The sequence below is a fragment of the Mauremys mutica genome, chromosome 12 (assembly GCF_020497125.1).
Source record: "Mauremys mutica isolate MM-2020 ecotype Southern chromosome 12, ASM2049712v1, whole genome shotgun sequence".
NCBI lineage: Eukaryota > Metazoa > Chordata > Testudines > Geoemydidae > Mauremys > Mauremys mutica.
In genome coordinates, this window is record NC_059083.1 from 1,334,799 (window position 1) to 1,450,818 (window position 116,020).

A 116,020-nucleotide genomic window follows, 5' to 3' on the forward strand; every position below is an offset into this window, starting at 1 on the left:
TAAGCCTCCTCTCCGCCGTCCTTGCGTCATTACGAATTCCAAACCGCCCCCACTGAGCCGCCGCCCCATATGGCTATCTCCGCGCGTTTTCCGCGCTCAGACCCAAATTTAAAAGGGCCCCCCTGGGTCGCTTCCTTACTTACGGCCCCGTCCTCTTCGAGATCCCAAAACCAATCTGTTTGATTTTCATTCCCACCTTCTCGGATTGGCCGGCTCGCTCCCGAAGCCCCGACCAATCCGGCGGCCCTCCTCTTTTACCAACAACCCACACGTGTACCCAGTGAAGGCTGGGGCCCGCTGTGGGCCTGCGCGCTGCAAAGGACCGAGGCTAGTAGAAGGCACGCGCCAACCGGCCAACGGCAGCCTGGGGGCGGGGCTAGGGGAGGGGCAGGAGTTGGTTTTCGGGCCTTGGGCTGAAGGGAGAGACGGGGAGGGGCATGAGTCTGGGTGACGGGGCAGTGGGGGAGGGGCATGAGTCTGGGTATTAGGAGTAGGAGTCTGGGTGACAGGGGCAGTTGAGGGGAGGGGCAGGAGTAGGGGTAATGGGCAGTGGGAGAGGGGCAGGAGTCTGGGTGACAGGGGCAGGGGAGGGGAGGGGCAGGAGTAGGGGTAATGGGGCAGTGGGAAAGGGGCAGGAGTCTGGGTGACAGGGGCAGTTGAGGCGAGGGGCAGGAGTCGGTGACAGGGCAGTTAGGGGAGGGGCAGGAGTAGGGGTAATGGGGCAGTGGGGGAGGGCAGGAGTCTGGGTGACAGGGCAGTTGAGGGGAGGGGCAGGAGTAGGGGTAATGGGGGCAGTGAGGGAGGGGCAGAAGTAGGGCTGATGGGGAAAAGGGAAGGGGCAGGAGTAGGGGTGAGGGGCAGTGGGTGAGGGGCAGGAGAAGGGCCTGACAGGGCAGGGGGAGGGGCAGGAGTAGGAATGAAAGGTGAAATGGGGGAGGGGTAAAAATAGTAATGACAGGGTGGGGGGAGAAGGGTAGGGTGAAAGAAGGAGTCAAAGGGAGGGGCAGGAGTACGGCTGACAGGGGCAGTTCGGGGAGGGGCAGGAGTAGGGGTAAGGGGGCAGTGGGGGAGGGGCAGGAGTCTGGGTGACAGGGGCAGTGCAGGGGAGGGGCAGAGTAGGGGTAAACAGGGGCGCAGTGAGGGAGGGGCAGAAGTAGGGCTGATGGGGAAGAGGGGAAGGGGCAGGAGTAGGGGTAATGGGGAACTGGGGGAGGGGCAGGAGTCTGGGTGACAGGGGCAGTTGAGGGGAGGGGCAGGAGTAGGGTAATGGGGCAGTGAGGGAGGGCAGAAGTAGGGCTGATGGGGAAGAGGGAAGGGCAGGAGTAGGGGTAATGGGGCAGTGGGTGAGGGGCAGGAGTAGGGGTGATGGGCAGTGGGTGAGGGGCAGGAGAAGGGCTGACAGGGGCATTGGGGGAGGGGTAAGAATAGTAATGACAGGGTGGGGGGAGAAGGGTAGGGGTGAAAGAGGCAGTCAAAGGGAGGGGCAGAGTACGGCTGACAGGATGGGAGGAGCAAGGGGCATTGGAAAGTAATGTGGAGGAGGCAGAAGGGGAGAAGTAGAGGGTGGGGCTGGGGGTGCAGGAGTGACAGAGGAGAGGGTGGATCCAAGAAGGAAGGAGCCTGGAGAAGGGAAAGAGGCAGCTGGAGGGCAGTTAGCAGCAGGGCAGAGGGTTGCTGAAGGGATGACAGAGCAGGGAACAGGATGCACAAAGTTATGGAGAGGGGCAGAATGGGATCATTGGCGGGGGCAGTGGGGAGGGAGGAGACAGGAGTGACCCCCAGGGCTGGTTCAGAAGGAGATGTGGGGCCTTTCCCGCTCTGACCCAGGGTTGGGACTGGCTGGCTCAGGGCCTGGCCCCTCTAGGTGGAGCTGGACATGATCCCACCCTGGCTGGCGCAGGGAATTGGGATCATAAGAGGTGGAGGATCCCCCCCACCATAGCTGTCTAGTGCTGTGCTCCGCTGTCAGTGCAGATCCGGAGGAGGGGGGGTCCTGAGGGGGGTGCCGAGGGCCTGCTCTGCAGGCAGCGCCAGGAGGGGGGTGTTAGGGGTCCCTTCCCCCAGCGTCTCTCCGCATCCCCCCTCGTTCCTCCCTGCTCTGGCGGCTGCTGCTGCTGCGTCACTGGGCTCAGCTCTAGGATGGAGCCGCAGAGGGGCCTGCTCTTTAGCCCCTGAGGCCGGGGCAGCCTCCTCAGCCCTGAGAAGCCCCTCCTCCCCAGACTGGGGAGGGGAGAGAGCCGGCCCTCACCCTCACAGGAGACTCCGAGACCTGGTAAGGGCAGGAGAGGCTGAGGGAGGGAGCACCCCCTCCCCCATGCAGGGGAGAGAGATGGGCTGCCCAGCTACAGAGAGCCCCTCCGTCCTCCCCCCAAAAGGAGACACCCCCAAATCAGACTTCCTTCGTGCCACATCTGAGAGCTCCCACCAACTGAGATACCCTCAGTCTGAGCAAAACCAGATCCCAGACCCACCCCAGAGGGCCCTCCTGAATCTGAGGCACCTCCAGATCCCAGACTCACCTCAGAGAAGGCCCCCTAATCTGAGACACTCCAGAGAGGGGCCCCAAATCCAGGACACCCTCAGATCCCAGGGGCCCCTGAATCAGAGACTGCCCCAGAACCATCCCTGAGAGGGCCCCCAGATCTACCCCAAATCTATGCCCCCCACTGAGACCCGCCAAATCCAAGATTTTTTTACCTCCCAGAGAGGGTCTCCTGAATCCAAGACACCCCCAAGGTCACAGAGAGCCCCCCACATTTGGAACACCCCAAATGTCAGATCCTCCTGAGAGACCCCTCCCAAATTAAGACACCCTCAGATCCCAGACCCCCAAGACAGTGCCCCCTGAACCAGGGACACCCCCAGACTCCCCAAAAGATGCCCCCAAATTTAAGACACTCCCAGATCCCCAGAGAGGCCCTCCTGAATCTGGGACACTCCCAGATTCTAGATCCCCCAGAGAGGGTACCCCAAATCCAAGACATCCATGGATCACAGACCCCCTGAAAGTGGCCCCCTACCTCCAAGACATTCTTGGATCCCAGACACTTCAGTGTGGACCTCCTGAATTTCATAACCTCAAGACTGGGCTCCTCAGATCTCAGGGATCTGACAGTTTCTCAGCAGATCCCCTGAATCTGACACATTCCCCCAGATCCCAGACCCTCCCAAAGAGGACAACCCAGGATCCCAGTCACCAGAGTGTTCGGTCTACCAGATCTGAAATACCACAGAGAGGGCCCCCTGAATTTGGGACACCCCAGATCAGGTCCCTTAGGTCTGAGACACCCCTAGAGAATCCCTCCCTAGTTTTGATGTTCCTCCCAAGAAATGACCCCTGGTTCTGAGACATTCTTCACTCTGGAAGACTCCTAATAAATGCCTACCCCAAATCCAAGGCTAGCTCCCCAGATCTATGACCCTCCTCTCACACAGAATATGCCCCCTTGCTATGTAAAGGAACCCCACAGGAGTGGATGCAGTTGCTGGGAATGAAGAATCCTGGGTTCTGTCCTGAGCTCTGGCAGGTGACTGACCATCTCCCCTCACATGGCAGATTGGTCACAATGTGATGGCGAGCGAGCCACCTGCTCAGACTTCCCGGTGACACGCACAAGCTCCCGCCTGACCTCCGGCCCCTGGAAAACGCCCGGCAGCCCCGGTCCCTTCTGTGGCTCCCAGCCGGCCCCGCTTCTGGAGGGGCAGGATGTGCTGGCCCGCTGGACCGATGGCCTGCTCTATCTGGGTACCATCAAGAAGGTGAGTGAAGCCCTCCCACACACACTAGGGCCACCTCCTCTGACTGTCCCTGCACTCACTCACACCCTCTCTCCTCTGGCAGGTGGATGCTTCACGGCAGGTGCGCCAGGTGCAGTTTGAGGACAATTCCCAGTTCCTGGTGCTCTGGAAGGACATTAACCCTGGTGAGCACTGGAGTCCTGATGTTGTCTCGCTCTCAGCCCACAGCCCCAGCTCCGCCACCATGCCCCTCACTCCAAGCCCCATAGTCCCATGACTCCCACCCCCCACAGCTCTGCCAGTGCCCCATAGTCTTGACCCACAGCCCTCTCAGGTCTGCTGATGCCTCCTATACCCAACCCATTGCCCCTCCTCTTACTACCGCAGCCCTGGGCTCCCTCCACACACAGCTCTACCGGTACTTCTCAATCCTGATTCACACCCTCCTTCTGTCCTACGGGCCTGGGCTTCCCACCCACAGCTTTGCCAGTGCCCCTCACTCACAGCCCACAGACCCTGCTATCCCAGCCGTATGCTTTCTCCATATGCAGCAGCTCTGCTGGTGCCCCTCAGATCCTGACCTGCAGCCCCCTGCTATCCCAGTCTTGGGCTGCCCCCAGCAAGGCATTAATTGGACAGGTTCCATTCTCTCCCACAGCCGCTGTGCCCGGAGAGGAGCAGATCTGCTGTGTGTGTTACTCGGAGTCCGTGAGCCCAGAGAACCAGTTGGTGCGGTGTGAGAAATGTGGGCACAGTAAGTGGTGCTCCCCTCCTCTGCCATCCCCTGGCCATTTTGGGACCCGCTTTCTCCTCTCTCACCAGCTTTCATCCCTTGCAGCCTACCACCAGGAGTGTCACCTGCCCAGAGTGCTGGATGCGAGCAGCGATGGGGCTGGGGTGCTTGGTGCATGGATGTGCCGGCAGTGTGTCTTCGCTGTGGCCACCAAGGTGAACATGGGGCTGGCAGCTGTGGGAGGCCAGACATCATCCCCTTGTGTCCCCAGTGATGCCTTTGATAAAAAGGGGGTGGGGCATCCCGATTCCCATTGTCCCCCCCAGAGCAAGTGCCCCCCCAGCTCCCGCCCCTCCCCCCTCCAGCAGGTTAGCCTCTCTAATTCCCATCCCCTTATGAGTCCCCGTCCCGCCAGCAGATGTAACCCTCTGATTCAAGCCCCCCCCCGCCATTCCTGTCCTTCTGTGGATGGATCTGTTTGTTATGTGTCCCAGCCTGTCTCACAGCCACCCTCTCTCTGTTCTCATCATTGGCAGAGGGGTGGTGCACTCAAGAAAGGCCCCTATGCCAAGGCCATGTTGAGCATGAAGCTGGTGCTGCCCTATCAGCTCAAGGCTCTGGAGTGGGATCCAGCACACCTGACCAATCGACAGCAGTGTTACTGCTACTCGTGGAGGCCCCGTGGAGAGTAAGTTTCCCGCCTTCTGGTCCTGCAGATTCCTGAAGGTCAGCACTTGCCCTTTGCATCTGCCTTCTTTGTGACGAAGAGCAAGGAATCAGAGAATGTTCCTGCTCCTAGCCAAGGTGGGTGTCTTGAGCAGCAGGATTTTCAGATCTAGATTGCAACTAGGCCCCTCAATTTGGATCCTGATAGAGCAGGTAACACCTATCCACTGCTTCTGCCCGAAAGGGGTTTCTAACTTTAGAGAGAAATTATCAGGAGTCTTATCTAGCTCCAGCAAGATGATTTGGATTTCTAGAGCTAGCTTTGGACTGGGAGGAGGTTCTGGAGTTGGAAGAGGTTTCTAGAGCAGGCATCACACAGGGAGGTCAATTTTGAGAGCAGGTGTTGGAGCCAGAGATTTCTAGAGCACGCTCAGAACAGGGAGCGTGGTTTCTAGAAGTGGTCTTGTGGCTGAATGAGTGGTGGAGCTGCAGGTTTTTGCCTGGAGCTGGAGCGGAGCTGGAGCACAGCTCCAAAGCCCTGCCAAAAACCTACCTTCTAGTCCAGAAACCCCATCTCATCAAGCCTAGAAAAATCTCTCTCTCTTGGTGGAAGTTGCTGTAGAAACCCGCCCCCTCCAGCACACAACTCACTGCAGAAAGTCCATGGTGGGGTGGGGTTCTATAATATCAAAATATGGGAGGAACTTTTTTCTATGACCAGTTCTGGTTTGAGAGGATGGTTCTGAAGTGAGCTCTGAACTAGTGGTTTCTAGATTGGTTCTGAAGTTAGATACAGTTTCTAGGAAAGAGTCTGGAGTGCTTTCTGGAATTGGATATTTCTGGCATGGGAGTAGCACAGTATTTATAAAGTCAGGTCAGGTTTTTACAGGTCCCTGAAGCAGCTTGTGTTGGGGTAGGCTCTTTTCTTGAGCCAGGCTGGGTGTTCCTAGAGCAGGATGATCCTTGTAAAACAAATTCCCCAAACAGCTTCCAGCATGAGATTGTTCCAGTACAAGTTCCAGATTGAGTGGCTGTAGACTGGGATGAAGTTTCTGCAGTGAGTTGTGTGCTGGAGGGGACAGGTTTCTACAGCAGCTTCCACCAAGAGAGAGAGATTTTTCTAGGCTTGATGAGATGGGGTTTCTGGACTAGAAGGTAGGTTTTTGGCAGGGCTTTGGAGCTGTGCTCCAGCTCCAGGCAAAAACCTGCAGCTCCACTGCTCCGGAGCTGCTCCAGCTCTGGGCTCTGCTCCAAAGCCCTGTTAGTGGAGCTGCTCAGGGGTGGAGAGGAGTGCATTTCTGGAAGTGGGTGGTGCCTGGAGTGGATCAGCAAATGCCCCAGGTGAACTCCTTTCTCTCTCCAGTGGGAGGGTGCTGGACCCCTGGCAGGCTTCCCCTCAGTCATGTGCTCACTTAGCCTCCCTCTCACCCCCAGGTGGAACCTGAAGATGTTGCAGTGCTGCAGCTGTGCCCAGTGGTTCCATGAGGCATGTACCCAGTGTCTGAGCAAGCCACTGCTTTATGGAGAACAGGTGAGGGGGCATGGAAGAACTCAAGGTGGAGGGCTGAAATCCACTCTGCCCCTTGTGGAAAACAGGTGAGGGGATATGCAGGGACTGGGGAGGGAAGTGAGATCCACCCCACTACCCTGTGGACATAGGTGAGTGAACAAGAGGGAGATTCAGGGGTGGGGAGGCGAGAACCTCTCACTCCTCTACGCAGACAGGTGAGGGCACATGCGGGGAGAGGTTCCTGAGATCCAGGATTAATTCCCCCCTCACATACCTCGGGTCTCTTCCAGATTTTATGTCTTTGAGTGCTGTGTCTGCACTGGGGGCCCTGAGAGCGTACGGAGACTTCCCCTGAGATGGTGAGTCTGGTTTCCCCCTCCCATCTCCAGTACATGTCCCCACCATGCCAGAATTGACCCTCCCCGCTCTCCTCACAGGGTGGACGTGGCCCATCTCATTCTCTATCATCTTATGCATCTGCTGCAAAAAGAAATACTTTTGACTTTGAGCGGGAGATTCTGCCATTTGCCAGCGAGAACTGGGACAACCTGCTGCTGGGAGAGGTGGGCTGTGTGGGAAGGGGGCTGCAGGGAAAGTGGACTGTGAGGGGTGGGGGGAAGGAAACGGCTACAAGGAGCAGGGGGAAGTGGTGGGGACAGGGCTGGGGGAGAGAGGTGAGCAAGGAGTGGGAGAGAGAGGGAGGTTGGGGACCTGGGTAAGAGGTACCCAGTGAGAGGCTAGAATGGGGTGTGAGGGACTCCAAGGGCTGGCTGGGCGGATATGCTGTGGGGGCAGATGGAGGAGGCAATGGAGGGTTCTCTGGACCATGGCCCTCACTGATCCCTCATCCATTCTCATTTGGTCCTTGCAGCTCTCTGGATACACCCAAGAGGGATCGGTACAGCCAATTGCTGAGTGCCCTGAGCAGCCACAAAGACAGGTGGGAGGAGCTTTTGTAACATTCTGCTCTGCCTATGTGGCCCCTGCTTCCACATGCCTGCCATGCACCGCCACTGCCTTTCGCTCACCTGGAACCACACTGGCAGGGCCGGCTTTAGGCCAATTCCACCAAATCGGGCCCCGTGCCCAGTGAGAATCTCTTCCCTGGCTAGAGGCGCCTTTTCAATTTTTACTCACCTGGCGGCGCTCCGGGTCTTCGGCAGCACTTCGGCGGTGGGTCCTTTGCTTGTTCTGGGTCTTCGGCGGCAGATCCTTCAGTGCCGCCGAAGATCTGGAGCGAGTGAAGGACCTGCCGCCGAAGTGACCTGCTGAAGACTCGGAGCACCGCCCGGTGAGTACAAGCCCCACATGTTTTTTTTAACGTGTCTTTTTTTTTTTTTTGGTCTTCCCTGCCGGGGCCCCGTCGAAACTGTTCGAATTGGGCCCCACACTTTCTAAAGCCGGCCCTGCACACTGGCCCTCACATGTGCTGCCACATCCTTGCACCCACGCTGAATCACACTGCCCCGGCACACTCTGCCATGCCCTGGCATCTACCTGGACCCACGGCAGCACTTGCATGTGCTGCCACTCCCTTGCACCATCACTGAATCGCGCACCTCCTCGCACACTCCACTATGCTGGCCATCACATGCTCTGCCATTAGGGTGACCAGACAGCAAGTGTGAAAAATAGGGACAGGGGTGTGTGTGTCGGGGGGGGGGAGGGTAATAGGAGCCTATATAAGAAAAAGACCCCAAAATCGGGACTGTCCCTATAAAATCGGGACATCTGGTCACCCTATCTGCCATGTCCCTGCACCCACACAGCATCACGTTACCCCCTTACACGCTGCACCATGCTGGCCCACGCATGCTCTGCCACTACCTCCCACTCACCTGGAACCATGCCAGCTCTCGCATGTGCTGCTACTCCCTCGCACCCTCACTGAATAGCACTGCCCCCTCGCACACACACTGGCCCTCACATGCTCCACCATGTCCTCACACCCACTCCCAGTTGCACCAGCCCTTGCATGCCCCTCCGCACTCTTCCACCCACCTGGAACCATGCTAGCCCATGCACACACTGCCACGCCCTCACACCCACCTGATACTGCACCTGTCTTCATGGGCTCTCACAGCACACCCACTCAGTCATGCAGGCGCTTGCACACCCCTGCATTGCCACTACTGATGCTTTTGCCTGGGAGCTGTTTGCCCTGCAGGTCTGAGTCTGGTCTCCCTTCTTCTCCAGGTTTATTTCAGGGAAGGAGATCAAGAAGCGGAAGGGTCTCTTTGGGCTCCACATACGAGTGCCACCTCCTGCACCTCAGTGCCCTGGGGGCCATGATGGCTCCACGGCTCAGCAGCCCCCCCTTACTGACAGCAGGTGAGCAGCCTCAGCTGCCCCAACTCCTCCTGCCCCACACATTCAGCCACCATTGCAGGGCTCTAGCAGGGGGTTAGGGGGCAGTATAGGGGTGGAGAGACAGGGGAGAGGGTATGGTGGGTGGGAGTGCAGGGACACCACTGAGGTGATGTGATGGGGGACTGAGGGAGAGGACATTGGGAGCTCCCTCCCCGCGTTCCCCCTGGGGAAGTTCTGTGGGGGCCAGGTTAGGTCCGCAGCAGCAAATACAGTATTGTCAGGAGGGGGCACAGGGCCTGGGCAGGTCTCTGTACCTTGGTTCCCCGTTCCTATCGGGGTCACTGACCCAGCCCCCTTGGGCTCCCAGTGGAGCAGGCGCGGCCCCCTGCGTGCTGTGCAGATAAGGAGGGTCTCTTACAGCTTCCTTTCAGGGCAGGGCAGCAGTGGGGCAGGGCGCCGGAGGCCACGGAGGCGCAAAGTCCCCCCAGAACCCACAGATACCATGGAGCTGAGGAGCAGCAGGGAGAAGTGGCAGCTGGACAGAGCCCTCACCCAGGTACGCCACAGCCTCCCGCATTGCCCCAGGAACCGCCCCCGGGCTTTGGGGACCCTCCCTGGGCACCCCACTGATTGTCCATCCCTGCAGGAGGTGGTGGAGACCCCAGTCAGTGCTAGCCAGACATACTGTGGCTACAGCGGCACCTCCAGCACCTACAACTTCCGCCGCACTGACGCCCGCTGCCTGGAGAGGTGAGGAGGGACCGGCAGGGTGGGGGTGCCACCCTGTCCAGCCCTCCATTCACCCCATTTCTCGCTGTTTCTTGCCCACAGTGCTCCCATCAGGATGTTTGCCTCCTTCCACCCATCTGCCAACACTGCCCGGACCCTGAGGTGAGGGGAGGCAGGGGCAGGGGCAGCTCCCAGGGCATTACCTTCGCCGGAGCCTGTGCTGCAGTGGGGTGTGCTTTCAGGAGAGCAGCCTCTCTCCTAGAGGCAGCTCAGAGGCCAGTTTCTAGGGCAGGTCCCCAAGGGATGGTATCTACTCCAGAGCAAGGAATGGGGCAGTCTAGAACAAGGGTTGAGTTCTCTATGGCACAGACTGGGTTGTTAAGTGGTTCTAGAGCAGGCTGAGGGCAGAGAGGGACCGTTCTAGAATTGATTCTGGCTGGGTAGAAAGGGGTTCTAAAACTGGTTTGGGCCAGGATGGGGAAAGCTCCACCCAGGTTAGTGCTTTGCAGGTACTTTCTGGAGCAGGCCCTGGGCTGGGACTGGGGGTGGGGGGAAGCATTTCATGCTGCAGGCTCCCCTGATCCACCTTGTTTTATACAGGAGCACCACTGCCAGCCCGGACTCCCGCGAAGCACCTGTGCCGGAGAGCGAGAGCCCTGAGCATCCCCCTGCCCACACTCCACTGCCCCATGCAAACTACCCAGCCCCCACCACCAAGCACCAGCCAGAGCCCCTGGCCTCCCCTTCCTCCTCCAGTGCTCTGTGCCCAGGCCCTGCCCCCACCAGCAGTAGCTACTTTGGAGCCATGGGGCGCCTGGCTCGCGGGGAGGCTGTCCGCATCCTGGCCCGCAGGGTCACCCTCGATGGCACTGTCCAATACCTGGTGGAATGGGGTGGAGGGGGTATGTTCTGAGTGGGAGGGGAAGTGCCAGAGACAGCCCCTCTATTGGGGCTGCAGAGAGTTGTTGGCCTTCTTCTCTTCCCTCCCTCCACTGAGCAGAGTGCAACTCCCAGGAGCCCCCAGGACAGAGTAGTGTCAGGCCTCTCTCCTGGGGAGGTGATGGGTTTGTCCCTCTCTGACAGCAGTGGGGATTGCAGTGTAGTGGGGGGGGGGGCTCTCACCCTCAGCTTGGATATAAGGCAGGAACTGCTTAGTCCTGCTCAAAGAAGGGCCCTAGGATGGATGGGTGTGTGGGGGGGGGGGGTATTCCCTGCTCCCACCAGGCAAATGCTTCATTGTATTCAAAGGGTTTATTTTCTTGTTGCATTTTTATTATTCTGTAAAAATTCTATTTAAAGAAGTGCGATGGGGGGAGGACAGAGCGTGGGGCACCCTGCCACAGTGGGGCTGTCCAAGGCAGAATGGGGGCACAGGAATAGGAGGTGACAGCTCCCCACGGCCTGGGAGGAGAGGGGTGCCCCAGCACAGTCATCCATCCTGCTTGTAATCTGCTGTACAGATGGCATATGTTCCCCTCCCCACAGGCCAGCTGTGCCCTCTCCCCCATCCCTGTGTGCTGATGCTGTTGTCACCACCACCATTCTGACTGTACAAACTGACACCTGCAATAAAGAGCTTGCTGCAGCCAGACTAAGCCTGGTCATTGGAGGGAAGGCACCACAGGCTGCTGTGTCACAGGAAGGGCTAAAACCCAGGAGGCCAGCCTCCACCCCCACGACTCCATGCTTCCCCCTCAGAGCCAGAAAGGGAACCCAGGAGTCCTGGCTCCCAGGCAATATCTCATCTCCCCAGTACACCAGGGCTGTGTGTGCTGTGAACGAGGAGCCAACCTTGGTGCGTTGGGGGCAGTTTATTGTCTGCAAGTCCATCCCCCCCCAAAAAATTCCATGGGGGTGAGTCCTTTTCCTGTGGTGTCTCAGGACAGGGGGAATTAAGGCAGGGTAGGGTCAGACTGTCCCCTGCTGTGGGGTAGGGGGGGTCTCACTCTGGCACAGTCTCCCCAACCCACTGCAGATATGGTGCGTTTCCCTGCTGGATGGGCAGCGCAATCACCTCTGCTACTTCGTATGGGTGCACCGACCTGTAGGGAGATGGGGGAAGTCAGAGGGGGTGGAGAAGGCAAGGATTCCCCAGGGACTCACCACTCTGCCCCTGCCACACACACACACCCACCCCTCATGTCCTCCCCCTCCAGCAATCCTCCTGCCACACTCTCTCAGCCTTCTCTCAAGAGACTCCACCCCCCCCACCCCAGAAATTCCCTAGGCCCATCCCCACCAGCAGGCTCCCACAGGGTGGAGGAGACAGAATGACAATGGACTGACCGGACAAAGTCGGTCAGCGCTGGGATCTGGGAACTCCGGGTTTTGATCATCTGGGGAGAGAGAGATGGTGAAAGGTGGGGGGTTCCATTGGCTGCTTCCCCCCCCCCCACACACACACACATGCAGGGCAGAGCTCAGGGTTCTAGAGCCTCCCCACTGCCTACATAGGCAGGGGATTTATGCCCCACCCCACAGCGACCCTCCCCACATGGCCCCTCACCAGCAGCACCTCCCTGTCCTCTTCGATCTTCCCCTTCCACTCGTATCTGAAAGAAACCAGCAGGGGGAGCTGGTGAGAGGGATACACAAAGAAAGCCTGCCCCAGTCAGGGAGGTCAGGCCACACCCCCAACTCCTCCCGTCCCAATTCCAAGCCCAATGCAGTGACCATAGAGCCCAGGAACTTGGCTCCTGCACTCACATGGATGTGATCTGAGGCACGATGTTGACACAGGCAGCCAGGTGCTTCTCTACCATCGCCCTGCTCAGGACAAAAATACTGTCAGTGTCCTTCATGCTCAAAAGTCCCCCACTCCCCTCCCAGAGTTGGGATAGAACCCAGGAGTCCTGGCTCCCAGCCCCTGCTCTAACCCACTAGCCCCCCACTTCCCTCCTAGAACTGGGGATAGAGCCCAGCTCCACCTTGCAATCTCCTTGCCCACTTTCTCATTGGGGCAGGTGACGAAGGCAGCTGACAGGCTCCCTGGGGTATAGGCTTCAGCTGCCATGGAGAAGAAACGCTGATACACGGTTCGGAGCAGTGAGACCATCAACAGGGACAGCAACAGCACCTGCGGCCAAGAGACAGTGAGAGTAAGGGCCAGACCTGGGGGACTGCAGGGACTGGGGTGGGCCTCGCTAGGGGAACCCTCCCCTCGCAGTCAGTGCTGGCCCCAGGTTAGCTCTAGGAGATGTGCTGTGCTGTACTGCATCGCCATTGTAATCAGCCGCTGAACAACTCCCCGCCCCCCCCCAAGAGGCGGCTGCATCTCAGCGCTGGGCCAGGCGTAGCCCCACAGGGGGCCAGCAGTAGTCAGGCTTTTACTCACGCAGCAGGCAGCTTTCATCAGCGCGTGTCGCTGCCACCGTCCTGCGGGGCTCAGCTCAGGGGACTGGGACCAGCCGCAAGGGCAAACAGCCAACTGAGCCGGCTCCCCTAGGGCCAGGCCTGCCTGCGAGGGGCGAGCAGCCCCTGCAAGGCCCGGGACAGCGAGGCACTGCGCGGGCGCGAACACACGCTGCAGCTCCTACCTGCTCGCGGCTCTGCTGCTGCAATCTGCACTGGACCCGCCCCTCCCCCTTCACGTGACCCAGGACAGCCGCATGCTGCTGCCTAAACCCCGCCCCTGGAGTCACGGGACTATGTCCCGCCCCCCTCCCCATGTGCCTCCCGTCTCCTATATCATCAGGGAGGACCTGTCCTTGGGTGAGGTCCTTCAATCCTGACTGCAGCCTCCTGTTCCCCCAGCCCTGGGTTCCCTCCTGCCACAGCTCTGCCAGTGCCCCTCACTCCCAAGCCACAGCCCCCTACTACTGAATCCTGGTTGTCACACACAAACACAGCTCTGCCAGTGCCCCTCAATCCAGACTGCAGCCCCCTACTACCCAGTCCTGCCCCCCCAGCTCTGCCAGTGCCCCTCAATCTGGACACGCAACAGTGCCCCTCAATCTCTAATCAAATAGTTTTGCCTCTCAGTTCCAGGGGCTGGATGCTTAAGTGAGCAGGGAACTCCCAGTTGGGCCATTGCTAAGTGGAAGGAGAGCAGTGACCCAGGTCCAGCTGCTGCTCTACTTGTCCTGGATCCAAGCCCACCCTACTCTATCCATCCCACTAGATCCCACTCCACTCCTCAAACTGGGACAGAATCCAGGTTCCTGACCCCATCCCCTCGCTATAATGCTACTTCCCCTGACACCACATCCAGCACCCCAGCCCTGGGAAGTTCTGATCCCTGCCCTCACACCAGATCTAGCACCCCCACCCCCTCAGCACTCCAGAGATGCACACTGACAGTGCTCCAGCTCCCCTTGATAGGGGGTCCAAGCTGTGACATTTTGGGGAGTACTTGTGGCAGGGTAAGCTCATCCCCATAGCATCTCCTTATGGGGCACCAGGCCCATCCCACAGGTTTGGGGTTAACAGTGCCCAGGGTCTGCCCGTCCCCAGAGGCTGCTTGGAGCTGGGATGGGAACAGGAACCCTGGTGTCCAGGCACAGCCTGCCCCCAGCATCAGGGTGAGGGGCCAGAATGAGCTGCTGCAGGGGGATGAGTCTAGGGCTCATTAGCAACACATCCATCCAAACACAGACACTCCTAGTACACAACACAACCCTAGTGCCCCCTAAATCACCAAAGGACACATCCAAACAGGCTGGGGGGGCAATTGTACCAGGGCCTGAGTTCAGGAGGCCCCCCCCAAAAATCTGTAACTGGGGTGTTACATAGTGGGGATTCACCCTTGTTATGTTGTATGTAAGCCTATGTGAGTCTTACTGTTTTGCATGAATGCGGTGTGTGCCTCAGTTTCCCTGTCTTTTATGTCTAGGTGGTGGGAATAAGCCTGTGTGACTTTTGCAGGGGTTGCTCCAGCTGCCTGCATGGATGCTATGGCCACCCCTTCATAACCTGAGACCCAGGCGGGGGATGCAAGACAAAAGCCGGAGGAGGCGCAACGGGCAGGACAGGGGCCAGGTGGCTGGCTTGGGATGCAGCGAGAGGACCAAAGCCCTGGCTCTGGGCTCCCCTCCCACCAAGATGGACTTGGCTGAAAGTCACTTATTTCTCTGTGTGTTCCATTCAATGCATCCGAAGAAGTGAGCTGTAGCTCACGAAAGCTTATGCTGGAATAAATTTGTTAGTCTCTAAGGTGCCAAAAGTACTCCTGTTCTTTTTACTTATTTCTCTGCTAACAAGTTCTGTTCTACACTATGTTCCTGTTGACTAAGAAACCTTCTGTTTTACCGGCTGGCTGAGAGTCACTGCTGACTGTGGAGCTGGGGTGCAGGACCTTCTGACTTCCCCAGGAGCCCCACCCAGGCAGACTTGTTGCGGGAAGCACACGGTGTGGAAGGGGATGCTGAATGCTCTGAGGTCAGACCTAGGAAAGTCAAAACTGTGTAAGCTTCTTGCCCTGGAGACATGCTTAGAGAAAACAATGAGGAGTCCTTGTGGCACCTTTGAGACTAACAAATTTATTTGGGCATAAGCTTTCATGGGCTAAAACCCACTTCATCAGATGCCTGGAGTGAAAAATACAGTAAGCAGTATAAATATTACAGCACATGAAAAGATGTGAGTCGCCTTACCAAGTGGGGGATCAGTGCTAACGAGGCCAATTCAATTAAGGTGGAAGTGGCCTATTCTCAACAGTTGACAAGAAGGGGTGAATATCAAGGGAAGGAAAATTACTTTTGTAGTGCTAATGAGGCCAATGCAATCAAGGTGGATGTCGCCTATTTCCAGTAGTTGACAAGAAGGTGTGAGTATCAGCAGGGGGGAAATTACTTTTTGTAGTGACCCATCCACTCCCAGGCTTTATTCAGGCTTAATTTGATGGCGTCCAGTTTGCAAATTAATTCCAGTTCTGCGGTTTCCTGTTGGAGTCTATTTGAAGCTTTTTTGTTGAAGAATTGCCACTTTTAAGTCTGTTATTGAGTGTCCAGGGAGGCTAAAGTGTTCTCCTACTGGTTTTTTAATGTTACAGTTCTTGATGTCTGATTTGTGTCAATTTATTCTTTTGCATAGAGATTGTCCAGTTTGGCCAATGTACATGGCAGAGGGGCATTGCTGGCATCTGATGGCATATATCACATTGGTAGATGTGCAGGTGAGCAAGCCCCTGATGGTGTAGCTCAGTGGTTCTCAAACTTTTGTACTGGTGATCCTTCACATAGCAAGCCTCTGAGTGTGACCCCCCCCCTATAAATTAAAAACACTTTTAAATATATTTAATACCATTATAAATGCTGGAGGCAAAGCGGGGTTTGGGGTGGAGGCTGACAGCTTGTGACCTCCCATGTAATACCCTCACAACACCCTGTGGGGTCCCAACCCCCAGTTTGAGAACCCCTGGTGTAACTAATGTGGTTAGCTCCTATGATGGTGTCCCTTGAATAGATATGGAGACAGAGTTGGCAATGGGGTTTGTTGCAGGGATTGGTTCCTGGGTTACTGTTTTTGTTGTGTGGTGTGTAGTTGCTGGTGAGTATTTGCTTCAGGTTGGGGGGGCTGTCTGTAAGCAAGGACTGGCCTGTCTCCCAAGGTCTGGGAGAGTAGGGATCATCTTTCAGGATAGGTTGTACATCCTTGATGATGTGCTGGAGAGGTTTTAGTTGTGGGCTGTAGGTGACAGCTAGTGGCATTCTGTTACTTTCTTTGTTGGGCTTGTCCTGTAGTAGGTGACTTCTGGGTACCCTTCTGGCTCTGTCAATCTGTTTCTTCACTTCACCAGGTGGGTATTGTAGTTTTAAGAACACTTGATAGAGATCCTGTTGGTGTTTTGTCTCTGTCTGAGGGGTTGGAGCAAATGCAGTTGTATCTTGGAGCTTGGCTGTAGACAATGGATTGTGTGGTGTGGTCTGGATGAAAGCTGGAAGCATGTAGGTAAGTATAGTCGTCAGTAGATTTCCGATATAGGGTGGTATTTATGTGACCATTGCTTATTTGCACTGTAGTGTCCAGGAAGTAGATCTCTTGTGTGCACTGGTCCAGGCTGAGGTTGATGGTGGGGTGGAAATTGTTGAAATCCTGGTGGAATTCCTCAAGGACCTCCTTCTCATGGATCCAGATGATGAAGATGTCATCAATGTAGATGTAGTAGAGTAGGGGCGTTAGGGGACGAGAGCTGAGGAAGAGTTATTCTAAGTCAGCCATAAAAATGTTGGCATACTGTGCGGTCATGTGGGTATCTATAGCAGTCCCGCTGACTTGAAGGTATGCTCAGAGAGAGGAGGCTCCCCCAGAGTCCTGGCTGGCTTCATATTGAATAGTTCCAGTAGTCCCAGTGAGGGTGGGGCCCCAGTGAACATAATATGCCAGGGTCCCAAATTTCTCTTGATGGGTCTCTCTTAATCCCCAACATTTCCCTAATGCCTAACACACAATGCACATCCCTGAATACACACTATGCCCCTAACACATGACATAATACCCACCCCAATGCACCTTCCTTAATACACATCCCACTACTCTGAATATGTCCTAACACACCACACCCCTCATGAACTACAACACACACACACCTAATACTCAACACACTCTGATCCCCTATCACACAACGCAATATGCTCCCAATGCACTCAAACACACCAACACAAAATATGCTCCTCTAATATCTCCTAACACACACACAGCCCAGTGCACCATACTCTACCCCGACACACAATCCTGCCCTGTGTATGCACATCCCTAAAATGTGCCCACACACCAAGCCAGTATTGGATACAGACAGGTCTGTGCACCCAGCAAATTCCTCCACAATAATCCAACCCACCTCATTCACTCACAAATGTGCACACTTACCCTGCATGCACACCAGCGCACCCACTCAGAGACCAGCATGTGCACACACACACCCTCCCTCTCTCTCTGCAAGAGCCTGGAGCTGCCCTAGAAACACCTCCCTAGGGAGACAGTTCTTCTCCTGACCCACTAATGGGGGGCTGTTATACAACCACACACTGATTGGTGGCATCACACCCCCTCAGCTCACAGGGGTGGGGAAGCTCAGCTGCCCCACAGGGAGAAGCCAAGATGCACACTCACCTTTGCCCTGCAAGAACATTTGCCCCCTTCACACTCACCCTATCATAGAATAGAACCTAACATAGAATACCAGGGTTGGAAGAGGCCTCAGGAGGCCATCTAGTCCAACCCCCTGCTCAAAGCTGGACCAATCCCCAGATCCCTAAGTGGCCTCCTCAACGATTGAACTCATAACCCTGGGTTTAGCAGGCCAATGCTCAAACCACTGAGCTATCCCTCCCACCCTGCATGCACACTCACCCCAAATACACACTTGCTCTTTCTCTGCACACACTCACTCATCCTGCATGCACACTTGTTCCACACACTCCATTTGTGCACTCACTTTTAATGGAAACTTGCACACAATCATTCTCAACCCACACACACTCCCACTAGTTCTGAGTGTGCTTGTCCAAGGGGGGGGACACCCTCCACACTTGCACTAATTCTGCATGCACACTCACCCTTGCACCACACACAGGCCCATTCACCATGTGCACACTTACCCTCTTCCGTGCTTGTCCCCTGTACTGAGATCCTGCAGTCACACTCCCCCATGTGCACTCCCACTCAGCCTGCATGCACACTTGCCCAAGGCACACTAACCCATGTACCTTCACACCCACCCTAATCACATTCACCCTGCACATACACTCAACCTTCTCCTGTATACATACTCGCTTTGTGCACACTCACCCTGCATGCACACTCACCCCTGCACACTGACCCTCAGCCTGCACTCACATGTGCTTGCTGCCACACTTGCCCTACCCTGGTGTCTCCATTAAAGGCAGCTGCACTCTACTCAGAACAGCAGATAGCTGTGGGGATGGCTTGGCACGGTATCAAGGGCCAGGGTTTGGTGCGGGGTGGGCAGAGGGAACAATACTCACAGAGTACTTGGGAGCAGGGCTGGAGATGGTAGAAGGGCAAGAGGCACTGTGGAGAAGACCAGGCCCATAGATCTGGATGGTGGGGGTCAGGTGTTCCGGGGGGGCATAGACCTAGATTGGGGCCAGGTGCCACAGATCTCAGTGGGGGTGGGGGGCTCTGGGGAGCAGTGGCCATAGAGCTGGATGGGGCAGGGAACTCGGGGGGGGCAGGGGCCATAGAGATGGATGGGGGCAGGGAACTCAGGGGGGGGGGGGCAGGGGCCATAGAATTGGATGGGGGCAGGGGGCTTGAGGGCAGGCAGAGCCCATAAGAGCTGGATGGGGACTTTGGGGGATAGGAGGTTCGGAGGGGCAGAGGCCATAGAGCTGGATGGGGAGTGGGGGGCGCGGAGGGGGCAGGGGCTATAGAGCTGGATGGCGGCTTTGGGGGGGGGCGGTTCCCGGTGCGCGGCGGAACCTGGCTCCGAACCCCACGTGCCCTCACCCCCGAACACACACACCCCTCAATCCGGGGGTGGGGGGAGCGAAGTTTAAAGGGGACGCGACAGCTCCCTTTTCTGTCGGCCGCACGCGGCGCCCACCCCCACTGCAGCTGCCGCGCAGCCGCCTTTAAGAGTGGGCAGCGCGCGGGGCCCGTGTGCGAGGCTGGAGCGGCCGCAGCTTCAGCACCAGCATCCGCGGCAGCAGCATCCTTCGGCGGCGGCGGCTAGCGGGGGAGGGGGAGCGGGAGCTCGGCTGCGGGGGCCCGGCGGGGCCCAGCCAGGCAGCGTGGGTGGGAGGCGGCCCCCCCGCAGGCCTGGCCGCTCCTACTGCATCCAGCACCGCCCCGGCTGCTGCTGCCGTCCCCCGACCCCCTTGCACCCCAGTCACCCCGATCCCCTGTTCCCCCGACCCCCTTGCACCCCACTCTTCCTCGTCCCCCGGCACCCCGACCCCCTGTTCCTCCAACCCCCTTGCACTCTTCCTAGTCCTCCTGGCACCCCGACCCCTTGTTCCCCCTGCGCCCCTGTCTCCCGGATCGCCCAGCACCCCTGCTCCCCTGGCTCAAGTCCTCGTCCCTGGATCCCCCTGAGGTCCTTGCCCCCCACCCCTTTTCCCCCTTCTTCTCCTCACTCTGGGGATTCCCCCCACCCCACCTTCTCCTGGGTCGTCTTCTCTCCCCCAACCTCGCCTCGTCCATGACAAGCGCCCGGGACTAGCGAGCGGCTGAAGGAACCATGTCCTATGTCCCTTTTCGAGGTAAAGGATGGGGTGGGTTCAGCTGGGGTTGAGCGGGGGCACAGCTGGGGCCTATGGGTTCTGGAGACTGAGGGGGCTTGGGGGAACAGGCAGGCTCACCTAGGACAGGTGGGAGGGCACTGAAGGGTTCTTCCAGGGTCTGGGCTTGGGAGTGGAGCAGGAGAGGGCTGTGCGGTTGGAGAGGAGAAAGGGGTTCACCTGGAGCAGGGCAGGTGGGGGGAGGTAACTGGGGCAAGCAGTGGTAACGAGAGAGTGGGCACCATATCTGGGACAGAGGGTACTGGAACTTGGGCGGGAATGGGAGGGGTCACCTGGGGCGGGCTGGAGGGTCAGGGTTCTGCTGGAGATGTGGGGTGTCCATCTGGCTGGGAGGAGAATCTGGTTCACCTGGGGCAGGTGGGGGGCACTGGGAGGTGACTGGGGCCTGTGGGGGCAGAAGGGGATGATTGTGTGTATGTGGAGTCCTGGAGGGTACTGGGGGTCTGTGGGGTTTGAGCAATGGGGGAGAATGGGGTTTGCCTGGGAGAGGTAGCAGAGGCATAAAAGGGACTTCTCTGAGGCCTGTGGTTCTGGAGAGCATTGGGTGGGGAGCTTCATGCAGGGCCTGCAGGCTCAGGACTGGGGGTGGCTCTTCGGGGGGGGGGGGTCACCTAGGGCCTGTGGGCTCAGGACTGGGTGAGGGGGACATCTGGATGCAGTGTGAGAGATGAGGGGGTCACACGGGGCCTGGGGAAACAGTGAGGGATGCCAGCTGATCTTGAGGTGGCAGGGGGTATGCTTGAGGGGCCATCCAAGAGAGTGAAGGGTTCTCCTGAAGGGGCTGCCCCATGGTTGGTGGGGAGGCAGGACAGAGCACTGGTGTTTGCCCCAGGGCCTGTGGGGCAGTGGGGAGTCGGAGGCGAGATGGGAGGCGCTGGATGGTATCCTGGGGCCTGTGAGGTCTAGGGTTCAGTTGTCTAGGGCAGGAGGTGGTGGCATTGGGGTGTGCTCTGGGCTCAGTGAAGTCAGGGGGGTGACAGGGTACGGCGGTGTTGGTGGCAGGAGGTGGGGGAGACTGGATGGTACCCTGGGACCTGTGGGGTCTGGGACTCATGGAGTCTGTGGGGAAGGGCAAAAGGAAGTTGGCTCTGGGGTTGGTGCAGGGGGCTCTGTGGGGTTGGGAGAGGATGGGCCGTGGGGTGGAACATGAGGGAGACAATGGTTAAGGGGTTAAGGGTTCACAGTGTAGTCATTGGGGGCTTGGAGAGTTCATCTGGGCTTGGGGGTATGAGGGTCGGGCTCAGTTGGGGAGGGGGATGTGTGGGGAGTCTGTTCAGGGACTGTGGGATATGAAGAAGCCGTGAGAGGGAATGTCTGGGGTTGGAAGTGGAGTGGGGGGTAGCCCAGGGCAGGTATTAAGAAGGTGGTGGGACTCTGAGGGAGGAGTGTGGGTACACTGCCCAGGTCTGTGGGAGCCATAGGGGTAGCTAAGGGTTCGGGGGTAGTGGGGCTCCTTGCCCAGGCCTGTGGGGCAGTAGGGGTTTGGGGAGCAGTAGAGGGTAGTGGGTGCACTTCCCAGGCCTGTGGGGGGAGGGGACCCCAGGCCTGTGGGAACAGCACATGATGCCTGTAGCCAGAGTTGGGAAGTGCTGCCTGTGTTGGCTGGTGGGTTCTTAGGGCTGGATCCAGATTGGTTGCTGGGACCCTAGCATCCAGGGAGGGCCCTGAGGGTTGTTCTCTGCAGCTCATCTCCTCCTCCACACTTGTTCCCAGCCCACGGCCTGCTGGAGTGTGCCCCTGCTCATGGTCAGGGCCCACTTTGAGGTATGGGGCATTGGCCCCATTTAGGGGGCTCTGGCCCTTGATGTGAGGCTGGTGCAAATCCCCAGGAGACCCGTGTGACCCACTTTTCAGCTGGCCCAGAAAGCACCAGGGGGATGGGGTTTGCATGCCACTCGTGACGTCACATGTATGGTCTGGATATTCCACCAGAACCCCTCTGCACCCTGACACCTGGCTCCTAAAACTCCTGCTGTCTAGACACCTGGGTCCAAACACCCTCCTCCTGTCCCCATGTCCTTGGGCTCTGGGCCCGAGGGAGTGTCACATCCTCTGTCTGATCCCCATGGCCCAACACTTCTCCCTATTGTGCCCAAGGTACACGTAACCCTCACCAAGGTGGTGCACCAGTGTCTGGCCCGCAAGTGCCAGGAGGTGTGGGGGGTGAGACCCCGGGCAAGGCTAGGATTAACCCCCTATGGCTAGCATGACTGGGGCTGCAGGAATGGAGTAGGGGACAATCTCCCCTCTGTCAGTGCTGGCCCCAGTGCAGTGCCAGGGGGTGCTGTGCTGCAGGGTCAGGTTAGGGGGCACTGGGCTGGGGGAGAGGTGGAGAAGGTGTGTGTGTGTGTGTGTGCGCGCGCTGTGCTGAGGGATGGGGACACCCTGGTGGGAAGTGGAGACTCCCATCCCAACTGCCCCATAATTTATTATGCTAATTTATTGTAGCTCCAAAATAGAAATATTAATGAGGGAATAAACATAGCACCTGCCCCACCATACCTGCTCCCCACAGCACCCTCTGCTGGTAGAGGCCAGGACTGAAGTAGCTGGAAGCTCCCCACCCAAGCCAGCGCACTGCCCCACTCCCCACAGCGCCCCCTGCTGGGAGAGGCTGGGGCTGGAGTAGCTGGGAGCTCCCCCTCCCCAGCCAGCACCCTGCCCCACGCTCCACAGTGCCCCCTGCTGGGAGAGGCTGGGGCTGGAGTAGTTGAGAGCTCCCTGCAGCCAGTGCCCTGCCCCACTCCCCACAGCGCCCCCTGCTGGGAGATGCTGGGGCTGGAGTAGCTAGGGGCTCACCCCTGCTTTGGGGGATGCTGGGATGAAATACCCCCCACGGTCTCTTCCCTGCACTCAATGTGTGGAGGTGGTGGGATGCGGTTGCTAGGTAACCCCATTGGAGGATGCTCCCTCCTCCCCCCTCATCCTGGGCGGGGGGACTGGCATGAATTGAATCCCCAGAGCATGGCAGTGTCATGAGCTGCAGGTGGTGCTGAGGGGGGGCACTCGGGGACCTTCCCCATTTAGGGGTAAGGCATCCTCTCCCCAGTTAAGTCTGGGGATGGGGCGGGGAAGGGCCCATATCTGTATCTTTGAGGGGGAGGGGTGTCTCCTCTCTCTCTCTCTCTCTCTCTCTCTCTGCCAGGCTCCCCCCCTCCCACATGCTCCCTGGGCTGTCACTTCCCAGCACGGATCTCCAGGCACACTCAGATCTGATGGGACAGTCAGCCCACACTGCGATGCCAGGGCTGGGGGGAGGAGAGGGCTGTGCTGGGATTGTGAGGGGTTGGAGCAGGAGATGTGGGCCTGGGGGACCCAGTGCTGAGTGAGCCCCCCCCCCCCCCGCCCATGGAGGAGGGCCCAGGAGCTAACAGGGACACCAGCTTTTAGGAGTGGCTAGGTCCTTGGGATACTTGGCTATTCTATGCAAATTATGTGGTGAGCTTATTTGCATTTTTGCAGGCAGGTCAGTTGGAGCAAGGAAGCATTGTGTATTTGCATATTTGCATATAATTTGCATATCATTAATATCCAGCTTTGTGTGGAATGGTATGGGTTCAGCATTCTGTATCTCTCTGCAGCCCGACAGCCCCACACAGCATGACCGTCTTCCAGCAGGTTGGGGGCTGGGGTCATCGGGCAGTTCTAGCTGTGCCCCAGGCAGTCCTCGGTGCTCAACTGAGCCTGCCATGAGGGCAAAACACGGCTGAGCCTGCCATGGCAGCCAGAGCCGAGCCCCACCAAGCACTAAGGAGTGGGGCCCTGCTGCCCAGGGGTGGCTTCAAGCTGGTGACTAAGAGGAGAATGGCTTGGTCTGGCCCTGCCCTGTGGCTAGGCATCTAATCCCCTCCCCGCTAGGGCCTGGGAAGAGCAGGCTCTCAGGAAATTGAGGCCTGACCTCTGACCTAGGGTTGGGTTCCTCTGCCCTCTGGACACCCTCTGGCCCCACTCCCAGCCCTTAGCCTGTTGCCAGTGAGTGCCCCACAGTGCACCTTAATCAAAACATGAGCAATCCCAGACACACGAAGGCAGGAATTGGAGTGTGAGCACACCTGGGCGCTCCTGCACTACGGGGTCAGTGCGGGGATAGTAGTTATTGCAACCTCCTCATGCTGACTTGGGCAGGATCTTGATTGTCTCCCACCCACCATCCCTCCTCATGCACCCATTTGTTCTCAACCCTCCCTGGACCCAGACCTCTGTCCCTGCACAAGCTGCTTTCCCTCCATTCTTCCCCATGCATACTTCTCTGCCTCCACACTTCTAGCCATCTGTCCATTCCTACACTTACCCTTCCATCCATCCCCACATGCTCCTTCCTCCAGCTCCCTATCTGCCTTGGTAAAAGGAGTGTTCAGATTGCAAAGTCCACTACTGGGTGTGGGGGGACTTCCAGGATTCATATAGTCCATGCAGCCTTCTCTTGGTCCCCCTGTGCAAATGTGTTATGAGTTTGACATAGTCTGGAACGATGACTTTGCACACTATTCCCCCTTCCCTTCCCATCCCACCCTGCATGAGCCACCAACAGGATCTGAACCTTCTAGCTATGCAGCACAGACCTCTCCCAAGTTGCTAAAGGATTAATTGGAAGCTATGTGACCAGCTGCAGAGGAGGATGTGGCAGCTGCTTTGCCCAAAGTTTGCACAGCGATTAACAAGATAGCAGCAGAAAGTTGGGAGCCAGGACTCATGGGTCCTCTCCCCAGCTGCGCGCGCGTGCGTGTGGGGGGGGGGGGGGGGGCATGGGGTCTGCTGCTTAGAGCAGCGGGGGTTGGGAGCCAGGACTCCTGGGTTCTAGCCAGGAATAGAGTCAGTGGTGGAGGAGTCAGGACTTGTGGTGTCCCTTCCCATAGGCTATGTGCTGTTCTCAGGGGGAGCCCCCCTGCCCCGTGCGATGCTGGGGCAGGCACACGGCTGAGTTCCTTAGCAGGTGTGGGGACTCCTTTGGGTGTATTTGGAGGGAAAGGGCTCCAGAAAGGTGCTGTGTCCAACTATGTCCACTGGATGGCAGCACTGTGCTGCAAAAGCCCTTTGCTCCTCTCCCTGCAAACACCACCCCGCCTGTTATTGGTTTTGGGCAGGCCATGACTCCAGACCCCGCCCCCCTAGTCTGTGCTGGGGATGGGGTAGCCCCCTGCGGAGGGGCAGGAGAGTCATATGCTGCCTGTGGTGCTAGATTCTCCTGGCTCCGTTTGCTTCCCTTGGGGCTTGGGATGGGTCCTCTGCTTCCCACTGGTGTGAGCCGCCCCCCTGCTTTGAGTTATGGGGCTTCCCGTGCAGCTGCTGCTTGCTACCATAACACACCCGGCACCCCAAAGCCTCAGCGAGGACCGGCACCAGCACTCTTGTGTGCCTGGTGCTATATGGGGAGGAGGGATAGCTCAGTGGTTTGACCATGGGCCTGCTAATCCCAAAGTTGTGAGTTCAATCCTTGAGGGGGCCACTTAGGGATCTAGGGCAAAATCAGTACATGGTCCTACTAGTAAAGGCAGGGGGCTGGACTCAATGACCTTTCGGGGTCCCTTCCAATTCTATGAGATAGGTATATTTCCATATATTATGGATGCATCACCCAGACAGTCTATGGCCTGATCTGTGCATCCAGCTTTGCTGGCCTGGCTCTGTGCATTGGGGAGGAGGATTTTTGACTGACATTGTTATGCTGGCAAAAGCCCTGGTGTAGGCTTGATTCTCCCAGGGTAAAGTACTTTACACCAGCGCAGTACATCAAACTCCCAAATGTCTACAGCTAGGTATATTAAGTCAATGGGATGACTTGGGGGGCCCTGGCATGTGGGTTCTGAACCCCTGGCATTGGCAATATTAAGACCCAGTCTCCACATGAGCTCCCAGAATGAGCCCATGGCATGATCCTTGCCTGTCTAAACAAGGAGGTGGGGAGGTGACCTTACCTCTGCGGACAGCACTGAAGAGACGGATGATGAGCACTGCAGCCAGTTCTAGTGACCGCATGCTTTAAAAGGATGTGGAAGAATGGGAGAGGCCACAGAACCAATCTGTAAGGCTGGAGACCATGGGTGGCTACCCAGGCATTATCTCTTCAGCTGATCAAAGGAAGACGACTGAGAGGTGACTTGATTGCGGGGTGTAAGGGCCATCACGTGGCAGAAATACCTGGACTCTTTAGCCTAGCAGAGAAAGGGAGAAGAACCACCACTGGCTGAAAGCTGAAGCCTGATACATTCCAGTTGGAACTAAGGCTCAGTTTGTTTAACGGGGGGATTAAGGCAAGGGAGGGGATGGGCTCGCTGTCTCCGAGGGCATCCAGTCCTCTCTGGGAGATGCTCTAGCCAGACTCAGGTTCTTGGGGTCAGTACAGGGGTGCTGGGGCATCATTCTCTGGCTGTGCTTGACAGGAGGTCAAATTACATGACTGGCTGGTCCTTTCTGGACTCGCTGCCTTTGAATCAGTCTGTGGCCAGTGATCCAGCCCTTGCAAGAGTTGAGTGGGAGGGTTAGCCTGGGATGAACTTTCTGTGCCGGGGCTGGAGGTGGTGTAATCTGGCTTGGGGACAGAGCCGACTCCAGGGGTTTTGCTGCCCCAAGCAGCCAAAAAAAAAAAAAAAGCCGCAATTAGCAGGCCCTTCGCTCCAAGCGGGAGCGAGGGACCCTCCGCCAAATTGCCACCGAATAGCTGGACGTGCCACCCCTCTCTGGTGGCAAGCACCTGCTTGCTAAACTGGTGCCTGGAGCCAGCCCTGCTTGGGGATGATCTATGGTTTCTCCTTTCTGGAGAAGGGTATATCAAAGTTCTAAGTCAGGGGGTCTCAAACTGGGGATCTGGACCCCTTAGTGGGTCACGAGGCTATTACATGGGGCGGGGGGTCCTGAGCTGCCAGTCTCCACCCCAAACCCCACTTTGCCTCCAGCATTTATAATGGTGTTAAATATGTAAAACGGTGTTTTTAATGTATTAAGGGGGTCGCACACAGAGTCTTGCGATGTGAAAGGGGTCACCAGTACAAAAGTTTGAGAACCACTGTTCTAGGTGCTGTTCCAGGGTCTTCAGCATCTTCCTGTGCGGATTGTTGGTTCCATGGGCAGAGTTATTGAAACGGGAGGGGGGTGTCAAAACCCTACTGCTTCAGAGCATGAGCTGACCCCAATGACTGGGGACTGGGAGAGAACGTCTCCTATCATGAGGTTATTCCAGGACGGTCCTCCCTGGGGCTATGGCCCAGCTGCAATGGGACTGGGGGTGGCTAGACTTGGGCTAATGGGAGAAATCGGGGCACTTGCCTGGGAGCGAAGAGGTGGAGAAGACAGGGTTAGACAGAGCTCTGAGGTCTGGTTCTGGGCTGGGCTGGGCTGGGCTGGAAGTTGGGTACGGGAGGGCAGCGGAGCCCAGCCATGAGTGCAACTGTGACCTGGTCATTCCTCACCTGGGCCCAGTGGGTCAGTTCCATCCCTGATGCCCCACAGTGTGGGTGGGGAGTGTGGTAATGAGAGAGAGATGTGAGGGGGATGGATGGAGGGATATGTTGGGGTGGGTGGATGGAAGCATGCCCATGGGTGAGGAGGGCAGGAGTGGTGTGGGATGGGTGTGCTTGGGATGAGATGGACGGAGGGGTGCATGCAATGAGGGAGGGGTGTGTGTGTGGGGAGGGAAGGAGGGTTCTGTCTGCCCAGGAAGACACCGCTCCCCATTGCATCATCTCTAACCCCCTCTCTCCCTTCCCTAGATGTGCGAGGAGCCCCCATGCACCGCATGCCCTACATGCACTCTCCCTACGAACGCCCAGCCTGGAATCCACGATTCTGCATCATCTCTGGAAACCAGCTGCTTATGCTAGACGAGGACGAGGTGAGACATGCAGGGATGGGACAGGACATACAGCCGAGGGGGAGCATAGAGCTTGCGGGGACCCCAGAGGGATCCCCCCACCCACCCAGAGCAGAGATCCCTTCCCCCTTGCCCTTCCCTCCTGGAGCACCCCCTCCCCTGTCTCTCAAGCACAGAGCGAACCCCCCACCCCACTTTTCCCCTCACCCAGAGCTCTCACTTCCCTCCTGGTCCCAGACTTGCCCCAGCTGAGAGGTCTCTCTAGAATATGATGCAGTGTCCCCTGCCCCTGAGCTTGGGGCAGGGCTTCTTCTGAACTCATCTTGGGGGGGAGACTGCAGTCCTGGTGCTGGGGTGCTATGCAGCCTCCTCCCTCTTGGTCCCCTGGGGTAATGCTGTACCATCCCTCGGCTGGGTCCCCCCCATGCAGGATAAAGCCACACCTGTGACAGCCTCAGGGGTTGAGGATTGTCCCTCTGTGCACTCCTGTCCTGACACAGGCAGCTGGGGGGCAATGGGGGAGGCAGGGACCCGAGGGCTGGGGTGTTGGAAGTTAAAGAAGGGATGCCCCCATGCAGCACTAACCCCTGTCTCTCCCCTCCCCCATCTCCAGATCCACCCGTTGCTGATGAGGGAACGGCGAAGTGAACCCTGCCGGACCAAGCTGCTGCGCCGCACGGTCAGCGTCCCTGTGGAGGGGCGGCCTGAGCACGGTACGGCAGGAGGCAGGGACTGGAGGTTGGGGGCGCTGCACTGTGTGGGGCACAGGGTGGAGAAGTGGGGGGTCTCAGCATGGGGTGGGGACTGGGGGACCATGGGGTGGGTTGCGGCACTGCATGAAGTGAAGAAGTCGGGGTTGCGGCGTGGGGTGAGTGGGGACTGGGACAGGCTACAGTAGGGCATGGCCAGCCAGCAGCCTACAGGGATGAACCCACTTGGTCCTGCAGGGACACGTGCCCCATGGCACCCAATTCCAAGTAGCTCCCACCGATGTGCATGGTCCACAGTGACTACTCACACCCCTGGCACACATTCCCCATGCGAATGCAGAAATAAATGTCCGATCCCAATAATCCCCCAGACACATATTCCACAAATAGGTCCCGCATATACTTGCCTCATGATCCAACTAGATCTCACCACCAACCTCCTCTGTGGTGCCTGATTCCCAGTAAACCCCACAGAGACACGCACCCCAGAGTGCCTGCTCCCAATAGATTCTACAGCAAATATCACCTAGATCCCACAAAAACATTCACCTTGCAGTGCCCAGTTCCCAAGTGACCCCCCCTTCACCCCCGGTGCCTGATCCTCTGAGATCTTACAGGTACACGTGCCTCGCAGTCTCCTGTCCCCACGAGATCCAACAGACACGTCCCTCATGAGCCCCACTAGAACCCACAGCCAACATGCTCTGTGGCATGTGATCCCAAAGACTCTCTCCCCTCTGCGTCTGGTGCCCAAGAGATTCCACGGAGCCATGCCCTATGGCACTTAATGACCCCAAGTTCACACAGACACATGGCCCTACTTGATCCCACTGTGATGTGCTCTGACACTGAGCCCAACAGATCCCATAAGGGAACATTAATTCTCTGTAGATCCTAACGTGAAGCAGGCCCATAGTGCCTGAATCCCAGTAGTTCCCATTGTGAAACATGAGCCATAGCACCCGACCCCCAGGGAATCTCAGTGAAACATGCCTCCACAGTCCTCAGGCCTAGAAAATCCTGCAATTAAACCAATTTGGGGGGGGGGGGGAATTCACTAGAAGATCTACCAGCAGACCCTTGGTAGATCCAGTAATTCAAACACTCCACAGCAGCTGATCCAAGCAGATCCTGTAGTGAGACACTCCTGGATTCTGGGAGGGGCATGAGGTCAGGTGCACTGGGTCCCTCTTTCCACAGTAAGGGCAGGGGCAAGTTGAATATGCAGCATCTCTTGGTCCCCACTGGGTGGAGCTCCTGCTCTCAGAACAAGACAGCTTTGAGATAGGGCAGTTGTGGGTGGGTGGATGGGGGGGTTAGGTCTGTCTCCTCTGTACTCACTTTAACCCAGTGCCTCCATCTGGGTGAACCCACCCTTCCCTTGCCCCCAGGGTATGTTCCACTGGGCCTGTTTGCTTCCCCCAGAAAAACTGTCCCTGCATTTCCCACGCTGCAGGCTGTGAGTACCCATCCTAAACTCCCTGCCTGGAGTGGGAGATAGGGTGGGGTTGGAGAGGGGGAGCTCTGTATGGGGGAAGGGGGTGCTGGGTGGCATTGACTGTGGGGAGGATTGGGGGGTCTTTCTATGAGGGTATTGGGAGGAGGTGGTGACTGGTGTGGGATGGAGTGGGGGGGTTTCTGTATGAGGGAAGGGGTGCTGGCCAGGTTGTGGGGGATGGGGAACTCATGGCATGCAGGGATATGAGAGGGTGAGGTTGGCTGGTGTGGGGTGGGTTGGGATGTCTCTGTATGGGGAGGGAGGAAATGAGAGGTGTCTGTGTGGGGAGGATTATGGAGGGGGATGCTGGCTGGTATGGGGGGATTGGGATCTCCACTCCCAGTTTCTGCAGCCTGCTACGTTCCAGTGGGTGTCCCTCCAGAAATGCTGTCTGGTGCCATGCCAAGGAGGCAAGAAGAACCATCCCATAATAAGCCGCTCAACTGAGTTGCAGCCACGCATGGGTGCTTGGCTACAGTTGCTAGGGGAACCCCTCTGGCAGAAATCCTGGCCTGCAGCGCTGTGAGATTCCCTGCCCCCAGGTGGCGCAGGCAGGCACCCAGCTGCCTGGTTCACTCCCAGAACCAGGGCCGGGCCCAGGCACCAGCCCAGCAAGCAGGTGCTTGGTGCGGCCAATGGAGAGGGGCGGCACGTCCGGCTCTTTGGAGCGAAGGACCAGCCGCCGAAGACTGAAGCTGCGGTGGTAGAGCTGATTGCGATTGCGGCTTTTTTTTGCTGCTTGGGGTGGCAAAAACCCTGGAGCTGGCCCTGGATAGAATCCAGGAGTCCAGGCTCCCAGCCCCCCTGCGCTAATCCTCTAGCCCCCACTCCCTTCCTAGAGCTGGGGATAGAACCCAGGAGTCCTGGCTTCCAGCCCCCCACCCCACCTCACCCCCAGTTCTAACCCACTAGATCCCACGGCCCTTCAGAGCAGTGTGAGTGGGGAGGGAATGTGGAGGAGTCAGGCTGGTGTCCTGTGTCTGCCCCCCTGACTCCTCAGCTCCCCTCTCTCCTCCCCAGGCTCGCCCCCCCCCCGAGCCCCGTATGCACTAATATACCCCCTCCCCCCTTTCCTCTCAGCATTTAAAAAAAGAAATTTGTCTCCCTGAGAAGTTGGCTTAAAAGGTTTCCATGGAAACCCCAAGGAGAGATGAAGGGAGGTGACGCAGCCTCGCTGCTGTGGGGATGAAACAGCCCCGGCACCCATCCTGTGTCTTGCAGCCCGGTGCCCCCCGGTGAGCCTCCTACTTGGCGCCGCGCAGCCCAGTGCGCTCGGCTGAGCCCCTCCTGGTGCCTCACAGCCCAGTGCCCCCAGTGCCCAGCGCCCCCTGCTGAGCCCCCCAGTGCCCCGCAGCACAGCACCACCTATTGCACTCACTCTCTGCAGCCTGGCACCCCCTGCTGAGCCCCCTCAGTGCCCCACACCCAGCACCCCCTGCTGAGTCCCTCAGCACCACGCAGCCTGGCACCTGCTGCACTCTCACTCTCTGCACCCCGGTACCCCCTGCTGAACTCTCCCAGTGCCCCACAGCCTGGTACCCCCTGTTGAGCCCCCCCAGGGCCCCCTGATGACCCCCCCCGGTGTCCCACAGCCTGGTACCCCCTGCTGAGCCCTCTGGTACCACACAGCACAGCGCCCCCTATTGCACTCTCTCACGCTCTGCAACCCGGCACCCCCTGCTGAGCCCCCACCCAAGCACCCCACAGCCTGGCGCCCCCTGCTAAGCCCCCAGGTGCCATGCAGCACAGCGCCCCCTATTACACATACTCTCTGTCTCTCTCTCCCTCCCTCTTTCTGCAGCACTGCACTGGGATCAGCACTAACTGCCAGGGGAGAGCTCCCCCTGCTGAGTCCCCTATGCCATGCAGCACAGCGCCCCCTACTGAGTCCTCTGCCCCCCCTTGTACAGGGGTCCTGCCACATTCTGTCCCCCCCCCCCCCCCCCGCACACAGGGCCCCTAGTGCCACGGTAGGATCAGCACTGACTGCCAGTGGAAAGTGCCCTCCCCCTCAGTTCCTTGCAGCATTGATGGGATCTCTCCCATCCAGCTTGTAACCCTGCTGATCATGGAACCCTCCAGAGCTCTAGGGCTGAGGCATCTGTGGCTGGCTTGGCCCGGATCTTTCCTTTGGGGTGGCTCATCTCTGCCAATCTCCCCTCCATTCTCAAGGCTGTTTTTCCCCCTACTCCATTCCCTCAGTCAGCATGTCCCTGCAGGCCTGTCCTCCCCCCAGCATCCCCAGGCCCTGCTGCAGATGCCTGGGTCTCCTGCACACACCAGGGATGAGTATTGCTTGGAGCAGCCATGGAGCTGGGAATTGGTGGGTGAGAGGTAGGGAAGAAGTTAGGGTGAGGGCACAGGGGCAGGGATTTGGGTTCAGATGGAGGTTAGGGGTGAGTCATTGGCTATGGTAGGTATTACAGATGAGGGGTGAGGAGTTAGGGTTAAGGTTCAGGTGGGTAGGGGTAGGAGTTATGGGGTAAGAGTTGGGGTTAAGGTTTAAAAGCAGGGAGTTAATTTAGGGGTGAGGGTTCTGGACTACGGTAAGGGGTTGGGGGTGTGTGGGTTATCTGTACAAGTCTACACATTAGGGGTACAGATATGGGTAAGTTTGGGGGAAGGGTAAAGTTTAGGGCCCACTAGAGGTTTGGATCATGCTGTAACATCTCCTGAGTGGTTGCTAGTTAATTCAAGCAGATGAACATTATGGTGAATCCTGGTGAAGACGCTGAACACGTGTAACCTCCACCTCGTAGGGACTGTGACTGGGGGCAAATGTTCCTCTCCTGGAAGATCTTTGTGGAGTGTTCGCACTAAGGCCATGTCTATGTGGGTGAGGATGGGTGGGTGTTACCTCAGCTAATTTAGGAGCAGACAGTTGTAGCCTAGTTCTGGAAGAGTGTACCCCAGCCAGTCCTAAGAATGTGTTTGCACAACAAAAAAGGTGTGTTCTTAACTCCGATTAGCTATACTGGGGTAAAATAGCAGTGAAGATATGGCACCTTGGCTTTTAACTTGGGTTCTCAGCGCAAGTTCAACCATGTCTCTCTGGCAGCTTTAACTCGAGCTGCTACACTACCTTAAAACCTGAGCTGCCACATCCACTGTTGTTCTAACCTGGGTTAGCTAATTTCAGAACACAGCTTTTTGCAGTGTCCCTGTTCCTGGTTACCTCTGCTTGCTAACACAGATTGAAACTGCACTAGGATTGTCACCTATATGGAAAAAAACCCTTGTCCCTAGTTTGTGTTTAAAGGCAGAGGCTTTTCCAAGATGTTGATTGTTAGCCAACACTTGCTCACATCCCCCCTCCTAGCCTGAGCTAGGTAGATGTCGAGCTAATTTGAATTAACAGTGCGGTTTTTCCAAGTGAAGATGCACCCAGGGCATGAGGATGTAGGGCTGACCATGCCTCACTCCAGGCAGCTAAAAAGTACCCGGGGCCTTGTCCCCACTAGGATCTTACAGTGAGAAAGCTTGATGTAAAACCACTACATGTGTAGTGAAGACATGGCCTAAATGGAGTGGATTTTACACTGGCTTTGTCTGCTTCTGTGGTTTTAAACCTGATTTATAGCAGTTTAGTTTGTGGTGCAAAACTAAACCGCTGTAGGCAGTTTGAAACTGCTCTTAGACCATCCCTGCACACAGCAGGCTGGGTCTCACTGAACCAGTTTAAAGTAGCCTGGTAGGGTTTCTGTGGGGCCTGAGGAGTTTGGAGTTGGGTTAAGGGGGGTCAGGGTGACAGGCTGAAGACGAGCTATAGGTTATGATTAAGGTTGAGGAGGTGGGATTACGGCTGGGGTGATAAATGGGAGAGTTATGGTTATGGTTTGTGGGTGGGATTGAATGGTTGGGTCAGGATTCAGACAGAAGGTTAGGGCATATGTGGGGTAGAGTCAAGGCAGGTGTGGGATCCCATTGGACTCACCCAGGGAACAGCTGGGATTTCCCTCCTGCACCTCTCCCCCTTCTATCCACAGCTCTCCTGACAGCCCCCTTGTCACACTCACCCCCTCACCCTGCCCCCCCAAGGCTCCCTGAACTTCCCCCTACTGCTGCTCCAGTTCTCCAGGTCACCCCCACCTCTTGCCCCACTGTGTGCTCACCCTGACTGTTCCCCATTGTCACTGCCTTCCTCTATGTTGTGCCCCTCATTTTCCCTGACCAGCTCCTGCCCTGCCTGCTGCACCCATGTTCCCTCCATAGACCCTGTCCAGCTCATGTCATGCTGCCCCCACCCCCAGTGCCACCTCCTGCCTGGTCCCCCTAAGCCACCCCCATCTTCCCTCCCCTGACTCCCTCCTCCAGCCCTCGGTGCTGTTCCTTCAGGCTGGTCCCCTAACACTTGGGGCCCCGGGCTGACGGCATAGCAGGTAGGGCGGAATGGGTGAGTTGGGCAGGGGTGTATTTGAACATGGGGTGGGGGGGTTGGTGGCTGTTGTCAATTGGGGGGTGGCTTCTTTGGGCCGCTGATAAGATGTGTGAGAGGCCCCACCTTGCCTCCTTTGAGGGAAGTGAATGGGGGGAGGGTGAATGGGAGGGTGTAAGTGCAGGGGAAGGGGCTGCAGGTGTCTTTGGGGGTGGAGGGATGTTCTCTGAGGAGGAGGGTTGCATGTGGTGATAGCAGTGGGGGAATATGAGCATGGGGGCAGATGCCTTCTGGGGGGGCAATATGAGCAGGGGGGCAGGTTTCTGTGGGGGCTGCGTGTGGGGGAGGTCTCTTTGTGGAGGGGATGCGGCAGGGGGCGGAGGCCTGTGGAGGGCAACATGAGGGTGCGGGACAAGTCTTGTGATAGGGGACAGGAGGTGGGGGGGGGGAAATATGAGCATGGGGGACAGGTGCCTTCTGTGGGAGGGATGGGGGGAGACAGGAGGGTGAGGGGGGCAATGTGGGGGGAGCAGGTGCCCTCTCTGGGGGTGGGATATGAGCATGAGAGGACAAGTGTCTTGTGGTGGGAGCAGGAGGCCGGGGGGGGCACTATGACTGTGGGGGAGCAGGAGGCCAGGCGGGGATGTGTGTGGGGGCAGGACTCTGCGGGGGGGGGAGGAGGCCTGAGGGGCACTATGATTGTGGGGGAGCAGGAGGCCTGGGGGGGATGTGTGTGGGGGCAGGACTCTGCGGGGGGGGGGAGGCCTGAGGGGCACACTGATTGTGGGGGAGCAGGAGGTCTGGGGGGGATGTGTGTGGGGGCAGGACTCTGCGGGGGGGGGGAGGCCTGAGGGGCACTATGATTGTGGGGGAGCAGGAGGCCTGGGGGGGATGTGTGTGGGGGCAGGACTCTGCGGGGGGGAGGAGGCCTGAGGGGCACTATGATTGTGGGGGAGCAGGAGGCCAGTGGGGGAGATGTGGGGGGGCAGGACTCTGCGGGGGGGGGCAGGAGGCCTGAGGGGCACTATGATCGTGGGGGAGCAGGAGGCCTGGGGGGAGGGATGCATGCGGGGGCGGGACTCTCTGGGGGGAACAGGAGGCCTGGGGGGGCACTATGATCGCGGGGGGCAGGGGGGCAGGAGGCCCGTGGGGGGGACGCATGCGGGGGCGGGACTCTCTGGGGGGAACAGGAGGCCTGGGGGGGGCACTATGATCGCGGGGGGCAGGACTCGCTGGGGGGGGCAGGAGGCCCGTGGGGGGAAGCGTGCTGGGGCGGGACTCTCTGGGGGGAGCAGGAGGCCTGGGGGGGATGCATGCGGGGGTGGGACTCTCTGGGGGGAACAGGAGGCCTGGGGGGCACTATGATCGCGGGGGGCAGGAGGCCCGTCGGGGGGAAGCGTGTGGGGGCAGGACTCTCCGTGAGGGGGTAGCAGGGGGGGAGGGAGGCCGGGGGGGGCAGGAGGCCCGTGGAGGGGAAGTATGCGGGGGCGGGACTCTCTGGGGGGAACAGGAGGCCTGGGGGGGCACTATGATCGCGGGGGGCAGGGGGGCAGGAGGCCCGTGGGGGGGAAGCATGCGGGGGCGGGACTCTCTGGGGGGAACAGGAGGCCTGGGGGGGGCACTATGATCGCGGGGGGCAGGACTCGCTGGGGGGGGCAGGAGGCCCGTGGGGGGAAGCGTGCTGGGGCGGGACTCTCTGGGGGGAGCAGGAGGCCTGGGGGGGGATGCATGCGGGGGTGGGACTCTCTGGGGGGAACAGGAGGCCTGGGGGGCACTATGATCGCGGGGGGCAGGAGGCCCGTGGGGGGGAAGCGTGTGGGGGCAGGACTCTCCGTGAGGGGGTAGCAGGGGGGGAGGGAGGCCGGGGGGGGGCAGGAGGCCCGTGGAGGGGAAGCATGCGGGGGCGGGACTCTCTGGGGGGAACAGGAGCCCTGGGGGGGCACTATGATCGCGGGGGCGGGACTCTCCGTGGGGGGGATGGGGGGGGCATTATGCTCGGGGGGGGGGAAGGACTCTCCGCGCGGCCCCGCAGGGGTTAACCACGCGCCGGCACGAGGCGCGCGTTGCGCGCGGCGCGCTGGCCCCGGGTTGGCGGCGGGCGAGGAAACGGCAGCGCGTCTCCTAGCAACCGCGCGGCGTGCGGGATGCTGGAGGCGAGCGCCGGCCCCGGAGCCGCCCAGCCGCGCGCGCCGCCGCCGCCGCACCGGAGCCGCCGGGGCCCGGGCATGGGGCGCTAGGAGCGGGGCCCCGCACCGGCCGCGCGGGATCATGGGGCCGGGCCGCCGCGGGGCTGCCTAGGGGCGCCGGGCCCAGGTGAGCGGCGGGCGCGGGGGCGGCGGCGTGTGGGAGGCGGCGGCTGGGGCCGCGCGCGGCGCGTCCCTGCGGGGGGGGCGACTGTGTGTGTGCGTGCACCAGGTTGTGTGGGTGTGCTTGTGCAAGGGTGCGTGTGTCAGCGTGCATGTGTGCAAGGATGTGTGTGTCAGTGTCAGGCTGCAGCTTGTGTCGTTGTGTGTGTCAGGTTGTGTGTGCCCCTGCTGGTGGCAGTGTATGGGGAGAGGGCTGCAATTGTATCTGTGTGCAAGTGAGGGGATTGTGTCAGAGAGTGTGGCCAAGCTGCGTGTGTGCGCGGCCATGTCAGCATGTGCAAGATTGTGTAATTGTGGCTGTCAGTGTGTGTGACTGCCAGTCAGTGTGTGCTACTTTGTGTCTGTGGGCTTGTCCCTGTGTGTATAGGGTTCTCTGTGCTTGGGTCTGTGTGTTTGGAGGGTTGTGTGTTCAAGTACATGCTGGTGAGTGCATATTGGGTTGTGTGTGCATGCAAGCGTGTGACCATTTCAGTGTGTACGTAAAGGTTGTGTGTCTATGTGTCTCTCTCCCTGTGGGATGGTAAAATTGTGTCTGTCTCTGTATCGCTGTGTGGGTGTATGTAGGGTTGTGTACGATTGACTGTCAGTGTGATTATGTGTGTCTGCGTGTGTGATTGCGTGTCAGTAGGGTTCTCTCAGCATGTGACTCTTTCCCTGTGTGAGTGCACAAGTGTGTGCCTGTGTATTTTGGCTTGTTTCTCTCCCTCTGAGGATGTGGGTGTGTGTGTGAGACCCACTCACCCCATTCATATCTCCTTTCTACTTCTGGCTTGCTGAAGTGGCCGCTCCTATAGCTGCTGTGTGTGTGTCCAGGACATATGTGCCTGAATATAATTGTATCTTGTGTGTATAGTGTTGTGTCTCTGTTAGTGTGTGTGTGTGTATCCATGTGAAAGAGAGTGTATACAGTTGTGAGTGTGCTTAGTTATGCCTCTGCTTGTGTGTCTGTGTGTAGAATGTATAGAGTTGTGGGTTGTGTCTCTGTGTGTGGTTCATACAGGGTTGCCTTTCTGCACGAGGGTGTGCACCTGGTTGTGGTTATGTGTCCAGGTATAGGGTTACGGCTGCGGGGCGGGGTTGTGTATCTTGGGTGGGGGCTGGAGCAGCCCACATGTCCAGAGGTGGTGCAGCGCTGCTAGCCATAGGGTGGGGTGTGCGGGGTTGTGGGTCCAATCGCAGCGCTGGCTGGGAGCCTGAGCTCTTCTCCAGGGCAGATGTGGATGAGGTCGCAAGGATAGCAGCTGATTTGGGCTGGGGGAGCCTGGACAGGCCATGCCAGGGGAGCCTGCAGGGGGGAGAGCTCCCCTGGAAAGCTAGGGGGAGGGATGCTCCTCCCTCATTGTCAGTGCTTGCCCTACTGTGCTGCAGGGAGTGAGGTGGGGGCAGGGCTCATAGGGGGGGCTCCCCATGGCAGGCAGTGCTGAGGGACATGCTCTGTTTCATCCTGGAGATTCCTTACAATTCCTGTTGCTTTTCTCTTTGGGGTGAGCTTTTGGTTACTGTTCCAGCTGTGTAGCTGTTCAGCATCTTTCCTGTCCCACACCAGAGTTGTCTGCCTTTTGAGGGATCACTGTATGCCCAGCCCCTGAACCCCACCCCATAGGCAGCTGCATCCCCGTGCTGGGTATGGAGTCGGTAGCGGAATTGAGGAGGGAGGCTGTGGCTGTACTAGGCCGCAGGGTTCTGGGCTGCCAGGCTGGCTGGTGGGGATCCAGACTGGGCAGGATGGAGTGTGGCTGCCCAGCCCATGCTCTAGGGTGGGGCTGCCCTGTAGGGATGTCGGCACTTGTTGGGTGGGATTGGAGCTGCCTGCTGGGGGTCATAGGTGCTGGAAGAGAGTTTGGGGAGCATGGCTCGAAGAAGGTGAGCCCCACCAGTGTGGCTAGCACTGCCCAATCCTGGCTCAGCTGGGAAATAGTTCCCCAGACCGTCCACTCACCCTCTGTAGGGTTCAGGGTTAGGTGTCCCAAGCTCTGCTGCAGTCTCAGGCAGCTTCACTGTTTTTGGGGGGGGGGGGTTGTCAGGCCAGCACGGTCTGTAGTGTAACCTAGGGGAAGGGCTGAGGATGCCGTCCTCTGGGGTGTACCCTCCCTGCTGCCTCCCACCCCAATTCATCTCTGTGCCCTGCCTCCCATCATGTCCCCTGCGCCCTCTCGGGATTTTCTGTGTCTGCCCCACTGGGTGTCCCAAAGGCTGCTGAATGAGCCTCTGACCAGTCCTTGTGCTGTGCAGGGGCAGCGCTAAGATACCGTTTCCCCAGTTCACAGAGGCTTGTGCTCCTTAACTCTGCCCTTGCCTCGTTAGGGTGGTGAAGAGGGACGAGGAGCCCCGTGCAAAGCCAGCTGGAATCGGTCTCCTCTCCATGCAGCTATGCAGTGCTCTGGGGGGTGAGTGCTGGCCGAGGCTGTCTGCGGGGTGGCAGTGATGGGGATGCTGCCATCCCACAGGGGTGCTCCTTAAAGCCAGGATCCCAGGGGTCAGAGGGAAGATGGGGAGGGATGTGCCTGGTCTGGTGTGGGTGAGCAGGTTTTACCTTGTCACGCTTGTCTCCTTTCTGAGGTTATGGGAAGCCCTATCTCTGCATGGGGGGTGGGGGGAGCACGCAGAAGTTTAGGGTGCACTGGATGGGGTGGTAGAGCGAAGGGAAGCTAGGGGTCTGGAAAGAGGGGCAAGGCTCTAGGCTGGAAAATATTCCTCTCACCTCCCCATCCTGCTACTGGCTTCATGTGGATGGATCAGACCAGGGAGTAATGGGACTGAAGGGTCAGATTTCACTGGTGTTGGGGTGGCTGGACAGCTGGGAATGACAGTAGTGGCAGAGGGGCTGGAGTGCTGTGCACGTAGATGGTGTGAGGGAGGGGTGGCAGAAGGGATGGATGGATACAGAGGTGTGTGTGGGGATGGATGGATAGAAGGGTGAAACCAGACACAGATACAGAGATCATATTGACAGGTGTATAGGGTGGTGAGGGATAGAAAGTTGGCTGGATTTGAAGGAATAGGTAGATGTGTGTGAAGGAGAGTGCATGGTGACAGATGAAGGGGTGTGCATGGAGATAGATGGTGTTGGAGGAGTGTATAGGGATGAATGAACGGATAGGTCAGGGGTGGCCAACCTGAGCCTGAGAAGGAGCCAGAATTAACCAATGTACATTGCCAAAGAGACACAGTAGTACTTCAGCAGCTCCCGCTCCCAGCGCCTCCCACCCACCGGAAGCCCTGCCGCAGCACCTCCCCATCCCTTCCTGGACCTCCCAATTAGCTGTTTCATCGCATGCAGGAGGCTCTGGGGGGGGGGGAGGAGGGAGAAATGAGGGCACAGCAGGCTCAGGGGAGGGGGTGGGAAGGGGTGGAGTGGGGGCAGGGCCGGTGGCAGAGCCAGGGGTTGAGCAGGGAGCACCCCCGACACACTGGAAAGTTGGCACCTGTAGCTCCAGCCCCAGAGTCGGTGTCTATACAAGGAGCCTCATATTAACTTCTGAAGAGCCGCATGTGGCTCCGGAGCCACAGGTTGGCCACCCCTGGGATAGGTAGATGTGTGTGAAGGAGAGTGCATGGTGACGGATGGAGGGGTGCGTATGGAGACAGATGATGTCAGAGGAGTGTACCAGGCTGAATGAATGGATAGGTAGATGTGTGTGAAGGAGAGTGCGTGGTGCTGAATGGAGGGTTGTGCATGGAGGTAGATGATGTTGGAGGGGTGTATGGGGATGAATGGATAGAACGGATAGGAAGATGTGTGTGAAGGAGAGTGCATGGTGACGGATGGAGGGTTGTGCATGGAGATAGATGGTGTTGGAAGGGTGTACGGGGATGAATGAACGGATAGGTAGATGGGTGTGAAGACAAGTGCATGGTGAAGGATAGAGAGTGTGCATGGAGATAGATGGTGTTGGAGGGATGAATGGATAGAATGGTGCATATAAGGATGGATGGATGTTGTGGAAGGATGAGTGCTTAGGTCAGTGGCTTGGCATGTACCGGTATGTGTGGGGAACAGGAAGTATGATGATGAACAGACATTTCCTGAGGGATGATGGACAATCAGGGCTCTAGCTATGTCTTTGCTGGACAGATGGGTATATATGGTGTGTTTGGAGGGGTGGATGGTTGATCTGTCCGGGGATGGACAGAGCGTGAGCCATCTCTGGGGATGGATGTGGGGGGATTTCGGTCTCTGGGGGCAGGAGGGTCCTTGGTGGTAGTGTTATGGGAGGTGAAGGGTTAACTGGAGTGAGTGTCTCTTTGACGCTAATTGTTTCCCTTTGGTTCTCATTCTGCTCACATGCTCCCACAGCCTCCCAGCCTGCTTCTCCATCAATCGCCTGTCACTCTGTCAGGGCCGCTTCCTGACGGACACGCTCCGGTGCCGGCTTGGCTCCCTCCCAGAATACTGACCTAGTAAGGAGTGGGGGGCTAGGTCACAGAGCACCAGGAAAACATGCTTAGACAAGAATATTGTTGAGTTAGCACTAGAAGACATACCATCTCCTCCCACAGTCCTGCTGATGTCTCGCAGCCCTGACAAGGGGGTCCTCCCACCCCATAGCCAGTGCCCCTTAATCCTGACCCGCAGCCCCCAGCTTTCCCAGCAAGGATCCCGTCTGTTCTGCCCACATCCCTCAATCCTGACCCCCAGCCTGGGCCCCTCTGCTCTGCCCACATCCCTCAATCCCGACCTGCTGTCCCAGCCTGGGTCCCCGCCGCTCTGCCCATGTCCCTCAATCCCGATCCAGCCCCCTGCTGCCCCAGCCTGGGCCCCCTCTGCTCTGCTCGTATCCCTCAATCCCGATCCAGCCACCTGCTGTCCCAGCCTGGGTCCCCTCCACTCTGTCCACATCCTTCAATCCTGACCCACAGCCCCCTGCTGCCCCAGCCTGGGCCCCCTCTGCTCTGCTCGTATCCCTCAATCCCGACCTGCTGTCCCAGCCTGGGTCCCCTCCGCTCTGCCCATGTCCCTCAATCCCGATCCAGCCCCTTGCTGTCCCAGCCTGGGCCCCCTCTGCTCTGCTCGTATCCCTCAATCCTGACCCAGCCACCTGCTGCCCCAGCCTGGGCCCCCTCTGCTCTGCTCATGTCCCTCAATCCTGACCCACAGCCCCCTGCTGTCCCAGCCTGGGTCCCCGCCGCTCTGCTCATGTCCCTCAATCCCGATCCAGCCACTTGCTGCCGCATCCTGGGTCCCCTCCGCTCTGCCCATGTCCCTCAATCCCGATCCAGCCACCTGCTGTCCCAGCCTGGGTCCCCTCCACTCTGTCCACATCCTTCAATCCTGACCCACAGCCCCCTGCTGTCCCAGCCTGGGCGCCCTCTGCTCTGCTCGTATCCCTCAATCCCGACCCAGCCACCTGCTGCCGCATCCTGAGTCCCCTCCACTCTGCCCATGTCCCTCAATCCCGACCCGCAGCCACCTGCTGTCCCAGCCTGGGTCTCCTCTGCTCTGCTCGTATCCCTCAATCCTGACCCACAGCCCCCTGCTGTCCCAGCCTGGGTCCCCGCCGCTCTGCTCGTATCCCTCAATCCTGACCCACAGCCCCCTGCTGTCCCAGCCTGGGCGCCCTCTGCTCTGCTCGTATCCCTCAATCCTGACCCAGCCATCTGCTGCCGCATCCTGAGTCCCCTCCACTCTGCCCATGTCCCTCAATCCCGACCCGCAGCCACCTGCTGTCCCAGCCTGGGTCCCCTCTGCTCTGATCCCTCAATCCTGACCCACAGCCCCCTGCTGCCCCAGCCTGGGCCCCCTCTGCTCTGCTCTGCTCGTATCCCTCAATCCCAACCCAGCCACCTGCTGTCCCAGCCCTGCCGATGCCCCTCAGTTCGATCCCACATCCTCCCCACACCTTTTTAGTTTATTTTAAGAGGCAGCTACAAAAGCTCTGCAGCATTTGATGGCTACAAAGGGCTCTTGGGGCTTCAGGTTTGAGGCGAGTCAGGCATGAGGAATGTGTGTGCGTTGGTGACCCCGATGTCAGCAGCCACCCTGCTCCATGCCTGGATCAATCGCTTGCATGAGTCACTGAGCAGGGAAAGTAGGACGCGGGCAACTCCTGGCATGATTGTCCCCCGACTGGGGGTGGGCAGCCCCTGCACTAGGATCAGGGCGCTGGGCTGTGGGAAGATGCCAGCCACACACACAGCAAGGGCCCCAGTCCTGATGCTGTGGGAGGAGGGACAGCTCTCCCCAGGGGGAGACGCACTGAAACCAGCTGGGGACCCTGGTAGCCCCCAGTGTTCCTGTCCCCAAAATCAGGCAGAGATGGAGTTAATGCACACCTAGGAGTCAGGACTCATGGGTTCTCTCCCAGGCATTGGTGTGTGATCCTCTCTCTCTCTCTTAGGGACTGACCTGCCCCCTATTACCTCGCAATCCAGAATGGATTGATCCCAACACTCCCTGTGTGGCAGGGCAGGGCCATTACGGGTGTGACACAGATAGGGACTGAGGCTTAGTGACCGGCCCAGGGTCACACAGGCAGTCTGTGGCAGAGCCGGAAACTGAACCCAGGGCTCCACAGTCCTAGACTCGTGTCTGCTGTCGGATATTCTCTCCCATCCCTGGGCAGTGGGGTTGCCTGTGTGTCCTAGCCCTGGGGAATTCGCTGCCTGGCAGGACCCAGATAATGGGTGAGCAACTGCGCAACTTTACTCTGCAAAGTTGGTAAAACTTGTCACTAGTGACAGCTGTGTCTAAGGGACCTGTTGGCCCCGGTCCTCGCAGGCCCCTCCTGGACTCTGATTTCCTCCTGGCATCCCAGCCAAATCCCCCATGACCCACCCTAGACATGGCTGCATCTCAGCACCATGCAAGGGATCCCTGTATAAACAGCACCTAGGCCCCACCCCAGAGGCGGCTGCATCTTAGCACTGGGTATGGGATCCCTGTATAAACAGCACCCAGGTCCCACCCCAGAGGCGGCTGCATCTTAGCACTGGGTGAGGGATCCCTGTATAAATATCCCCTGCGCCCCACCCCAGAGGCAGATGAATCTTAGCACCAGGTAAGGGAGCCCTTTATAAACAGCCCCCGCGCCCCACCCCAGAGGCGGCTGCATCTCACCACTGGGCAAGGGATCCTACTATATTGGCTGTGTAGAGTTGCTGGGGAACAGCTGCATCCCCCTCCGAGTGCTGCTACCACTCCTTGTTAATGAGGCATCATGGATGGGAAATGGCAGGGTGTTTTCCATGGAGACCTGCTGGGGGGAGGAGCAGGCTCTGGCTGGGCTGCGTGTAACCAAGGGCCTTTCACAGCAAAGGCAGAGGGGCTGGGGGAGCCGGAGCGGGGGAGGCTGCATTGAGCTGGCACAGCTGGCGTGTTCCCAGCTCCCAGTTGAACCCATTCAGGCCAAGGGGAGCCCTTTACTAACAGCATGTGAGGCTACTCCTCTGCCCCCACAAATGCGGCCACCTCTGGGGCAGAGCATGTCAGCCAGGAAACTGCCACATAGTAACACTGCAGAGGACAGCCGATCCTGCTCCAGGGGAGGCAGAACTAGTTCACCTGCGCACTGAACCAAGACTGGGAGGAAATGACCCACTACCCAGCTCCCTGCAGCCCAGCCCCTAGCACCACCCTGGGGCAATGGGGAGCCCTGACTGCCTGGGCAGAGCCCCCTGCTGCCCCCGTCCTGCTCCCTGCAGCACAGGCCCATAGTGCTGCTGTGAGGCCAGCACTAACTGAGAGGCTCGAGTGACCCCTGATGAATCACCTCAACCCCCAACACCCCCACTGAGCCCCCCGCCCATGGGATCATAACCCCACTGAGACCTCCCACCCATGGGTGCATACCCTCAAGACCCCCACTGACCTCCCCACCTAAAGGATCATACCTCAAACACCCTCACTGAGCCCCCTACCCATGGGATCATACCCTGAATACCACCACTGAGCCCCCACCCATGGGATCACACCCCCAACATTCCCACTGAGCCCCCCACCCATGGTGCATACCCCCAACACTCCCACTAAGCTACACACACGGGTGCATATCCCCACTGAGCCCACCACCCATAGGTGCATACCTCCAACACCTTCACTGAGCCTCCCTGAGAGTATACCCCCCCCAACAAACATGCCCAGCCCCCCCGGATTACACACCAACCATGAGAGCCTCCAGCCTGGGAATCATATCCTTGCCTTGACTCTCACCCCTGCCAATATGCCCTGATGCAATTCTGCCGTCTCTCATGGCCCCTGCTCTCCCGGCTTCCCCGCCTGAGTATTAATGAGCTGACCTGTCCCACTCTCATTACTGCAGTGCTGGGGGAAGCAGGGAGCCTCGGCCCCTGGGCAGCAGCTGCTGGGGCTGAGGTCAGGTTGTGTGGAGTCTGGCCCAGGGATGAAGCCAGCTGGCCTGACCAGAACTAGGCTGAGTCCCCTCAAACTTGTAACACGTAGTGGAGAGCAGGCAGGGGTGGTGCTCGCACCCAGCTGACAGAGGTGAAAGGGGGCAGGTTCAGGGTGTTTTATCTGTTCCTCTAATAGGTTACAGCGGTGGGGTGTCAGGCCTGCAGGATTCTATCCCTTGCTCTGGGAGGGCAGTGTGGGGGCTGGGAAGCATGTTGGGGGTGTCTGTGCACATTAGGGGGGGTCACAGTCCCAGTATCTGTGTGGCACGAGTAAAGTTGGGGCACTGGGCTGTCTCTGTCTCCGCATGGTGCTTGTGATCCTCCGCATACCAGGAGACTCCTGCACCTTCATCAGCGATGTAGTGGCCACAGATACTGAGCGGAATTGGGGGGCTCCCCCACTTCCCACCAGTGCCTGCTTCCTTGAGTGTGGGGGGTGGAGCCCTAGCCGAACTCCCATCACCACCCCTGGGGACGCGCCCCGTTCTCTGGTGACCTCATACAAGAGGGGAAGCCGCATGGAGAGAACCCAGGCACCTTGATTCCCAGTCTCACCCCCCCAACCCCCGAATGCAGGAGGCCTGGCTGCCAGACTCCCATATGGATGGGGGGTGTCTCTGCTTTGATGCTGGCAGAAGATGTGCTGCCCCCAGCTATCACATGCAGCTTGTTCCCAATATCTGGGTTTCCAAGGCTGCAGGGTGGGCTCATCCTCTCCCCCAGTCAGTCCCCCTCATTGGGGCTGGATTAGAGCCGATGACCCCTAGAGGGGACAGGCCCCGTGCCCCATGGCCCACCCCCTGAGCCAGTCAGTTCCCTCCCCTGGGGCCAGATAGGAGCCAGCACTCCCTAGAGAGGAAAGGCCCCGTGCCCCATTCCCCACCACCTGAGCCAGCCAGTCCCCTGCCCTGAGGCTGGATCAGAGCTGGCATGGCCTGCAGGGCAGAGTCCTTGAGCTGGTTGTAGTGCTGAGTAGGATGGTGGGGTTCCCTTCAGGGTCTTGGTTGTTACCCTTGCAGGGTGGGCAGGGCTGGGGCACCCCGTGGTGGAATTCTGACCCCACCCCCTCCCCCCCCAGTAACCAGATCTCTCCCCCACACTCTGTTTTCAGAACACCACGTGAGCCGCTCCCGGAGGAAGAGCGTCCCTGCAGGGAAGCAATACAGCATCAACATGGACGCGCCCCCGGCACCCCCATTCCGGCCCTCGGTGAGAGACCTCCCCTGCCCTGACACACATGGAGACGCGCAGTCACCCTCACACTGACACATGGGTCTAGACTCACACGGGCACTTCTACTCATTGATTCACACCCCCCAGACTCACACTCACTGACAGAAGGACTGACGCTCAGAGGCTCTCACAGGCGCACACGCATGCGCGTGCACATACACACACGTTCATGCTCACTGCCCCCCACGTGCGTGGGTTCTCTGAGAGGGTAGTGGAGTTAAGTGGTTAGAGCAGGGGAGCTCTCACTCTCCTCCCAGAGCCGGGGATAGAACCCCTGAGTCCTGGCTCCCACTCCACCCCCCCAAACCCACTAGCTCCCACTCCCTTCCCAAAGTTGGCACTAAAACCCAGGAGTCCTGGCTCCCTCAGTGCCGCCTCACCATCTCACTCTGTCTATCCCCTACCCACAGCAGGGCTTCCTGAGCCGGCGTTTGAAGAGCTCCATCAAACGGACAAAGAGCCAGCCCAAACTGGACCGGACCAGCAGTTTCCGCCAGATCCTGCCACGGTTCCGGAGTGCTGACCATGACAGGTGAGAGAGCCCCTCCTGTCCATATCCCACCTCATGGCGGTGCTGCAGAGAGCAGCGTGGGGCTCCAAGGCGCAGACTCTGCCCACGCTGCCAGGGATCACTACCCTGGTCAGGGCCCCCAGTTCCAGGCACACACAAGGTCAACTGTCTCTTCCTTCTCCATGGGAACGGCTGCCCCACACCAGAGGCAGTTGCATCTCGAGGGATCCCTGTCTTAACAGCCCCTGCAACCCACCTCGACAGTAGGCATGTCAGTAGTGACGGGCAGGCACCTATGGGGCTTCATTGATAAAACTTTGTTACGACCTCACGTGACAGGAGGAGGTTGCATGGGGGGGATTGTCCCCTCCAGTCCGTTCTCTGCCGGGGGCTGTGCCCTGTCACACTTCCTGCATCTGGAGTTGCTGGTGTCGCTTTCAGAGGTGTACTCTCCATTTGGGGGTTATGCAGGACTGGGAAAGGGGGAGTTGGGCGGAGGGAAGAGAGGAGGGGGCATCATGGATGGGAGGCAGCCAGTGATAGGAAGGAAGCTGGGGGAAGTAGAGGGAGGAGGAGGGCAAGGAGGAAAGAGAGCAGTGGGAGGCAACTGGGCATTGGGGGGGGCAGCCAGTGGTGGGGTGGGAATGGGGGAGCTGAGGGGGAAGAGGCACCCAGTGGAGGAATGGTGAGGGGAGTGGTTGAGTGAGGTCACCAGTTGGGAGGACTTGGGGGGAAGCAGCCAGTGGGGAGCAGGAAAGGGAGGTAGCCAGTAGGGGGGATGCGGGGAGGGGGAGGCCGCAGGGGTGAGGGGGGGCGGGACGGGCGGTGGAGGGAGGCAGCCAGCTGGGGAAGTGGGGCTGGCAGGCGGAAGTGGTGCTGCTGGGTGCCGGGAGCTGTTTATAGCCGGAGATGGTGGGTGGGAGCCAGGAGCAGAAGCCGGATCCGGCTTGGCAGAGATCCCAGCCCTGGCCCGACTGGTCCTCTCTGTCTCCCTGGCTGCTGGAGCCTGGCCCGGCGCCCCCCCCATCCCAGCCCATGTCCCTGCCCCACCCGGTGAGTCCTCGCTGGCCCAGTGGGGAGAGCAGGGAGCAGGGAAGGCACAAGCAGGGGGCACAGACACCTGCCCGAGTGGGTGTGGGGACATGGGGGGGCCCCAGCAGGGGCGGCTCTAGGATTTCCGCTGCCCCAAGCAGGGCGGCACGCCGTGGGGGGCGCTCTGGCGGTCGCTGGTCCCGCGGCCCCGGTGGAACTCCCGCAGACGTGCCTGTGGATGCTCCACCGGAGCCGCGGGACCAGCGGACCCTCCGCAGGCACGTCTGCAGGAGGTCCACCGCAGCCGCCTGCCACCCTCCCGCGGGACGCCGCCCCAAGCGCGCGCTTGGCGCGCTGGGGTCTGGAGCCGGCCCTGGGCCCCAGGTGCATGTGCATGTGGTGCATGCATGTCAGTGTGTGTGTGCGTTTGTGACGTGTGTGTGCGTGCGCGCATGTGAGAGGTTAAAGCCATGCCAAACTTTTGCTGTATGAGGAGCTTAGTAACTCAGGATTGTGAGACTTTCATGTCAGGATCCAGCAAGATTGACCACAGGGGTGGGGTGGGAAGAAAGTAACACCCCCCAACATGCACACGCACACACACATGCACGTGCACACGCTCATGCACACAGGCACACACCTGCGCGCACGCATACACACACACACAGGCGCACATGCACGTATACACACACACTCATGCACACAGGCACACACCTGCATGCGCGCGCACACACACACACAGGCACACATGCACGTATACACACACACTCATGCACACAGGCACACACCTGCGCGCGCGCACACACACACACACAGGCGCACATGCACGTATACACACACGCTCATGCACACAGGCACACACCTGCACGCACACATGCACACACACACACACACAGGCACACATGCATGTATACACACACACTCATGCACACAGGCACACACCTGCGCGCACACACACACACAGGCACACATGCACGTATACACACACACTCAGGCACACAGGCACACACCTGCGCGCACACACACACACACACACAGGCACACATGCACGTATACACACACACTCATGCACACAGGCACACACCTGCATGCGCGCACACACACACACACACAGGCGCACATGCATGTATACACACACACTCATGCACTCCTAAATGCTGGTTTGTAGAAGCTCTGCTCTAGGCATTAGCTGGGACAAGTCTCTGGCCTGCACAATAGCGGGGCGGAGGGCAGGGGCAGACGTCACTATATGATCACGATGGTCCCTTCTGGTCGTAGAACTTCTGCATCTTCCACGGCCGGGCGCAGCCCAAGCATGGCTGGCTGGGGACAAACCAAGATGGGAGGGTTCCAGAGAAAGGAAGTGGGGTGGGGGCTGCTCTGCCTGTGCCCCAGTGCAGCACTCGGGGTGTGGGGGGCACTCCCTTCAGCGTCAGGGCTGGCCCCAGTTGGGGATGCTGTGCTCCAAGGCGGGGAAGGGCTCCAGTGTCCTGGCACATTCGGGCACCAAGGAGTCCCTGGAGCCTCACTGGGGTATTGCTTGGGTACAAGGTTCTCCTGCCCATCCGGTTTCACACTCCTGTCCTGTTTCTATAGTCCCCTCACCCCAGCCCAGAGGTGGCTGCATTTCAGTATTTGTGTGACGTATAACGGCTATAGGGCTGTGCAGGCTCTCTGTGTATAGGAGGGGCAGGCATGTGGATGGAGGCTGTATGGAGGCAAACTGGGGAGTGCCTGTGATCTGCCCCCCATTTGTAGACACAGCTGGGAGGAGTACAGCTGTCTTGGTATCTGGACTCCTGGCTCCCCACCAGGTTTGGGATCCCCCACCCCTATCCTGTCCCCGTAGCCCAGTTGCCTCCCCTCTGGCCCTCCCCCAGTGTCCTCAGCAGCCCCGCAACACTGCATGGGCTCCCCATTCACATCCCTGCCCCCTCCCCAGCCTGGGCTTCCTCCTTTCCTATGTCTCTGGCTCTTCTCCCCTCAGCCTGGGCTTCCCCCTCCGTGTATTCCCTGCCGGCCCCCCCGGCTCCCCCAGTTCCAACAGGGGTCCCCCCCTTTCCTGTTCCCCGTCTGGGTTTCCCCCGCGCCTGCTCCAGGGCTCCCCTCCACGGGCCCCTGCTCTGCCTGGCACCCCAGGCCCACTGCCGACACATCCCTGCCTGGCCGGGTGAGTATTTTTAGCGGCGCCCGCCCCCACTCTGCTCCAGTGACGGCAGAGCCGAGCCCAGCCGAGCTCTGAGTCGCTGCCTCCCGGAGACGCAGGGGCCTCTCTGCTTACGCAGCCCAGTCGCTAAAAATAACCTGCTGGGGGCGGCCACTCACCTGCACCAGCTGGGGGGTGCCTTGTGTGTCCTCGCCAGCATGGGGCATCCTCAGGGAACTGAGAGCCAGGACTCCTGGGTTCTATCCCTGGCTTGGGGGATTGGGGGGTCTAGTGAGTTTGGGGGGCTGGAAACCAGAACTCTTCGGTTCTATCTCTGGCTTGGAGGATCGGGGGTGGGGGGTTGGGGTCTAGTGGGTTGGGAACCAGGACTCCTGGTTTCTGTCTCTAGCTTGGAGGATTCGGGGGGTTGGGGGGTCTAGTGGGTTGGGGGGGCTGGGAGCCAGGGCTCCTGGGTTCCATCCCCAGCTCAGGGAGGGCTGTGGGGTTTAGCAGGTTGAGGTGGGGGGGGTCTAGCCCCAGCTGAGACGGGGGAGAGGTTGACATCTAGTGGGTTTGTGGCAGGGTTTGGGAGCCAGGATGCCTGAGTTCTATACCCAGCTTGAGGAGGGGCATGGGGTCTAGTGGATTTTGGGGCAGGGACTGGAAGCTCCTGTGTTCTATCTTTAGCTTTTGCCAGAGACCAGAGTGATTTTGCGGAGGGGAAGGGGGGGGTTAAATCCCTTTCCCCTCTGTGTCTGTTTCCTGCTCTGTAACAGGGGGGTTATGGTGCTGCCCTTGTTCTAATGTGGCTTGGTGTCTATGAAAATGCTATGTGATTTACCTGTGGGTTGCAGCCTCCCAGGGTGACCCCCAGGGACCCTGCGTGGGGCCCTCCTCCCCACTCAGTTAATTTGTGTTTGTCTCTGACTCTTTCTCTCTTTCTCTCTCTCTCGTTCTGCGGTCCAGACCCCCCGGCAGTGCAGAATTGTCTATAGGGGCCCCTCCCATGGCCAGCCGCTGAATCCCCCAGGTACCCCCCGTCCCGGGCACCAGCTGTCTGTGTGGTCTCACCAGTGCCATGGCCACAGCTAGGGCATGTTCTGCACACACCCGGGAGGCTGTAGGACCCCATGCCCCCATAGCTTGGCTGCCCACACGCCCCCCTCAGCGGCTCCAGAGCCCATGTCTCAGTTGTCTCCCCCTCCCTCTCCCCGTCCCATGCTTGTGTCATGGCACCAGATTCACTGTGTTTGATCCTGCTGCACTGGACTCACTCCAATGACACGAGACACAGGGCCCACAAGCCCCCCGTCTCACCAGCTCCCCTCCCCCGCAGAGCCCGCCTCATGCAGAGCTTCAAGGAGTCGCACTCCCACGAGTCCCTGCTGAGCCCCAGCAGCGCGGCTGAGGCCCTGGAGCTCAACCTGGATGAGGACTCCATCATCAAACCCGTGCACAGCAGCATCCTGGGCCAGGAGTTTTGCTTCGAGGTATGGCAGCCCAGCCCGGGGCGCTAGCACCTGCAAGGGAGCAGGGCCCAGGGGCTGGGAGCCAGGACTCCTGGGTTCTGTCCCTGGCTCTGGGAGGGGAGTGGGATCCAGTGGGTTAGAGCAGGGGGGCTGGGAGCCTTGACACCTGGGTTCTATCCCAGCTCTTGAAGGGGAGTGGGGTCTGGTGGGTGGGTTAGAGCAGCGGTCTGGGAGCCAGGACTCCTGGGTTCTGTCCCCAGCTCTGGGAGGGGAGTGGGGGCTGGGAGCCAGGACTCCTGGGTTCTCTCCCCAGCACTGGAAGGGGAAGGAGACGTATGGCTGGGCACCCCTGTCAGGGTGTATGGAAGTACATGTGGCCCTGCTCAGCTGCTCCTCATTCTCTCTTCCTCAGGTCACCACTGCGTCCGGCACCAAGTGCTTTGCTTGCCGCTCAGCCGCAGAGCGCGACAAGTGGATCGAGAACCTGCAGCGAGCCGTGAAACCCAACAAGGTGCTGTAGCGGAGGGAAGCTGGGGGGCAGGGGAGCCCCAGGGGACAGAAGTGGATACTGGCTGACAGGAGAGCTAAAGGGCAGGAGGCTGGGTCCAGCCCCCCACAGCTGTGCACACATGTCCCTCTCTCCCCACATGTTCGCCTGCTGCCCTGCTCCTCAGGAGTTGTGTCCCCCTGCCAGGAGCTACTGTTACAGCCTCAATTTACCGCAGAGCACACGCAGTTCCCCACAGCACCAACCCACCTGCCTGGCTCCCATAGCACTGACCCACACACCCCACAGCACCGACCCCTGCCTGCATCCCATAGCACTGACCCACACACCCCATAGCACCGACCCCTGCCTGCATCCCATAGCACTGACCCACACACCCCATAGCACCGACCCCTGCCTGCATCCCATAGCACTGACCCACACACCCCATAGCACCGACCCCTGACTGGGTCCCACAGCACCGACCCACACACCGCATCGCACCAACCCACCTGCCTGGCTCCCATAGCACTGACCCACACACCCCATAGCACCGACCCACCTGCCTGGGTCCCATAGCACCAACCCATACACCCCATAGCACCGACCCACACACCGCATCGCACCAACCCACCTGCCTGGCTCCCATAGCACTGACCCACACACCCCATAGCACCGACCCCTGACTGGGTCCCACAGCACCGACGCACACACCCCATCGCACCGACCCACACACCCCATCGCATCAACCCACCTGCCTGGGTCCCATAGCACCAACCCACACACCCCATAGCACCGACGCACACACCCCATCGCACCAACCCACCTGCCTGGGTCCCATAGCACTGACCCACACACCCCACAGCACCGACCCCTGACTGGGTCCCACAGCACCGACGCACACACCCCATCGCACCGACCCACCTGCCTGGGTCCCATAGCACTGACCCACACACCCCATAGCACCGACCCCTGACTGGGTCCCACAGCACCGACCCACACACCCCATAGCACCGACCCCTGACTGGGTCCCACAGCACCGACCCACACACCCCATAGCACCGACCCCTGACTGGGTCCCATATCACCAACCCACACACCCCATAGCACCGACCCACACACTCCATCGCACCAACCCACCTGCCTGGGTCCCATAGCATCAACCCACACACCCCATAGCACCGACCCCTGACTGGGTCCCACAGCACCGACGCACACACCCCATCGCACCAACCCACCTGCCTGGCTCCCATAGCACTGACCCACACACCCCATAGCACCGACCCACCTGCCTGGGTCCCATAGCACCAACCCATACACCCCATAGCACCAACCCACACACCGCATCGCACCAACCCACCTGCCTGGCTCCCATAGCACTGACCCACACACCCCATAGCACCGACCCACCTGCCTGGGTCCCATAGCACTGACCCACACACCCCACAGCACCGACCCCTGACTGGGTCCCACAGCACCGACGCACACACCCCATCGCACCAACCCACCTGCCTGGGTCCCATAGCACCGACCCACACACCCCATAGCACCAACCCACCTGCCTGGGTCCCATAGCACTGACCCACACACCCCATAGCACCAACCCACCTGCCTGGGTCCCATAGCACCAACCCACACACCCCATCGCACCAACCCACCTGCCTGGGTCCCATAGCACTGACCCACACACCCCATAGCACCAACCCCTGCCTGCATCCCATAGCATCAACCCACACACCCCATAGCACCAACCCACCTGCCTGGGTCCCATAGCACCAACCCACACACCCCATAGCACCGACCCCTGACTGGGTCCCACAGCACCGACGCACACACCGCATAGCACCGACCCACACACCCCATCGCACCAACCCACCTGCCTGGGTCCCATAGCACTGACCCACACACCCCATAGCACCAACCCACACACCCCATCGCACCAACCCCTGACTGGGTCCCATAGCACTGACCCACACACCCCATAGCACCGACCCCTGCCTGCATCCCATAGCATCAACCCACACACCCCATAGCACCAACCCACCTGCCTGGCTCCCATAGCACTGACCCACACACCCCATAGCACCGACCCCTGCCTGCATCCCATAGCATCAACCCACACACCCCATAGCACCAACCCACCTGCCTGGGTCCCATAGCACTGACCCACACACCCCATAGCACCAACCCACCTGCCTGGGTCCCATAGCACCAACCCATACACCCCATAGCACCGACCCACACACCGCATCGCACCAACCCACCTGCCTGGCTCCCATAGCACTGACCCACACACCCCATAGCACCGACCCCTGACTGGGTCCCACAGCACCGACGCACACACCCCATAGCACCGACCCACACACCCCATCGCACCAACCCACCTGCCTGGGTCCCATAGCACTGACCCACACACCCCATAGCACCAACCCACCTGCCTGGGTCCCATAGCACTGACCCACACACCCCATAGTACCGACCCCTGCCTGCGTCCCATAGCACCGACCCACACACCCCATAGCACCAAGCCACCTGCCTGGCTCCCATAGCACCGACCCCTGCCTGGGTCCCATAGCACCAACCCACACATCCCATAGCACAGACCCCAGCCTACATCTTCATCCCCCTGCCTGCGCCCCATAACCCTGACCCACCTGCCTGTCCCCATTCCTACACCCCATAGCACCAACCCCTACCTACATCCTCATCCCCCTAACTTGCCTGCACCCGATCTCCCTGTGCTCCATAGCACTGACCCCCATCTAACCCCCTGTGCCCCCTAGGGTAACAGCCAGCACCCCCCCATCTAACCCCCTGTGCCCCCTAGGGTAACAGCCAGCCTCCCTGCCCCATCTAACCTCCTGTGCCCCCCAGGATAACAGCCAGCACCCCCCCATCTAACCCCCTGTGCCCCCTAGGGTAACAGCCAGCCTCCCTACCCCATCTAACCTCCTGTGTCCCCCAGGATAACAGGCAGCCTCCTCACCCCATCTAACCCCCCATGCCTCCCAGGATAACAGCCAGCACCCCCGCCACATCTAAGCCTCTGTGCCTCCTCAAGATAACAGCCAGCACCCCCCCCATCTAACCCCCTGTGCCCCCCAGGGTAACAGCCAGCCTCCCTACCCCATCTAACCTCCTGTGTCCCCCAGGATAACAGGCAGCCTCCTCACCCCATCTAACCCCCCATGCCTCCCAGGATAACAGCCAGCACCCCCGCCACATCTAAGCCTCTGTGCCTCCTCAAGATAACAGCCAGCCCCCCAACCCATCTAACCCCCTGTGCCCCCCAGGGTAACAGCCAGCACCCCCCCATCTAACCCCCTGTGTCCCCCAGGATAACAGGCATCCCCCTCACCCCATCTAACCCCCTGTGCCCCCCAGGATAACAGCCGGCGGGTGGACAATGTGCTGAAGCTGTGGATCATTGAGGCACGGGAGCTGCCACCCAAGAAGCGCTATTACTGCGAGCTGTGCCTCGACGACATGCTCTACGCCCGCACCACCAGCAAGATGCGCACGGACAATGTCTTCTGGGGCGAGCACTTCGAGTTCAACAACCTGCCAGCCGTGCGCACCATCCGCCTGCACATCTACAAGGACACGGACAAGAAGCGCAAGAAGGACAAGAGCAACTACGTGGGCATGGTCAGCATCCCCATCGCCAGCGTCACCGGGCGCCACTTCGCCGAGCAGTGGTACCCGCTCAGCCAGCCCAGCACCAGCAAGAGCAAGGCCAGCTGCCCTGCTGTGCGCGTCAAGAGCCGCTTCCAGACCATGAGCATCCTCCCCATGGAGCTGTACAAAGAGTTTGCTGAGTATGTGACCAACAACTACCGCATGCTGTGTGCCGTGCTGGAGCCGGTCCTGAGCGTCAAGAGCAAGGAGGAAGTGGCCTGCGCGCTGGTGCACATCCTGCAGAGCACTGGCAAAGCCAAGGTACCGGGAGAGTGGGAGGGACGGTGGCAGAGTTGGAGGACAAAGTGCCCTCTGAATTGTCTACCTCTCAGGTCCTTCTGGGCACGGGGTGGGCAGGTTTGGGGAGTTGGGTCCCCTCGCTCACGCCCCCGCCCGGCCTAACCCCTGCAGGATTTCCTCTCGGACATGGCCATGACGGAAGTTGATCGGTTCATGGACCGGGAGCACTTGATATTTCGGGAGAACACCCTGGCCACGAAAGCCATAGAGGAGTATCTGAAACTCATTGGCCAGAAATACCTCAAGGACGCCATTGGTGAGTGAGAGAGGGGGAGGGGTTTGCTTACCTTCGTGGGTGTGGGTGCGGAGTCTGGGTCCTGTGCGTGTGAAGGGGGGCATGTGCCCTGCTCCTTGGGAGGCATGTGGGTCTGTGCACCGTGCCTGAGGGATCTGTATGCCCAGAGGGTGGGATCTGGGGTTTAGGGGTGTTAGCCCTGTACCCAGCCTGGCGATGGGGTGTGATCCCCAACCGAACAGCTGGTCCTGGCACTGGGATACACCTGAGTTGGCATCTCATTCCATCTGGTCTCTGGAGAGGCTGGTGGAGCACCCCCTCCCCAGCTTCAGTTCCCTGACGGATAGGACGGAGTGTGCAGGGTGGTAGGAGCTGGATCCTGGGGCTGTGTCCAGCCTGGCACCCCTATCCCTGCCCCACTAGCTCTCTGCCCTCTATTCCTGCAGGTGAGTTCATCCGGGCGCTCTACGAGTCAGAGGAGAACTGTGAGGTTGACCCCATGAAATGCTCCTCATCCACCCTGCCTGACCACCAGGCCAACCTGCGTATGTGCTGTGAGCTGGCGCTCTGCAAGGTCGTCAATTCGCACTGGTGGGTGCCAGCTGGCAGAGGGATGGTGGTATGTCCAGGGGCAGGGAGTGAGCAGGTGCTGTGCAGGGTTAGCAGTGCAATTGTGCAGCACAGTGTGGGGGGATTTGAGGGAACGGGTGGAGGCAGGAGGTGGAGGGCCAGGGGAGGGAGGAGGTGGTGAGGGCACTGAGAGTTCAGGCAGAAGCTGAGGAAGGTGTGTGCCCTATGGCGAGGTGTATGGGGGACTCCGGAGCTCACCGATGTCCCTGCCACCCCTGCACTCTGTTCCCATGGGAGCTGAAGGCCATCGGTGCCCTGTGGAGGGGGGTGGGCTCAGGGCTGTGTGTGGGTCATTGATGACCCCTCTGCCCTCCCCACAGTGTGTTCCCGCAGGAGCTGAAGGTGGTCTGTGCCCTGTGGGGAGCACATGGGCTCGGGGGGGGGGGGGGAATGGGCTCTGGGGGCATATGGTCTCAGGAGGCCTGGGGGGTCACTGATGGCCCTTCACCCTCCCCACAGTGTGTTCCCGCAGGAGCTGAAGGTGGTCTGTGCCCTGTGGGGAGCACATGGGCTCGGGAGGGGGGGAGGGGCATGGGCTCTGGGGGCATATGGTCTCAGGAGGCCTGGGGGGTCACTGATGGCCCTTCACCCTCCCCACAGTGTGTTCCCGCAGGAGCTGAAGGTGGTCTGTGCCCTGTGGGGAGCACATGGGCTCGGGAGGGGGGGAGGGGCATGGGCTCTGGGGGCATATGGTCTCAGGAGGCCTGGGGGGTCACTGATGGCCCTTCACCCTCCCCACAGTGTGTTCCCGCGGGAGCTGAAGGAGGTGTTTGCCTCGTGGCGTCTGCGCTGCGCTGAGAGGGGCCGCGAGGACATCGCTGACCGGCTGATCAGTGCCTCGCTCTTCTTGCGCTTCCTGTGCCCGGCGGTCATGTCGCCCAGCCTCTTTGGGCTCATGCAGGAGTACCCAGACGAGCAGACGTCCCGCACGCTGACCCTCATCGCCAAAGTCATCCAGAACCTGGCCAACTTCAGCAAGTGAGAGATGCACCATGGACCAGGGCATCAGCGTGGGACATCACGGGTGTGGGGAATTTTTTTGGGGGAGGGGCAACTTAGGGTTCTACACCCTGCTGACTCAAGCCCCCCCACCCTTGGCAGGTTTCAGCCACACAGAGAAGTATGTGTCATTCAGAGATGAGTTCCAGGAGGGTTCTGCGCATTGTATGGGGCTGTATGTAGGGGGTGCTGTACTCCATGGACCCCTCTGCCTGCTGGCAGGGTCAGCAGCAAGGAGTACATGACATTCGTGAATGAGTTCCTGGGTGGGAGTGGGCCAGCATGGGAGGGGGCCTGGGTGTTGTATGGGGGGATTCTGTACCCCACTAACCCACCACCCTCAACCCCACACCAGGTTCGGCAGCAAGGAGGAGTACATGGCATTCATGAACGAGTTCCTGGAGCTGGAGTGGGCCAGCATGCAGCAGTTCCTCTATGAGATCTCAAACCTCGACACCCTGACCAACAGCAGCAGCTTTGAGGGCTACATTGACCTGGGCCGCGAGCTCTCCACACTGCATGCTCTGCTCTGGGAGGTCATGCCCCAGCTCAGCAAGGTACAGAGACCTCGGACATGGGGCTAGGAGCCACGACTCCTGGGTTCCTTCCCAGCTCTTGGAGGGGAGTGGGGGATGAAAGCCAGAACTCCTGGATTCTCTCCCAGCTCTGGGAGGGGAGTGGGGACTAGTGGGGTAGAGCAGGGGGGGCTGGGAGCCAGGACGCTTGGGTTCTCTCCTGGCTCTAGGAGGACAGCCGGGATCCCCAGGTCTCATGCTAACCCCCTCCCCTGTCTTTCTGCCCCTGGCCCCAGGAAGCCCTGATCAAGCTAGGCCCCCTGCCTCGGCTGCTCAATGACATCAGCGTCGCCCTCAGGAACCCGCATATCCAGCGGCAGCCAAGTCACCAAGGGGAGCGGCTGCAAACTAAGCCCATCATCCTGCGGGGGCCATCCTCTGACATGCAGCCCTACATGATGCGTGACCTCAACAGGTGAGTGAGTCTGGGGCTGGGGGCTGGAGGGAAGTGGGAGACAGCAGGGCACTGGATAGGGCTGCAAACCCAATTCACTGCGGGGGCGACCAGGGAGCATCTCCCTTTGCCCCCCTCCCCCCTTTCCCATGTAGGATCCTGTCCAGGTCTCCCCCCAACACTAACTGCTGCCTCTGCTCCCCCTGCAGCTCCGTCGATCTGCAGCCCTACATGGTGCGGGGCCTCAACAGGTGAGTCCTGGCACGGTCCCCACACTGGCCCCATACCGTCCGGTACACCCCCTGCCGCCCCACCCACCCTTCCTGATGGGGAGCAACACCACCATTCCCCTTCCTTGCCCTGCACCGGTCCCAGGGGGACACAGGGAGTGAGCACTGCCCTGTTCCAAGTAGCTCTGTGTGAGGCCTGGGCAGCACCAGGCTGGGCCCATTTCCTCCTCTGGGGGATCCTGTGGAGTCTGTGTGCAGGAGGCTCATTTTTGGGGAGCTGCAGGGGGACTAGGAAGGGATGGTCACACATCATGGTCTGCTCAGAGACTCCCCCATCCCTTATCCCCCAGGGGCCATGGGCTGGGGCTGTTCTACCCCCCTTCTGTCCTCCCCCCGCCCCCTGTCTGCTCCCCGACTCCCCCATCGACCCTGGGCTGGGGCTGTTCTACCCCCTGTCTGTCCTCCCCCCGCCCCCTGGCTGCTCCCCGACTCCCCATCCCCCAGGGGCCATGGACTGGGACTGTTCTCCCCCCCACAAGTCTGTCCTCCCCCCGCCCCCCGGGCTGCTCCCCATCCCCCAGGAGCCCTGGGCTGGGGCTGCTCTTCCCCCCGTCTGCCCCCCACCAGGCTGTTCCAACTCCCCATCCCCCAGGAGCCCTGGGCTGGGGCTGCTCACTGCTCCCTTCTCCCCATCCCCGCTGGAGCATTGGCCCTAGTGCTGACCACTTGGCCTTTCTGCCCCCACAGCTCCATGGACATGACCCGGTTGCCTTCGCCCACCAAGGAGAAGGGCTCCAAGGACATGTTCTTTGTGACGCGACCCCCGCTGGCCCGCTCCTCGCCTGCCTACTGCACCAGCAGCTCCGACATCACGGAGCCCGACCAGAAGATGCTGAGCGTCAACAAGAGCGTCTCGATGCTGGACCTGCAGGACAGCCGCATGAACAGCGTCTCCAACCTGCAGAGTGTGGGCGACATGCTCAACAGTAGCCAGGCCTCCATCACCGCGGCCATGGGACTGCGGCCCAGTCGCCTCTCGCAGGGCAGTGGCTCCAGCATCGCGGCTGGCCTGCGGCTCAGCCACATGGGAGTCACCACTGATGGGGCTGCAGCCCAGCAGCTTAGGGTGCCCCTCTCCTTCCAGAACCCCCTCTTCCACATGGCCTCAGACGGGCCCTCAGCCGCACCCTCGCACCGGCCGTCTGAGGGCAACCCCGACACCTTTGCCCCCTTCCACGGCTACAGCAAAAGCGAGGATCTGTCCGCCAGTAAGCACATCATCCACAGCCACAGCTACAGTGACGAGTTCACCCGCCAGGGCTCCGAGTTCACCAAGCGCCAGCTCTCGCTGCAGGAGAACCTGCAGAACATGCTCTCCCCCCCACAGATCACCATCGGGCCCCAGCCCCAGCGAGCCCCGCCCCAGCCGCAGCCCCAGGTCCCACTTCAGCGCGGAAAGTCTCAGCAGCTGACGGTCAGCGCGGCCCAGAAACCCCGGCCCTCCAGTGGCAACCTGCTGCAGTCACCTGAGCCCACCTACGGGCCAGCCCGTGCCCGCCAGCAGTCGGTCACCAAGGAGACGCCCTCTGCACTCAAGCCAACCATTACCAAGCAGGTGTGGGGAGGGCAGGAAGGGAGGCAAGGGGTGTGGGGTGTGGGGAGGGGTGTCAGTGAGTGGGGAGATGGGGCAGAGTGGACAGGTGGGGAGTGGTACAAAGGGGGACAGTGAGGAGGCTCAGGGGTCAGTCCTCAGGAGTGGAGCGTCAGTACTGCTCAGGGTGGGTAGCTGACCTTCAGGTAGGGGTGGTGGTCTGTCTTCCAGGGGCCCCAACAGGGCGGTGGGGGGAGTCTCTGGGGCAGGGAGGGGCTCTCATTCCATGCTCACTAACTCTCCCCCCACAGCCATCGCACACGCCTTCCACGCTGAACCCGGTCATGCCTGCCTCTGAGCGCACCGTGGCCTGGGTTTCCAACATGCCACACCTGTCAGCCGACATTGAGAGCTCCCACATCGAGCGCGAGGAGTACAAGCTGAAGGAGTACTCCAAATCCATGGATGAGAGCCGGCTGGACCGGGTAAGAGAACCCAGGAGGCCTGACTCACAGCAACCACCCCTGCTTTAACCCACTAGACCCCACTCCTCTCCTCATGCCAAGGATAGAACGCAGGAGTCCTGGCCCCCAGTCCTTCACAGTGGGGAGGCACGAGCCCCTGCCTCGAGGCAGAAGTGCCCTCATGGCCATCACATTGCCTCTCCCTCCAGGTGAAGGAATATGAGGAGGAGATCCACTCACTGAAAGAGCGGCTGCACATGTCGAACCGCAAGCTGGAGGAGTACGAGCGGCGCCTGATGTCACAAGAGGAGCAGACCAGCAAGATCCTGATGCAGTACCAGCAACGGCTGGAGCAGAGTGAGAAGCGGCTGCGCCTGCAGCAGGTGGAGAAGGACTCACAGATCAAGAGCATCATCGGCAGGTGAGGGGCGGATCGGAGTGGTGGGGCCTTATGGTAGGGTCACTGGGTCCTGGGCATGTGCGGGGAAAGTGGGGGCCACGGGGTCCCTGGCACATGTTGGGGAAGATGGGAGGTCACAGGGTCCCTGGCACACATGGGGGGGAGGCTCATGGCAGAGGCACAGGATCCCTGGCATGTGTGGGGAGATGGGGGTCACAGGGTCCCTGATACATGGCTATGAGGGGGTCATGAGGTCCCCAGCACACACAGGAGCTGGGGTGGGGGGTCATAGGAGGATCCCCTCAGAGATCCTGAACTCAGGGCAGGGAGGGAACAGTGCCTCTAGGAGCTGCCTCCCATCACATCCCCCCAGGTACCTGCCGTGGCCTCTGCCCCCCCCCCCAGGGACCTGCTCCATCTGCCCCCTACCCCACTGGGTGTTAGCTGTCAGGGACCCTTGGCCTCCCCCCGCGGGAGCCCGGATTGACTCCAGTGAAGCCTGTCCCTGCAGGTTGATGCTGGTGGAGGAGGAGCTGCGCAGGGATCACTCGGCCGCCCACGACGTCTCCGAACCCCGGAAACGCCTGCTCGACGCTCAGGTGGAAATTACAATGTCATTTTTCTTTTCCGTGTCTCCATTTCCCATCCCATCTCGTCTGCTGTCTGTGCCACGGGCAGGGCTAGTGCTGGGGGAAACCGATGGATGGACCCGGAGCAGGGCTAGTGCTGGGGGAAACCGATGGATGGACCCGGAGCAGGGCTAGTGCTGCGGGAAACCAATGGATGGACCTGGAGCAGGGCTAGTGCTGGGGGAAACCGATGGATGGACCCAGAGCAGGGCTAGTGCTGGGGGAAACCGATGGATGGACCCGGAGCAGGGCTAGTGCTGGGGAGACCGCCCGATGGATGGACCCGGAGCAGGGCTAGTGCTGCGGGAAACCGATGGATGGACCCGGAGCAGGGCTAGTGCTGGGGGAAACCGATGGATGGACCCAGAGCAGGGCTAGTGCTGGGGGAAACCAATGGATGGACCCGGAGCAGGGCTAGTGCTAGGGAGACAGCCCGATGGATGGACCCGGAGCAGAGCTAGTGCTGGGGGAAACCGATGGATGGACCCAGAGCAGGGCTAGTGCTGGGGGAAACTGATGGATGGACCCGGTGCAGGGCTAGTGCTGGAGGAAACTGATGGATGGATGGACCAGGAGCAGGGCTAGTGCTGGGGAAACCGATGGATGGACTCAGAGCAGGGCTAGTGCTGGTGGAAACTGATGGATGGACCCGGTGCAGGGCTAGTGCTGGAGGAAACTGATGGATGAATGGACCAGGAGCAGGGCTAGTGCTGGGGGAAACCGATGGATGGACCCGGTGCAGGGCTAGTGCTGGGGGAAACCAATGGATGGACCCGGAGCAGGGCTAGTGCTAGGGAGACAGCCCGATGGATGGACCCAGAGCAGGACTAGTGCTGGGGGAAACCGATGGATGGACCCAGAGCAGGGCTAGTGCTGCGGGAAACCAATGGATGGACCCAGAGCAGGGCTAGTGCTGGGGGAAACCAATGGATGGTCCCGGAGCAGGGCTAGTGCTAGGGAGACAGCCCGATGGATGGACCCAGAGCAGGGCTAGTGCTGGGGAGACAGCCCGATGGATGGACCCAGAGCAGGGCTAGTGCTGCGGGAAACCAATGGATGGACCCGAAGCAGGGCTAGTGCTGGGGGAAACCGATGGATGGACCTGGAGCAGGGCTAGTGCTGGGGGAAACCGATGGATGGACCGGGAGCAGGGCTAGTGCTGGGGGAAACTGATGGATGGACCCGGTGCAGGGCTAGTGCTGGAGGAAACTGATGGATGGATGGACCCAGAGCAGGGCTAGTGCTGGGGGAAACTGATGGATGGACCCGGTGCAGGGCTAGTGCTGGAGGAAACTGATGGATGAATGGACCAGGAGCAGGGCTAGTGCTGGGGGAAACCGATGGATGGACCCGGTGCAGGGCTAGTGCTGGGGGAAACTGATGGATGGACCAGGAGCAGGGCTAGTGCTGGGGAGACAGCCCGATGGATGGACCCGGAGCAGGGCTAGTGCTGGGGAGACAGCCCGATGGATGGACCCGGAGCAGGTCTAGTGCTGGGGAGACAGCCCGATGGATGGACCAGGAGCAGGGCTAGTGACAGCCTGATGGATGGAAGAGTAGGGGGCAGGACTGGGAGAGGTGGATGGAGAAATGAGGGTTAGAGTTGGAGGACACAGACATACTGACCGCCACAGCATTAGGACCAGGAAGGAGGAAGGCCTAGGGCTGGGAGAGGATGACAAATGATTGGACGGGGAGGGCTAGCACTGTGTTAGCCCTAGACGACGTTCCTGCCTCTTGGGGACGTAGGATCAGGGTGCTCACAGGGTGAGGGGGCCAGTGCACCCTTACAGTACTCTCAGAGCAGGCCTGGCATTCAGTGCCTCCTCCAGGGGATAGAGACAGGCGGCTCCAGGCCCCAGCACTCCAAGCGCGTACTTGGGGCGGCATGCCGCGGGGGGCGCTCTGCCGGTCGCCAGGAGGGCGGCAGGCGGCTCCAGTGGACCTCCTGCAGGCGTGCCTGCGGATGCTCCACCGAAGCCGCGGGACCAGCGGACCCTTCGCAGGCACGTCTGTGGGAGGTCCACCAGAGCCGTGGGACTGGCGACCGGCAGAGCGCCCCCCGTGGCATGCCTCCGTGCTTGGGGCGGCGATATGGCTAGAGCCACCCCTGGATAGAGGTGAAGAGGGGCCCTGGGCAGTGGGGACTTCTTGGGTCCATGGGGTTTAGGATGAGGAGATGCCATCTGGACACCATGAGAAATAGCTCCCCTCCCCATCCCTCCCTCCCTGACTTTAGAGCAACTCCACAATAAAACTCTCTATTCCCCAATCATCCCCTCACACAACCCCTACACATTCCCCCATGAAACCCAACAATCCCTCATATAGCTCCCCCAAAATCACCCGATCTGACACCATAATGCCCCCAATAATCCCCCTCCCCACATTTCCCCCACTAAACTCACAGTCCCCAGAGTGGTTCCATCACCTCCTGATACTCAAGCTCTGAGAGCTTACATGGGCCTTGCAGCCTGGGCAGCAAGGGACATGGGACAGGTAAGAATAGCCTCCAAAGCTAGGTGTTGTGTTCGGAGTCCTGGGAGGCCGTGGGGCCTGGCTCAGGGGCCTAGTGAGACCTGTGCAGGGATAGGGGCCCAAGGAGGCCCTGGGGCCTGGCTCAGGGGCTAGTGAGACCTGTGCAAGGATAGGAGCCCGGCTCAGGGGCAGGGCCGCCCAGAGAATTCCGGGGGCCCGGGGTCTTCGGCGGCGGGGGGCCCCCGCTCAGGGGCGGCTCTAGACCCCAGCGCGCCAAGCAGGCGCGTGGGGCGGCCCTTTCCCTGGGGGGCGGCATTTGGCTCCGGTTGAGCTCCCGCAGGCATGCCTGCGGCAGGTCGACCGGAGCCCGGGACTAGCGGACCTGCATGACTGCGGCGGGTGCCGTGTTCCCGCGGCTCCGGTTGACCTGCCGCAGTCATGCCTGTGGGAGGTCCAGCCGAGCCGCGGGACGAGCGCCCCCCTCCGCAGTCATGCCTGCGGTGCCTGCGGGAGCTCAACCGGAGCCGCGGGAAGAGGGGAAACACTCCGGGGGCCCCGGAACACACTCCTGGGGGCCCCTGCGGGACGCGGGGCCTGGGGCAAATTGCCCCTCTTGCCCCCCCCTCTGGGCGGCTCTGCTCAGGGGGCTATAAAGCCTGTGCAGCGACTGGGGCCCAAAGAAGCCGTGGAGCACAGCTCAGGGGCTAGTGAGGCCTGTGCAGGGATTGGGGCCCGAGGAGGCCGTGGGGCCTGGCTCAGGGGCTAGTGAGGCCTGTGCAGGGATTGGGGCCCGAGGAGGCCGTGGGGCCTGGCTCAGGGGCTAGTGAGGCCTGTGCAGGGATTGGGGCCCGAGGAGGCCGTGGGGCCTGGCTCAGGGGCTAGTGAGGCCTGTGCAAGGATTGGAGCCCGAGGAGGCCGTGGGGCCTGGCTCAGGGGCTAGTGAGGCCTGTGCAAGGATTGGGGCCCGAGGAGGCCGTGGGGCCTGGCTCAGGGGGGCTAGTGAGGCCTGTGCAGGGATTGGGGCCCGAGGAGGCCGTGGGGCCTGGCTCAGGGGCTAGTGAGGCCTGTGCAAGGATTGGGGGCCGTGGGGCCTGGCTCAGGGGCTAGTGAGGCCTGTGCAAGGATTGGGGCCCGAGGAGGCCGTGGGGCCTGGCTCAGGGGGGCTAGTGAGGCCTGTGCAGGGATTGGGGCCCGAGGAGGCCGTGGGGCCTGGCTCAGGGGCTAGTGAGGCCTGTGCAGGGATTGGGGCCCGAGGAGGCCGTGGGGCCTGGCTCAGGGGCTAGTGAGGCCTGTGCAGGGATTGGGGCCCGAGGAGGCCGTGGGGCCTGGCTCAGGGGCTAGTGAGGCCTGTGCAGGGATTGGGGCCCGAGGAGGCCGTGGGGCCTGGCTCAGGGGCTAGTGAGGCCTGTGCAAGGATTGGGGGCCGTGGGGCCTGGCTCAGGGGCTAGTGAGGCCTGTGCAAGGATTGGGGCCCGAGGAGGCCGTGGGGCCTGGCTCAGGGGGGCTAGTGAGGCCTGTGCAGGGATTGGGGCCCGAGGAGGCCGTGGGGCCTGGCTCAGGGGCTAGTGAGGCCTGTGCAGGGATTGGGGCCTGAGGAGGCCTTGGGGCCTGGCTCAGGGGCTAGTGAGGCCTGTGCAGGGATTGGGGCCCGAGGAGGCTGTGGAGCCCGGCTCAAGGCCTAGTGAGGCCTGTGCAGTGATTGGGGTCCGAGGAGGCCGTGGGGCCTGGCTCAGGGGCTAGTGAGGCCTGTGCAAGGATTGGAGCCCGAGGAGGCCGTGGGGCCTGGCTCAGGGGGGCTAGTGAGGCCTGTGCAGGGATTGGGGCCCGAGGAGGCCTTGGGGCCTGGCTCAGGGGCTAGTGAGGCCTGTGCAGGGATTGGGGCCCGAGGAGGCCGTGGGGCCTGGCTCAGGGGCTAGTGAGGCCTGTGCAGGGATTGGGGCCCGAGGAGGCCGTGGGGCCTGGCTCAGGGGCTAGTGACGCCTGTGCAGGGATTGGGGCCTGAGGAGGCCGTGGGGCCTGGCTCAGGGGCTAGTGAGCCCTGTGCAGGGATTAGGGCTCGAGGAGGCTGTGGAGCCCGGCTCAAGGCATAGTGAGGCCTGTGCAGGGATTGGGGCCCGAGGAAGCCGTGGGGCCTGGCTCAGGGGCTAGTGAGGCCTGTGCAGGGATTAGGGCTCGAGGAGGCTGTGGAGCCCGGCTCAAGGCCTAGTGAGGTGTGTGCAGTGATTGGGGTCCGAGGAGGCCGTGGGGTCCAGCTTGAGGTTAGGATTTCCACCTGTCTGATTGTCCCTTGTTTGAGGTGGCTGTCCTGGGAAGTCGAGAGACCAATCGGTGATATGCTAAGGGACATGATGCTTTCCTAAAAGGTCTTTTAAAATAAAGCGGGGTTCCTTATTTTCCCCATGCTTTCCTCTTATTTGCACCCTGCCAAGGTGGTCACCATATAGGTATTAGTGTCTGGATATGGGGCTGGGTGCCCTGGGGTCAGTGTACAGATACTGGGTGGTGTGTGTGTGTGTGTGAGGATTTTGAGGTAGCTATGTAGCTCTAGCAGCTGTTCACCTGGCTGTCCCAGCATGAGCCAGTGGCAGGAATGTCTCCCCCCTTCCCTGGCCGTCCCCATGTGCCCCAGAGCTGGGTCAAGTTGGCCCTGGATCTGTGGGTGCAGCGAGGGGTCAGGGAGAGGGCTTCAATCATGATTTTCCCAGGCCCCTTCCCCCTGCTGCCCCCAGCACTTCCCAGCCCTCTCCCATCCTGGGTCTGTGGACCCCTCCTGTTTTCTGGGGAGACGATGGAGTCAGCGATGGGGTGATCTGTGCTCCCACCGGGGGGCACCAGTGCCGGGGCCCTGACCCGTCTGTTTCTCTCCTCTTCATCCTAGCTTTTCATCAGGTAACTCTCTCTGACTCTGCTTTTGTCACGTGGAGGGATCGGGGGGACTCTCGCCGTTCGGTAGCAGATCAGGTGGGTCCTTTCCTCTCCTCCCCCTCAACCCCCATCTGCACACGCACCCCCTCTCCTTCTGTGCATCACCCCTCCCTGTAGAGACTAGCAAACTACCTTCTCCTTCCCCATTAGGTTCAATTAACTCCGTTGTCTGGTTGGTTCTATCCCCCCTGCCCCGCCGAGGGTCCAGCCTCTCTCTCTCCAGTGGGCCCAGACCACTGAGTACTGGCATGGCTGGGGGCGATTGAACCTGGCACCGTGGAGCCTGGTCAGAACATTTCACAGACACTGTCTCTCTTGGGGGCAGCGCTGCGGGTGCTGCCTGTGCTGCTCAGCCCCAGGGCCTGCCTTCACCTTCCTGTTGCGGGCTTTTTCCAGGCCTTCCCATAAGCCTCTCGGTCTTGCTGGCTGCTTTCATCAACTCTGGGGAGCCGCTCCGCACCCCACAGGATTTGGGGGTCTCAGGCTAGAGCAGTTCCCCCATCATGGGGTGGCCAGTAGCTGAGAAGAGAACATCAGAACGCACCCTGTGGCAACCAAGTCTTTACTGGGTGGCTGCCTCCAGCCCCAGAGGGGAGAATTGCCTGGGTATTGCATCACAGTCTCCCCGGATCCTCGCTCCCTGTTGTGACACAGATGGGGTGGGGAAAGGTGCCAGTTGGATGTGGGCAATTTGGGCCAGTATTTCTCTGGTCTTTTCCATCCCAGTGCCCTCTGCTTGAGTGCTCCTCCCTGTGCTGCCTCTGGTGAGATCCCCTCACGCCTTCCACTGGCCACTAGCAGAGACAGGAGATGGGTCTAGATGAGCCCCTGTCTGATCTGCACCAGCCGACCCATGCTGGGATGCCGCACGAGGACCATTTAGTGGTACAGGACAGGACCCGAAGGAGAATCACGTGTGTCAGGAATAAACGTCACCTGTTAGCCTGTCCCCATCCTGTCTGCCTTCCTGCCCCCCTGCTCCCGGACTCGGGGCTCGTCTGATGCTGGCCTGGGGTGCGTTCCCACCAGAGTAGCCCATGAACCTCTCTTGGGGTAGTGGCAGCACTTCTGTTTCCTTGGAGCTGGGTTGGGAGTCACCAGGCAGCCTGTGCTGCCCCCACCAACACCTCATGAGTTCTCTGCAGTGCTGGGGGTGATCCCTTTCCCTTGTGCCCTCGCTTCACCCTGTCTTCAGCACAAAGCAGGTTCCTGTGGAGAGCTGCATTCCTCTGAGGGGGGCTGAGCCTCGGGGCCCAGGTCTTGCCCACATAAGCACCCTTCCCTTGAAAGACTGGGGGAGCAGTGCTGGGAGGGAGGCTGAGGGGGAATCAGAGCTGGGGTGGAGGCTGATTGGGGAGTTAAATTGGGGGAATGTTGGGGGAAACATCTCTCACCAGACAAGGGCAGTTAGTGTTTTGTTAGTGTCTGTGAGTGTCTTCCCCAGCACTAACCCCCCAGTTTCATACCCGTCTCGTTTCCACCTCCTGTCTTGTCTGTCTACGCCGCATCTCACTGGAACCTGTAACTCCTATTGAATTGGGGGGGGGGGGCTGTGTTCACCTCCCAGGGGCAGAACCAGGGAGTCTGGGGCAGGGAGTGGGATCCTCGGGTCACAGCCCTGAGCCCACTTGCAGGGAATCTCTTTCCCACAGTCCTGATTTCAGGTGTTCTGGCTCCCCAGGGGCCGGGCTGCAGTGGGGGTGTCTGCGTCTCATGCGTGCGTTGTGAGGGGAGGGCATGTGCAGTGTAACATGGGGGTGGGTGTGTGTCTGTGTCCTGTGAGCACATATGTCGGGAGGCACAGGTCTCAGCAATGAGAGCACAGTCCACCGTCCAGAGGGGGGCGCCCCGGAATGCTCCCGGGTGGTGCTGGACGGCAGGCGTGAAAGGTTAGTGCCCGCGTAGGGAGGGCGTGCGTGGGAAAGTTGTTCTCGGTGGTGATGGTGTGGGGCTATGTGGAGGAGGGGATAGCATGGACAGACTGTGATTCCACCATATCCCCCAAGGCAGTGTGGGGGACAGACCCACAGCCCTGAGCTGGGCTCCCATGTCATGGACTCAGCAGCTGCCTTGGCCTCATTCACAGCCCCCTCAAATTCCATCCTGTGCCAACGGAAGGACTATAGGAACAATGGGAGCAAGAGGCTGTTCCCCACCTGGCCCCCATGGCAGTGGGGTCTCTCCCCCACTTGTCCCTAGCCTGAGTGGGCTGGGGCAGGTTTGCCGTGTCCCCAGTGACCTCCCTCTGAAATAGCGCTGGAGAAATGTGAGCCTGTAAACCGGCAGCATGCTGAGCAAGGGGTGTGTCCCCAAGATTGGGGTTACACAGCAGAAAGAGGCATGGTGAGGGGAAGCTTTACCCTTGATAGACTGGGATAAAAGTGCCTTGTACCCTTCTAGCTTATTCCCCTTCAGGAATGGCTGGCTGCTCGCAGCACCTTTTCATCACTGTATCCACACTACTAGCAGGGGTGTCTGGCTTTAACCCCTGCAGGACAGTAAAAGCGGGACACCATTCAGATGTAGAGAGCCTTTCATGAGAGCTGGGCTGCTGGTAGGCAAAGATTTTCCAGGGTATTTAGTGCCGGAAGATGCAGATAGGCACCTAGTAGGGTTTTAAAAAATTTCCAGACAGATTAGGTACCGAAGTCCGGTCTGTAAATCTGGCCAGAAGGGATGTGCTCAAGCTGGGAGAGGGAGCCTGCAGTATATCGGGGACTGGAACGCAGAGCTCCTGCATCCCAGGTGAGCACCCTACCCACCACTCTGGCATTCCTCCCTATGGTAAATTAATCTCAGGATAGCTCTGTCTGCCCTGGGATCCTAGTGGTACCCAGGTACTAGTAAGACATCACCACCCCTAACTTACAGCTTTTAAGAGTAGACCGGGCTAGCTAGGTCTGTGTTGACCAGGTGGTAGCTGGCTGGGCATAGGGTTTGTCCATCTGGGTGCTACGAGAAGTGAATTACAATGAGGATGTTAACATGTTTTCCAGTAGGAATCCTTTTTCTTTTGTCCCACTGTGTGTTTGGGGTGCACTGCTGGAATCCACTGTTAGCTAACACGCCCACCCCATGAGCTGACAGGCCAGAGAAAACTTGGGGCCATCCTCTCCTACTAAGAAAACAAGGAACAACCCCCCAGGAGAACCCCTACCGTTTCTGTGTTGGTGCCGGATGCTCCTGGCTCAGGTCGGCCCCATGGACCGAGCTATCTGGCTGGATGTAGGCACTGGGGAAGAGAGCTGGGGCAGGGGTTGCCATCTGGGTAGGTGTCTGGTGGGCGGGGCTGCAGATTGAGCGGCTGAGCCCCCGTAACGTTAATAAATAAGCCTTTGCTCTGTGTCTGTGTTGCAGGAGAGGCAGCTTTCCGCCGTGGGTACAGCAAACCCGCGTTTGAGCGGCGCTTTGGCCCAGCCATGGAACGGGATCCTGCCCGCCCAGCCACCGCCTCCGCCCCCGCGACTCCAGATCACGGAAAATGGAGAGTTCCGCAACACCGCTGCTGAGCACTAGCCACCGCCCCCGCGAGACGCGGCCCGGGGAAGATGGGGGGCACCCCCAGCCCGCAGCTCGGCGGGAGCAGCAGAGACCCTGGCAGGGACACAGTGCCCCTCCCAAGCAAATAAACCTGCACTGGGGGGGCACCCCCTTGGCCCCCTCCCCTTGCACCCGCGGCCCCCCCCCCCCCCCGGTTCCTGCCTCCTTGAACCAGCCTCCCCACACTGTCCTCGGGGACAGTTCAATGCTTTGAACTCAACTTCAGGGTGTTTTATAGCAGAACACAGATGACAATCTTACACCCCCTCCCATACACCTTCCCCTCTCCTCCCAGAGGGAGCAGGGCTGACACCTCCTCCGCCCCTCCATGGACCTCCGCTTCCCCCTGGAGGAAATTGGGACATTACCTCTTCGCCACTTCGAATTTCTCAGGAGTGGTCTCATCCTCCCCCTGGCAGCCATTTTATAGTATTGCCCTCTCCTTTCCTGGTGTGTGCCCATGGGAGAGGGGAGGGAGTAAACTCACCTCCAACCTGCCCCCAGGAGCCAGGGCCGGGGGCAGCTAGGGGGGCTGATTTTGGTTGGCCGTGTTCCTGGAGGTTTAATGAAAGTTGAGTCTTTAATTCCTGGAGACAATCCTGGAGGGTTGGCAACTGAGACTGGAGGCAGCTTGAGCCAAAGCTGTCCCCATTTCCCTTCATGTGCGGGTCTCTGCTTGGCTCCAGCTCCCCAGGACAGGGGCATTCCTCAGAGGGGGTAGAGGTTTCACTAACAGGGAAGGGCTCCCAGCTCTTTGTCCCAGTATTTCTCTCTCTCTCTCTCTCCCCCCCGCCCTCCTCCAGCAACGGGATGTGGGTCAGGGTGGAAGGCTTGTGGAGTTGCAGGTACTCTCCCTGCCCCACCCATCACACGCTAGCCTCACCCCCAGCAAGGCAGGGCTGCCCCACACCATTGCCTTGGCCAAGGGAGAGACCACCCCCTCTTTCCTGCCTGGCCAGGGTCAGTGCTGGGGTTTGCCCCTCACCTCTGCCATTCCTACCTGGTGTCAGCACTGGGGGTCTCCCCGCAACTCCCACCTGGTGCCAGTGCTGGGATCCCATCACCCTCTCCCTGTGCTCTCTGCGCTCTCTATATGCAGATAAAGGGCTTTGCCTGCTCAGCCCCCCCTTCTCCCCCCCATGTGTCCTGCACCCACCCCAGTCTTTGGAAATGACAATTATCTAGACATTGATCGGGGGGGGGGGGAGTTTCTGGGGGGGGCATTGAGGGAGGGGCTCTTTCTTTCTTTCCTTCCTGTTCTCAGACCCCCCATCCCCCCAGTCTGGGGTTGGTGGGGGGGGAACAACCAACAAAATAATTAAGAAGCCATTTCTCTGCCCACCCGCCTGCGTGTGCAGGGCACCGGGGCAGGGGAGCGCCCTCCCCCCCACACCAGAGCACGGAGAACTGGAGGGGACTCTTGTGGCTATTCACCGTCGTGCTATGGTCTGAGCTGCTGGGTGAATGTGTTCAGCGCAGTGATTGTACTGGGTGTTTCTTTGCTGTTTCTGTGTCTCTATTTCAGACTCTGGCGAGGACAAGACTCGCCATTAACCAGCCCTCCCCTGCCCCCTCCCCCACCTCAGTCCATATTTCTTTTGTAAGGACTCTCCCCTTCCTTCCCCCCTCCCCAACAGCGGCGACTCGGGCGGCGCCATGATATTTATACGTATTAATTATTATTATTATTATTATATAAAAGTTTGTACATATGTGAAATTTCCTCTCCCCTGCCCCGCCTCCCCCGGCCCATCCTGGCCGCATCGCCCCCAGGCTGGGAGCTGTAATTACCACCGGATTTGTACTGTACATAGACCTCTCCGGACCTCAGTCTCTGTACATAGCCCCCCACCCCGGGAAGAGAGTTCAGGTCACGAGCGCCCGCCCCGACGCGGCGTCGGGCTCCCCGGGCGTCTCTCTCTCTCCGTTTTCTTTTATGTCAGTTTTATTTTTTCTCATTTTTTCTGGAGTGTGTGGTGCCAACGGAGAAACGTTTAATAAACAGCGATTGTTCTTTTACCCACCTTGCCTGGGGCCGCAGGGCATGGCCGGGGAGGGGGCAGGACACGGATATGGGGGGAGCTCCGGGGGGGTCGCAGGGCACAGCCCAGGAGGGGAAGCTCGCGGAGAGCGCAGGGCACGGCCCGGGGGCAGGAGTTCCGGGAGGGGGCGCAGGGCACGGCCAGGGAGGGGAAGCTCCGGGGGGGTGCGCGCAGGGCACGGTCTGGGGGCAGGAGTTCCGGGGGGGGCACAGGGCCCGGCCCGGGAGGGGAAGCTCTGGGAGGGGGGCCGCAGGGCACAGCACGGGGGTCAGAAGTTCCGGGGCGGGAGCAGGGCACGCCCCAGGGGCAGGAGGGAGCAGGGCACGGCCCGGGAGGGGAAGCTCCGGGCGGGGAGGGCGCAGGGCACGGCCCGGGGGCAGGAGTTCTGGGGGGGGTGGGAGGGCGCAGGGCACGGCCCGGGAGGGGAAGCTCCGGGGGGGGAAGGGGCGCAGGGCACGTCCCGGGGGCAGGAGTTCCGGGGGGGGGCGCAGGGCACGGCCCGGGGCAGGAGTTCCGGGGGGGGCGCAGGGCACGGCCCAGGGGCAGGAGTTCCGGGGGGGCAGGAGGGCGCAGGGCCCGGCCCGGGAGGGGAAGCTCCGGGGGGGGAGGGCGCAGGGCACGGCCCGGGGACAGGAGTTCCTGGGGGGGCGCAGGGCACGGCCCGGGGGGGGAAGCTCCGGGGGGGGGGAGCAGGGCACGGCCCGGGGGGGGAACCTCCGGGGGGGGGGCCGCAGGGCACGGCGCGGGGGGGAAGCTCCGGGGGGGGAGGGCGCAGGGCACGGCCCGGGAGGGGAAGCTCCGCGGGGGGAGGGCGCAGGGCACGGCCCGGGGGGGGAAGCTCCGGGGGGGGGGCCGCAGGGCCACGCGGGGGGGGGCAAGCACCGGGGGGGGAGGGCGCCGGGCACGGCCCGGGGGGGGAAGCTCCTGGGTCGCGGGAGCAGGGCACGGCCCGGGGGGGAAGCTCCGGGGGGGGGCCGCAGGGCACGGCGCGGGGGGGGAAGCTCCTGGGGGGGCGGGCGCAGGGCACGGCCCGGGAGGGGAAGCTCCGCGGGGGGAGGGCGCAGGGCACGGCCCGGGGGGGGAAGCTCCGGGGGGGGGCCGCAGGGCACGGCGCGGGGGGGGAAGCTCCGGGGGGGGGAGGGCGCAGGGCACGGCCCGGGAGGGGAAGCTCCGGGGGGGGCCGCAGGGCACGGCGCGGGGGCAGGAGTTCCGGGGGGGGCGCCCGGCGCACTGTGGCGCCAGGGAAGGGGCAGAGCAGGTTTTCCCGGCCTGGCGCAGACCCCCGCTTGGATGGTCTCCTGGGCTGGGCCTGGGTCTCAGCATCGCCCCGACCAATCACAGAACGCTCCCCCTCCCCCGGCCAATCAGAGTGCGGGACGAGGGGGGAGCCCGACCACTAGCCAAACGCCGGTTTCTGTGATTGGCTGGAGGAAGATCAGGCGCCCACCAATCAGCGGCTCCGGCTCCCAGGGTGCGACGCTGGGTGGCCGATCGCTGGCCTGCGTTGGCCAGGGGCAGGGCGCATCTCGGGGTGAGCCGAGCGCTGGTTGGCAGAGGCGGCGCCCCAGGGTCAGCTCTTGGTTGGCCCGCGTGTGGCAGGGGTTGGAGGTGGCTCGCGCTCGGGCAGCGGTTGGTTGGCCACGTGCTGGGGGGACTCGGGGAGGGAGGGTCTGTGGGGGAGGGGCCAGGCTCGCTTACGGTTGGGGGTGAATGTCCTTCCGCGGTTGCCTGGTGACCCAGCTAGAGTAGGAGGGGTTTCCCGGGGCTCGCTCTGGGTTGGCCCGGGCCGGGGGGGGGGCGGGGTTTCCCGGGGCTCGCTCTGGGTTGGCCCGGGCCGGGGGGGGGCGGGGTTTCCCGGGGCTCGCTCTGGGTTGGCCCGGGCGGGGGGGAGGGGTTTCCCGGGGCTCGCTCTCGGTTGGCCAGGGCGGAGGGGGCGGGGTTTCCCGGAGCTCGCTCTGGGTTGGCCCGGGCGGGGGGCGGGGTTTCCCGGGGCTCGCTCTGGGTTGGCCAGGGCGGAGGGGGCGGGGTTTCCCGGGGCTCGCTCTCGGTTGGCCCGGTCGGGGGGGCGGGGTTTCCCGGGGCTCGCTCTCGGTTGGCCCGGGCGGGGGGGGCGGGGTTTCCCGGGGCTCGCTCTCGGTTGGCCCGGGCGGGGGGGGGCGGGGTTTCCCGGGGCTCGCTCTGGGTTGGCCAGGGCGATGGGGGCGGGGTTTCCCGGGGCTCGCCTTCGGTTGTCCCGGGCGGGAGGGGCGGGGTTTCCCGGGGCTCGCTCTGGGTTGGCCAGGGCGGAGGGGGCGGGATTTCTCGGAGCTCGCTCTCGGTTGGCCCGGGCGGGGGGGGCGGAGTTTCCCGGGGCTCGCTCTCGGTTGGCCCGGGCGGGGGGGGCGGGGTTTCCCGGGGCTCGCTCTGGGTTGGCCCGGGCGGAGGGGGCGGGGTTTCCCGGGGCTCGCTCTCGGTTGGCCCGGGCGGGGGGGGGCCGTGATTTCTCGGGGCTCGCTCTGGGTTGGCCAGGGCGGAGGGGGCGGGATTTCCCGGGGCTCCCTCTGGGTTGGCCAGGGCGGAGGGGGCGGGATTTCTCGGGGCTCGCTCTGGGTTGGCCAGGGCGGAGGGGGCGGGGTTTCCCGGGGCTCGCTCTCGGTTGGCCCGGGCGGGGGGGGCGGGATTTCTCGGAGCTCGCTCTGGGTTGGCCCGGGCGGGGGGGAGCGGGGTTTCCCGGGGCTCGCTCTGGGTTGGCCCGGGCGGGGGGGAGCGGGGTTTCCCGGGGCTCGCTCTCGGTTGGCCCGGGCGGGGGGGGCGGGGTTTCCCGGGGCTCGCTCTCGGTTGGCCCGGGCGGGGGGGGCGGGGTTTCCCGGGGCTCGCTCTGGGTTGGCCAGGGCGGAGGGGGCGGGGTTTCCCGGGGCTCGCTCTGGGTTGGCCCGGGCGGGGGGGCGGGGTTTCCCGGGGCTCGCTCTCGGTTGGCCCGGGAAGACCTCGCTGCTGGGGCTCGCCCTACGGCACAACTGGCGGCAGGTAGGAGCTGAGTCTCTCCCCCCCGCCCCTGGGCTGGAGTGACCCGCCGTGGGGCTGGACAGGGCGCTATGGGGCTGGCGGACTGTGCTCTGTGGGTAGCGATGCTGGGAAGCGGTGTAGGGAGCTCCCAGGGGGCACTGCTGTGGGGTAGGTGCTTTGGGAGGGGGGTTGAGGGTCCTGGGCTGTGACACACTCATTCTACCCCCTGCCCGGGTCCCTGTGACCCCCCAGTGGGGGTGGGAGGGTTGAAGTGCTGGTAACGAACCCCAACCACTCTGCAACAGCGCTCTCCTATAACAGGCGATGCCATGGAAAAGGTGGGGGGGGCGTGTTTCTCTGGGCCCGAGCACCCCATCTGTCCTGCTCCATTGACATTTTCCTCCTGCAGCAGGCAGTGCCGGGGGTGGGGGTTTCTTGGGGCTTCAGCCCTTCCCCTCATTCTGCTCCTCCCCTGGCAGTTGCTCTCCACCCCTGTGGCAGGCAGCACTATGGGTAGGGAGTTTTTCTTAGCCTCAGCATCCTTCACTCCCTGTCTCTCCCGTTGCAGTGATCTGCCTTGGGCAGGCGGTGCCATGGAGCCAGAGACCCGCAGCATCCAGATTGAGTTCCCGCACTATGCTGCGGTGCTGCTGGAATCACTCAACAAGCACCGCTTGGAGGGCAAGTTCTGCGACATCTCCATCCACGTGCAGGGCCGGGTCTTCCAGGCTCACAAGAGTGTGCTGGCCGCCTCCTCGCCCTACTTCCATGACAAGCTGCTCCTTAACGACACCAACTGCATTGTGCTGCCCAGTGTCATTGAGCCAGAGGCCTTTGAGAATTTGCTACAGCTCATCTACTCTGGCCGTCTCAAGCTGCTGATGGAGGCACTGCCCAGTCACCTGCTGGTGGCCAGCGGGCTGCAGATGTGGCAGGTGGTGGACCAGTGCTCTGAGATCCTTAAAGAGCTGGAGGGGGGACCCTGCCGTCCCTGGTCCAGCCGGGCAAGCGAGAGCCAGTCCCCCAGTAGCAGCAACTATTTTGCTGTGAAGGATGATGGGGAGCCAGGGGGCAGCAGCTCAGAGGGGCCTGGGCATGGTGGGGTGTCATCAGGCCGGGCAGCTCCAGGCTGCCTTGACAATGAGGTGATGAAGATCCGGGTGTCACAGGAGGAAGAGGAGGAGGAAGAGGAGGAGGAGGACCATCAGGCTCAGATCTGTAGCGGCTCAATGGACAAGGCTGTGAAGATTGTACTGGAGGAAGATGAAGAGGGTGGTGGCAGAGGTGGCTCCAAGGGGCCGTCTTCAGGGGAGCTGGACAGTGCCTTCCATGGCCCCCGTGACCACCCCAAGATCTTCTACATCAAGCAGGAGCACTTTGACCCTGATGAGGCAGCAGGGGCAGCACTGGGAGGTGGTGTGAGTGCTGCGGGTGAGGCCAGCTTTCTCAAGTCGCTGGCACAGGGTCGGGCGTTGGGCATGGCTGAGGTTCAGGGCCTGTGCCAGGCGGAGTTCCAGCCAAGCAGTGAAGTTAGCTACATAATCCCTGCTGCAGGCACTGGTGCCACCTCCTCCTCCTCCATCACTGCCCCTGGCTTCACCATTAAGGCCCAGCCCCTCTCCTCTGAAGAGGCCGGGTTCCCCCAGAGCTCCTGGAAGCCAGTGGACCTACATGGCAATGAGATCATTGCCCATGCGGTGCATGGCCAGGTGGTGCATGCGCCCGTTAAAATTGTGACGGCACCTGATGGAAAGAAGTTTGGCTGCCTTTGTGGCAAGCGCTTTGCTGTCAAGCCTAAGCGTGACCGGCACATCATGCTGACCTTCAGTTTGCGCCCCTTTGGCTGTTCCGTCTGCAACAAGAAGTTCAAGCTGAAACACCACCTGACGGAGCACATGAAGACCCACGATGGGAACCTGTATTCATGCGAGGATTGTGGGCGCAAGTTCCGTGTGCAGAACTGCTTCCTCAAGCACAAGGAGCTGTGCAAGGGCCAGGGCTGGGCCACTGCTTGCTGGACCTACAAATAAAACCTGGGGTAGGACTGATGGAGGACTCCTGCCAGCCTTCTCTAGGCCTGATTTAGCCCCTGAGCTCTGTTGCTCTGTATCCTTGCGGATCTGCCCTCCTGAGCTTGGTAACCTGCTCCAGGGCCCTGGGGACACCAAAACATGAAGGGACACAAATGGGAGCTGGGCAGACCAGGGGATTTGGCCCCAGCATGTTGGCTCCCCATGCTGCTTCATGGCTTAGTGTTTCTGACATACAGAACCTGCCATGGGTCAAAGGAGGGGAGATGTCCCAGGCTAATGTTGGAGCTCAGGGCAGGAGGATGGAGCAAGAGGCTGATGGGAACCTCAAGGCTAGGGATTAACAGCCACATTACATCCCTATTCCCAATCTGGCCTTGCCCTCCTCTGAAAGAATACTGCTCTGTTGTGAGTGGACTCAACTGCTGGATCCCACATACTCTTCACTCAGCTGAGTCTGGGCAAAGCTGTGTCACTGTTCCTGCCTCTGGGTTTATAAGGCACACTCCTAGGTGTGGATTCCATGGCTGCTGCCTTTCCTTGGGACGTGGGAATCTGCAGCCCAACCACCCTAGCCACCAAAACCAGCACCTCAGCCTTCCCCAGCCCTCAACTGCTTGTACACATTCCCTCAGAATCTGCCTTGCTGTGGGCGCTCAGGGCAGATGACTAACCCCTTAGGGACAATAAGGTAGGTGAGCAAAAAACACAGGCTCAGCAAAGTGATTTCTTAATCACAGACACTTTACTCTTAAAGCAGCGGAGTGTTACAGATCTGTGAAAACCACCGTCCTGAGCTGCCCTCCAGTCTGATCTCACTCCTGCGAGACTGAGTTCTGGTCAGTGATCCAGACAAGACCGAGTCCCTACTGCGTTCTTCCCTTCAATCCTGGTCTTGTGGAGTGTGGCAGTGGGCAGCCCGCCCTTCTCCAGGAACACTCCTCTTAAACCTAGTCTCTGACCCTTCTGGACGATGTGCCCAGTCTAGGATATTCCAACCCCATGTCCTGTGAGGCCCAGTGAAGAAAACCATTGGCACCTGAACTGGGCCAGTCTTTGAATCATCCAAAGTTGATGGGCCTTGATGGTCCAGTCATTGATAGTCCTTTCCCTGGCAGGGCAGTGTCTGGAATAGACTGGCTGCATCGAAGTCAGGCAGGCTTTTCTACACAGTGCACAGAATGAGAGAGAGGCACATAAACAGAAATCAAAGCCAAATGCAATTCCCCATTTGATACAGACATAACTGTCTTCTCTTGCAGCCACTGGCTAGGTCAGTAACCTGGAGGCTACCAACCCCAGCACTGTGGCATGCATGGGCAGGATGGGGAAAGCTCATTGTGGGAGCCAAGGCCATATAACTCTAGTGGTTTTGTCCAGGTTTTCTGGTCCTGCAGGGAGGCTCCCACTGTCACGCCACCCTCATTCAAACCAGGCCCAGCGTGAGCTCCCGCTCCTGCCAGAGCAGCTCAGCCACTCCATTCCCAACCCCTTCATTGTGCTGTGAGGCACATCCCAGGCCTGGGGACTCAGATTCCCCTGTGAGCCACAGCACAGGGTTGGGGACAGGGGTAAAGGCTGGTGTGAATGTGCTGTACACTAGAGAGTGTGGGTCTTTGCGCACCCTTCTAATGGCTGGTGCACAAAGCAGGTGGCAGAGTGACATGTTCAGAGCAAGTGGTAGAGGTCAGTTTTGTGGAGCTGAAGTCCCTGGGTCACTTCCACCGTAACCCATGTGGGGGTGGGGTTGTCAGCCCCTCTGCAATCCCCTTAACCCTGCTTGATTTCTCCCCCCCTATCTTCTGGCTTCAGCAGCCTCACCCATTCTTGTCCCTGGCTTCCTGCTATGGGTGTGTTTCTTATTGGACTTGTTTTATTTGCCCTCCTTCCCACCAGTCCCCTGCCGTGGTTCATGCCCTTTGCCACTGGCATCACTGGCCTGGGTGGGAATCTGTTTCCTTGAATAACACTTTGAGCCTTCTCACTCAGCCAAAGAGGGAAAGCCATTCCCTTGTTTTTAAGTGCATGCACCTCCCTGGGTCCCCCTGCATGGGCTGTGCACACACATCTCTTCACCGCAGCCTCTGCTATTGGTGGTTAAGAACATAAGTACAGCCATGCTGGGGCAGACCAATGGTCCATCTAACCCCATATCCTGTCTTGTGACAGTGGCCGGTGCCAGATGCTTCAGAGGGAATTAATATAACAGGGCAATTTATCAAGGGGCCATCCTCTCTCATCCAGTCCCAGCTTCTGGCAGTCAGAGGTTTAGGGACACCCAGAGCATGGGGTTGTATCCCTGATTATCTTGGCTAATAGCCATTGATGGACCTGTCCTCCAGAAACTTATCTAGTTCTTTTTTCAACCCAGTTATACTTTTGGCCTTCACAACATACCCTGGCAGTGAGTTCCACAGGTTGTCTGTGTGTAGTGTGAAGAAATACTTCCTTTTGTTTGTTTTTAAACATGTTGCCTATTTAATTTCATTGGATGACCCCTAGTTCTTGTGTCATGGGAGTGAGTAAATAACATTTCCTTATTCACTTTCTCCATACCATTCATGATTTTATAGACCTATATCATATCCCATCTTAGTCGTCTTTTTCTAAGCTGAACAATTCCAATCTTTTTACTCTGTCTTCATATGGAAGCTGATCCATACCCCTGATCTTTTTTTTTTTAGTCGTTTTCTATACTTTTTGCAATTCTAATATATCTGTTGAGAAAGGGGACCAGAATTGCACATAGCATTCAAGGTGTGGCTGTACTGTGGATTTATTTAGTGGCATTATGACATTTTCTGTCTTCTTATCTATCCCTTTACTAATGGTTCCTAACATTCTGTAGCCTCTGTGTTGGGTTCAAGGATTTTAATTTCTTCCCTGTTGACTAGCTCAGAAACACTCTGTGTGGATGTGAATAAGATTAGCTTGTTCCAGAGCAGGGTGCTGCTCTAGCAGGGGGTCCATACACACCAAGCATTTCTGACCCAAGTAGCTTCAGTTTTCTGCATGTTTTCTTTTGTCCCTGCCAGGGGGAGACTGAGCTGAATCTGCCCATCTCAGCAAAGTGATGGCTGGGGAGGGGATAGGGTTGTAACTACTAATGTCTGAAGGTTGCCAGTGCCAAGGACTAGGGCGAAGGGAACCATGTAGGGCAGTGGTTCTCAAACTTTTGTACTAACCCTAAATTAAAAAACACTTTTTAATATATTTAACACCATTATAAATGCTGGAGGCAAAGTGGGGTTTGGGGTGGAGGTTAACAGCTCGCAACCCCCCTATGTAATAACCTCGCAACCCCCTGAGGGGTCCGGACCCCCAGTTAGAACCCCTGATGAAGGGGGATCCAATGGAGAGAGCTGAGAGTCACTGGCCCAGGAGCTCTGAAACAATCCCCTCGCTCTGAGGGACTGGCGGGATCCCTTCCCTGAGGGGAGGGCTGGGGGAGGATCAATCTTGCCTTGGGCTGTAGGATGGTTCAGAAACACTAGCATGGAAGGGAACATACAGGGAGAGTTCTGTGGAGAGGAAGGGTTGAGGAGAGGGGCATGAACCAATTAGTGCAGGGTTCTTGTGTGTAGCAGTTGTACAAACCCAAATGTCTATATTGTATAAAATTTTGCTATGGAATCTAAGCAGATTTGTAAGAGTTTCATTTTGACCTTCTCAGGGCTGCCACAGATGGGAAAAGGGCCAAACCCCATCCCTGATACCCACTTCATCCTTGGGCACCTGCCCTGTACTCCTCTACCCCCTCCATGGATGCCTCCCCCCATACACCCCCTGCCCCCTCTTACCCCTATACATCCCCTTCCCTTCCCTTCCCCCCACCCCCTTACCCCATACACCCCCTTCCCTTCCCCCTGCCCCCTCTTACCCCATACACCCCCTTCCCTTCCCCCCACCCCCTTACCCCATACACCCCCTCGCCCCATATACCCCACCCCCTCTTACCCCCACAAACCCCCTCCCTTCCCCTTTCCCCCTGCCCCCCTCTTACCCCATACACCCCCTCGCCCCAGATACCCCACCCCCTCTTACCCCCACAAACCCCCTCCCTTCCCCTTTCCCCCTGCCCCCTTTTACCCCATACATCCTCTTACCCCCATATAACTCTGCCCCCTCTTACCCCACACACCCCCTGCCCCGTCTTACCCCCACACACCCCTTCCCTTCCCCGGGCCCCCTCTTACCCCATACACCCCCTTGCCCCATATACCCCCACCCCCTCTTACCCCCACACACCTCCTGCCCCCCTGTAATAACGAGGACTATGGCCGCGACCTCTGACCCCGTGTGGGAACCCATCGATGGGATCCCGGGGCTGAATCGTGGCCTCGCCCCCCGCCCCCGCTGGACACGGTGCTTTCGGGCCAATCGCAGCGCCGCTTCGGATCCCTCCGCCAATCAGAAGAGCATGGGGGGCGTGTCTCAGCACTCGGCCAATCCTCGTGCAGCGAGGCTGGCTCCGCCAATCAGAAGGCTGGCTCAGGACGCTGTTGCCATGGAAACAGTTTGACTCAACCGCGGGGCCCGGTGGAAGCAGAGAAAGGGGAGGGGGATCCTCGTAACCCCGGTAACTGCCCCCCCCGTGCCCGTCACCCTCGTAACCCCGGTAACTGCCCCCCCCGCACTGCCCGTCGCCCCGTGACCCCGGTAACCGTCCCCCCGAGCCCGTGACCCCGGTAACCGCCCCCCCCCGCTCTGCCCGTCGCTCCGTGACCCCGGTAACCGCCCCCCCCCGCTCTGCCCGTCGCCCCGTGACCCCGGTAACCGCCCCCCCCCCGAGCCCGTCACCCCGGTATCCACTCACCCCCCCGCTCTGCCCGTCGCCCCGTGACCCCGGTAACCGCCCCCCGCTCTGCCCGTCGCCCCGTGACCCCGGTAACCGCCCCCCCGAGCCCGGCACCCCGGTATCCACTCACCACCCCCCCCGCTCTGCCCGTCGCCCCGTGACCCCGGTAACTGCCCCCCGCTCTGCCCGTCGCCCCGTGACCCCGGTAACCGCCCCCCCCCGAGCCCGTCGCCCCGTGACCCCGGTAACTGCACCGTGTGGGGGCGGAGCCCCATGGCGCGGCGGCGGCTGGAGCGGGCGCTGCTGGAGTCGCGCAGCAGGGAGCGGGAGGAGGCGGCCCAGGGCCCCGCACAGCTCCGCATCAGGTACCAGGTGCCACTCAGCAGCGACCCACACGGGATCTACAGCCTCCGCTTCGCTCCGGCCGGCGGGTGCCTGGCAGCCGGGTTTGGCAACGGGGCCGTGCAGGTACTGGGGGGAGAAGGGGACTATGGGGCGGTACCGGGGGGGGGGGGAGTTGGAGGGTAAAAGGCCACGTGGGTACCGGGAGGGAGACTGAGGGTAACGGAGGGGAAGCAGGAGCTGGAGGGTAACAGGGCCACCTGGGGTTGGAGGGTAATGGGGGGATGGGAGGTTGAGGGGTAACAGGGCTGTGCAGGAACGGGGGGGTACAGGGGGAGGGGAGGGGAGGTTGGAGGGTAATGGGGCTGCATGGGTACTGGGAGGGGGTTGGAAGGGGATTTGTACCGGAGGTGAGTGTAACACCATTCCCATCGCACCATCCATCCCATTCTCCATTTTCCCCCTCGAGCTCAGATTGTGAACGTGGCCACAGCCTCCCTGCACTCATCCCTTTTCCGAGGACACCGTACACGCCACGCGATCACTGCCTTGGCCTACCACCCAGGGAGACCCAGCCTGCTCCTGGCTGTGGGGGCTGATGGCATCATCTCTCTCTACAGCATGGACTCAGAGACACCGCTGGCAACAGTGACAGGTATCGGGAGACAGTCCATAGGGTAGCTTGTCACCATGTACCTGGGGGATGGGCCTTTCCCTCTTCTCCCCAAGGAAAGGGCCAGGAGCCCTGGCCCTGTGGTGTGGGGGTCGGTGAGCTGGGGGAATCCCTTCCTCACCTTTGTCCTTGTTGCTGGGGTAACAGCCCTTGCTGGTTGCTCTCCCTGTGTCTGTCCCACCCCAGAGAAGGAGAATGAGATCAATGCCATGGATTTCTGCATGGACGGCAGCACCTACGCCACAGCTGGCAAGGACCGACATATTCGGCTCTATGACAGCCACACCAACCAGGTGAGTAGAGAGGGGCATGCCAGAAGAGGGTGCAGGCTGCACATATGAGGGGAGGGGTGGTGCCTAGGGGAGGGCTCTATCTGGAGTATGGGTGGGCAGCAAGGATGGGGTGTTCTGTCTTGGGGAAGAGCCATGCCTGGAGCTGGGGTCTATGTGTGTTGCCCCTGCTCCCAGCTGTGTGTCCCAATCACCCCATGACCCAGATTCTGCTTCCCTTCCCCACAGCTGTCCCACATTCTGCAGGCTCCTGACTTCATGACTGGTGATGTGACACCAAGCAGTGGGCACTCTCGCCGCATCTTTGCCCTCCGCTTTCACCCTGGAGAGCGCCATATGTTCCTGACAGCTGGCTGGGATGACTGTGTGAAGGTCAGGCCCTGCATTATGGGTGGGTATGGATGGAGGGGTAGCAGGAGGAAAGGGGGGCGGGGGCTGTGTGTGGCCTCTGGCTAATGGGGAGGGGTTCTGGATGCTACCATTGTTACCTGTCTCTTATCTGTGCCTAGATCTGGGACAAGCGGATGGCAAAGGAGGCTCAGAGAGTGATCAATGGGCCTCACATCTGTGGCCCAGGCCTTGACATCCAGGTGAGATGTGGGAGGTGACAGGGGGACAGAGGGCATGAGTTACACTGTGTGGGCATGCAAAGTCCTGGCCAGGGCTGGTCTGTGCTGACCGTGAACCAATAGCTCTGGGACCAGGGTCACCTGCCCCCCAATACCCCATCCCCACTGGAGAAGTAACCTTTACCCACGTAGGGCAACTATGCTCTGGTACCAGCTCCTGCATGCCCTGGAGAGAGATAACGCTCCATATCTGAGCCTGACTCCTTCCCCCCCAGGGTAACTGCGTGCTCACTGGCTCCTGGGTGCCCCACAATGCACTTCAGCTCTGGGATCTACGGACATCCCAACTGCAGAAGAACCTCCCCTTTCCTGGGGGCCCCACACAGGGCCAGTTCCTCTACGCAGCCCGCTTCTGTGACCAGGACGTAGTGATGGCTGGGGGCAGCGGCACCAGTGGAGCCAGCGCCATTCACACTGGCACTAACCAGGTAAGACGGTGGACTAACCCTGCTTGGGAGTAAAGGGGGAGTAGGCATTCCCCACTTGGGGGGATGACAGTGAGAGCTAGTGGAACTGGGTTACACCTTGGGGGCAGGGGAGCAGTGTGAGCCAGGGAACAGGGTGGGGGATGTTTGGGAGCCTTGGGCGGTATGAGCCAGGGGAGCAGGGGAGGGGGTGGGGTGGGGTGATGTGAGCAAGGACAGTAGGGAGGTTGGGGCAGTGAGCAAGAATGGAGGGTGGGGCGGAGGAAGGCCTGGGATTGGGTGGTGTGAGCCAGGGCAGCAGGGTGCTTAGTCCTGGGTGACATGCTCTTTGTCTCCAGGTGCTTGGCGAGATCCTGCTGCCCAACAAACCGGTGCAGGCTGTGGCAGTAGCACCCGGTGGGCGGGTGGTGGCTGTGGCTGGCATAGGAGGGAATCTCCACATCGCAGACCTGCACTGAGCCCCAGCAGAGAGCGGGTGAGAAGGGGACAAACCTGGGAGTCACAATCCCCCCCATCTACAGTTCCTCTGATCTGTGGCTCTCCCACATGATTCTGCCCCATCAGGACTATGGCCCTCTGCGATGTCTGGGAACACAGGACCCCCAGGCTCCCCTTCCCAACTCCCCTGCACCCCTCTGTGAGACCTGGAGCATCCAGACCCCTGGCCACCTGCTGGCCTCTAATAAACTTCCTGCACCTGAAAAGGTGACTCGTGGGGTCTGTGAATGCGAAGGCCGGGCCCATGTGCTGGGAGTCACGGGGGTTGGGGAGGAGCTAGCCACTTGCTGGGAATTTATGTGGGGAGAGGAGGCCTGTACAGTGAGAATCACTGGGATTTGTGAGGGCATGGGTTTCTAAACCACTTCCTGCCACCGCTTTGTGCAGGGAAGAGGGGGCTCATCTCCAGTGGTGTTAAATTTCCCTCAGTTTGGTGAAGATAGCCCCAGCACCCCCCAGTCTTGGGCAGGGCCGCCCGGGGGGGAGTGAGGCAATTTGCCCTGGGCCCCGCAGGGGCCCCCACGAGAATATAGTATTCTATAGTATTGCAACTTTTTTTATGGAGGGGGCCCCCAAAATTGCTTTGCCCCAGGCCTCCTGAATCCTGTGGGCGGCCCTGGTCCTGGGCTCGGTCAGCCTGTGTCCATGCAGCGGCCTCTGGAACCAGGAAACTCTGTGCAGGGAGCATCTACACTGCATCTGGGAACAAGCCTCCCAGCCTGGGTAGGCAGACTTGTGCTAATGTGCTAAAAAGAGCTGTGGGGATGTCGCTGAAGGCTCACATTAGGCAGCCAATGACTACACTGCTCGCTGTCAGCTGCAATGTATCCTCCAAGGAGAGACAGCCTCCACCCTGATCCTCCCCCTCCACCCACTGCAGGGACAGCCTCCACCCTCACACACACACCCCCCTGCAGGGACAGCCCCCGCCCTCACACACACAAGCCCCCTCCCCACTGCAGCGATAGCCTCCGCCCTCATCTCCCCCCCTCCTCCCTGCAGGGACAGCCTCCACCCTCTCACACACACAAGCCTCTGTAGGAACAGCCTCCACCCTCACACACACAAGCCCCCTCCCCACTGCAGCGAGCGCCTCCGCCCTCATCTCCCCCCCTCCTCCCTGCAGGGACAGCCTCCACCCTCACACACACACACAAGCCCCCTCCCCACTGCAGCGACAGCCTCCGCCCTCATTCCCTCCCCCTCCTCCCTGCAGGGACAGCCTCCACCCTCACATACACAAACACACCTGCAGGGACAGCCTCCGCCCTCTCACACACAAGCCCCTTCCCCACTGCAGCAACACCTTCTGCCCTCATCCCCCCCCCCCCACCTACTGCAGGGACAGCCTCCACCCTCTCTCTCTCTCACACACACACACCCCTGCAGGAACAGTCTCTGCCCTCACACAAGCCCCCTCCCCGTTGCAGCAACAGCCTCCAGCCACATTCCCTCCTCCCTGCAGGGACAGCCTCCACCCTTACACACACACAGACCCTTGCAGGGACAACCTCCGCCCCAGGGGGAGGGAGTGAGGGGAATGGGGATGGAACAGGTTGGAGGCAGGCACGCTAGGCGGGAAGGCACAGCACTGCAGGCATGAGACCTCCTCAGTGCTGCCAGCTCCCAGTTTCCTCCTCACAGTGATGTGATTTTTGGCCTCTGTTGCAGTCGGTTTCCTGATGATGCAAGAAACTCTCCAGCCTTCCTGGGAATTTCAGCCCGGCACATGGGAAAACCATTCTGGTTGGCTGCCTTTCCACCTCCTGGGGACGAGCAGCCAATCAGGGCTGCTGCAGAGGCAACTGGAGCTCTTTCCCCTCCTCTCCAGAGCTGTGTCTGGGTGATGGAGGGGCAGGGAGAGCAGCCAACAACATCCTTGCAGGAGGGGAAGGAATGAAAAGAGTCCCCCTCCCTCCCCCATCCTTGCAGCTGGGAAGGGTGAAGAGAAGCAGGCCTGGGAGAGGGTGTGAAGAACCCCTGGTACTAGAGGAGGTGCAGAGGTGGGAGTTGGGGAGCACAGAATTAATGCATGAGAATGGGGGAGAAGCTCTGGAGACACCTCTGAGTCCCATCCCCACCGCCCCACCCCCACCCTGCAGCAGACCCACCTTTCACTGGAACCTGCCCAGAAAGGCAGGAGCTGTGCGCTGCAGCTGCTGAGCCGTGAGCAGCAGGAGCCAGTGCAGAGGGAGGAGATGTCTGCGGGCTCTGGCACCGGAAATCCCCGTGGGTTACAGCTGCAGTGATGCTAACCCCCCGGGCACAGCCCGAGCTGCTTCTTCAGCAAGACAAGATGTGGGGGGAGGGGTCTCCACCAAGGCTGGGGAAATGAAGCAGTAAGACTGGTGCCATCAGGATCGAGGCAGGAGACATTGCCTGGATCCAGTCTGGAGCAGCAGCAACCAGTGTGGGCATCTGCCCTGAATCCAGAGTCACTCCAGTCTGGGATCAAGGATCTTTCACCATAGGAGAAAATCGTGTTTCCCACCCATGGGCTCCTCCAGCTATAACTGCAGTGACTTTTCAGGTGAGTCCGGGTGCTGCTGTGCCGAGCGGAGAGGCTCAAACATCCACCCAGTTTGGTGTTTGTAAAGGTAAATTGGGCCATCTCTGTGCCTCAGCATGACGCGGGGAGGGGCAACATGTGGGGGAACATCCCCACATTGGATGTGACGATTGCCGGAGCCTTCGCTGTTCGTAGTGTGATGGCAGAATCCCCAGGGAGCCCTGACAGCTTAGCCAGGGTCTATGCAATGAGCTGCCTGGGAGCCATGCTTACCTCTCTAGTGCAGCGCCTAGGTCGGGTGGGGCAGGGCTCTCTCCAGTCAGTGTGGGCCCTGTGCTCCAAGCAGCCCTTCTGTTTTGCAGGTCTGGGGCAGGTGCAAGGCACTGGTGCCATGTGGGGGCTTGTCGGGGCACTGGTCCTGTCGCACCTGGTGTCCCTGTTGTGGAATATTTTCTGCTGCGTGAGGCACACGGCACACAGAGGTAGGTGTTGCAAGGGGGGAACAGTCTGTTCAGAGCACAAGGGCACAGTTCCTCCCTCCCTTAACTATAACCCCTATGTGGGGCTGGCTCCTGTCCCCTGCTCCTCTGTCTCCCAGACTGTCTTGGTGCACAGGGGGTGCTGGCTCCCATATCCCTCTTCCCTACAGGGGGTCTGTCTCCTGGGTCCCCCTCCCCATATATCTCCAGAAGGGGCTACTGCCGCCAATCCCTTCTCACCCTCTGCCTGTTGTGTGTCTTGCTGCAGAGGTCACCCTTTATCCCCCTCACTCCATGTCCCAGCCCCAACTCCTCCCTCTCCCCATCTTACTCCATAGGGAGCCCAGCTCCTCTTCTCCATGGCTCCCAGCCTCTCATGCCAGGCTCTCCCACCCACAATCCCATTCCCCACTGACTCCCTCTCCTCCCATGTCCCTGCCTGCCACACCCCACTGGCACCACCAGCATCCCAGAGATGTGTCCCACCCCTGGTTACAGCCCGTGGGGCTGATCTCTTTTTCTTACTCTCTCTCTCTTTCCTGCTCTGCCTGCCCAGATGAGTCCAGGAAGCTCTTGCCTCAGTTCAGCAGAAGGTGAGTCCAACAGAGGAAACAGCAGGAGCAACGAGTCACTGCATTGTCCGAGTCCCAGAGCATCACCACTGAGGTTCTCCTTGTGCTGTTAGGGGCAGGATCGGGGGGCAGCTTTGTCAGCCAGTGAGATGGAACAGAGGCAGGGAGAAGGGGGGAATGTCACAGGGAATCCGAACCAAGGAATAGAACCCAGGAGTCCTGACTGCCAGGCTTCCCCTCCTGCTCTCAAGCCCTAGGTCCCACTCCCCTGCCAGAGCTGGCCCAGAAATCAGGGGTTCCGATTCCCCATCCTACACATCACTACTCACTCAGCTCGCTCTGGCTGGGTGGGCCCCTGGTTTGAATTAAGGGGATTGTTACAGATTGAGACCACACAAGCATTTTTTCCCTCTCTGGGTGTGTACCGCCACCTTTCCCCACCCTCCTCTGCCGGTCCCCTGTGCATTCCCCTGGACCCTGGCTCTGAGCGATTTACGGGATGTTTGGTTTCCATCCCAGTGTGAAGCATGTGACTGAGGAGATTCCAGTCTATGGCAACATCAGTTACCTGCAGACAGGTGAGTAGCACCCGGGCCCCTCACAGGATCAGGCCTCATTGTGCTGAGGATGCCTGGTCTCTGCCCTGAATAAAAGAGCACACGTGTGCACTCACACACACAGTGTGTGTGGAGGGGAGATAATTCTGTCACCTGTTCTATGACATTACTGGTCGAGTCCCCAGCTGGCAGCAGGCATGTCAGCATCATCAATGCTGATTTGCATCTGCTGGGAGCCTGGCTCTTGGCTCTAAGAAGGGCCATTCATGGGCTGGTTTCTTGTGGATGCTGAGGGGAGGTGTTTGAAGCAGCTTTGTCCATGTGTGCAAGGAGGCAGCAGCCCCTGGGGCTGCGGATCTGCCCCCCCTCCCATCCTGCGAGTCTGTGGCTGCCCTGACTCAGGCTTCGTTAAGACAGCCAGGTGCTGCCTGTGAATGGGGGCTCCAGCTGCTCAGTACCCCTGAAAACTGGAGCCGGCTTCTATTTCTGAGCTGATTCTGGACTGTCAGCATCTTTCCCTCTCCCTCTGTCGACAGGGCAAAGTTCTGGGTTTGAAAGCTCAGTGGTTCCAGAGTCCCAGGAAGAGCAGGAATCCAGCCCCAAGGTGAGCAGAGTTCTTGGTACATCTGTGGCCAAAGACATCTGTAGCCACAGATGCCGCAGCAGTCAGCTGGGGAGCTGATGGTGCAGGGGCTGTCCCCACTGACTGACTGACCCGTGGCATTAGAAATTGGGTAGGGTTAAGCTGTGGGTGGGGAAGCACAGGGCTGGGATATCAGGGGGCTGCAGGTTGTGATTGAGGGGTGCTGGTGGGGAGGGGAGAGCGCCCAGGCTTGGAATAGTAGGGGGGTGCAGGTCTAGATGGGGTGGGAGAGCTGGGGGCTCTGTAGTTGCAATTGTTACATTCCTGTGTTCAGGGGCTGTGTGTGGAGATTAACTGCTTGCAAAGTGGCAGGAAGTGGTGAGTTATCAGCCCTGAGCATCTCTGTGCTGAGACCATCTCCTCTCCTCGACCTACTTTCTGCCATTGACTGCTGGCTGCTCCGTGTCCCACAGTTGTGTTTGCCTCCAGCGAGCAGTGGGACCACCAGGCATGAAACTGGGATGCAGTTTGCAGATGGTGGGGGTTAGCTCTGATGGACACAGCAGGTAGCACAGAGCAGGAAGGGGACACATGTGTTAGACTGAACACCCATCATTGCCTCAGAGCCCTGTTGTCACAGACACTTTAGGGCCGATGGAAGCAGGATCTGTTGAGCTGAGCTGAGGCCCTAGCTGCATTTGTGGTCTCATAGTAGGGCAGGCTGTGCGGTGAGGGGTGCTGAGGCATCCTCTGTGCAAGGAGAGGGCTGAGTAGCAGCACTGGGGAAGGCTAAAGCCCCAGGGAACAAGCTGTGGCGCACAATTCCCCAGGCACAGATGGTAGAGGGGACTCCGGGTATTTCCCTGCTCTGGAGATAATCTGGTCTCTGAGTGTTGGGGGGCTGTTAGTGCCTTTCCTGGAGCCCATGAACCCCACAGCATGGGGGTGATGCTCTTCCTGAGAGGGAGCAAAGGGACCATCCTGCTAGTCAGGGGGTGCTCAGCTCTGCCATCCCCAGCAGGAGCAAAACCCATCGCACAGGGAATTTGTTGGTTACAAGAGAGGGTGGGAGTTAGTGCTGCCAGTGGCATCCTAAGCAGCCAGAGGCCTCCACCCAACGCTAGGGCACATGTCACCCTTCCCCCGACACCTCTGCTCTGTCCCCAGAAGCCTACATGCTACGCCAACCTCAAGATGCTGAAACCCCAAGGCCGGCATCTGCCAGAATCATCAGTGGGGGGTGCTGAGATCCAGTACACAGATGTGGTGGTGACGGGGCCCAGGCGGTCAGAGCCAGAGATTTGGGGCGGGGGGCCCCTGAAGGGCAGAGAGGCTACTCGGCCGCAGTCAGAGCTTTACGCATCTGTGCATGCAGACAGGTACACAGCGAAGTTTGAGAACCAAGACTACGCTAACAACCATGCGGTTTCCCAGCTGAAGGGTGGGGGGGCTAACGGAGTTCTGTGTGCATGATCCATAGCAATAAATTCAAGCTTCACTAATGGCTCCAGTGTCTCATGTGCTGCTGAGGATACAGAAATGCCCCTGTTCCAGCAATGCCACTGCCTCAGGCTGGGGCCATGCTCGCATCCCGCCATGCTTGCTGTGTTGCTGACAGCGATTTAATTTCTGTGCCTACTTCTTCCTCAAGGAGCAAGATTCCCCAGGCCCGCTCAATAATGCACAGTTCTCCTGCCAGGGAAGGTGATGGGGAATTATACTTCTTGTACATGGTGGCAGGGGAGTATATAGCTATTAGTACAGTTGGGCTGGGTGGGGGTAGTGCCGGTCACCACCTACCCTGCCACATTCCTGAGCTTGGTCTTCCTGTCATGCAAGGTACTAACATACCCCCCATCCCACAAAACAAAGATGGGGTTTCCCCATGGAAGGCATGCTCTATACAGCCCCCCACCCCAGTGCACAGGTGCAATGAGAGATGGGCCCTGCCCCAAGCGGTTGGAATTTGATACTGGAAGAGCTGTGGGTGCCCTGTGTGCACCTCAGGCGGGGCTCTTGCCTAGTGGGGGCCTGAGCCAGTGTGAGTGGAGGGGATGCAGAGGTGATGTAGGTAAGAGATGAAGGGGGAGAGGCCAGAGAAAGTGTAGTCAGGGGCGGTTCCAGGCACCAGCACGCCAAGCGCGTGCCTGGGGCAGCAAGCCACGGGGGTGAGGGCAGCAGGCAGGTTGCTTTCAGCGGCATGCCTGCGGAGGGTCTGCTGGTCCTGCGGCTTCGGCGGACCTCCCGCAGGCTGCCGCCGAATCCGGGGACTGGGGACCTCCCCGCCGAAGGCAGCCTGCCTGCTGTGCTTGGGGCGGCAAAATACCTAGAGCCGCCCTGAGTGTAGTCTGGGGCCCGGCCCCAACGGGGGCAGCAGACACCAGTCACAGCCCCCTGCCCTGGGCAACAGCCTGGCGGGTGCTGGCAGGTTTCACAGCCAGGCAGCTACTGTGGGGAACTTTCCCGGCTTCTGCACTGGCCGGTGGGATCCGGCCCTCGTTCCCCTGCCCCGCCTCTGCCCTTCCCCCAGCAGGCAGCGGATTTTAATGCCAGGTGAGGTCAGTGGCTTCTGCAGATGTTACTGAGCATGCTCAGTCCGTGCACAGCTGCGCCAGCCCCCGGGTAAACGACCGGACCGAGGTACGCAGGCGCGGGGGGTGGGGGGCGGACTGACCCTGGGGCCCTCCCGTCGCTGGGCCCCCACAGGACGGAAGCGCCCGGGGCAGGCTGGTAGATGTAGTTCCTGACTTTCCTCTGTCCGGAAGTGACGTTAGCGTCTGCCTCTGCGACGGGTGCTCTTCTCGCTCAGGAGGCGGAAGTGCCCCGCTCACGCCCGGCCTGCGGTTGGCGGAGGGGCCGGGGCTGACGGAGCCGGAAGGGGCGGGGCCGGGGCAGGCTGATGGGAGACGCGGTGACGCGCCCGTTGCCGGGAGCCCGGGCTGGGCGGGCGGAGCCGCAGCCCCGGGGTCGGGATGGAAAATCAGGCGGGGGGTGGGTTGAACTATCGCCGTTCAGCCCGGGACCCCGGGGGGGGGGGCGGTGTGAAATCCTCGCTGCCCCCCCCCGCACACACCACCTGCCCCCCCGCAGTCCCAGCTACTGCCCCCCCCGCACACACCAACTGCCCCCCCGCAGTCCCAGCTACTGCCCCCCCTGCACACCAACTGCCCCCCCCGCACACACCAACTGCCCCCCCGCAGTCCCAGCTACTGACCCCCCCGCACACACCAACTGCCCCCCCGCAGTCCCAGCTACTGACCCCCCCGCACACACCAACTGCCCCCCCGCAGTCCCAGCTACTGACCCCCCCGCACACACCAACTGCCCCCCCCGCACACACCAACTGCCCCCCGCAGTCCCAGCTACTGCCCCCCCCGCACACACCAACTGCCCCCCGCAGTCCCAGCTACTGCCCCCCCCGCACACACCAACTGCCCCCCGCAGTCCCAGCTACTGCCCCCCCCGCACACACCAACTGCCCCCCCCGCACACACCAACTGCCCCCCGCAGTCCCAGCTACTGCCCCCCCTGCACACACCCACGGCCCCCCCCCGCACACACCAACTGCCCCCCGCAGTCCCAGCTACTGCCCCCCCTGCACACACCAACTGCCCCCCCCCGCACACACCAACTGCCCCCCGCAGTCCCAGCTACGGCCCCCCCCCGCACACACCAACTGCCCCCCCCCGCACACACCAACTGCCCCCCGCAGTCCCAGCTACTGCCCCCCCTGCACACACCAACTGCCCCCCCCGCACACACCAACTGCCCCCCGCAGTCCCAGCTACTGCCCCCCCCGCACACACCAACTGCCCCACGCAGTCCCAGCTACTGCCCCCCCCGCACACACCAACTGCCCCCCCCGCTCACACCCACTGCCCCCCCCCCGAAGTCCCATTTACTGCCCCCCCTGCACACCAACTGCCCCCCCCGCACACACCAACTACCCCCCCCGCAGTCCCAGCTACTGCCCCCCCGCACACACCAACTCCCCCCCCCGCATTCCCAGATAATGACCCCCCCCCACACACCAACGGCCCCCCGCTGGCCCATCTACTGACCCCCCCGCACACCAACTGCCCCCCCCCGCACACACCAACTGCCCCCCCGCAGTCCCAGCTACTGACCCCCCCCCACACCAACTGCCCCCCCCGCACACTCCTACTGCCCCCCCGCTTTCCCAGCTACTGCCCCCCCGAAAACACCAACTGGCCCCCCGCAGTCCCAGCTACTGCCCCCCCGCACACACCAACTGCCCCCCGCAGTCCCAGCTACTGCCCCCCCACAGTCCCAGCTACTGCCCCCCCCGCACACACCAACTGCCCCCCGCAGTCCCAGCTACTGCCCCCCCGCACACACCAACTGCCCCCCCCGCAGTCCCAGCTACTGCCCCCCCGCACACACCAACTGCCCCCCGCAGTCCCAGCTACTGCCCCCCACACACACACCAACTGCCCCCCCGCAGTCCCAGCTACTGCCCCCCCGCACACACCAACTGCCCCCCGCAGTCCCAGCTACTGCCCCCCCCCCGCACACACCAACTGCCCCCCCACAGTCCCAGCTACTGACCCCCCTGCACACACCAACTGCCCCCCCCGCAGTCCCAGCTACTCCCCCCCCACAGTCCCAGCTAGTGCCCCCCCGCACACACCAACTGCCCCCCCGCAGTCCCAGCTACTGCCCCCCCCGCACACACCAACTGCCCCCCGCAGTCCCAGCTACTGCCCCCCCGCACACACCAACTGCCCCCCGCAGTCCCAGCTACTGCCCCCCCGCACACACCAACTGCCCCCCCGCAGTCCGAGCTTCTGCCCCCCGCACACACCAACTGCCCCCCGCAGTCCCAGCTACTGCCCCCCCGCACACACCAACTGCCCCCCCGCAGTCCCAGCTACTGCCCCCACGCAGTCCCAGCTACTGCCCCCCCCGCACACACCCACTGCCCCCCCGCAGTCCCAGCTACTGCCCCCCCGCAGTCCCAGCTACTGCCCCCCCGCACACACCAACTGCCCCCCCGCAGTCCCAGCTACTGCCCCCCCCCGCACACACCAACTGCCCCCTGCAGTCCCAGCTACTGCCCCCCCGCACACACCAACTGCCCCCCCGCAGTCCCAGCTACTGACCCCCCCGCACACACCAACTGCCCCCCCCCGCAGTCCCAGCTACTCCCCCCCACAGTCCCAGCTACTGCCCCCCCCGCACACACCAACTGCCCCCCCGCAGTCCCAGCTACTGCCCCCCCCGCACACACCAACTGCCCCCCGCAGTCCCAGCTACTGCCCCCCCGCACACACCAACTGCCCCCCGCAGTCCCAGTTACTGCCCCCCGCACACACCAACTGCCCCCCCCCGCAGTCCCAGCTACTGCCCCCCCCCGCAGTCCCAGCTACTGCCCCCCCCCTGCAGTCCCAGCTACTCCCCCCCCCGCAGTCCCAGCTACTGCTCCCCCCGCACACACCAACTGCCCCCCCGCAGTCCCAGCTACTGCCCCCCCTGCACACACCAACTGCCCCATGCAGCTCCCTGCCACCCGCCCAGTGCCAGGGGGTCTTTCTCCTCCATCCCTTCCCCCCGCCCAGAAAGCAGCTCCCCAAAGGGTTCCCAGTGACTGACTGAGCTGCCGAAGAGACTCCCATCAAACTCTCCCACTTTTCTCACCTATTTAGTATCAATATAAAATCCTTTCAGATCTTGGTGGTTTTCTGTCATATTAAATATTTTGATCTATTTCCTCCCCAGTTCTCAAAGATAGCTATAAAATACCCAATGTGCACTCCTGTGGTAGCCATGGTGCTCCCAGTATATTACAGGCTGCTCCTTTGGTTTATATACCAATGTTTGGTGTTATTCTCCATACCATTCCTTATGAATCCTTACATGCTAGCTTTTTTGAGCAGTGGCTGTGCATTGAGTGGATTTTTTTAATTAAGCTGTCTACAGCAACATGCAATTGACTTGAGATGATAGTTAATTTACAACCCAGTAAGGTGTATGAGGAGTTCCAACTTTCCTCTCCAATGTGCAGTGCTTTGCATCAGGGCTGGCTCCAGACCCCAGCGTGCCAAGCGCGTGCTTGGGGCGGCGTGCTGCGGGAGGGCAGCAGGCGGCTCCGATGGACCTCCCGCAGACAGTCCGTTGGTCCTGCAGCTTCGGTGGAGCATCCTGCAGGAGGTCCACCAGAGCTGCGGGACCAGCGGACCCTCCGCAGGCACGTCTGCGGGAGGTCCACCGGAGCCGTGGGACCAGCGACCGCCAGAGTGCCCCCCGTGGCGTGCCCTGCTTGGGGCGGCGCAATTCCTAGAGCCACCCCTGCTTTGCATTTAGAGAGACAGGGTAGGTTAAGTAATACCTTTTACAGAACCAACTTCTGTTGGTGAGAGAGAAGCTTCTGAGCTACACAGAGCTCTTCAGGAGAATATCCTAAAAGATACTAAAATTTTGCCCTGCTTCCTCTCTAGTTATCTTTTACTAATTTAATATTCCCTGAGATTTTCCCTGTCTCTCTAATTATAGAATATTAACATAAAATCCCCTCAGATTTTGACTTTTTCTCAAATTCTTGAACAGTGATAACAAATCCTTGCAGATGTTGCCCCTTTTCAAATCATGATATGAAATTCACTCAGATTTTACCTCTGTGCTTACTATTGACTGTTGATATATAATCCCTCACAATTTTACACTCTAGTTTGTGAAAGTTGATTCAAAATTCTTCAGATTTCCACTTTTCTCTCTTTAATGACTGAACATTGATATCAGATGCCAGATTTTTGCCTTTTTCCAGGCGCGTGTAGATCACCATGAACATTTCACTGACATCAGCACGGGATGGTCCGGGAAGGTGCATGACGCATGCATCTTCAGGAACACTGGCCTGTACAGAAAGGTACAAGCGGGGACTTTCTTTCCAAATCAGAAGATTACAGTGGGGGATGTTGAAATGCCCATTGTGATCCTGGGAGACCCCTTACAACCATGGCTCATGAAATCTTGCACAGGACACCTGGACAGCAGTAAGGAGTGGTTCAACAATAGGCTGAGTAGGTGCCAGATGACAGTTGAATGTGCCTTTGGCAGATTAAAGGCACGCTCGTGATGCCTTTATGGCTGGTTAGACCTTAATGAGGATAATAGTCCCATGGTCATAGCCACGTGCTGTGTGCTGCATAATCTCTGTGATGCTAAGGGTGAAAGGTTTGCTCAGGGGGTGAAGTGCTGAAGCAGACCGCTTGCCTGCCGATTTTGAGCAGCCAGATACCAGGGCTATCAGAGGAGCCCAGAGAGGGCCAATTCGAATCAGGGAAGCTTTGAGGCAACACTTTGAAAATGAGAACTAGCAATTTATATTTCTGTGATTAGTGCTGCAATGTTACATTACATGCAGTTTTCCTAGGAAGCAATGGTGACATTTGGAGCCTTACATTCCAGTAAGCAAGTTATTAAAATGCCTGTGCATGTACTGGTAATGCCTGCAATCTCAATTTGTAGGCAACAAATAAAGATGTTACCATTTGAAAACTTTGCTTTTATTGCACAAGAAACAGCACACTCAAACACACACAGATAATTGGTGGGTGTCACAGAGTGTGGGGGGAGACTAGGCCCAGCACCCCCGGCTTCCTGCAATTCACCAAGACTCTCCACCAGCTAGTAAAGCAAAAGGTTTATTTAGACTACAGGAACACAGTCCCAGACAGGTCTTGCTGGTACAGACAACAGGACCCCCTTTAGTTAGGTCCATCTGGGGGCCCCAGGGAGGCCACAGCCCCATTGGGAAGCGCAAGCCCCTTCGGGGCTCCTCTCCATTTCCCAGCCAGCTCCAAACTGAAACTCCCTCCAGCCTCTCACTCAGCCTCCCCCCCCCCCGACTTTGTGTCCTTTGTCCATTTTTCCAGGGCAGAGGTGTCACCTGGCCTTCACCCCCCTCCTGAGTTCTCAGGTTACATGCTCAGGTATCCTCCCTTCCCCAAGGCAGCCAGTCTCAACTCCCCTGCAACCTTCCCAGGTCAACACTCCCCACTCAGCGTTCACATAACACATCAAGAACATTCCCAGTTCATCACATCTCTTCCCCCTTCGAGACCGAACTGAGCAAGGTCACTTCAGCCAGTGACCTGGGGAAGTTCAAACCTACCCACATTCCCATGGCTGCCCCAGCATCCACCCCCCTTCCTAGGTGAGCATTACACCAGGCCCTTACAGTTTTCTGCCCCACTTTAGGTCAGGGATGATCGATAGCACTCGTAGTCCACATGTGGGAAGGCTTATGTGGCCTGTGCCCTTTCCCCACCCCAATACCCCTGGGGTTCAAACTGGGATGGGGTCTTCTCCCAGCGTTCTAGTCTGGGGGGCTGTGAATCAGGCTGTCTTGGTTAAGACACCACCCCCCCCCCCGCCCCCTTGACCTTGGCCACCGTCCGGAAAGGCTCCTCTGTGCTGGGCAAGGGTCCTACAGCCATTTTCCCCTTGTCCCGGGCCTTCCTCACCCTCTGGCAGGGGTCACAGGATCGGCAGTACTGCTGGACATGGGTAAAGACCCCGGGCCAGTAAAAGTTCCATAGCAGCCTCTGCTGGGTACGCCAGGTTCCGTGGTGCCCTGAGAGGGGGATGTCATGGGCCCGGCACAACAGCTAGTGGCGATACTTCAGGGTACCACCAGCTGCCTCCTGATCCCCACTGACTCCATTTTCCCTGGGGGAGCCCATTCTCGGTACAGGAACCCCTTCTCCCACAGGAACCTTTTCCAGAAACCTCCCCCCATGGTCTGTACTGCACTGAGGTCAGCCAGATCCCTCAGCTTCCACAAGGAGGGATCTTTCTGCAGCTCAGCCTGGAACTCAGCAGCTGAGACAGGGATGGGGACCTGCTCTTTCTGGCCAGCTGGGTCTGAAGCTGCAACCTCCTTGAGCTGTGTCTCTGGGCGTTCCCTCCCCACTGGGTTAGGGTCCTGCACCTTGGGCAAGGTACCCTTCCTGAGGTCAGGGTGCAGTGTCCCTTGTGGGCTCAGGCTACGGGTCACGACCACGGCACCCTGGGGGTTGCTTGGCCAGTTCTCCATGTCACCCACATTAACACCTCATTGGTGTGGTCTCTGGGAGGGGGCTCAGGGCAGAGGGTTGGGGTGCAGGAGGGGTTTGGTCTCTAGGAGGGGGCTCAGGGCAGGGGGTTGGGGTGCAGGAGGGGGCTCAGGGCAGGGACAGGGGGTAGTGGCAGAAGGGGGATGTGGTCTCTAGGAGAGGGCTCAGGGCAGGGGGTTGGGGTGCAGGAGGGGGCTCAGGGCAGGGACAGGGGGTAGTGGCAGGAGGGGATGAGGTCTCTAGGAGGGGGCTCAGGGCAGGGGGTTGGGGTGCAGGAGGGGGATAAGGGCAGGGACAGGGAGTAGTGGCAGAAGGGGGATGTGGTCTCTAGGAGAGGGCTTAGGGCAGGGGGTTGGGGTGCAGGAAGGGGTGTGGTCTCTAGAAGGGGGATTAGGGCAGGGGGTTGAGGGCAGGAGGGGGCTCAGGGTAGGGGCAGGAGAGGGATGTGGTCTCTAGGAGGGGGTTCAGGGCAGGGGGTTGGGGTGCAGGAAGGGGTGTGGTCTCTAGAAGGGGGATTAGGGCAGGGAGTTGGGGGCAGGAGGGGGTGGTCTCAGGGGGATCAGGGTTGGGGTGCAGGAGGGGGTGTGGTCTCTGGAAGGAGGTTCAGGGCAGGTTGGGGGGCAGGAGGGGCTCAGGGCAGGGACAGGGGGTAGTGGCAGAAGGATGTGGTCTCTAGGAGAGGGCTTAGGGCAGGGGGTTGGGGTGCAGGAAGGGGTGTGGTCTCTAGAAGGGGGATTAGGGCAGGGGGTTGAGGGCAGGATGGGGCTCAGGGTAGGGGCAGGAGGGGGTGTGGTCTCTGGGAGGGTGTTCAGAGCAGGGGGTTGGGGTGCAGGAAGGGGTGTGGTCTCTAGAAGGGGGATTAGGGCAGGGGGTTGGGGGCAGGAGGGGGCTCAGGGTAGGGGCAGGAGGGGGTGTGGTCTCAGGGGGGATCAGGGTTGGGGTGCAGGAGGGGGTGTGGTCTCTGGGAGGGGGTTCAGGGCAGCAGGTTGGGGGCCAGGAGGGGGCTCAGGGCAGAGACAGGGAGTAGTGGCAGAAGGGGGATGTGGTCTCTAGGAGGGGGCTCAGGGCAGGGACAGGGGGTAGTGGCAGGAGGGGGTGTGGTCTCTAGGAGGGGGCTCAGGGCAGGGGGTTGGGGTGCAGGAGGGGGCTCAGGGCAGAGACAGGGAGTAGTGGCAGAAGGGGGATGTGGTCTCTAGGAGGGGGCTCAGGGCAGGGGGTTGGGGTGCAGGAAGGGGTGTGGTCTCTAGAAGGGGGATTAGGGCAGGGGGTTGGGGGCAGGAGGGGGCTCAGGGTAGGGGCAGGAAGGGATGTGGTCTCCGGGAGGGGGATCAGGGTTGGGGTGCAGGAGGGGGCGTGGTCTCTAGGAGGGGGCTCAGGGCCGGGGGTTGGGGTGCAGGAGAGGGTGTGGTCTCTAGAAGGGGGATTAGGGCAGGGGTTGGGGACAGGAGGGGATGTGGTCTCGGGGGGATCAGGGTTGGGGTGCAGGAGGGGTGTGGTCTCTGGGAGGGTGAACAGGGCAGGGGGTTGGGGTCTCTAGGAGGGGGCTCAGGGCAGGGGGTTGGGGTGCAGGAGGGGGCTCGGGGCAGGGACAGGGGGTGGGGGGGCAGGAGGGGGTGTGGTCTCTAGAAGGGGGATTAGGGCAGGGGGTTGAGGGCAGGATGGGGCTCAGGGTAGGGGCAGGAGGGGGTGTGGTCTCTGGGAGGGGGTTCAGGGCAGGGGGTTGGGGTGCAGGAAGGGGTGTGGTCTCTAGAAGGGGGATTAGGGCAGGGGGTTGGGGGCAGGAGGGGGCTCAGGGTAGGGGCAGGAGGGGGTGTGGTCTCAGGGGGGGATCAGGGTTGGGGTGCAGGAGGGGGTGTGGTCTCCGGGAGGGGATCAGGGTTGGGTGCAGGAGGGGGGGTCAGGGCAGGGACAGGGGGTAGTGGCAGAAGGGGGATGTGGTCTCTAGGAGGGGGCTCAGGGCAGGGGGTTGGGGGGCAGGAGGGGGCTCAGGGTAGGGGCAGGAGGGGGTGTGGTCTCAGGGAGAGGGCTCAGGGAACGGGGTTGGGATGCAGGCAGGGACTCAGGGTAGGGGCAGGAGGGGATGTGGTCTCAGGGGGGGGATCAGGGTTGGGGTGCAGGAGGGGGTGTGGTCTCTAGAAGGGGGATTAGGGCAGGGGGTTGGGGGCAGGAGGGGGCTCAGGGTAGGGGCAGGAGGGGGTGTGGTCTCTGGGAGGGGGTTCAGGGCAGCGGGTTGGGGGGCAGGAAGGGGTGTGGTCTCTAGAAGGGGGATTAGGGCAGGGGGTTGGGGGCAGGAGGGGGCTCAGGGCAGGGGGTTGGGGTGCAGGAGGGGTGTGGTCTCAGGGGGGATCAGGGTTGGGGTGCAGGAGGGGGGGTCAGGGCAGGGACAGGGGGTAGTGGCAGAAGGGGGATGTGGTCTCTAGGAGGGGGCTCAGGGCAGGGGGTTGGGGTGCAGGAGGGGTGTGGTCTCAGGGGGGATCAGGGTTGGGGTGCAGGAGGGGGGGTCAGGGCAGGGACAGGGGGTAGTGGCAGAAGGGGGATGTGGTCTCTAGGAGGGGGCTCAGGGCAGGGGGTTGGGGTGCAGGAAGGGGTGTGGTCTCTGGGAGGGGGATTAGGGCAGGGGGTTGGGGGGCAGGAAGGGGCGTGGTCTCGGGGGGTCAGGGTTGGGGTGCAGGAGGGGGCGTGGTCTCTGGGAGGGGGATCAGGGCTGGGGGTTGGGGGCAGGAGGGGTGTGGTCTCTAGGAGGGGGTTCAGGGCAGGGGGCTGGGGTGCAGGAGGGGGTGTGGTCTCTAGAAGGGGGATTAGGGCAGGGGGTTGGGGGCAGGAGGGGGCTCAGGGTAGGGGCAGGAGGGGGTGTGGTCTCGGGGGGGGTCAGGGTTGGGGTGCAGGAGGGGGTGTGGTCTCAGGGGGGATCAGGGTTGGGGTGCAGGAGGGGGTGTGGTCTCTGGGAGGGGGATCAGGGTTGGGGTGCAGGAGGGGGTGTGGTCTCCAGGAGGGGGATCAGGGTTGGGGTGCAGGAGGGGGGGTCAGGGCAGGGACAGGGGGTAGTGGCAGAAGGGGGATGTGGTCTCTGGGAGGGGGATTAGGGCAGGGGGTTGGGGGGGCAGGAAGGGGCGTGGTCTCGGGGGGGTCAGGGTTGGGGTGCAGGAGGGGGCGTGGTCTCTAGGAGGGGGTTCAGGGCAGCGGGCTGGGGTGCAGGAGGGGGTGTGGTCTCTAGAAGGGGGATTAGGGCAGGGGGTTGGGGGCAGGAGGGGGCTCAGGGTAGGGGCAGGAGGGGGTGTGGTCTCGGGGGGGGTCAGGGTTGGGGTGCAGGAAGGGGCGTGGTCTCGGGGGGGTCAGGGTTGGGGTGCAGGTGGGGGCGGGGTCTCAAGGAGGGGGTTCAGGGCAGCGGGTTGGGGGGCAGGAGGGGGTGTGGTCTCTAGAAGGGGGATTAGGGCAGGGGGTTGGGGGCAGGAGGAGGCTCAGGGTAGGGGCAGGAGGGGGTGTGGTCTCGGGGGGGGTCAGGGTTGGGGTGCAGGAAGGGGCGTGGTCTCGGGGGGGTCAGGGTTGGGGTGCAGGAGGGGGCGTGGTCTCTAGGAGGGGGTTCAGGGCAGCGGGGTGGGGGGCAGGAGGGGGTGTGGTCTCTAGAAGGGGGATTAGGGCAGGGGGTTGGGGGCAGGAGGAGGCTCAGGGTAGGGGCAGGAGGGGGTGTGGTCTCGGGGGGGGGTCAGGGTTGGGGTGCAGGAAGGGGTGTGGTCTCTGGGAGGGGGATCAGGGCAGCGGGTTGGGGGGCAGGAAGGGGCGTGGTCTCCGGGACGGGGTTCAGGGCTGCGGGCCGCTCGGCAGCACACCGGGGCTGAAGCGAGCTCTCTGCCTGTCCTGGGTCAGTGCAGCTCCGACAAGCAGCGCTGCGCATGCGTCGATGGCCGCTCCCACTTCCGTACACGGCCACTAGCGGCTGCCATGTTTTTGTACGGCGTACCCGTGACTCGCAGCGACAGTGCCGAGCTGGAGGCAGCTGCCACGGGATGGGGCAATAGGCCCGCCTGATGGATGGAACAAACTGCGCAGGCGCGATAGGTGCCCACCGCAGGCTGCCGAGCGGGGGTGCCATCTTCTCCGGGACAGGCTGAGCGGCACATGCGCAAACAGGGCTGTCAGATGCCATCTTGTCACGGCTTTATTCAAGCCGCGCGTGCGCACTGAGCAGGCTTCGGCCGTGCTGGGAAAGGTTTGAGCCGTGGAGCGCTCCATGTTGTACGGCAGCTCATCGGGTCCGGTCCAGTCCAGCCCCCTCTCCCTAACTGGAACAATGGTGTCTACCCGACCGCCTGAGGGACCAGAACAGTGCCCGGATGTATAGCGCATTTCCCCCCCCCCCATAATGGAATGGAACAGTCCGGCTCTCTCCCTCAAGGTGCAACAGAGCAGCCCCGCCCCCGGTCTAGCACGGGTCTCAGGCCTCTGATTGGCGGAACGGGACTGCGTGACGCAAGAAAGACGAAGGCACTTTCCGTACAGGAAAATGGCCGCGCCCATTTGCGGTAACGTAAGGGCTGCACAAGAAGACGGCGGCGGCGACAGGATCGCGTCTTGTCTCGTTCGCTCATTGGCTCGGCGTATGCGACGCCCTTGTCGTGGCTCCAGACCCAGAGGGAGCCTCTCGCTCTGATTGGGCAGCAGCTCCGGAACCTATCGCCGTACGCTATCATGGCGGCGCCCACTGGTGACAAAGGGCCACTTCCGGTCCTGCGCACACCGGGGAGGAGGAGAAATCGGTTTTTCCGGTGCTGGGCTTCGGAGGAGGCACCAGGAGGCGGGTGAGCGCGCGAGGGCTGGGGGGCGGGGCAGGGCCGGGCCTGGGGTGTCTGTGGGGGGCGCTTGGGGTCGGTGAGGATCGGTGGGGCGGGGACAGGGCCTGGGGAGGTGGAGGATCGGGGGGCCGGGATGTGGGGGGTGGAGATCTGTGGGGTGGGGTCAGGGGGGGATGTGGGGGGTCGGGGAGGATCTGCGGGTGGAGGATGTGGGGGTGGAGGGTCGGGGAGGATCTGTGGGGCGGAGGGGCGGGATGTGGGGTGGCGGATCTGTGGGGTGGGGTCAGGGGGGATGTGGGGGGTCGGGGAGGATCTGCGGGTGGAGGATGTGGGGGTGGAGGGTCGGGGAGGATCTGGGCACGGGATCTGGAGGGTGGAGGATCTGTGGGGTGGGGTCAGGGGAGATGTGGGGGGGTCGGGGAGGATCTGCGGGTGGAGGATGTGGGGGTGGAGGGTCGGGGAGGATCTGTGGGGCGGAGGGGGCGGGATGTGGGGTGTGGCGGATCTGTGGGGTGGGGTCAGGGCGGATGTGGGGGGTCGGGGAGGATCTGCGGGTGGAGGATGTGGGGGTGGAGGGTCGGGGAGGATCTGTGGGGCGGAGGGGCGGGATGTGGGGTGTGGCGGATCTGTGGGGTGGGGTCAGGGGGGATGTGGGGGGTCGGGGAGGATCTGGGGGTGGAGGATGTGGGGAGTGGAGGGTCGGGGAGGATCTGGGCACGGGATCTGGAGGGTGGAGGATCTGTGGGGTGGGGTCGGGGAGGATTGGGGGGCGGGATGCGGAGGATCTGTGGGGTGGGGTTTGTGGGAATCTGGGGGGACAGGGCCTGAGGACAGATATGGGGTGGGTATGGCTATTAGGGTGACCAGATGTCCTAATTTTATAGAGACAGTCCCAGTATTTGGGGATTTTTTTTTTATATGGGCTCCTATTATCCCCTCATCTCCTGTCCCGATTTTCACACTTGCTGGCTGGTCACCCTAATGGCTATAGGTGGGGTAAGGTCTGGGGTGAAGTGATATGTGATGGGTAGCAGCGTGGGGGAATATAGGGTGGCTCCCAGGGATGGGGTGAGGTTTGGATATGGGATAGCTACAGGATGGGGGCTGTGTACCAGGGTGGAGTGAGGAGCAGGTACAGGATGGGGATGAGGCAGATGCTGGATCCCAGGGTGGGTGAGGGGCCATGTAGGGAAAGCACAGGTATGTGGTGGTGGGGATATAGGGCAGGCTCTGGTTACTGGCTGGGGCACATAGGGAAGTAGGATTGGCATTGGGGTGGGTACTGGGCCTGGCATGGAGTTAGGGCTATAGAGTGGATACTGGGGGTGGATCCAGCACTCACTGTACTATCTCCCCATGCAGGCAGTGCCCCCGGGGACTGAGAGAGCCTGCACTGTGGGGGTTACTCCCCGTGGGGCCCCCCTCCGGGATGTGCCCTGCCCTCAGGCCTCCCCTGCAGCTCTGATCCCCACCCCAGGCAGTGACCTACCCCCATGGCTGCCACAGTGGAGAGCAACATCATCGTCTTGGACGATGAGGAGGAGGGGCTGCCACCACCTATGCCCAGGGAGTCCCCGGGGCCCGCCCCTGCCTCCCCCCAGACCAATGGGACCCCCACCAAGAAACCAGATCCCCTGGCCCAGCATGGTGGCAGCTTCAAGGCTGAGAATGAACGGCTCTTTGCAGAGGTGAGTGCCCCTGGCAGAGTCCCCGTCGCCCATGTATGGCCTTCCCTAGCTATGTACCCCTGTTCTCCCCCGCCCCCACAGCCATGGACTTCTGTGTCCCTTCCGCATATCCCCCACCCTGCGTCCTGTTCCCTGTCCCCCTGAGCCAGCCAGTCCCTGCTCTGGGGTGGGATCTGAGCTGGCACCCATTGGAGGGGAAAGGCCCCGTGTCTTATTCCTCAGCCAGCTAGCCTGTGAGGCTTGGGGCTTGCTCTGCCCTGGCTAAGTCTGCTGGGCTGATCCTGCCCTGTGGGTCTGAGCCGAGGCCAGCCCGCTCCCCTGCTTTGTGAAAGGGGCTTGGGAGGGAGGCCTGTGTGGCCTGAAGCGTGCACAGCCCATGGCTTGTGGGATCTGGGAGGGGCAGAGGTGAGTGGATCTCCAGGGCTGATCCCGCTGAGGGGAGGAGGCTCTAGTTTTGGTTCTTTATCAGACCTTGGGAACTGAAAGTGAAAGAGCTCAGGGAGGTGTTCCCGTGAACAGGGGCCCTGTCCCCCCAAGCCCTCTTCCCCCCCTCGGTCCTCTGCCCCACTGGCCCTGCTGTCCATGTGACCACCCCTGTGTTGTGTAAGCATGTGCGCCCCCAGCCCTAGCTCTGTCTCCACCTGGTCCGGACACCCATTCTCCCTTCCGCCTGGTCCTGGAGTGCTGGCACCCCTCTGACCATTCCCCCCATGCCTCTCTCCCCAGTTCCTGGAGTGCTGTAGCCGGTTGACGGAGGAGCACCCCGAGGTGATCCCGTTCCTGGCCAGCCGGCACCAGAAGGCCAGTGCCGAGTTCCTGGCCTCAGCTGAGTTTCGCAACGTGCTGGGGCGCTGCCTGACACGTGTGCAGAGCAAGCGCAGCAAAGTCTATGTCTACATCAACGAGCTGTGCACCGTGCTCAAGGCCCACACGCAGCGCCGCAAGCTGGCGCTCAGCTCAGCCCCCGCCACCCCCCACCAGCCAGAGCCAGCAGTGCCCGAGGAGGAGGGGGAGGGGACGTCAGGACAGCGTGGCACTGGCTCCAAGAGGCAAATCCGCTACCTGGAGAACCTGCTGCGTGTGTATATGGGGGAGATCCGGCGGCTGCAGGAGCGGGAGCTGGACCTGGCTGAGCTGGACAGCGAGAACTCCACCTACCTGCAGGAGAGCCGGCTCAAGCGCAAGATGATGCACATCTTCAAGCGGCTGTGCCAACTCAAGCAGTGCAGCAGCCTGACGGGCCGGGTGATCGAGCAACGCATCCCCTACCGGGGCACCCGCTACCCGGAGGTCAACCGACGCATTGAGCGCTTCATCAACCGGCCTGACGTCTTCCCCGACTACACGGACATCCTCAAGGTGATCCAGAAGGCCAGTGCCCGCCACAGCCTGGCCCTGGCCAAGCGCCAGATGCAGAGCATGGCATTGGATGCCTTCCGCGAGGTGGGCAACCGTCTGCAGGAGCGGCGCCACCTTGATCTGGTCTACAACTTCGGTAGCCACCTCACCGACCAGTACCGGCCTGGTGAGAGCGCAGGGGAATGGGGCGGGGGCCTACTGACCAGTACCGGCCTGGTGAGAGCACAGGGGAATGGGGCGTACTGACCAGTACTGGCCTGGTGAGAGCACAGAGGAATCGGGCGGGGGCATACTGACCAGTACCGGCCTGGTGAGGGGGACGGGGGAATGGGGGGGGGGTGTACTGACCAGTACCGGCCTGGTGAGAGCACAGGGGAATGGGGCGTACTGACCAGTACCGGCCTGGTGAGGGGGACGGGGGAATCGGGCGGGGGCCTACTGACCAGTACCGGCCTGGTGAGGGGGACGGGGGAATCAGGCGGGGGCCTACTGACCAGTACCGGCCTGGTGAGGGGGACGGGGGAATCGGGCGGGAGCATACTGACCAGTACTGGCCTGGTGAGAGCGCGGGGGAATCGGGCGGGGGCATACTGACCAGTACCGGCCTGGTGAGAGCACAGGGGAATGGGGCCTACTGACCAGTACCGGCCTGGTGAGAGCGCGGGGGAATGGGGCGGGGGCGTACTGACCAGTACTGGCCTGGTGAGAGCGCGGGGGAATGGGGCGGGGGCCTACTGACCAGTACCGGCCTGGTGAGAGCACGGGGGAATGGGGCGGGGGCCTACTGACCAGTACCGGCCTGGTGAGGGGGACGGGGGAATCGGGCGGGGGCCTACTGACCAGTACCGGCCTGGTGAGGGGGACGGGGGAATCGGGCGGGGGCGTACTGACCAGTACCGGCCTGGTGAGGGGGACTGGGGAATCGGGCGGGGGCATACTGACCAGTACTGGCCTGGTGAGAGCGCGGGGGAATGGGACGGGGGCCTACTGACCAGTACCGGCCTGGTGAGAGCGCGGGGGAATCGGGCGGGGGCCTACTGACCAGTACTGGCATGGTGAGAGCGCGGGGGAATCGGGCGGGGGCCTACTGACCAGTACCGGCCTGGTGAGAGCACAGGGGAATGGGGCCTACTGACCAGTACCGGCCTGGTGAGAGCGCGGGGAATGGGGCGGGGCGTACTGACCCGGACGGGCCTGGTGAGAGCGCGGGGGAATGGGGCGGGGGCCTACTGACCAGTACCAGCCTGGTGAGAGCGCAGGGGAATGGGGCAGGGGCCTACTGACCAGTACCGGCCTGGTGAGGGGGACGGGGGAATCGGGCGGGGGCCTACTGACCAGTACCGGCCTGGTGAGGGGGACGGGGGAATCGGGCGGGAGCCTACTGACCAGTACCGGCCTGGTGAGAGCGCGGGGGAATGGGGCGGGGGCATACTGACCAGTACTGGCCTGGTGAGAGCGCGGGGGAATCGGGCGGGGGCATACTGACCAGTACCGGCCTGGTGAGAGCACAGGGGAATGGGGCCTACTGACCAGTACCGGCCTGGTGAGAGCGCAGGGGAATGGGGCGGGGGCGTACTGACCAGTACTGGCCTGGTGAGAGCGCGGGGGAATGGGGCGGGGGCCTACTGACCAGTACCAGCCTGGTGAGAGCGCAGGGGAATGGGGCAGGGGCCTACTGACCAGTACCGGCCTGGTGAGGGGGACGGGGGAATCGGGCGGGGGCCTACTGACCAGTACCGGCCTGGTGAGCGCGACGGGGGAAGGGGGAGGGGGCGTACAGTCCACTACCGGCCTGGTGAGGGCGACGGGGGAATCGGGTGTGGGAGTACTGACCAGTACCGGCCTGGTGAGGGGGACGGGGGAATCGGGCGGGGGCGTACTGACCAGTACCGGCCTGGTGAGGGGGACGGGGGAATGGGGCGGGGGCCTACTGACCAGTACCGGCCTGGTGAGAGCGCGGGGGAATGGGGCGGGGGCCTACTGACCAGTACCGGCCTGGTGAGAGCCCGGGGGAATGGGGCGGGGGCATACTGACCAGTACTGGCCTGGTGAGAGCGCGGGGGAATGGGGCGGGGGCCTACTGACCAGTACAGGCCTGGTGAGAGCGCGGGGGAATGGGGCGGGGGCCTACTGACCAGTACCGGCCTGGTGAGGGGGACGGGGGAATCGGGCGGTGGCGTACTGACCAGTACCGGCCTGGTGAGGGGGACGGGGGAATCGGGCGGGGGCATACTGACCAGTACTGGCCTGGTGAGAGCGCGGGGGAATGGGACGGGGGCCTACTGACCAGTACCGGCCTGGTGAGAGCGCGGGGGAATGGGGCGGGGGCATACTGACCAGTACCGGCCTGGTGAGGGGGACGGGGGAATCGGGTGGGGGCATACTGACCAGTACCGGCGTGGTGAGAGCGCGGGGGAATGGGGCGGGGGCCTACTGACCAGTACTGGCCTGGTGAGAGCGCGGGGGAATGGGGCGGGGGCCTACTGACCAGTACTGGCCTGGTGAGGGGGACGGGGGAAGGGGGCGGGGGCCTACTGACCAGTAGTGGCCTGGTGAGAGGGACGGCGGGATGCGTACCGGCCTGGTGAGAGCACGGGGGAATCGGGCGGGGGCCTACTGACCAGTACCGGCCTGGTGAGAGCGCGGGGGAATGGGGCGGGGGCCTACTGACCAGTACCGGCCTGGTGAGAGCGCGGGGGAATGGGGCCGGGCCACCAGACCAGTACCGGCCTGGCGAGAGCGCGGGGGAATGGGGCGGGGGCATACTGACCAGTACCGGCCTGGTGAGGGGGATGGGGGAATGGGGCGGGGGCCTACTGACCAGTACCGGCCTGGTGAGAGCACAGGGAAATGGGGCGTACTGACCAGTACCGGCCTGGTGAGAGCGCGGGGGAATGGGGCGGGGGCATTCTGACCAGTACTGGCCTGGTGAGGGGGACGAGGGGATGCGTACCGGCCTGGTAAGAGCGTGGGGAGGTGGGGGATGCATAATGACCAGTACTGTCCCGGTGAGAGCATGTGCGGGGTGGGGGCGGGGGTGCCGACCAGTACCAGCCCAGTGACAGGGGGAAGGGGGGCGCATACTGACCAGTGCTGGGCTGGTGAGAGCGCGGGGGAATGGGGCGGGGGCCTACTGACCAGTACCGGCCTGGTGAGAGCGCGGGGGAATGGGGCGGGGGCCTACTGACCAGTACCGGCCTGGTGAGAGCGCGGGGGAATGGGGCGGGGGCCTACTGACCAGTACCGGCCGGGTGAGAGCGCGGGGGAATGGGGCGGGGGCCTACTGACCAGTACCGGCCTGGTGAGAGCGCGGGGGAATGGGGCGGGGGCCTACTGACCAGTACCGGCCTGGTGAGAGCGCGGGGGAATGGGGCGGGGGCCTACTGACCAGTACCGGCCTGGTGAGAGCGCGGGGGAATGGGGCGGGGGCCTACTGACCAGTACCGGCCTGGTGAGAGCGCGGGGGAATGGGGCGGGGGCCTACTGACCAGTACTGGCCTGGTGAGAGCGCGCGGGGAATCGGGCGGGGGCCTACTGACCAGTACCGGCCTGGTGAGAGCACAGGGGAATGGGGCGTACTGACCAGTACCGGCCTGGTGAGAGTGCAGGGGAATGGGGCGGGGGCCTACTGACCAGTACTGGCCTGGTGAGAGGGACGGCGGGATGCGTACCGGCCTGGTGAGAGCGCGGGGGAATCGGGCGGGGGCCTACTGACCGGTACTGGCCTGGTGAGAGCGCGGGGGAATGGGGCGGGGGCATACTGACCAGTACCGGCCTGGTGAGGGGGATGGGGGAATGGGGCGGGGGCCTACTGACCAGTACCGGCCTGGTGAGAGCACAGGGGAATGGGGCGTACTGACCAGTACCGGCCTGGTGAGAGCACAGGGGAATGGGGCGTACTGACCAGTACCGGCCTGGTGAGAGTGCAGGGGAATGGGACCTACTGACCAGTACTGGCCTGGTGAGAGCGCGGGGGAATGGGGCAGGGGCATACTGACCAGTACTGGCCTGCTGAGGGGGACGGGGGGATGCGTACCGGCCTGGTAAGAGCGTGGGGAGGTGGGGGATGCATAATGACCAGTACCGTCCCAGTGAGAGCATGTGCGGGGTGGGGGCGGGGGTGCCGACCAGTACCAGCCCAGTGAGAGGGGGAGGGGGGGCGCATACTGACCAGTGCTGGGCTGGTGAGAGGGCAGGCAGGACATACCAACTTTTGCCAGCCCGGTGAAACCATTTGGTGGTGGGGCAGCATTGGTTGGGGAGGGCTGGGAAGGCCAGAGGAGACCCTACCCAGTCATTTTAGAGAGAAGGGCAGGTGGGGTTATTCCAGGTTGGGGATGAGATGGGGAGTGTTTCCGTTCGGGGCCCCTCTGACCCTTCTCTCCCCCTCTCCCCCCCCCGTGTGTGTGTGTAGACACTGACCCCGCCCGGAGGGACTCTGCACTGGCCCGGCGGCTGCGGGAAAACCGCGAGGTGGCGCTGACACGGCTGGACAGTGTCGTCTCGCGCTATGCCCAGCTGCAGGACGAGAGTGAGGAGGAGGAGCGTGTCCGCAAGAGAGCTGCCCAAGCCCGTGGCAGCGCTGCCCCCCGGCAGGAGGGGCCACTGCCGCCACCCTGCCCCATGGCGCCAGACCCAGGGGAGGGGCAGCCCCACACGCAGGTGAGGTTGGGTGCATACGGCTGTGTGCATCGTGGGGGGGCGGATAGAGCTCCCAAGCTGTGCCATGTGCTTTGCCCAGCCCCCTGTATGGGGAAGGGAGTACTTCGGCTCCTGGGCTGCCTGGCATGACCTGTGCCCTGGAGCTGCACAGCACTTGCCAGCGGGTCTCCCGGCATGGGAGAGGTAGAGGGGTGTGGGTGTGGGTGTTGGGGGGAACGAAGGGAGTTTGTAGACAGGCCTGTGGGGACTCAGCTGGCGTAACGCCCCATTCTCTATCCTCCTCAGGGCAGCCCCAGCACAAGCACTGCAAGCCAAGGGGCACCTGCGGTCAGTGAGGAGGAGGACGACGAGTCGGAGGAGGAAGAGCCCTCATCAGACACAGATATTGAGGAGGAGCTGCAGCAGAGCCAAGAAGGGGGGGAGGAGGAGGAAGAAGAAGAGGATGCAGCCATGCAAGGTGCATACCGCACAGAGCCAGGACTCCTGGGTTCTATCCCAGCTCTGGGAGGGGAGTGGGGTCCAGTGGGTTAGAGCAGGGGGGGCTGGGAGCCAGGACTCCTGGGTTCTATTCTGTGGTGACTCTCCTAGATGCAGAAGCAGCAGGTGAGGACACGGCAGGGGACCAGGAGGACCAGTGCATGGAGTTGGGCCTGGAGCCACTGCCATGCTCGTCAGGCGGGGAGGATCTGGAGGACGAGGATGAGGACGATGAGGATGAGGACGAAGAAGAGGATGAAGATGAGGAGCCCCTGCCCCTTACAGAGGGCCAGGGGCCCCCATCCCCCAAGGAGGGGGAGGGGCCACCATTCAGCCCGATGCAGGAGCTGTTTGTGCTGGAGATTGAGGCGCTGCCTCTGGAACTCAGCGAGACACCACCCCCCTCCCCTCAAATCCCAGGGGGCTCTGAAGCCACCCGCAAGGCTGCCCCCTCATCCCCAGAGCCCTCTGAGGCCACCCCACTGGGCCCCGCCTCCCCTGAGACTGTCTCTTCCCGGACTGAGCAGGAGGTCTCCCTGAAGGAGCCTGCTAGTTTTGTGGTGAAGCAGGAGGGAGGCAGCATGGGGGACTCCGGGCTCCGGACTCAGCCCCCTGCCAAGAGAAGGCTGTCTGTTCCCAGGAGCCCCCTTGCCCGGCCCTTGGAGAACGGGGGCAGCATCATCAGCTCCACCAGCTTCAACGGCAGCGCTGGGCCCCTGGCCTGCAAGAGGGGACGCCAGGAGCTGCCCTGTGGCAACAGGTGGGGGCAAGGGGAGACACGCCAGGCCAGGCCAGGCCAGGCAGTGTGTGAGGTGGGGGGAGCTCTGTGACAGGTGAGGAGACGGCAGGGGAGAAGGCACTGGGCCCTGTGCATCAAGGAGGGGATACTGGGTTGGAGCTGACACTGGGTCCCTCTCTTGTCCTGCTCCTGACTGGGAACCACAGCAGTGGGTGGAGGGATGTCTTTGCCTGGGGGGCTTTGGTGGGGCAGTTACTGTCAGGGTGCGGTGGCCACTCCAGCCCTTCCATGTCCAGCCATCCCTAGCGGGTGAAGGGGGCTGGGAGTAGAGCCTATTCCAAGGGGCCCATGGGTCCAGGAACCATCTTCCCTCTTGGACTGCCAGAAGGAGGGTGGGCCCTGGTGGGGGGGGGTGCATTGCGGGAGAAGGGGAACCCTGCCCCCGGTGTGATGGGCTGACTCCAGGTGCCACCCCATGCTGTCCCCTCCCCCATGACCCCATCTCTCCCACCCTTGCCAGCAGCTGCCTCGAGGTTCACAGCATCGGCTCAGAGGATGAGGACTTGGAGCTGCCGCTAGATGGCCTGCTGCCCCGCAGCCCCCTGCCTGACTCCACCCGTGCCGATTCGCCCTTCCAGAGCTTGGTCAGCAGCTCCCAGGGCAGCCCCCAGCTGTGCCAGCGCCTCTTGCCCAAGGCCTGCAAGGTGAGGGGCTGGCTGAGGTGGGGGTTGAGTGGGGATGCCAGTTTGGTTGAGAGGTGGCCTGACCATGTGTCCCTGCCCTGCTCTCTCCCCAGACCAGCGTGGCGACCCAGTGTGACCCGGAGGAGATCATCGTTCTGTCAGACTCGGATTAGACCCCATGCCTGCCCAGGGGGGCTGGAGACTCTGGGGTCAGGGAGGGTGACAGGGTTTGTTTGTGGCTGGTTCTGGGGTGGGGTTAAGGGGGTGGAGCAGAGCCCTGCACGTCTCCTAGGCTGCCCCTCCCTCTTTGTACAAAGAAATGTTTAAAAAAAAAAAAAAAACCCAAAATAAAATCTTTTTCTTACTCAGCAGCTGCTGGTTCTGGGCTGTGACTGAGCTGGGGGGTGGTAAAGGGATATGGGGGAGAGGAGGGGGGCAGGAGGCTCTGGGGGGGAGGGTCTGGGCTGCGGGGGCACTAAGGGGGAGAGGCCTGTGGGGCAGGTGGCTCTGTGGGGGAGGGGGTCTGGGCTGCGGGGACACTAAGGGGGAGAGGCCTGGGGGGCAGGAGGCTCTGTGTGGGGGGGGGGGTCAGGGCTCGGACTGACAAGCGGGTGCACTAAGGGGGAGAGGCCTGGGGGGCAGGAGGCTCTGTGGGGGGGGGGGTCTGGGCGGCCGGGGCACTAAGGGGGAGAGGCCTGGGGGGCAGGAGGCTCTGAGGGGTGGGGGGCGGGGCTGCGGGGGCACTAAGGGGGGAGGCCTGGGGGGCAGGAGGCTCTGTGGGGGGGGGTCTGGGCTGCGGGGGCACTAAGGGGGAGAGGCCTGGGGGGCAGGAGGCTCTGCGGGGGGGTGTGTGGGCTGCGGGGGCACTAAGGGGGAGAGGCCTGGGGGGCAGGTGGCTCTGTGGGGGGGGGGTCTGGGCTGCGGGGGCACTAAGGGGGAGAGGCCTGGGGGCAGGTGGCTCTGTGGGGGGGGGTCTGGGCTGCGGGGGCACTAAGGGGGAGAGGCCTGGGGGGCAGGAGGCTCTGGGGGGGGGGTCTGGGCTGCGGGGGCCCAAAGGGGGAGAGGCCTGGGGGGCAGGTGGCTCTGTGGGGGGCAGTCTGGGCTGCGGGGGCACTAAGGGGGAGAGGCCTGGGGGGCAGGAGGCTCTGTGGGGGGGTGTGGGCTGCGGGGGCACAAAGGGGGAGAGGCCGGGGGGGCAGGTGGCTCTGGGGGGGGGTCTGGGCTGCGGGGGCACTAAGGGGGAGAGGCCTGGGGGGCAGGAGGCTCTGTGGGGGGCGGCTGGGCTTGGGGGGCACGAAGGGGGAGAGGGCTGGGGGGCAGAAGGCTCTGTGGGGGGGGGGTCTGGGCTGCGGGGGCACTAAGGGGGGAGGCCTGGGGGGCAGGAGGCTCTGCGGGGGGGTCTGGGCTGCGGGGGCACTAAGGGGGAGAGGCCTGGGGGGCAGGTGGCTCTGTGGGGGGCGGTCTGGGCTGCGGGGGGACTAAGGGGGAGAGGGCTGGGGGGCAGAAGGCTCTGTGGGGGGCGGGACTGGGCTGCGGGGGCACTAAGGGGGGAGGCCTGGGGGGCAGGAGGCTCTGCGGGGGGGTCTGGGCTGCGGGGGCACTAAGGGGGAGAGGCCTGGGGGGCAGGTGGCTCTGTGGGGGGCGGTCTGGGCTGCGGGGGCACTAAGGGGGAGAGGCCTGGGAGGCAGGTGGCTCTGTGGGGGGCGGTCTGGGCTGCGGGGGCACTAAGGGGGAGAGGCCTGGGGGGCAGGTGGCTCTGTGGGGGGAGGGGCTGGTTGGCGGGGGCACTAAGGGGGAGAGCCCTGGGGGGCAGGTGGCTCTGTGGGGGGGGGTCTGGGCTGCGGGGGCACTAAGGGGGAGAGGCCTGGGGGGCAGGTGGCTCTGTGGGGGGGGGGTCTGGGCTGCGGGGGCACTAAGGGGGAGAGGCCTGGGGGCAGGTGGCTCTGTGGGGGGGGGGTCTGGGCTGCGGGGGCACTAAGGGGGAGAGGCCTGGGGGGCAGGTGGCTCTGTGGGGGGGGGCCTGGGGGGCAGGTGGCTATGTGGGGGGGGGGTGTGGGGTGGGGGGGCACTAAGGGGGAGAGGCCTGGGGGCAGGTGGCTCTGTGGGGGGGGGTCTGGGCTGCGGGGGCACTAAGGGGGAGAGGCCTGGGGGGCAGGAGGCTCTGTGGGGGGGGGGCCTGGGGGGCAGGTGGCTA

At 61.3% G+C, this 116,020-nt stretch overlaps 7 protein-coding genes across 30 annotated transcripts; 6 read left to right on the forward strand and 1 right to left on the reverse strand.

Moving 5' to 3' along the window:
• Positions 1–3,727: 3,727 nt before the first annotated feature.
• Positions 3,728–11,275, forward strand: PHF1 (PHD finger protein 1). The gene is given in 16 exon segments (XM_044982821.1): positions 3,728–3,745; positions 3,842–3,923; positions 4,397–4,492; positions 4,577–4,686; positions 5,008–5,159; positions 6,572–6,664; positions 6,935–7,006; positions 7,085–7,115; positions 7,117–7,143; positions 7,145–7,215; positions 7,525–7,587; positions 8,844–8,978; positions 9,378–9,513; positions 9,604–9,707; positions 9,789–9,848; positions 10,287–11,275. Coding segments are annotated over 16 exon segments (1,563 nt in total). The 3' UTR covers positions 10,600–11,275.
• On the reverse strand, positions 10,923–13,282 carry LOC123346179 (protein CutA homolog). 2 transcript variants are annotated; one of them, XM_044983433.1, is made up of 6 exons: positions 13,223–13,282; positions 12,614–12,762; positions 12,393–12,452; positions 12,193–12,238; positions 11,973–12,022; positions 10,923–11,728 (listed from the first exon to the last, which is right to left on the reverse strand). In XM_044983433.1, the coding sequence occupies exons 2-6, from the start codon at positions 12,739–12,741 to the stop codon at positions 11,629–11,631; spliced, it is 384 nt and encodes a 127-aa protein (XP_044839368.1). In that variant the 5' UTR covers positions 12,742–12,762; positions 13,223–13,282; the 3' UTR covers positions 10,923–11,628. The 2 variants fall into 2 exon arrangements, with proteins under 2 accessions (XP_044839368.1, XP_044839367.1); XM_044983432.1 differs by lacking the exon at positions 13,223–13,282 and adding an exon at positions 13,021–13,211.
• Positions 13,283–19,532: 6,250 nt separating this feature from the next.
• On the forward strand, positions 19,533–71,445 carry LOC123346001 (ras/Rap GTPase-activating protein SynGAP-like). Of its 15 annotated transcripts, none has more exons than XM_044983167.1 (20): positions 19,533–19,849; positions 27,595–27,716; positions 28,309–28,408; positions 46,105–46,202; positions 46,637–46,758; positions 51,252–51,405; positions 51,797–51,895; positions 55,256–55,810; positions 55,961–56,105; positions 56,531–56,675; positions 57,456–57,692; positions 58,069–58,270; positions 58,525–58,703; positions 58,892–58,933; positions 59,660–60,527; positions 60,815–60,988; positions 61,177–61,388; positions 61,866–61,966; positions 67,353–67,435; positions 70,757–71,445. In XM_044983167.1, exons 1-20 carry the CDS (start codon positions 19,828–19,830, stop codon positions 70,913–70,915), a joined length of 3,819 nt encoding a protein of 1,272 aa, XP_044839102.1. In that variant the 5' UTR covers positions 19,533–19,827; the 3' UTR covers positions 70,916–71,445. The 15 variants fall into 15 exon arrangements, 14 of the variants coding, with proteins under 14 accessions (XP_044839102.1, XP_044839104.1, XP_044839103.1 ...); XM_044983169.1 differs by having other exon boundaries at positions 67,353–67,363; XM_044983168.1 differs by having other exon boundaries at positions 46,640–46,758.
• Positions 71,446–74,228: 2,783 nt separating this feature from the next.
• On the forward strand, positions 74,229–81,797 carry ZBTB9 (zinc finger and BTB domain containing 9). 6 transcript variants are annotated; one of them, XM_044982198.1, is made up of 2 exons: positions 74,229–74,550; positions 76,535–78,669. In XM_044982198.1, the coding sequence occupies exon 2, from the start codon at positions 76,560–76,562 to the stop codon at positions 77,994–77,996; it is 1,437 nt and encodes a 478-aa protein (XP_044838133.1). In that variant the 5' UTR covers positions 74,229–74,550; positions 76,535–76,559; the 3' UTR covers positions 77,997–78,669. The 6 variants fall into 6 exon arrangements, 5 of the variants coding, with proteins under 5 accessions (XP_044838133.1, XP_044838131.1, XP_044838134.1 ...); XM_044982196.1 differs by having other exon boundaries at positions 74,229–74,512; XM_044982199.1 differs by lacking the exon at positions 74,229–74,550 and adding an exon at positions 74,580–74,610.
• Positions 81,798–83,023: 1,226 nt separating this feature from the next.
• Positions 83,024–86,374, forward strand: LOC123345391 (polycomb group protein FIE2-like). Of its 2 annotated transcripts, XM_044982201.1 has the most exons (8): positions 83,024–83,262; positions 83,611–83,791; positions 83,996–84,102; positions 84,328–84,471; positions 84,609–84,689; positions 84,944–85,156; positions 85,492–85,628; positions 86,244–86,374. In XM_044982201.1, the coding sequence occupies exons 1-7, from the start codon at positions 83,068–83,070 to the stop codon at positions 85,609–85,611; spliced, it is 1,041 nt and encodes a 346-aa protein (XP_044838136.1). In that variant the 5' UTR covers positions 83,024–83,067; the 3' UTR covers positions 85,612–85,628; positions 86,244–86,374. The 2 variants fall into 2 exon arrangements, with proteins under 2 accessions (XP_044838136.1, XP_044838135.1); XM_044982200.1 differs by lacking the exon at positions 86,244–86,374 and having other exon boundaries at positions 85,492–86,096.
• LOC123345774 (signaling threshold-regulating transmembrane adapter 1-like) lies at positions 86,281–91,824 on the forward strand. Its single transcript, XM_044982822.1, has 7 exons — positions 86,281–86,374; positions 87,323–88,181; positions 88,523–88,642; positions 89,196–89,232; positions 89,731–89,789; positions 90,305–90,372; positions 91,519–91,824. The coding sequence occupies exons 2-7, from the start codon at positions 88,145–88,147 to the stop codon at positions 91,822–91,824; spliced, it is 627 nt and encodes a 208-aa protein (XP_044838757.1). The 5' UTR covers positions 86,281–86,374; positions 87,323–88,144.
• A 12,105-nt stretch (positions 91,825–103,929) lies between these two features.
• Positions 103,930–114,197, forward strand: LOC123345388 (death domain-associated protein 6-like). 3 transcript variants are annotated; one of them, XM_044982192.1, is made up of 8 exons: positions 103,930–104,224; positions 105,581–105,906; positions 106,633–107,431; positions 111,680–111,927; positions 112,213–112,384; positions 112,516–113,164; positions 113,664–113,847; positions 113,940–114,197. In XM_044982192.1, exons 2-8 carry the CDS (start codon positions 105,712–105,714, stop codon positions 113,997–113,999), a joined length of 2,307 nt encoding a protein of 768 aa, XP_044838127.1. In that variant the 5' UTR covers positions 103,930–104,224; positions 105,581–105,711; the 3' UTR covers positions 114,000–114,197. The 3 variants fall into 3 exon arrangements, with proteins under 3 accessions (XP_044838127.1, XP_044838129.1, XP_044838128.1); XM_044982194.1 differs by having other exon boundaries at positions 113,667–113,847; XM_044982193.1 differs by lacking the exon at positions 103,930–104,224 and adding an exon at positions 104,269–104,294.
• Positions 114,198–116,020: the final 1,823 nt, after the last annotated feature.

What these genes read in the sequence shown, in the direction of transcription:
- LOC123345774 (XM_044982822.1), top strand. Translation starts at nt 88,145, where the DNA reads ATGGGCTCCTCCAGCTATAACTGCAGTGACTTTTCAG. An exon ending in TTGCCTCAGTTCAGCAGAAG is followed by an intron (nt 89,233 to 89,730) that starts GTGAGTCCAACA and finishes TTTCCATCCCAG; the next exon opens with TGTGAAGCATGTGACTGAGG. An exon ending in AGCAGGAATCCAGCCCCAAG is followed by an intron (nt 90,373 to 91,518) that starts GTGAGCAGAGTT and finishes CTCTGTCCCCAG; the next exon opens with AAGCCTACATGCTACGCCAA.
- LOC123345391 (XM_044982201.1), top strand. Translation starts at nt 83,068, where the DNA reads ATGGCGCGGCGGCGGCTGGAGCGGGCGCTGCTGGAGTCGCGCAGCAGG. An exon ending in TTGGCAACGGGGCCGTGCAG is followed by an intron (nt 83,263 to 83,610) that starts GTACTGGGGGGA and finishes CCTCGAGCTCAG; the next exon opens with ATTGTGAACGTGGCCACAGC. An exon ending in ACCGCTGGCAACAGTGACAG is followed by an intron (nt 83,792 to 83,995) that starts GTATCGGGAGAC and finishes GTCCCACCCCAG; the next exon opens with AGAAGGAGAATGAGATCAAT.
- ZBTB9 (XM_044982198.1), top strand. Translation starts at nt 76,560, where the DNA reads ATGGAGCCAGAGACCCGCAGCATCCAGATTGAGTTCCCGCACTATGCT.
- LOC123346001 (XM_044983167.1), top strand. Translation starts at nt 19,828, where the DNA reads ATGTCCTATGTCCCTTTTCGAG. An exon ending in AAGGTCGTCAATTCGCACTG is followed by an intron (nt 56,676 to 57,455) that starts GTGGGTGCCAGC and finishes CCCTCCCCACAG; the next exon opens with TGTGTTCCCGCGGGAGCTGA. An exon ending in ATGATGCGTGACCTCAACAG is followed by an intron (nt 58,704 to 58,891) that starts GTGAGTGAGTCT and finishes CTCCCCCTGCAG; the next exon opens with CTCCGTCGATCTGCAGCCCT.
- LOC123346179 (XM_044983432.1), bottom strand. An exon ending in AGGACAGGGAGGTGCTGCTG is followed by an intron (nt 12,023 to 12,192) that starts GTGAGGGGCCAT and finishes CTCTCTCCCCAG; the next exon opens with ATGATCAAAACCCGGAGTTC. An exon ending in GCGCTGACCGACTTTGTCCG is followed by an intron (nt 11,729 to 11,972) that starts GTCAGTCCATTG and finishes ATCTCCCTACAG; the next exon opens with GTCGGTGCACCCATACGAAG.
- LOC123345388 (XM_044982192.1), top strand. Translation starts at nt 105,712, where the DNA reads ATGGCTGCCACAGTGGAGAGCAACATCATCGTCTTGGACGATGAGGAG. An exon ending in ATGAACGGCTCTTTGCAGAG is followed by an intron (nt 105,907 to 106,632) that starts GTGAGTGCCCCT and finishes CTCTCTCCCCAG; the next exon opens with TTCCTGGAGTGCTGTAGCCG. An exon ending in AGGGGCAGCCCCACACGCAG is followed by an intron (nt 111,928 to 112,212) that starts GTGAGGTTGGGT and finishes TATCCTCCTCAG; the next exon opens with GGCAGCCCCAGCACAAGCAC.